The sequence below is a fragment of the Falco biarmicus genome, chromosome 3 (genome assembly GCF_023638135.1).
Source record: "Falco biarmicus isolate bFalBia1 chromosome 3, bFalBia1.pri, whole genome shotgun sequence".
In the NCBI taxonomy this organism is placed as follows: Eukaryota; Metazoa; Chordata; class Aves; order Falconiformes; family Falconidae; genus Falco; species Falco biarmicus.
In genome coordinates this window covers 120,285,119-120,426,557 of record NC_079290.1, presented here as the reverse complement: position 1 = coordinate 120,426,557, position 141,439 = coordinate 120,285,119, and the positions used below count along the sequence as shown (strand labels likewise).

At 49.9% G+C, this 141,439-nt stretch overlaps 2 protein-coding genes across 12 annotated transcripts; one reads left to right on the top strand and one right to left on the bottom strand.

Annotated features, from left to right (window-relative positions):
• Positions 1-41,898: 41,898 nt before the first annotated feature.
• On the top strand, positions 41,899-113,477 carry SCMH1 (Scm polycomb group protein homolog 1). Of its 11 annotated transcripts, XR_008820738.1 has the most exons (17): positions 41,900-42,030; positions 58,207-58,268; positions 61,572-61,656; positions 64,348-64,416; positions 70,303-70,373; positions 71,119-71,353; positions 74,357-74,445; positions 75,418-75,661; positions 93,331-93,563; positions 94,123-94,249; positions 95,303-95,503; positions 96,177-96,362; positions 102,448-102,579; positions 108,126-108,329; positions 109,475-109,617; positions 111,454-111,651; positions 112,980-113,477. XR_008820738.1 is itself a non-coding variant. In XM_056331582.1 (16 exons), exons 3-16 carry the CDS (start codon positions 61,632-61,634, stop codon positions 111,577-111,579), a joined length of 2,085 nt encoding a protein of 694 aa, XP_056187557.1. In that variant the 5' UTR covers positions 41,900-42,030; positions 58,207-58,268; positions 61,572-61,631; the 3' UTR covers positions 111,580-113,477. The 11 variants fall into 11 exon arrangements, 9 of the variants coding, with proteins under 9 accessions (XP_056187564.1, XP_056187557.1, XP_056187560.1 ...); XM_056331582.1 differs by having other exon boundaries at positions 111,454-113,477; XM_056331583.1 differs by having other exon boundaries at positions 41,918-42,030; positions 58,163-58,268; positions 111,454-113,477.
• Positions 113,478-114,699: 1,222 nt separating this feature from the next.
• CTPS1 (CTP synthase 1) lies at positions 114,700-135,288 on the bottom strand. Its single transcript, XM_056332043.1, has 19 exons — positions 135,141-135,288; positions 134,725-134,898; positions 134,226-134,396; positions 133,303-133,403; positions 131,979-132,095; positions 130,264-130,347; positions 129,937-130,017; positions 128,067-128,218; positions 126,227-126,359; positions 124,698-124,786; positions 123,704-123,798; positions 123,085-123,147; positions 122,178-122,221; positions 121,247-121,343; positions 120,914-120,969; positions 120,733-120,829; positions 120,290-120,434; positions 117,891-117,981; positions 114,700-116,404 (listed from the first exon to the last, which is right to left on the bottom strand). The coding sequence occupies exons 1-18, from the start codon at positions 135,235-135,237 to the stop codon at positions 117,897-117,899; spliced, it is 1,881 nt and encodes a 626-aa protein (XP_056188018.1). The 5' UTR covers positions 135,238-135,288; the 3' UTR covers positions 114,700-116,404; positions 117,891-117,896.
• Between the last annotated feature and the right edge of the window lie 6,151 nt (positions 135,289-141,439).

Below are 141,439 nucleotides of genomic sequence, written 5' to 3'. Positions count from 1 at the left end.
CAGGTTTAAAAAGCCTCCAGGCAACTTAACAGGCACAATTACAAATGTGCCGTTGAGAGCAGCAGCGCGTCACGAACAAACTATAGGGCAGGGCCACAAAAACCCGGTCGCAGTGACCCTGCTGCCTGGCAGTGCATCTCCCTGCCCAGGACACGTGGGCTGGCTGGTGGTGGCAGGGATCCCCCCGCGTGGGTGTGCACGTGTTGGGGGGGTGCAGGGGGACACACCAGGGGTGCGTGTGTCTGTGCCCTAGCACACATGCACGTGTTAGACCGTGTGGCCCCTCTCCAGTGCCAAGGTGAGGGACATCTAAGGATATTGCTGTACTTCAGCACAGAGCTCTGGGCTAACCAAAAACAGATGTATAAAAATAAACAGAAATACTAGAGATGTGATTACCAAGGAAACGTATTTACATACAGGAAAACGTCCAAAATGACTGTCATTTACTTCCTTTATTTATTTGCATTTGTAGAAATGCTCCCACCCAGGGATCTGGGCTCGGTCATGCTCAAATCGCAAGAAAAGGAGCCCAAAGGACCTTGCCCCATAACCCACCACCCACCATCAGCTTACCCCGCTCCCCTGAAAAAGCCACCCCTCTCTGATGGGGCTCAGTGTAATGAGCCCCATCAATGCTGGAAACTGTTTTCCCATCTCTGGGCACAGAGATTCCCCATCAGCTTTCCTGGGATCCCCCCAGGGAAGGATTTTCTGGGCTCGCAGTAGGACAGACCCCACCTGCACCCAGCTCTGGGTGGCTGCAGGGGGGATCAGGCACAGAGAGCTGTCGGGGTGAAGGAACAAGGACATCGTTGTGGCAGCGTGGGGGGGAATTTCTGGGTCCAGTTTCCAACAAAGAACATGAAGAGGGGAGATACAGGCTGAGGCAAATTGAAAGAGCAGCATTTTAACTTGCAAGAAATGGAAATCAGAAGAGTGAATTTGGGTCATGCCAAAGCATTCGTTCTACAGGAAATGAAATGTTTTACAAGCCTTTCCTTTTCTGCCTCTCTTCTTCCTTTTATTCATTCTTTTGGGGGGCTTTTACCAAAAAAAAGTTCATTTATAAAACGCACAAAGAAAATGTTTTAGCTGTCTTTTTTCCCTGCAGTTGTGCACTGAATGCAGCCCTCACACCCAGCTTCAGTCCAATCAAAGCGGCATTTGGGGCTCATTTACCAGCCATAAGCAACAAAAAACCTGCACTGTTTTGGCTGGGATTCTCTCAGACTATGATCCTCACTCCAAACCTCTCCCGATAGCCACAAGAGCCCAAGTACTGAACAGTGACCTGAGGGTCTGGCATTCAGACGAGACCCACTGTGGTGGCCGAGCCAGCTCCATGCCAGCCCCTAGAAAGCCTACAGAGATGCTGGGGCACAGCAAGCCGAGGAGACTGCAAGTTCTTGACATTCTGGGAATGACTGCAGAGGAGGGTGGTTTGAAGAGAATATTTGTGCAGTTTTGGGGAGGGCATATTTGTTTGTGGTGCAGCTTTGCCTTATGCAGGGACAATGTCATCAGATTGCTGGCCTCAACTCTGGTGATGCTCTGCTCTGGGGCAGGCAGGGAGAGGCACAGCTCCTGGTCCAGCTCTGGCCAGGGAGCCGGTGACCTGCACAGCATCCACATTCACCATGTGCAGAAGAGACACAGAGGCCCTGGGGCCACCCTGATGTTGCTAAAGGGAACATTTGGTGCCACAGACCTTTTGTTACTGAGGAACTCCTGGTCCAAGTTGGGTCCCTCAAATCTTGTGTTGTCTGTGTGGTGATCCTGCAGGACTGTGGGATGGTGCTGTGGTCCCCAGCCACAGATGCAAGCCAGGTGACGGGTGCTGAGTCAGAGATGCCCACTGCATCACCCACACCAGCCGCCCCAGCAAAGGGCAGCTGCAAGATGACACAGTTTGCTCCTCTGTTCTTGCACTGCCTCTGCCAGGTAATTAGAGCTGACAGGGCGTGTGCAGAGTTACTGGTAATTGTCTACACACCTAAGGTGTGGTGGAAGTCAGGAGGTGAAGCCAAATCTTCTCCCTGACCTAGATGCAGAGGTGCTGCCCAGCAGCAGTGGGATGAGGAGGTGGAGAGGAAGAAGCAAATGATGAAACGCTTCTGCGGGCACAGCACAAACCCAGCCTTCCCCCAGGCACTCTGGAGAAGGGACTGAAGTAACCCCAAATTGTACTGGAAGGGGAAGGCAGGGTGGCTCCCGGAGCAAGGCATGGAGCGGGGCGAAAGCATCTCTGCACAGATGGGGAGCCGGGGGCTGGCACGGTGACACACTCCATCTGAGTCAGCCCTGTGACGCTGCCACAGGAGAGGGCTGTATTAGCAGGAGGCTCACGTGTAGGACAAGGAAGGTAATGCTCTGCTGGCTGCCCGTGTTTGTGCCCACATGTTCAGTTGATCAGGCTAACTGGCTCATTTGCTTAGAAGTAGGGTGCCAAGCACTAATGGCTTTGGACAACCAGCCTGTGCAATGCTTTGCTCTCCAGCCCTTCCAGGGGCTGCCGCAGGTGCTGCCGAGTTGGCCCAGCTCAGGGCAGAGGGGCTGGGGCACTGCTTCCAGGAAACATGCCAGTAAACATGCCAGCAAGCAAGGGCCCCTGCAGTCATTGACTCGACAGAGCAGTGCGGTCCCCGTGGTGCAGGGAGACTAGCCTTGTTTCACTGCCTGAAGGAACAGGGATGGGCCACCGAGTCCAGTTCACAGCCTTGGCAAACAACTGGAGAATAGACATTAGGGCCAGGATGCTCCTTTCCTCCCATCCAACATCTCCTCGAGCTTACCTGCAACACCTGCAGAAAGTCTGGAGGCTACAGCATGCTCCAGAGCAGAGGTACCACAGCATCAGCGTGGGTGCAACTCCCACAGACAAGAGGAAAGCAAAGCCCACGTGACTGTCCCACCTTAACCTCAAACCTGCAAGTAACTCACCAGCCAAGTGCCATCAGTGCACCAGCATCAAGCAGGCCAGCAGCGACTTCCAGTCTTGGCAATCTTATTATGCAGCAGGAGAAAACATTCCTGGTGCCACGCAGGCAGCTGCCTGCCTGAGTTTCCCTCTTCCCACAGAAACCATCGATGTCCCACCTCTAGGTTTTCCCTTCAAAGGCCTTTCATCAACCCCTCCTACTTGTGTCCCACCTTTCCTGGCCTCAGCCTCCATCCCTGGCTGTGCCTGCCCCAGGGCACATCCCTGGTGGGGACCTGGAGCCCTTAGCTCCAGCCCTTCCCTCCTGCAGGGATGGCAGCTCTGGGCAAGACTGGCCATTTCTCTGTGCTCACCCTCTGAGCTCCCCTGGCCAGGCAGCCTCATTGTCTGATTTGCTTTGTTTCTCAAAGTCTGCTTGCCAACATGCAGACCTTGGGTAGGGATCAGTTCATGCCCACCCCAGCGTGTCTAAGAGCAACCAAACCAAAGCACGGCAGTTCAATCGGAGGTTATTGTCAGGACCAAACTCTCTTTTTTCGCTTGTTATCAAAACAAATTCTAAGCTTGTCTCCCCTGTTTCTGGCGGGTAGAGCCATCTGACTGTGATCACGGATATCTGTGGCACTTGTTCTCCCATCTATGCCCTGGAAGATAAGTCCTCCCATATCCACAGTTCCCGGGATTACTCATTCCTCCTGGATGAGGCCTTCTAATTCTTCCATTTTATTGCTCATGTTCCTGGCATCAGTACAGAAATACTTGAACTGTTTCTGCCTGGTCTTATCTGAGCTCTCAGCCGAGGAGGTGCCGTCCCTTTGCTGGCTGGAAGGCTTGCCTGACGTCGGTTTTTGGCAAGGTAAGTGCTCTCCCGTTCCTTCCTGCTCTCTGCTCTTCCTTTCTTGGTTGCCCTGCTCCTACTGCCATGGTCATCCTCCTGCTTTATGTGTATTCCAGGCAGGGTGCAATTAAGGCCGAGAAAGGAAACACTCACTGAGACAGTCCCAAGACCTGTCCACAGGGATCATCGCTACGTATCTTTCTTCCTCCTGGTAACCTCCTTTTAATATTATCCACTGCAAACTTACTCTTTGCAAGTTCTTTATCCACTTTAATTCTGTGATCCCATCTTCTCTAGGTTAGCTAATAATTTCCCATGGGTACTTTACCTGATAGCTCTTTAAATCTAGACAGATGTGATGCAATGCAATGCCTTCGTGCAGGAAAGCCACGGCTGGCTCAGTGTCTGACAAGCTACCTTCGGAGAACCCATATTGCCTTTTATTCCATTTTTCCATACATCCCAGTGACTTTATCTGTTGTCCCATTTAACGTAAGCTCAAAAACCTTATATATGACAGAGGCCAGATTATCTACCCTGTATTTACAGGTTAAGATACATGCTTTACAGTCTTCAGTACGGTGGCAGTGCCTTGGACTGACTACTTGCTGCCAGTTCTGCTCCTTCATGAATCAATTCTTCCAGAACTGAGGCAGAGGTGAGCTGGCTCCTCACAATTTCAATGCATTCAACGGTTAGAGCTTTCTTCCCACCAAGGCAGTGGTTGCTTCCATTTCCATACTGCCATTCCCCTGCTCAGAAATGGCATCCTCACCAATGCCCATGCAGTGTTCAGGCAGTGTGAAGGCATGGCAGCAGCCATCTTCCCCCCCGTTCTCCCATCATACTCATCCCAGACTTCTGTTGTAAAACCCACTTGCTGGTTGTGCCACTGTCAGCCCCAGAAGACTAGTGCCCAAAGTTCCCGGGGAAAAGCTCACATTTAAGAACAAGTCCTTTCCCACTAATGCCTTTCTGTGGCAAAACTTTCTTTGCAAGCCCAGATAGCCTGCTCACCTCCACTGTGCTCAGTCCTTGCTCTGCAAAAGGCAACCACAGAACTGCTCTGAATTTCACCCAAGTCTTGCTTCTCTTTGCTCATCTTCCCCACCTTGGCCTGGACACCCTTGATGTGTGAAAGCAGAAACCTGGTCACCACTCGTTCCTGCCAGGAGGGTCCACACCTCTTCACCTGCTCTGTCCTCTCTCGGTCTTGTCTGTGTGCCCCGGTTCACCTCAGCCTGTTTCTCGGTTAATGCTCTAATTTCCTGCTCCCTTCTTTTAGGACCAGCTGCTGTTTCCTCTTGATGGCCTACCTTTTGTTTCTGCTCCCTGAGCTCTGGTGCTCAGGTAGGTCTCCGCTCCATTTTCTGTGCTTCTACCTGCCTCCTTTTGCCTTGGGCTTCTAACCCTGTTTCTGAGGGTGTCAGTCCTTGTTCAGACTGCCCTTAGGGTCTTTTCACACAGCAGGTACCTGCAGTTCTTTGGTTTTCTTTGCTTCTTGCTCCTTTTCTATATTGTTTTAAATTTCCCATTTCACTCCACCACAGTCTCCAGCTGTTTCTATACTTTTGGGTCTCCCTCCCATGAGGCTCCCCTGACACAGCCCTGCTTCCCTTGCAAGCACCAGGAGGACGAGGTGGTGGGCAGCTCTGGGATCAGAATAAGGCTATTCTTTTCTAGCTGTTATCAGCCTCATCCCATATATATCGCCTCTGTTCTTCCTTTTCTGCATGGCTGCAAGTGAGAGGGGAGTCAGGCCACGCAATACATGCAGCAAAGGCTACACCACTTTGACCCTTCACCACAAGCAGCCCACTTAGAAAAGAAAGAAACTGCAGGACACGTTCAGCCACACAACAGCTGGGATACTGAAGTATAAGATAGCCATCCCATTCAAAAGCTCAAAGATAAAAATCCTCCTCCAGTGGCACTGTTGTTTTCAGGAGCACCTTAAAGACGCTTTGATTTTTCATTTCTTATGTCCTTGTTATACAAAAGTAATGGAACAGCTCTCCACACAAGCACCATTAGCTGCTTAACACATCGGGGTCAGAAGGAATAAAACCTGGGTTTATGGCTATTCTTTGGGCCCAGCTCATCCAGCTCTGCAGAAATGTACCAAAATCCAAGGGACACACCACCCCTGTAGCCATTTCCATGGAAAAGACCATTGTGAGCTGATTTTATCATGATGACTTGTGGGTTTCATCTGATTTCAGCCTTCTTTTGAGCAAAACAGAATACATGAAGTGCAGGCTCCAAGCTCATTATAAACAGGGTTCAGCAAAGCTGCCCTCCTGAGCCACCCAGGCATACAACAGTGTAATTTGTTTTGGGAGATAACCACAAGGAATCCCATGCACAAGCCAAATTCCATGAGATGAAGGATTTGCTTGCCTATAGACAAGTCTATCAAACGCAGGGTAAGTCAGACCCAGATGTCAGACCCAAAACCACAGTGCAAACCATTCAGTGTTTCCCAGCAGTCATGCACGTTGCCTTTTTTCTGCTCCTTGCCTCCTGGCCCCTGGGATGCCTTGTAAAAAAGTTCCACGGTGAAACCAGCCAAAGGCAAGAATTTCCAAGAGATATGAAAATAGCAGAATGCAAATTTTGTGGAGGCTTGAAATTTCAAGTGATTTACCAGTGTCAAACCCGTAAAATCAATTTGGCAGGTGTTCACTGGTTAAAATTAGTTTTAACTGAAAGCTGGAGGCATTATTGTGGGTGTCTTTGAGCATTGTTTTGGATGCACAAGGCATAAGCATGACTGTGTGCATACAGCGCCTGCATGCATGTTGTAGAGTGTAATCCTTCTTGTGTGCCTTGTAATGGTTTTTGTGCATGCTCAGAGATCTCTGCGGACTGAAGCCATGTGGCTGGTTACTGCAAAACAGTATTTGCAGAGGTTTTCTGGCATTTAAAAATCCCTGTTTTGTTATGGTCCTGGGGTGGTCAGTGTGTGGTCAGCAGGGTGATGGCAGCAGGTCCCTGCCTGGCCCCTGCCTGCAGGTCTGCTCCCAGGCTAAGCCCAGCCCAGGCAGCTGGGTTTGAGGGCAGCGAGGGTGAGAGAGACCTGATGAACTTGTGGCATATAAAGGCAAACGGGTTTTGCTTGCCCTGACCGAGGCAGCACGGTCTGTGCTGCTTCCCCGTGGTGGAGCTGCCCTTCCCTCAGACCTGACTGCCTGTGGGCTGTGGGGTGGAATCACTCTGTACCCCTCCTGCCCCAGACACTGTTAGCTGCCCCCCCAGCTCCTGGCTTTCCCTGGCACTTCGCTTTCTAGGTTTGTCTCCACTAAGCATCTGGGCTTCTCGGGAGGGGTGCACAGGATTTCTGTGGGAGGGTGGGGCATGGTACTCTCCAGACAGAGCTACATGACACAACCCCATCTCTTCAGAGAGGCACTAGGCACTGCCTGCATGGACCACCAGAGCATCCTACCTGCCTCAGCATTGGCTGTGCACGCCTCCAGCAGCAATGGGAGCAGAGCACATCACGACCAGTTCCTCCAGCTTCTCCCCTGCCCACATAGGAGTAGGAACATGTCTTCTCCTGACTACTTATTCCTTTTCCCAAGGAGCATGAGAGATGCAGGAGGGGGATTCGGGGCTGCCACAGGAGGAAGGTGGCTGTGTTTTGCAGTGGTAGACGTCAGCGGCTGCACAGAGAAGGGGGTCAGTGGGTCTGGGGTGGACATGAGTGCAGACCTGTGCAGGCCCCACACCCCACCTTGTGAAAGAGAGGAATAGGTAGAACTCCTTCTTCATCCTGACTGTGCAAGTCTCACTGATAGTGTCTGCCATTGCAGTTCAGCCCCCTGGTACTCCACAGCCCCCCCTCAGACCCCCTTGGCCTTGGATTCCCCTTGCAGGACCTGCTTCTCTATTGCCTTGGGCACTTGGCTGGGAAGCCCAAAGCCAGTGCTGGAGGACTTGTCTGGAGGAACAAGCATCCTGCAAAATCAAGCAAGAGGGCCTGACTCTGCCCTTGCACAGCAGGCCAGCGGGGCACCATCTCCCTCATCAACCTTCATGAACTGAGAAGGGTCAGACTCCAGCTGCCTGTCTTGCCCTTTCCTCAAGTGGAGATGCCATTTCATGACAGTCCTGCTGTCACCAGAGAGCTGCTGCACAGCACTGCCTGCACACCCTGCTGTCTCTTGAAAAACCACCACATCCAGTGACCCTGGTACATCTCATCTACCTGCACAGCTCAACTGTGCCACTGCCCGGCGAAGTCCACCCCAAGGAGGAACTCCCACACTATGTCTCATCCTCCCAGAAGACCCCAGTGAAACCCAGTGGAATCCATTATACAACCCGCTATGCATTCCAGCATCCCATCACCTGGGCAGGAGCACCGTATGCAGCAGTGCCAGCAGACTCTTCCTCCCTCTGCTATTCCCTCCTCTCCCCATTCCTCACACCCAGCTGGTGTCCTGCAGGTGACTTCTTCCCACCAGCAGATCATCTGGCAGGGACTCTGCCTGATGCTGCCCTTGGCCAGTGCCTGCTGCAGCAGCGAAGTCAGGTACTTTTGGGAGCTGATGCTAAACATGCCAGCAGCTGGGTGGCCCCCCCTCCATCATGGTGCTGTATGGTGGCAAGGGCCCTGGGCTGTGCAGAAGCAGCCTTCAGAGCTCAGGTGATGAGTCCTTCAGCACATTTTGCATGAGAAACTTCATGAACTCCATTGCCCCTGTGAAATCCTCCTGCCATGTTCATGTCTGACCTCCTCCCTGCCCTCTTGGCTTATGGCTGGAAAACAAACCCTTCCCACCTCTCCTGCTGCTGCTGTGCAGTGGGGCTGGAGCCATGGGAGGCTCTGATGGTGCCTCTGCCTCTAGGCTAGGTACCACGTCCCCAGGCAGGCTGGCACCTGGGACTCCTTTTGGGGGTTTCCAGGCTCTTTTGCTCAGGCAGGCCCCTCTCAGACTGGCTAAGGCTCTCCAGACCCCTGAGCAACCCCTGCTCTCCTTTGCTCCACACCTCCAGCATGGACATCCACTCTCCATCCACTCCTCTCCAAACACAACATCTCTGCCCAGCTTCCCATCGTGCTGGGCTCCTCTTCTGCCTGGGGCATCACCCCCTTCCCCAGACCAAACCCATTCTCAAAGGCTTCCCAGGGAGCAGAAGCTGCTTCAGGACCCCAGGCCCGTGGGAGATGGGTTCAGCAGAGCAAGACATGCCCAGGTCCAGGGGCTCTGGGCTGGCTCTTCAACAAGCAGCAGCAGGGCTGGACCCACAGCACTCCTGTCCTCACTCCAGGGTCAGCAATGAGCCCGGAGGGCAGGGCAGGGACCCCTTTATCTCCCCTTTGGAAACTGAAAAAGAAGCAGAAATGGTTTTGTTTTCATTAATATTTTTCTTCAAAAGTTTTCTGGCTTCCCTTCCCTGTCTTCTGCCAATATTTCTTTGAGGGGGCGGGCGAGTGAGGAGCAGGGAACGTCTGGCAGGTTTTTGTTTTCAATTCACACAAACCAAATTTTTGTGTGTGTTTTTTCTCTTTCTGGAAATTCACTGCAGACAGGCACTTCCTGCAGAAATCATCATTTTCAAGGGAAGAATACCTTGCAAAGACGTTTTGTCCCTTTCGGTTTGCCCCAGGTCTGCAAAACCCTGGCCCAGGCTGCTTTGTGTTCCTGGTCCTGAACCAGCCCGTGCACTGGCCACCAGCACCAACCAGCACCGTGCTCCCACACCAGCCCTGCCCATCCCATCCCTGCCGTTCCCATCCCTGCCCATCCCATCCCTGCCCATCCCATCCCTGCTGCCTGCCCCCTTGCTTCCAGCATGCTGCCTCCCCACGCTGCCCATCGCTCCTGGGGGGCTCAGGCTGCCTTTGTCTGGCTCCCATGAAGTCAAAGACACAGAGGGAAGCTCCAAGCCTGGGTGATGGATGTGACTTTTGGGTTTGGCCAAGAGAGGGCTCATGCCAATAGGTCCCCACCATGGTGTCCTGCCCCGGTGGGGCGGAGATGCCCTGCCTTGGCAGAAGGCCACTCCAGATGTTTTACAGCTATTCACCTCTGGTTTTCTCCCTGCTGTCAGTGCTACCACCTGCCTCCACAGTGCTCTTGAGGTCAGGCAGGGTGATGGCTGCAGCAGGCTGGGGCATCTGGGGAGAGCAGGGGCATCTGCAACTCGCAGACCCAGCATTGACTCTGGCCTCTCCCCACCTGGGTCCCCTGTCAGCCCCATGCCACGGGCCAAGCAGCATCGGCCACACGTTGGCCCATCTGGACCTGGGCTTCCTCAAAGTTCCCTGGTCCCAGAGTCTGCACTGGCAGGCAGGTGCGGAGGTAGCCAGGAGTGTGAGGTTAAATAATTCATTCCTCATAAATCTTTCCTAGAAACATTTTTTTTCTTCCCAGGGAGACACATTACCACCTTGCACATACAAACCTGACCAGGAATTATAAGAGTGGGTTTCTGCAGCAGCGAACGGGGCAGAGAGAAGGGAGAGAAGGGAAGGAATAAAATATAGATTCTTGAACTCAGACCTGGGAAGCAGCAAAGCATCAATCTTGTTAAAGGACTAGTGTGGACTCTCCAGCCAGCCCACTTCATCCTGACTCCTGACAGGCCCCGATGATTTGTGCCTGCTCAGCAGAGGAGAAGTCCCATAACTCACCCGCCAAGACGGCGTGGGATGGAAGCGCGACCCAGCAAGCAGGGAATGACTCACCACGCGCCGCATCCTGCTGCGGCACTGGGGCTCCCCGCACGCCAACCGCCCACACCAGCCAGTGGGCTCCTGGGACAGGCGAGGGGTCCATCCCCCTCCCGCACCTCCAGGGTGGCACAAAATCCTTGCAGAGCCTGGCAGGATTTGCTCAAAGATTTATGGGGCTTGTAGTAGTTTTAGCCATTGCACGGTCTGGGTTTATAACTGGGGGTGAAATTCCTGGGTTGTCCCAAACTACTGTGCTGCTTGCCCCAGGAACAGGTGCAGCAGCTGTCCCCCATCTTGCAGGCTGGAAGGATTCGCTCTTTACACCCAGCCGTTGATAAACTGGAGGAATCCTGCCACTGCTTCTGACGGTGGCGGGTCGAGCCCGTAGGGCTCTGCGGAGATGTGCTGAGCATGGTTATCATCTCCGAGATGGACGGTACCTCTGCTCTGAGCCCTGCCCGCAGGCACCGGGACTGCATCGTTGATTAGCACAGAAGCCTGAGCAAGGAGAGGAAATTCTCCCTGGAGCCCTGCCAGGGCAAGTCCGCATCCAAAAATACATCCTGCCGTCCTGCTCGGAGCCCAAAGGTTTTTGGAAGGAAGGCTGCAGCTGCTTCGCATGCAAAAAATAATAGCAGCCCTGAGATCCCCACATCCTCATGAACAGCACTGGAGTCACTTTCAAATCACAGCATTTATTCCAAAAGAGAGATGGGGAGAAGAAAAAGAAAAAGACACACATGCACCACCACAGATCTGGCAGGCAAACACAGCTCCAGGGCTTCTGTTTGCCCATCACAGGAAGATTTACTAGGGGAAAAATATAGGCTGATTAATTATGCAGCCGGTTTGGTCCATTATATCATAAAACCCAGCTGTGTAGGACAACCTTGGAGATGCTACCTCTCCAGCATTATCTCAGCCCGGAACCAGGCGCCTGGAGCCAGAAGAAGCCGTCTCGGCACTAAATACTCGCCACCACGCGGAGCGATAGCATCTTCCGAAACCCACCTTTTCCATTTGAGATTAGGAGTGCAGTGAACTTTGATATTGTACCACTGCTAATTTCAATCGGCAGGCCCCTCGCTGGTGTCACCGGAGGCCTCGGGTTCATTCAGAGAGCTGCGGCAGCTCGAGAGGGGAGGAGGGAAAACAGCCAAAGACTCTCCTTGAATATTAATGAAGCATCAAAGCTTTTAGCTGCATGGCCGTGTCTGAGCGCGACTGCTCTCCAGGGCTCTGCTATGCTTGGCACAATAAAGCCTTGGTAATTATTTCCAATAACTAATTTAGATTATCATTAGCCCCACATTGGAGGCACAGAGAATGCTGCCCTTTCAAACACTTGAACCACTGAGCCTCAAAAATAAAACATTCGCTCTCTGCAAAGAGATCTTTGCCAGCTCTAATAAATTAGAATATATTTGTGTGCGTTAGCGCCTGTGGTGGCTCAGGATAATGAGAGCAGGTTGTGTCTGGGAACAGAGGAGAAGGCGGCACCTCCTCTGCCCCCCGCCTCCCCCTGCTCTGCACAGTGCACATTCCTTCGGGCCCCAATTTGTCCCCATTATCCTCCTGCACCCACCAACCACGGCTCACCCAGGCCTGGCAGCCGACCCTGTCACAGCCACTAATAACCCATAAATCATTCCACGCCTTGGAAGAAAATTTCTACACGGTGTTAACAGCCCCTGTGCCCCAGCGCACACCGCAGCCCCATGTCGAGCTGGGCTCTGCACCCCATGGCTGATGCTCTGCCCTGACCCTGCTGCCCTCTGCAGCCAGGGGGGACCGGCAGCCCTGCTCACCCCCCCTGCAGTGCCCAGCAAGGCTCCCCAGCCCCTCAGCTGGCTGTGCAGCCATCGCGTCCAGCCCTGGGCACAGCCAGGAAGGTCCCAGCGCTGTGGTCCCCAACACCGTGGGGCTCCTCCAGCCACTGACAGGCAGCTCTCTGCCTGCCTGCCCACAGAGCCAGCCCCCTCAGCAGGGATGTCCCACGGAGGAGGTGGGAATGAAGCACAGCTCTGGCCCCACACCAGCCAGCTGACCTCCGACTTCCCCAAGGTGAAGGAGAAGCTCTGGGTGCCCCCCCAGAGCCTGCCCTGCACCCCTGCCTGCACTGGGCAGACCTGCCTGTAACTCCTGCCTCTGCCACCGCAGGGGCCTTGGGACCTTGGGTGAATCACTCCAGCTTTCACAGCCTCCGTTTCATCAACCGTGTCATTAGGCTAATGATAATTAATGCCTACAAAGGGCTTTATGCTCTTCAGCTGGAAGGTGATAGTGAAGGGTAAATTATTGTTATTACCATAAACACAGGGTACCTACCACTTACCACGGGTGGGACCTGCTTTCTGACTTGCCTCAGCTCCTCTTGGATTAGGACCAGGGTCAGGTGTGAGCTTTGGTTCCTCCATCATTTCCAAGCGAACCTGCGTTTGAGACAGACACGGCTGGGGTCTGATCCTTTCTCATGCAAAGACTCAAAAATAAGGGTTGAGCTCATTTCAGGGAAGCGTGCGTGGTGCAGTGCTGCTGGGGTAGGATGCGAGAGCCTCCTCCACCATCTCCGTGCCCGTTCTCCAAGGGGACAATCGCCGCCTTCTCATGGCTTTGGCATCTACCCCTTTAGTGGTGAAACCAGCTGAGCCGCATTCCCTTTCTTTGGTACATAAACGCGTGTATGTGCGTGTGTGTGCGTGTACATCGAAAACACACGTGTGCTAGGAAACGTGTGCATTCCTGGCAGGGATGCAGTGGGCAGCGTCCGGCAGGTGTGCAGGCAACCCGCCCTGCTGACCTGCCACAAAGCAGCCGTGACCCAGCACAGCCACTGTCCTGGCAGCTGCAGCCATCCAGTGTCCCCATGTGCCACCCACAGCCGCTAGCAGTAGGATGTGAGCAAACCCTCCAGCCCCGGGGGGGCACCCCACATCGCACAGTGCAATTCCACCTGTTCCAGATCTTCCTGACTTCCACTTGTCCATCCCTTTCTCCATCATGGCCACACATGTCAACATCTTTCCATCATTGCCACACCACTTCCCACTTTTTTATTAAACTTGTTTGTGGCTCAAATTTGGTTGGATGGTTGATAGATGCCTTTTTTTTAGGCTTGTGCTCCCTAAGGACAGTTTCAGTTTTCATTAAAAATCTTTCATCAGAATGAGCCAAAATTGTCAAAATCTGTTTCTGGTTTTTTATTAAAAACTGAAATCTGCAGTGGGGAAAAAAAAATAATATATATATATATATATATATATTTCCCTCCCTCTCTTCCCACCCCTCCTCACCGTTTCTATCGAAATTCTCCCTACAGAAGATTCCTGTTGCTGATCTGTGGGATCGCCTGCCGTGTAGGATGGAGTGGGAGCTCATTTCTGCCAGGCGGAGAGAGCAGGAGCATCCTCTAGACATGCCACCTCCTCGCCAACCCCACAAGCACTGCTGAAGGCTGAGAGCAAGTTCAGATCAGGTACGTGGTGACTGCTGCCATCCTTGGCCATTGTGACCAAGTTGGGACATCGGCAGGAGCAGGATGGCACAAGCAGGCGCACTGGTAGCATCTGTGCCCACTGGTGGGCTCTCCCCAGGGCTGTGTCTGGCTGCATGGCTCATCTGCTCTGTCTGCCCACCCGCTCCCAGTCTTTGCAGAGTCAGAGCAATGCTGTGTGTGTGTGTGTGTGTGTGCGGATTCTGGAGGTCCCAATCCATCCTCCCTCTCGGAGCAGGACTGTCCCCAGCTCTAGGTCAGGGTAGGCGTGGCTCTGCCTAGCCATGTCTCACCAAGGATGGAGAAGCCTGTGCCTCTGTGACCCTCCTCAGAGCTGCACCACGCTCCCGGGGAAAGAGGTTACCCTTGTCTCCAACCTGGGCCTCCCAAGCTGCACTCCGTGGACACTGTCCCTTGTCACTGTGTCTGCCACAGCCAGGAGTTTGGCTCCATCATCTCCGTATCTACCCTTCAAGCAGCTGCAGGCTGTCACCATCCCACATTTCCCTGGCTAACCCAGCCCAGCTCACTCTTGCTCTCCTCGCAGGTCCTGTGCCCCAGGCCCCAAACCACCCCTTCGCTTCAGTTTCCCCACATCCCTTTTGAACTGGGGGCCCAGCACTGGACACGGTACTGCAGATGCAGCCTCACCCATGCTGGGGGGGGGGGGGGGGGGAGGGGGGGATAACTGCCCTCCATCTGCCGGCCGTGCCTGTCCCAGCACAGCACAGTGCCTTTGCCTTCCCTGCAGTGAGCGTGGGCTGCTGGCTAGCACTCAGCCCAGGCTCCACCAACCTCCAGGTTCTCCATAACCCGCTGCTCAGCCAGTCGTGTCCTAGTCCGGATCAGTGCACAGGGCTAATCTGCCCCTGGTGCACTGCTCTGTACTCCTCATTGCCCTCAAGAGAAATCAAGCAACTCCGGTTGAACCACTTTTCACCAGCAGCTGGACCAGCCAGCTGGTGTGCACCCAAGCTCGCAGCTCCTGATTTCTTTCCATGCTTGACCTGAAGCTGCCCCTCAAATTAACCTCTAGTCAAATGCACCGTTCCTGCCTTGTGTCACAAACCAGGCATCTTCAAAGACCTTTGTAATCCACCGTTCACAGGTGGACCAGGAGCACCTGCCACTGCTCAGAGGGATGCTCTCCAGCCCCACCGCTGTCAGTGCACCCCTCCTGCCTCCTTACCACAGGGCCACGTTCTTGGTTCATGCCATATAAATTGTTATCTATGAAATGTAATTACCTCTTCTCCTTCCCTCTCCTGCCCTGGTTCCTCTCTCTCGGTCCCAAAGTGATTTCTTCCAGCCCATGTTAATGTTCTTAGAGGAAATGGGTTATCTTTCCTATCTTTCCATATGTGCAAAATCTCAGCTCCTACCCCCCTGGCTCAGCACTGCATACTAATAGGGAGGAGGCTGAGATTGAAATGTATCAAAATGCAAGAACTCAGCTTTGCTTTTGCATCCTCAGAAGCCTTATTTTGCTTTTTGGGCCAAACATATTGTGCATTTTCTGTAACAATGAACTTATCACACTTATTATGATAAACTGAGAAGGCACTTTCCAGAGTAGAATAAAATCCTGCAGACTGACTTCAACTCCAAAAATATTTTTGGATACACGTACATTTTTCCGTGGCTTTTCTGACAAGGGGAGTATGCTGTCTGCAGCTAGTCTTTGTGTGAGCACAGCAGCTAAGCCCCAAGCTATGGGACCTCTCGCTGCTCCTCCATGCGCTGGGTGTGGGCAGGTGATGTTCTGCCCTTGCTCCCTGGGCACTGCCACAGCATTAGTTGCCCTGCATAGGACTCATCTAGAAGTCCTGGAAAATGTTTATTTTGCCACTAGGGTAAGTCCAGTCCCAACCCTGTGACCATCCAAGGCACAGGGGCATTTCAGCCCTCCACCTGCCAGGACATCCCAGCCAGCCTGTGCAACAACCCACTGAACCACACTGCAGAAATCATCCCCCTCTTGAACGCTGTCCCTTGGGTTCCTGATTAGTAGGAGGCACGGGAGAGCCTCTGGAAAACTAAGCCAGGCAGATACCCCTGTAGCTTTGTTCTCTTGCTAAGCAAGATGAGACAAGAAGTCTTGTTCTCCTAATGCCCCACCACAGCTAAGCCGCCACCTCAAAATCCCAGGCTAAGCAAACATCTGGCAATTACAGCTGGAGCATTCCCTGCATGGCAATCAAAGAGGATGGTGAACGCATCCCTCATATCCCACACTGGCCAGCTACATCCCAAAGCATCTGTATCTCCTTGACTGCACTCACCCAGTGCCACCTTGACCTGCCCGAGTCACCTTTTGCAGACACTGGGTTGCCCATTTCTCTGGACACCAGAGATCCCCCATCACCTGCACCCATCACATCCCCACCAAGCAGTGTCCAACCACCTGTTTCCAGGGACCATGAGCAGAAATGTGCTTAAAACCACACCAGATACATTAGTGTTTTCCTTCTTCTCACAGACTGGCCAAACCTGGGAGGATGCTGTGGAGACAGATCTTCAGGATGCAGCAGCCCACAGCCAGCTTGTCAGCCAGTCCCCTTTAAGCACATTTGGTGGCACGGGGAAATAACCACCGAGCAAAACTCTTTGGAGTTAATTCCTGGGAAACAAGAGTGCCACGCCGTGGTGAGCGCCCAGCAAGCCCGGAGAGCTCACCCCACAGATCCCGCGGGCAGCCACTCCAGCCCACAGCTTCTACCGAGGGCAAGAGCTGGGGCAGCAGGAAGCTGTACTTTGGCACATCACCTTCATCCTTCACCTTCAGAAATGAAGCGTGCAGAAAATGAGAGCAGAAATGCCTTTGCTGACAGGTTTGAATTAAGAGATTCCAGCTTTTTATAAACAGTCTTCGGATTTCCTGAAAGTTACAGTGCCAGGCATCATTTGTATGCAGGATGTATTCTAGCTCAAAGGTACCAGAACTAATGCTGTCCTGTTAATGAACTGAGTGAGTAATAGCCATGGGTATAGAAAGCTTATGTCTGAAACTAATCCTAGTTAATGAATCTATTGTTACAGGTATTAAATGGTGACAGGGGGTTTCATCCATCAGCCCTCCATTAATCACAGCGTCCCCGCCTATGCTTATTATTTAGAAGCCAGCAAAGGGATCTTAATGATATTAGTAATAGACCGGTTGTGGTACGTGACCTAGGACAAGCCGGGGATTTAAGGTGATAAGTGTCTGATCACATAAGGCCTTTTAGAGGTGATCCAAGCAGCTTTGCTCCCCATGGCATGTTATCTTGTCTCCGCCAGCTTGCTCTGTGCAGACAGTGCACTGCTCCGAGAGCATCGGTGTACAGAGCCACAGTGGCCATGCTGGGAGCCTCACCTCATCTGCAGCTGCCTGCGAGGAAATCCAGCGACTGCACAGGGGTCTGCCCATGTTCTTCAGTGACCCCCTCCCTGCAGACATGCACCAGGTGCCCAAGCGTGCAGGGGCACAACATAGGGCCTGACTATGCCTACAGGGTGCACGCATGGGCACAGGATGAATTTGTCTGCACAAGTAGCCAGGTGCAAGCCCACGTGCATGAGCACAAATACCCACACAGCCTCGGAGCAAATGACTCAAAGGTTTCTCTGGAAAGATGTGAGGAGCATCTGATATTCTACGCTAATTCTCCATCTGGACACTCTCGGCATGTATGTTGGGACAGGATTCATCTCATCATGGTCCCATAAAGTCAGAGATATTTCAGCCCAGCGAAGGGACACCACTATCTCCAGGGCAAGGCAGGCTTTCTGAGCAGGCCAGAACTATGTCTAGGGTAAAACAAGCCACCACCTTCAGGGATGGTCCTCTGCTGCCTGCCTGTAAGGCAGCTTGCATGGTTGGCTTCAACTGCATGCACCGCTTTCGGTTGCTGATGGTGGGAATGAGTCCCAGCTCTACGATTCTTGGCTCCAAGCAGGTGAGGCTGCATCTTATGAGGGTTTTCAATGGGGCAATGGATGGGTAGGTCTGGGAGAAGGTCTTGCACTGGTGGGTTAAATAGTTCCTCTCCAGTCTTCTCCTGAGACTACTGTGCCATGAAGATTACTTCTCCTGAAGATTGCTGCAGTGGCCCTGGGTGAGGGACATACCTGGAGCCACTGCAGCAAGGCTCAGTGGCCACCACAGTAGCAGCAGGGTCAGCAGGTCATCCTGGTGGGGTGGGCAGGGATGCCACCTAAGTCAGGAGCCTTCCCTCAGGATGTGAGTGCAAAATCCCAAATAGAAAAGCCTACAGTAAATGAACAACCCAGAGGTCCCCATGTCACTGCACAGCTTTCACCTTCAGCCACCGCTGCAGTTCATGATCTGCTTACAATTTCCTGGTGACAGAGAAAGCTCCCCGGTTAGGTGGGTGCCGTAACTGCAGCAGCCCTGGTCAGCTGCTGGAGCTGATGGAAATCAAGGGATGCCCAGACACACACGGGCAGCCACAGCGCTGGAAAAGCAGTGGTCCCAGTGCTCAGTGCTTGGGTATCCACTGCCCCCACAGAGCTCCCAGCACGTAGGGAGCATCTACTCACCAGGCCAAAGCTGTTGGGGACAGGATATGCTGATTTGATGGCCAAGTGCAATGACTTCAAAAGGTGGCCACTGATTCACCTGCTCAGGGAAGACCACACACTGTTGAAGAATGCTCCAGCAGAGCTGGAGCAGAGCTGGGGGCTGGGGGTGAATCCATTCCTCTCTCCCATCAGATTGAAAGGAAGAGGTGGATACCCAGCACCTGCCACCATGAGAAGCTCTTGGGGAGCTCTGCTGTCAGGACATCTTGGGGTCACCCAGGTGATGGGAGGTGAAACTACATGGTCCAGCAGCCCTGGAAATCTGTGACCCTCCCCTCTTTTGTGGGAAGCCAGGAACTCAAATGGGCTCTAAGGTCATTTGCAGAAGAGGGGTTGCTAAGGTCTGGACTCCCCCCAGGGCTCCTTCTGTCTGCAGCAGAGGAACCTGCTCTGGCAGCTGGTGTGGGAGACCTGTATGATACGCACTGTCCTGCTCCGGGGAAAGAGCTGGGCTGTAACAAATGCTGTGTGTCCAAATGCGGGCTGGGCATCCTCAGTGTTTCTTTCCACCACTCCCATTTCGCAGGGTCATCGTGCGGTGCATTAACACTGACAAGGCAAGCACAGACCCTCTCTGGAGACCTGCAGAGTTGATCTGTCCCTTTCTATTCTCTGCAAAGACTCAGAGCCTCGAATTTCCATGAAAAACCAGGAGAGGTAATCTGTCGCTCGGTTATATTTTTAGGTTAATAACAGATGTGTAAATGTATATATGTCTCATCTTCACAGGTATTCAGAGCCAGGAGCTCACCACTTGCCAGTGTTTAAAACAAGCTCAGAGCTAACCTGATAAGCTGAGTGTAAACCCGGGCTAGCCTGACACCTTGCTTTGCCAACCATACAAACATCACCCTGGTGCTCTGCTGTTTGCACGATGCAGCCCCGCATGGCTGGAGCCCAGCGGCGAGACTCAAGGCTTTAGAGCTTGCTGCTCTGTGGGGCACCAGCCCAGCCCTGCTTGCTCCCCACAGCCTGCTCTTGCTCTGCTGCCCAGGCTGAGGTTGCGGGGCTTCCCAGGACAGCTGACCCCAAAATCTGCCCACAAGCAGGAAGGGGAGCCCTCCAGCTGAGTGCTCACCCCAAGCCCTCCTGCCACAAGAATGATGCCTTTTGGGGGATATGTTTTCTCATGGTGTCAAGAAACCATCCTCCCTTTGCTGCCTGCTCCAGAGGGAGATGAATCATGGCTCCAAGGGATGCATTGCCATGCTCAGGCCCCCCAAAACCAGGACACTGCCTAGAAATCTCTTTATAAAAGGGTAAGAAACCGTGGTGCCTTTGCTTTGTCAGTCTGTACTCACAGCTTTCTTCCTCACCAAAGAAGAAGGAGACTGCCTTTATCCAGCAAGGAGAGCTGAGGTCCTCCCATTGCCTGCTTCCAAGGGCTGAGGTTTTCAACAAAAACCCCAGGGCTGCAGGGTCTGACGAGCAAGGCTAAGCCCTGGCCAGGCCTGGCCAGAAAAAAAGAGGCAAGGTTTCACCTCCTCATGCTGCACATGCCCTGGCATGGAGCAGGTGGATACCTGGTCTCCAGCAGTATCATGCTGCACTAGGACAGCAGCCAGCAGAGGAGGAAAAAGGAAGAGGAGAGATAATTATTAGTGATTGAAACTGATTGCATGAAAGAAGGACAGATGTTTCTTGTTGTGCTTGTGTGCCTGAGGCTACAGAACCATGCAAGGGACCAGGGAAAACTCCTTCTCAGCCTGGGAATGCTGTGGCATTGAGCTGCATTCAAACGAGGACTGAAATCCACACACATGTTCCCTCTGACTCTTGCAGATTCATACAGGATCTAGTTAAAATGCCAGTCTCCTCGTTTCCCCTGTGCAGGCAGGTGATGTCCATATAGGCACCTGTGGGCCACAGGGTTCTGCAGAGATTGCCCAGCTTCCCCCCACACCCCCAGACATGCAGCCACTCCAGTAAGGCCAAGGTGCTGGGAATTGATGGGCCTGGAGACAGTGCAGCCAGGTCTGGCAAAGCAAGCAGGGGGTAGAAATTCTGAGCACAGCACCGTATAAAGGCACAGGGCTGAAGGCAGGGAAAGGTCCTGGCCATCCTGCTCCTAGAGCAAAACAGGCCTTGCTATGAGAGCAGGAGGATTTACTAGCCATTGTCCTTCGTTGTAGCACCCAGGATGGGGGAACCTGCTGTGTTTTCTTTCAGAAACTATGGGTCACCAAGGGGGAAAGCCAGCTGGTGTCCCCACCAAGCAGAGGAGTTGCTGTCGGGAGGACACAAAGCCCCTGTGGTGTGGTGTGTGGGCTGCAGTGCATGTTTAATGCTATGAAATATGTAAATAGAAGGCTTGTCTTAGCAATGTTACTGATGATGGTGATGCGCTTTTGGCACCAGTTCAGATAGCTTCAGTGCCAAGGCAGGATGGAGCTGGAGTTGTGTTAAGGGGGCTGAGAAGGGGTCTTGCCCCACCATGATAAGGATCAGCTCCCTCTAGCATGGCAGGGCTCCCTTGGGATGATCCAAGCTCCTCCCCTAGAGCCGTTGGGGGGACCATCCATAGTCAGATCTGCATCAGTTTCACTTTAAATAGCTGTTCCAGCACCTTAGTTTAAAAGGAGACTTTAGGGAAGGTCCGTGGGAGACAGTGGGGCCCAGAGCCATGTGGGTCTCGAGGAGGAATAAAAGGGACATTAAATGAGCAAGGGGTGCAGTGGGCTGGGGGAAGGTGGCAGCTCAGCCCTGGAGGTGCCAGCATCGGCACATAACCAGAGGACCCGCAAGAAGGAAAGGACAGTCACCACCCCAGCAGGTCCCTGTCCCCGGGCTGACCGCAGGGCTCCCCAGGTCACAGCAGGATGGCACTGGGTGCCCCGAGGATGAGCAGGGCGTGCTCCCCATCACCCGTGGGGTGCCGGTATCCCACCCCTGGAGCTCCTTCCCCACCACGGGCTGCAGCGGCCTCCGGCGCGGAGGGGCGAGGGCTGGGACCCCATCCTGCACCCCGGCACGGCAGCGGGGCCGGCTGCCCCCCCGCCGCCCGGCCCCTCCCGGGACCGCGGCGCATCCACGAGTGGCCAGTGCCCTCTGGTGGGGACCGCGCCGCTGCCGGGAGACTCCCGGTTGCCACGGAAACGGGATGTTCGCTTCGCCGCGCCGCTCCAGCGATGCCTTCGGTACCCGCGCCCGGGCGGCGGCACCAGGGCGGGCAGGGCAGGGGGGGCAGGGAGGGCAGCTCCCACCCGCAAACGGGCAGGTGCTGGGGGCAGACGTGCGGGGAAGGCACGCACCTGGCTGAGGGCGCCATTGCCTGTCACTTACCCCACCACGAACCCCCATCACAGTCCCTCCAAGAGCACAGTGTTGGCCTTTTCCCACACAAATCCCTGGTCCTGGGTGTCCCAGTTCCTCTCCAGCAGTTCCCTGGTCTGGCACCACACAGAGGGAGATCAAACACTCAACTCTCCAGTCGGGGGGAAAGCAGAGGAACTGGCCCCCAAAGTTTTTGCCACCTGGGGAAAGGGCCTACAGGCTCCCTGGTGCCTGGGCACTTGCGTGTCTCCTGCCTACTTTCCCTGGATGTTTTTTGGCAGAGCTACAGCAGGGCTCAGTGCAAGGACCCCCTTCTCAGCCCAGCGCTGACAGTAAGTGGGTCCCTGCCTCTGTGCAGCCCCAGGAAGCTGCCTGCTGCCCCTGTCTGACACTCAGTCCAAGACTGGCACGTTGCACTCACCCAGTCCTAGCCTGGCCCCTCAGGCTGCAGGACTTCATCCCTTCATTGGCTCTGCTCCAGCCCAAGGATGCTCCCCCAACTTACATCTCTTTTACCCCACGCTGTCTCCAGTCAGGTGCATCCTGCACCCAGGTATGGCAGCCCTCAGCTACTGCCCCACGGGCCAAAAATGGATCGAGAACAATGGGGTGGAGAGACCAGCCCACCCAACATCTACCATACATGGGATACATGGGATGTGCTGCCAAGGCAGGCCAACCTCTTGGTAAGGAACCCTTTGGCATCAGCTGTCTCCTGCCGGCACTGCAGCTCCATTGGTACAGGCATCGCGTCAGGGCAGGTGATGCGAAATGAGAGCCAAGCACAGCCCCTGGGCCCCTCTGGGTCTTGCTGCTGGCATGGTGCTGCTGGCAGGGAGCAGCCTGTGGGACGGAGAAGAGCTGCCAGGGCTTGGAGCTGCCCCAGGGCATCACCCAGGGCATTCACGTCCTCCACACTTTGCGTGGGAGCACAGATGCAGCTCTGCCATGGCGGCTGGGCCAGGACAGCCCAGCACCCATCTCTGCACCTAGCAGAGAAGCAGCATGGAGCACACAGTGTACACAGGCATCTCACTACAGATGTCCCATGTGCTGGGCGGGAAGGTGAAGCACTGCAGTCCACATGCCTACCTCTCTCCCACCTCACCCCAGGCTCACAGCCCTGCTCCATACAGCTGCTGCCATGGCTGGACTGGTTTTGCCTGTACAGCTCCACACCAGGACCACAGGCCCTGCAGGACAGCCAGAGGGACATCCTGCTCAGAGGCTCAGCGCATCCACCATCCCTCCCTGCACACTGCACCGGGAGCCCAAGCCGGGCTGTGTGCGCCGCTGACAGCTTTGCTGTATCTCCATGCATTTCCTGCAAAGAATGAAACCGTTCACAGAGTGACAGAGCAGCTGAGGCTGGAAGGAGCCTCTGGAGGAGATGGTCTCCTCAGCGCATCCGTACATGTGCGTGTCACCAAGTGCATACCTGTGCACACGTGTCTAGACATGGTGTGCATGTGTGTCCATGTGAGTGTCTCTCCCCCTGCAGCTCTCTGCCTGGGATTACAGTTCTCAGCACAAAGCAGGCAGGCAGCGAAGTTCTGTAATTTGAAAGAGCTGCTTCTCCAGACATCAGTGCTGCCTTTCAAAGCACATAAAAGGCAGGCAGCTCATGAGCAACCAAAGCCCACCTCAGGGAGGCAAACGTCCTTCTACACATCCCCAGCCTTTTCCTGTGACGTGTGTGATCTTTCCCACTCTCCTTGGCGTGGGGGTTTGAAAGGCTGCTATTGTATCGAGCGCATTTGGGAGCATTCGAGAGGATTAGTGTGCCTGGGAAGGGGCTTGGCTCCTGTCAGGGCGCTGCTGGAGATGTGTGCCACACACCCCACACTGCAGGGAGAGCAGCCACGTCCCAGCACTGGCCCCATGGGCCTCGCGTGTGGGGGTGTGGGGAGGAAGAGCAGCAGGGTCTCAGCCCCCCAGCACTGCCCCGACACCTCCCCGTTCTGGCCTTTTGCAGAGACCAGTTTGCAGCCCCAGTTCCACTTGCAGCAGGCCAGGTGAAGGCTGCGCACCCTGCCTGGGGCGGGATGGCTTGACCTGTCCCTGCACCGTGCCAGGCTGGCACTGAAGCAGACACGGACCAGTCTTGGCAGGGCAACTGAGCCCTGAGACCTACGGGGGGCTGTGCCAAGTCTCATCCCCGAGGATCTGATGCACCCACTGGACCCTACCTCTCTGCTTTGCAAACCTGCTTTGGCTGCACTGACCACGCTCCAGGAGACCTGTGGTGTGGTGCAACATTCTGCTCCCCAGCACAGTGCCCAAGCACTGGGCTCCTTCCTGAGCCTCCAGCAGGTGAGGCCGCCTCACAGGGACTGCAGGAGGCCATGCACAGCCCCAGCTTCAACCACCCATGGCATCCCCCAGCCCCTGCAAGCTCCCAGCTACCCGCCAGCTCCTGTTCCAACCTTGGCTAGCCTCCTCTGCAGTCTCCCAGGACCAGAAATCACAACCTGGACCAGTGGGAAGCTCCTGACAATGGTTTAACCACAACCAAAGCCCTTCTGCAGCAAGTTTGGGGTTTAGGAAATCGCTGCTCAACTTGTGTGCTGCTCAACTTGTGTCCTGGTGTAACTTGGTGTTCCTGACTTGTCTCAAAAAGCCTTTTGTTCTCTCAACTCTTCTCCTCTCACATTGGAGAATAATATTTTCACTCAGGTACTGAAAATAGATCCTGATGTTTTGGCCAGCAAGTCTTTTCAATTACTTGCTTATGTTCCTGGATGTAATTGCCTGGCAGAGTTTTGGCCCCTGTGCATAGGGGGGCAAGGGTGTGTGTGAAAAAAGACCCATTAATCTCCTGCAGCAGACCTAAGCACATTTTGGCTGCACTGTCGGAGTCCAGACAAGATCCAGAAGAGATCAGAGGGTGAGCACAGAGATGGGACGACCCCTCAGTCCGGTGCCACGAGGATGGGCGAGCTCTGGAGTCGGCATCCCCAGGCTCAGCAGCGTGCAGCTCCCTAACACACAGCAGCAGGTTGGTGCAGAGCCCAGACCCCTCCCCAGCAGCTCGTGGCAGGACCTGAGCTGTGTCCCAGCCTGGAGGTCTCTGACAGTCGATGAGGGGTGCCAGCAAGTGGGGTCAGCAGCATCAGTGGCACCCTGCTAGATACAGTAGCAGAGGAAGACCCCCAAAGTGCTGCAGTGCCAGAGATGGGATTTAGTTTCTGGGGCTCCCTGAACTCCCAGCTTCCCCACTCTGCAGCAGCTGGCCAGGCAGGCACCTGGAAGTCCTGATGGTCCCAGCTGCTGAGCATTCTTCCAGGTTGCTGCAGCATTGGGCCAAGACACCCCGGGGAGCGGGCCAGCCTGGGGATGCCGACAGCCTGCCAAACGGGCAGCAAGGAGCAGACGATTCCTGCCAGCCTGGTGGTCCATCTGGCAAGCTGCGGAACGGTTTGGCAATCCCCGCTCTGCAGCAACCTGTGTGGCAAGCTGCTGAGGACTCAGCGAGCCTGGAAGCCATGGGTGCCCATCTGCCGGCCTGGCAAGCGCTGGGCAGCAGAGGAGCCCCGGCTCACAGCTCTAGTGGGGTGGAGCTGAGAGGCAGGCAGAGCATCCCGCAGGTTGCTGCCAGGAGTTTCAGCAAGCTTGGCAGGGGCTGGAGAGCCCCAAACACTGTCTGAGCCACTCTTATATTTCAGGAAATCAACCTAGGGAGGAAGCTCCCTTGCCCATCGGGAAATGACAATTCTCGAGGCTGCAATTGCAAAGTTAGCCTTGTTATCCACACCTCCAGCCAGGCCGTTACAGCTCTGTACCGATGGCTGGTGCATCTTGGGGACCTGTGGCCATACACTATCTCCTGATGCTCTGGAGATCTGCTGCACCTGTGGCACTGCCTGCACCTCCGCGCACCCTCCGGGGACCAGTCACCCATGCCACCTGCCTGGCTCTGATGCTCAAAACCACTAATGCCCGCAATTTCCCATTCCAAAGCTTGGCAACCCATCCAAATCGTGATATCAAGTGTCAGGGCTCAGTGATGGAGCTGCTGGGTGCACCGAGCCGCCCATCATCGCAGCCTCGGTGGAAGTCATGTCGCTGCTGAACTCCAGCATCTCCCCATGGGCTCTTCCAGCTGCGGACCTGAACTTTTTGGAGGCACAAGAAGTTGATTATAAACAATGGGGAAATAATACCTGTCTCCTCATAGCCTCAGAAGTATCATGGTAATTTTCCTTTGGTTTTTCCAAAACAGCTCACCCTCTGGCGCAGACAGCGTGTGTGAATCTCAGCTGGACGTTTCAAACTATTATGAACATCTAGAAAAATGGATGTAAGCAGTCTCTGCACTGGCTATAGCAGTTTCTTAAACTATTGATGGCTTACTAATAAGCATCAGGATGGAAACAGTTATAGCCCAAGTCCTGCAAATGTTCCACACACAATAAACCTGAAGCTGGACTGTGCCCCCCTGGGAGCAGAGGTGCTGGCTGGCTCAGGGCTAGCAGGGTGCAGCGTGGTTACCCCTGAGCGAGATGATAGTGGAGCCTGAGGCAGTGGGTCTGACGCTGCTGGCACCACTGCTGACCTCCTCCCAGCACAGGGTTTTCACAGGCACCCAACGCCTGCCCAACAGATCACTTCCTAACCTGGGTTCAAACCAGCTCCGGTTCCCTGCTCTTGTTCGGAGGATGCTCTCAGTGCCTTCGAAGGAGGTTTGCAGGAGCAGGGCTGCTAACTTCTGGCTCAAGCCCTCCCAGTTACCACACAACCCAGCTGTCCTGGACAGTCTGTGCCTCCACCCTTGTCATAAACCCACCATCCAAGGAGCAGAGCATCCCAGGGCATGTGGCAGGAGACCTGTGTACACCAGGGAGAGTTGGGCCACACACATCTGAATTCCCCCATAGCATCTGTCAGGGATGGCAGTTGTTTTCCAGCCCTGTCTCCTCTGCTCCAGAGACGATGCTGCTCAGCCTGGGCACTGCAGCAGGACCAGGAGGTGAACCCTTCGCAGGCCTTGGGGCCAGATGAGCAAATGTAATCTGCCCCAGAGGCACGCAGGGAGGCTGCGCCACGCAGTGCATGGTAAAGGACAAGGCTGGCATGGCAGATCATACTTCCTTCGGTTTTGAAAGAGCACACGTTGCAAGCTTTTCTTTTTTTTAATCAGCTCTTGGAAACTCTGTCTCTTTCTACCTCCAACAGCCTGAATCCCTGCCCGCATTTCTTGTGGTTTCAGCTGGCTGTATAAACGCCTGTACTGGGGAGAAGAAAGACTGTTTGCTTCTCTCACATGAACCACACTCTCCAACAACAGTTGCTAATAATTCATGCCATGATCAAGTGTGTGTAATTCGGAGATATTTCACCTTGTGAGTGTGCTGCCACGGGGAGCAGGGGCTCCCAGGCGGGCTGGATGGCAGGAGCTCACCTCTCCCCTTATTGCAAGCAGGAGCCGCCTGTGAGAGGTCTGGCAGGATTTATTGCCTCCTATAAAGGGGCAGTAGGTGGCTGCTCGCTATTATTACAGGCTGTATTTCTCTTCTGCAACAACCTGCAGCTTTTACCCCTCCAGCAGGCTGCTGCAGCCGTCCCTTGCTGGAGCCTAATGGTGCAGACAGAGCTCAGCCCAGGCTCACACAGCTCCAGCCTCGGCTGCTCGGCTCGGGCATGGGGACCTGCTGTGGCGGGAGCGCGGGGCACCACGGAGCTGCAGCCCGGTGGGTGCCAGGGCACCAGGTGGCCACAGGACCGAAGCCTCCCCAGGGCACCTCTGTCCTCCTCCTCCTCCTCCTGTTGCTGCCAGTCTGCCCATCCCCTTGGAGGGCAAAAGCACAGCAAACAGGACCACGTCATGGTCCAGGTGCTCAGATATGGGGAGAGCTGTGATAGCACAGCCCTGTCAAGGACAGCTTCCGTGACTTCCAGGTGGGAGATTATAACAAATGAACCATCCATATTAAACGTGACACCATCCATGCCACAACTTTGGCTGTTGTATGGCTAAAACAGTCAACCTGCAGTCTTTCTTGAGTCAAGGGGTAGAAACCGAAAGCTTTGCATCAGGAGTGTCTGTTCTGGATGTTCCCAACTGGTCTTTCTGCAATAAAATGTGTAGATCAAGTAGAAAATGGCAGGATTGTGCAGAGTCTGGAGTAGATCCGGCAAGTCACTTGGTGTAACTGGTGACTGTAGCAGGGAGGTCCCCAAATTCTCATGCTCCCTCAGTTTCCCCCTCTTGAGCACTAAAAATTGTCCAGCACCAAAGACTCAAACTACTTTATTTCCTAAAAAAGCATCCCTCTCCTCATCTCAGAACAAGCTCTCCAACCCATCTCCTTTTCCTTTTCCCTCGATGGTCTTTAAATACAGCCATGTCCAGCCTCCACAAAAATCAACCTCAGCATAACCCACCGCCCATGGCCAGACCAGATCTTCTTCCAGGCTCTTGCACCTGACGATGGGTACAATTGAGAGTCTTTTTGGAAGGAAGGAGACAAGATAGCTGGGAGCTGTTTGAGTCAGGAACCAGGTCCCTGGGACGTGCAGCCTGCTGAAGGCAGCACTGCCCCTTCCCACCTCCACAGCACTGCAGCCCCAGGCCCATGGAGAGCCCCTCCCTCACCGGCAGCAGCATGAGGGGTTGTTGCTGCACAGGTCGGTATATTGAGCAAGGAAGGAGCACTGGCAGCAAAGAGCTGAAGTGGCTAAAATGAAGCTAAAGGAAAATGCAGGTTTAAGGAAAGTCAACTAGCACATGAAAAGGCTGGAGTGCACCTTGAAAAATATAGGAAAGCAGAAGTTTTCTTTTTCTTTTCCCAAAGACTGGAAGAAATTGTCTTCTGAAATACTTGCATAAGCACCAGCCTCCCCTTCTAGTGAAGGAGCCCATGCACCTCATCACCTGTGCTGAGCCCAGGGCAGCTTCGACCAGGCGTGGGGCAGGTGACACAGCGTGGGGCAGGTGACACAGTGCGGGGCTTTTCCTGGGCACAGGGGTGTGCAAGAAGGTTTCACAAAGGTGAAACCTTCCAGGTTTCAGAGGGACTTGAGAAATCTGTGGCTAACATCGGTACTCTAATAAGCTCACTGCAAATCCGGCTGTCTCTAATTAATGGAGCCTCACGCTAATGTGCTCCAGCAGCGATTCGGAGCAGCCAGGGAGCCTTTCCATTACTGAACAAATATGGCTGGCCCCGAAAGCAAAGGAGCAGCCTGAGCCCAGGCAAGGTACCAAAAAACACAGCAGCTAGGGTCCCCCGTAGCATCACTCACACCTCTGTGCTGCTGCCTCCTGGTGAAGCACCCATGCCACCAGCTCTGCGGCATGGCAAGAACTCGGGCAGTGAAACTTTTAGAGGCAGGAAAGAAATTAACCTGCTGTGGTTACATTTTAAATTTTCTAGCTGTGCTGAGTCAGTATCGGACTGGGTCTTAGCATATTGGCCCGAGTTAGTCCCAGCTGGGTATGTTAGAGCATCCTCTCAGATGAGCTAGAGGTGGGAATGGCAGTCACAAGAGTTTTGCTGCTTTTACCAAAGCTTCAAAATTGTCCTCTCTGCTTAGGCTGAAAAAATGCCCCCGACTCCAACAGTGCTTTGTCTCAGTCCAGCTCCAAGAAGCAAAGACCTCTCTGGTTTTGCAGAAGGATCATCTCTCCACTGCTCTGGGCATCAGATAAGCCCAAGAAGGAGATCCCTCAGCCTGTACTTCATAATCTGGCACAGAAGAGCCAAGGAACGTAAACCTCCCCCAACCCCAATGCAAGCAGAGCTATCTGGTTTCCCAAGGGAGGCTCGTGGATGACCACGGCACCCTGAAGCCTCTTCTGGCTTCTGGGTGTCCACACGCAGCCCCAGCTGGTCCCACCACTGCCCAGGCACCATGGGAGCCCATCCGTGTGGGGCTCAGCTGGGCAGCGTCACCCATCACAGAGCCACATCCCTGCGTGCCACCACAAGGAGACCCACCAGGAGCCCCCGCGCCTGTGCCCTCTCCAGCATGCAGCCCCACACGGGTCACCCGCATGCTGGGGCAGAGCACGTGGAGAGGTCTGTGTGCAAGGGCTATGTGCTGTCTCAAACAGGGGAGAATGTGGATGGGGGTGAATTAATCTGGATGTGGATTTGGTTTAAAACCTTTTCTTCTGAGGATGGCTTCCCCCCAGGGACTTGGTCGGGCAGCCATAGCCCTTGCAGAAAGCAAGACCCCACTCCTCCCACGGCCACTTTCACTCTACACTTGTAGACCTGGACTTGCTAAAAGCTTTTCAAACTGCCAGGCTTTGGGGCAAGTTCACCAAGATTTTACCATTTTCAGATCCAAGCCAGTCTCCTGCAGGACCCTCTCCTTTCCCAGACTGCCTCGTTTCGTGCAGAAGGCAGTACAGTTCCAGCGCCAGCACTGCAAAGGCGATTGCATCAGGTCTGACAGCTTTGAGCATCAAGCGCTGCCTTGGACCACCTCATAAGCCCCTGGAGAGCTGGGCACAAGCTGGGTCACAGCCAGCCGTAAGGGCACGCAGGAGCAGCGCTTGCTTTCCTCCTGTACCCCATCTCTCTCATCCCCTTCAGCACTTACAGTCTGTTTTTCACAGCTTCACCTACTTATTTCCTTCTCTGGGACTACGACGAGAGTCAAGTCCAGACCTTTGAAGATTGCTTTAGCTGGAAGGGAAAATAGCAACTAGTTTTAAAACCTTGATATCACTAATTCCATCAGTTTCAAGAAATAAGTTTTTTCCTACCCTTTGTTTCATGTTGTTTTCCTTTTCTCTTCTAAGCATTTTCTCCCGCCTCTTTTCTCCTTCCTGTGCCTTGCCACTGAAACAGTGTACACTGGAAGGGCAAAAGCAAGACTCCAAAACTGCCTTTTCTTCATTTCCAGTTTTGTCAAAATGGAAATGTAAAAAATAAGCTTCTCCAGGATTGGTTGGGGGTTTTTTTCTTATTTAACAAAAGGCACTCTTGCAAGGGAAACATAACTCTGAGCAGCTGTGCTTCCAGGCTGCTCAGCACCACCAGCGTGTCTCCTACCTATGAAAGCAGACGGAGAACCATGGTACCTGTGAGGCTTTCATCTCCTATCTGTTTTTCTCTCTCTTTCTCATGAGTATCATGTGTTTCTTTCATCTTTCAGACTCGTAAGTCCCACTGGAGTTGTCCCATGCATTGCTGTACTTCAGCTCTTCCTCTTCAGACATTTTTCCCATATACCATCAGTATCCTGAGATGAACTTACACATCTGCAGATCACTTTTTCTATGAAATTTTTATGGGCTTGTTATTCGTCCCTTACTGAAATTCCCCCAGGTTTTTTCATCCTCAGTGCTCAGGCACACTCCTCTATCTCTTCCCATGCTTAAATTGCTGTGGCCGCTTGCAGACATAGCCTCTCGGAAAACGTTTGATCTCCTCTGAGCCCCTCCTGAAGCCCGTCTCGCGCTGCCCTTGCTCCGCAGACACGTCATGCTCTTCAGGATCATCAGTGGGAAATCACTGCTGGCCATGTTCAGTGATGCCATGAGCAGCCACAAGCTGAGCTCAGCACTGTTTTGCCTCAGAAGTAAGAGATGCTCCCTCAGAGGGAGGCACAGCTCTTAAAAAAGAGCAAGTTTGTAATTTTCAGCCCCTGCGTGACCACTACTACAGCATCCTCTTTATCACAAGATTTGGGTCAAGAGGGGACCTACCCTTCCCTGATCTGCCAAGGTTTTTGCTTCCTTCACATCAGGAGCACTCCTCACCTCCTACTCCTCTGGCTTATTTTTACCTAATTATTAGAAAGCAGGATCAGGAACTCAAGGCACTGGCACCACTCATCCTCTTGTCTCCTGTATGTCACTGCAGGCTCTGAGGCTCCATGTTTAGCATCCTGCAGATCTCACACCTGTGGCATGGTTAGGGACACTGTAATGATCAGTGAAACTAATGGCAGGTATTTGTGAGCCATGTTTTGTTCTCCACAAAAAGTTAAAAAAGAAAAATATGGAGCACTGTGCCAGGAAATATTTTTATATCTTATTTCCAGAATACTCTAATATCAGTTTGTATCTGCAATTCAATTAATGTTTTGAGAGAGGCAAATTAGCATCCCCAGGTCCCTGCATTCTCAGCAAAGCAAGTTCCCACAGAGGGGAAACGTCTTGCATGGCCTTTCTCAGTGTCTCAGAGCAGATCAGGGCAAGATCCCAAACACACAGCAAGGCTGCGCACCCCTCTGCAGGGTAGTGCACAAAGCACTGCAGGGCGTCGCAGGCAGCGTGCGTGGTGCTGCAGGCAGTGCACCCGTCGATGCACAGCACTGGAGGCACTGCACGGTGGTGCATGGCGCAGGCAGCGCAGGGTGCAGGCACAGCACGGAGCAGCAGGCAGCGTGAGGCGCTGCAGGTGGTGCAGCACTGCACTGCAGGCAGTGCACGGGGCTGGCAGCGCGAGGTGCTGCAGGCAGGGAATAGCACTGCAGGCAGCGCGGGGTGCTGCAGGCAGAGCACAGTGCTGCAGGCAGAGCATCGCACAGGCGCTGCAGGGGGCTCTGGGCAGCACAGGGCACAGGAGGTGCAGGCAGTGCGGGTGCAGAGCAGTGCAGGGTGCTGCCGGTGGTGCACAAGGCAGGCAGTGCATGGCGGAGGTGGCACAGGGCACTGCAAGTGCAGCGGGCTGCTGGTGCTGCAGGCAGGACAGTGCTGCAGGCAGGGCAGGTGCAGGCAGTGCCCGGTGCTGCAGGCAGCGTCCCAGATGCCATTGCAATGCAGTACTTTGCCCCAGGACCCCTGTGATCCTCGAGCTGAGGACTAGAAGAGGAGGCTAAACACCTAAGCCAGAGGGTGGGCTATAGGAGACAACCACCTGTCCAACGTCCACACCAAGCACAGCCCGTCGTGGGCAGGTACGGGTTGTGGGCTCCGTAGTTTGGGCAGATGCAAATTCTGTGCAAGCCCTGGAAAATAAAAAAAAATTCTCCTGCAGCTCTCCTAAGCATGCTGGCAGGGGCTGAAAGCAACGTCCTGAGGAGAGCTAAGACATTACATAGGAAAAGTATTTTTGAAAGCAAAGGCAGCTCCATTTCCGTATCGAACAGCCTGATTTCCGAGTTCGTGTCGCGAAATAGCCCTGTAAGTCATTTCCCAGCAGGACTGCACAGGAACCTCCCTCTTTCTTTAACACACTCTCTGTATTCTTGTCTTTATAGACGGGCAATAAATAAGCAAGTGACATATCTGTAGGAAAACAAAGTGATGCCCTGGAAAATTCTCTTACAAGGCCAACCCCAGGGGCTCCCCGCGGCCCCTGGCACCTGCCTGCGCTGTGAGCTGTGTCCCCGCAGAGCCCAGCCACCTGTCAATAATCAGAATGAACAACTTGCACAAATTAATGCACCAAAATGATTTTTCCAATGGGCTTTGGGCAGAGCACACATTCAAGGACCTGCTGCAAGTGGTAATGAGAAAAAGGTAAATGCAGGCTAGAAATGGTTGTCAACTATTGATCCAGCGAGCGAGCAAGCTCAGCGGGGAACATCACCTGTGGCAGCACAGTGGGCATCTGTGCGGCACCACGGCTGGTGCTGCAGGAGCAAGGAGCTTGCAGCAAGGGCTTCCCTGAAGCAGGGGAATTCAGAGCGATGCCAGCCCTGGGAAGGACCAAGAGCTGACCCCTGCTTTCCCACTGTCACTAGTCACGGGATGTATCCCCACCGGGCCATGGCACAGCAGCAGCCAGGCAGGGGGCGAGTGAAAGCGGCTGAGATCTGTCAACTCGGGAGGGGCTTCTCAATGCAAACAGCAAATAATTTTATTTAATGAGGAAGAGATGAATGGGCGGAGCAGCTATTTCTACCCACTGAGGGGCTGCAAAAATTAAAGCCGAAAGCAACCGTTACAGACCACTTACTGCAATTTTTATCTGTCGTAGGTCATAGCCTCACCCAAATACTCTCTACTGAGCCCAGACAGTGTAGTGAGGCTAAGTACTTCAGTTCTGTAGGACCCAGCTGCCAGCAGAAAAGGACCAGCAGGGCCACTGGATCAGGTGGGATCCACCACAATCCCCCCCTGGGCCAATGTGGCAAAGCATGTGCTTCGAGAGAGGTGGAAACCTCTCAGGTCTCTGCCAGCCTGAGGAGCAGATTCCTCCCGGGGTTCATGCTTGGTCAAAAGACATCGGTCAGTGCCAGTGGAGACTCTGTTGTAGGTGACAGCAGGGTCCACCATGCTCCATCTCCAAGTGGGATGGGCCCGCAATAATGTGGAGAAAGGAAAGCCCAGACAAGTCTTTCTTCAGTAACAACAGCAGCTCAGTGTGTGATAGTTAAATATAATCACTGCTTCAGTGCAGGAATTCCCCTGTTCCACCAGGGGATGGCGTGGAACAATGAAGGGATAAAGCCCAAGAAACGTGACTCAGAGCACTGCCCGCAGGGAGATGCTCGGTTTCCCTCGTCCTGGTCAGGCCACGCTGGGCACAGGCAGCTCCTCCTGCTCTGCATCCCCCCCGTCTTCCATCCCCAGCTCCTCCATCTCACTGCACCGGCCAGTTGCTTCCCCACGAGAGGGGCACACCAAGGCCAAGATCTTCCAGCTTTCTGCACCAAGCATGAAGAGCTCCTTGACCTCAAGTCAAGGATGGTTTCCAGCCCCCAGAAGACTTTTGTAGCTTTTCTTCCAACCCTCTTTTGTGCTCCTGCAGGCCTCGTCAGAGGCTGACAGAAGAGCTGCCGCAGTGTTCCTGTAATAGCTTTCCCAATGCCATGTGAAGGATCTAGGTCACTCCTGACTTCTTGCTATTCCCCTTTTATAAACCCGATGTCAGGCGGATGCACAGAATGACTCTGAAGCTGCCCTGAATGACGCTTTGTGAGACAGTCTCTCAACCTGGAGAACATGTTTTCCTGCCTCTCAGATGTGGTTTTGTCAATGGCTTTTTAAACACAGTAGCTGGACTGGGACTATTTAATGATCCTGATGGTTTTGCATCAGCAACCTGTCCTGCTCAGGTTTTTTGTCATCTGCAAATGTTATTGTGGAATTCATTATTGGCATCTACATCTTTAAAAAAATTACTGCACAAACTCTGTGGTACCTTGGCGGTACTGTTTCCATGTTAATTTGCATTTGGTCTCCTGATCTCATGGTGCTGCCAAGGTGTCTGCTTAAAAGTGCTCAGACATGGCCTGCACCAGCATGGATGTTCTCACCAGCCCAAATCTCCCACAGCAAAGACCATGAGATTGTCCAGCAAGACTTACTTGCCATGCCAAAAACCATTAATTACTTGTTTAGCCAATGCTTAGCTGTAGAAATTCAGTTATGCTTCCCACCATTTGATCTGGTTTCGTGGCTTCCTTTCCCAAACCATCATGACAATTTTGTAATCCCCCAGTCCCTGGGGACTTTCCAAGTTTTCAAGGCTTGCTGAATCTCACCATTCACAACTCAGACAGCTTCCCAGCTAACCCCCTTGTGAGTCCCAGGGTTAGGCTTTCCAGAGTGTCAACTTGAAAATACTCAGTGTCATTGAGCTTGCACCCTCCTCGGTGCAAAATGACAGGTTTTCCAAGGACAACCAGCTGAGCTGGAGCAGTACTTAGATGAACTCATACCACACGCACAAAGAAAAGCTTCCTAAAAAGATGCATACAATCTTCAGTCGCTTGTGGACTATATGTTTTGGTTTGTTGATTTTGTATTTTTTAAATTAGCATAAATTATTTTTATTTTTTTGTATTCTAAAGGGATATTCTATTCTGAAGGAACTAGAAAGGTGCCGTGCTCACTGGGAGGGTGACCCCAGCCTGCAGTCTATGGGTCTGTTCCTTTGAAGGAGCTGCAAGCTATCAGCCAGGTCTCTGGGGAGGAAAAATTTGTTCAGAGAAATGGAACGGAGATGGAGGCTTCCTGGAAAAACTTTTTTTTAGATGCTCAGGATGGTTACAACTTCAGAGGGAGAGCAATGGCTGCAATCCCATCCTGTTTCACTGTAAAAGAAGGGAAAAAAGTAGTAAATTGATGATCTCAATTGATACGTATGTGTCAAAGAGCAGTAAGGGCAAACAAATAGTAAAACATATAAATAATAACATTTTATATCGATTCAAGTTCAATGAGTCCAAGATGACCCTGAATATAGGCAATGCCAGAAATGTAACAGACAGTTTAAGCAAAGATGAATCAAATTGAATCAATAACCTCAGCTGTTCCCTCCTTCCAATAGTTTATTATGATTCTGAAAAAAAAAATATCTATTGCTTGAAATTTTCTACAGGAACTTGAAAAGCAAAGCAGGTGTTGTGCTGGGGAAAATGGCAAAAAGGAAAGAAGAGAGAAAGTGCAAAAGAAGGACTGAACATGAGAACATTCCCTGCTAAATTAAATACTTCAAACAATCGAAGTTTGGACAGGGCGGGGAAAGTTCTTTTATTCTTTCTTTGTGCAAGAGAAAACCAATGAAAATTGGACCTGCCTGGTGCTGCCCCTGCGTGTGGGGCGTCAGAGGACAGGACTTAGAGACGTGATTGAAGTTCTCCCCCATCCAGCTGCATCTGCAAGCCTCGGGAAGCATCCCTCTTCTCTCTTGGCAGGAGTGACAACATGGGCACAGGCCACCAAGCAGCAAGCGACCATGCCCCGGCTCTTTCACATCCCTGCTGCCCCCTCCCACACGGCGTGAGGCTGCTGGCCCCCTGCCCCTTCCCTGCAGACCGCGTGCCGGTCGCCCCACGCCGCCTGGCCACCAGCCACCAGCCGCAGTGCCAGCGCTAATGACCCATCGGCAGCGGCTCACTATGTCCTGGGAATGGCGCTTCCTTCCGACAGGTGGATCAAAGAGGGCTCCTGAGTTGTGAATCCTGAGTTGTGAATCCCTACGGGAGGAAGAGAGGGCAGCTTGTATTAAGACGTGCAGTAATTTGTGAAGGGTACGAAGAGAAGAAACAAGCTATTAGGAGAAGTATTCATGGCTGGCGGGACTAAAGAGCAACAGTAGGAAATGTTTGGAATAAGCTAGGAACAAAGGAAATTCAAATCCATTTGATTCTATTAATAGACGTAGGGAAATTTATTTGAACAACGGTAACAAATCAGGTATTCAATAACTTCTGATGTTCTGCTTTTTGCAGAGAAACAGGATCATTTTTCTGTAATACTTCAGGCTGCAAGACTGCTATTAGCCAAGAAATTTAAATAAATATTAAAAATATACTTCTTTTTTAAACCTAGGCCTGGATAACTGAAACAGAAGCACCCTTAAAGAGTTGATGGAGGTATATAGCAGGCTTCTGAAATACCAGTCAACTGCTGAGACAGGCAGGGTGCTGGTATCGAGCTATCGTGAGAGCCTGAAATCAGACAGTTACGGACTGGCTAGTTTGGTATTAGAATAACAGAAAGTGACACCTTGGCACTTTGTACCCAGGCTTGGTGTCCACGGTGGATGTGGAAAAGACAGAAAACATTGAAAAGAGCCATCAGAAAAAGGAGAAAGAGAAATGTGTTACAATGGGAAAATTCGTTGCCTCAGAAGGAGATTGAAAGGGGAGGGGGTCTGCAGGGCTTTACAGCGTGCAGCCTTCTTTTGAAGGACCACTGCAATCTGGCAGGGAAATGCAGAGCTGCCTCAAGCATTTGGGACATGAAGCTGGACAATTTCCCACTATCAAAGGAGCTTGCTTGTACAAACAAGGGTGATTTTCCAGCCTGTGAAGCCTTCAGAACAAAAATGGACCCTTTTGGGAAGGCACACCCCAGGTAAATTCAACAGCTGGTCTCAATAAGAGACTCCTTTGGGAAGGGGAACATATGGGAGGTCCTTGAGGTGATCTGCTGCTTGTCAGGACTCTAAACCCTGCAAATAACCTTTCTCCTGCCTTTTCAAGTCATGGGGAGGGATTCCCACCTCCCCTCTCCAAGGGAGAGGTCAGGTCAAAAAGCCTGTCAATGAGAGACCCAGAATTACTGTGTGCACATGTTCCTTTAGATCATCCTCCTCTGATTCCATCCCTGTGCCCTGTTATTCACCTTTTTATTAAATATCAGATTCAGAATAAGAAGGTCACAGACCATGAGACATTAGGGTTTTTTTCTAGCAGATCATGGTCTATATTTATATCATCCATGCCAGATTCGGGATCAGTTTCTGGCAAAAAACAGTCAATGGTATAATGGGAACATTGTAAATAGTGGGAACCAGCCTAGAAGGAAGTTTGGCCCCAGATTGCTGAGAGGCAGTAACGAGGGAGGAAGAGGGAGGGGGGAAGTGCAGACAGCAGGAGGTTTTCTTCCCAGTCACATTGGCTTATATTCACCTCCACCCTCTCCTTCTGAAGGTCCTGCTCCGGTGTGTCTGACACCACATGCATCAGGGGATCAGTACCCTTTTGTAGCTGTTAGCTCTCAGTCATTTATCGTGCTGGCACTCTCCAAGATCTGGCCCAAACCAGACTGCAAATGTGCTTAAGCTTTTTTGGCAACACTTCATAATAAATGGCAAACCATTTCTGCGGCTTGTTTCCATTGTAATATTAATCAAACTGAATTCCTGTGGTGCTCATATGGATGTCATATGTAAACCCTTCTGAACTCAGCTAGCTACTAACTCCAAATTAAAGTCAATGAGGAAATTTCTCTCCTGTCCCCATCTTGCAGCTCTTAGCTCTTGCACATTTATTCCATTCATGAAATCCTTGTTTACTGTGGAAATGAGGAAATACCAGAGTTGATGAAACCCATGAGAAGCATTGATAATACTTCTGAATTTATAGGGAAGGTGCTCAGATGCCATGCTGACAGGCAGCATCATGAAGCCCTGCTATGGAGGGAAACCTACCTCTGCATCCCACCGTAACTAATCCACATATTGAAACAAAAGCCCTCACCAGTGTTTCCAGCTGGCCATCCCCTCCATGTGGATATTTTAGGAACAAGAGTTTTTTCAGGCCAGTGCTTGTCTTCAGCAGTGGTCAGTACCACCATTCAAAAAAAAGACATGAGAAATCTCTGCACAGCAGTTCTGGAACAGCTCTGTCTCAAAGAGTTTTCTCCCCAGACCTTAGAAATCCCACCCTGTTTGATGAAGTACATGTCTCCCTTTTTCACGGGGAGAAGCAGGCAAATAGAGGTTGGATTTTGCTCTGAGAGTACTGATCCCTTTTTTTTTTTTTTCCTGCAAAAGGAGTCAGAGAGCTGCAGACTAGTTGCTGGATCCCAGAAGTGAGCTACCAGCCAGGCAGAAGCTCATCTGGCTTTGGGCAGGATCTTAGGCCTTGCATAGTCTTGCAGCGTCTGAACTAGGACAGTGTTAGCACCTACACTGTGTCATCTATCACCTTCAGTAGATTTCTGTTCCTTGGGAATCCTCCTGTTATCCCTCAAAGCAGAGTGGGATCGCTCACCCAGTGTGCGAGAGCCCCCTGACACGCCGAGTTAAGGTATTTCTTTGTTACAGATTTGCACAAACCTGAGGACTACCTGGTATTCTACGAAGCAAGCCCACCTACACACAAAAATCACACCGTATCTATCCTGTTACATGACTAATAAAAAACCCACCTAAATTTACACTTCTGGTCGGTAATTACCATCTTCTTTGCCATTGGTTAGTCACACTTAAATTAGCCCTGCCTGCTGTATGCATTAATTAGTGCACGTGCTTCATGTCTACCCCCTTTTGGGGAGGTAGGTTTCTGGAGCGGGTGGTTGTGATCTCCCCCTGCCAGATTTACCTTTCTCCTAGTTTGTCTCATTCTGCTGACTTCTTGTCTTTGCTGCAATTAACTGGCTGTTGGCACCTCCTGGGGTGGGATGTTTCCCCTTATCAGGCTTGCAGCTCTCCTTCAAGGGCACAGTCATTAACAGAGAGTTACAGATGTATGACTAACCTGACTTCACTAGAAAAAGAGAGTAATTTCGTATTGACTACCGTAAGGTAACGGGGACTGAGTGCATAGCCAGATACTGCTCCTGCAGCCTCTAGCCCAGCGCCGGAGATGGCATTAGCTTCCCTGAAGGAGAAGGGAAGAGCACAGGAATGGCTGAGGGGGTTTCAGACCTTCCTGAGGGGTTGCCCCATGGGCAGTGGGGGGAAGGTCCCTTCTCCCATTGCACCACCAGAGCCCTTGTTTCACCCTGTGCCTCTGCCCAGCGCCAGCACGGGTTCCTGCCCGGGAGGTGCTGTGGGTTTGGCAGCGGGCAGTAGACACCACTCACAGCTTTACCTTCCCTCCATCGCATACATCAAAGCCCCTTGCGGTAGGAAGTCCCACACTTGGCAGAGCCTTCTCAGGCACGACCTTTTCCAAACTCAGCCAAGCCCTGTCTGCACCAGGGGTGGCTCCTTCTGGTCTTTCGCTTCAACTTCGCCCTAAAGTGCACAAGTTTCCGTGTAATCCCCCAGAACAAGAAATCATTCAGGGAGAGACTCAGATGCTGGCTGTGTCACTGCACACACTTTGGAAAGTGTTCAGGTGCTTTCTCCCTGAGAAGACTTGTCACATACGTCTGTGAGTCACACCAAAGGGATGTCTCCATTGTCCCAGCGAGATATCTTGGTCGTGAAAAGTCACCGTTACCTAGCAGGGGCCCTTCAGGTCCATTTGCACGAGCAGCTTAGAAGATGACAACTGATCTCCAGGACCCAATAATTTTTGTTTTTTCTCCAGGCAATCCAGCAAGCAGGGAGAGGATGTGATCTCATGCTCTGTGTCCAGCTGCAGCGTGATGTGGTTGCTGTTTGAGAGGAACGGCTTGCTGAGCTGTGGTACCTTACAGTGGAAGTGGAGCCTTTGGCATGACCAGCCCCGCAGCCAGAGTGTGTGTGTGGAACACATGGGAAACAGCATCCCCAGTTGGGAGCTGGCACTGGGAATGCCGTGGCCTGACTGGCAAGGGTGGGAGATGACTGCCTTGGGTGGGGGCTTGGGGTGAGCAGGCGGTGGGTTCTGCTAATGCAGAGTGCTGGCGAGGCAGCTGCGTGTGTGCTGGTGCATGGGGCTCAGAGGGATGGGGGGGAAAGCAGCACTGATGGGGGTCATGGGGGCAACGGTGGCCCTTGCAGTAGCCATGTGTCAAATAGTTGGTTACACTGGAAAAGATCGTCGAGGCCAACTGTTACCCCAGCACTGCTGAGCCCACCACCGGCCCATGTCCCCAAGCACCATATCTATGCGGCTTTTCAGCACCCCCGGGGACGGTGACTTTCCCCCCAGCTCCCTGGGCAGCCTGTGCCAGTGCCTGGCCGCCCCCTCGGTGAAGAAATGTTTCCCAACACCCGATCTGACCGCCCCGGCGCAGCCTGAGCCCGTTTCCCCTTGTCCTGTCACTTGTTACTGGGGAGTTCCCTTGCTGAGGGGTGCTGGGGGCTGTTTTGGGGTACCGTGGGTGGGCTCTGGTTGCTCTACAGGGCGGAGGAGGTCCCCAGGGAGGTCTGTCTCTGGTCGGGAGAGGTCACTGAGGCCATGGGTGCTCCTGGGGTCCCTTGCACAGGGGTCCCTGGGCGCAAGCTGCGGATCGGGCCATGAGGGTGGTGAGACACCAGTGGTATCCTGTTAGCTGGGAGGGACAGGGGGGCACTGACGTGTGTCTGGGAGAGGGCTGCAGGGTGGGCGGCGGGCAACGTGCTGCCGAGGGTGGGAAGAAAGAGGGTACTAGGGGTTGCCTGTCCCCCTGGCTGGCTGCGCTTTGGGGTCCAGCCTGGCCCTGCGGTCCCCGGCAGGGCTTGGGGCAGACCCACACATGGATGGACATGGCTGCCCGGTACCCAGAGGGTCCGGGTGGGCACTGGGGGTCCACCCCCAGGCTGGGCTCACAGTGGGGGGCTGCCCCGTGCCCAGGGTGTCCCGAGTGGGCACAGCGGAGCCTGTCCGCAGGCTGTGGGACCATGGCGTGGGTCTGCCCATACGCCGTGCGTGGGCTCACAGTGGGGGGCTGCCCCGTACCCGGGGTGCGGGCTGAGGGCAGCGGCCTGGCCCTGCGGGAGGCCCGGCCCGAGCGGACACGGCGCGGCGCCGCCCGCAGCGCTCAACGCGCGGGGCAGTTCGTGAAGGCCGAAGCGGGCCGGGCCGGGCCGGGCCGGGCCCTCCCGAGCTGCCCCCGAGCGCGGCGCGGCGGCGCCGTCCCGGCGGCAGGGGGCGGCGCGGGGCCGGGCCGGGCCGGGCCGGGTCTGTCCGCTCCCTCCCCCGCTCCCCGCCTTCCCTGCGCATCGGAAACATGGCGGCGGCGAGGGACTGAGCAGCCCCAGCGCTCGGCGGCCGCGCAGGTGAGGGGGGCGGCGGGGGCGGCACGGGGCGCCGCGGCCCGGCGAGGCGCTGCCGGGGGCCGGGCGGGGGTCGGGCCCGCAGGCCCCGCGGCGGCAGCGCGGCAGGCCCGGCCCGGCGTGGATCCCGCCTGTCAGCGCGGCCCGGCCGCCGCCTCACCCGCGGGGCCGGGCCGCGGCGGGTGCGGGCCGGGGCGGCCTGTCACCGCCGGCACCTGTTGGCGCCCGTCAGGGCCCGCCCGGCCCGGGGGCCTCCCGCCGGCCCCCCGCCGGTCACGGGGCAGAGGCCCCGGGGGTCTGCGCCGGCCTCCCGCGCCTGCTCTGGGCCGCCTGCCTCGTCCCAGCCGGGGCGCAGCTCCCGGCGGAGCCGCCCCGAGGGGCTTTGTTGTTCTTCCAGGTGTCCCCGGCAGGGCCCGGCCGGGACGGCCCCGCGGCGCGGGGCGGGGGACACGGGGCGCAGCAGCTCTGCCGCCTGCCGCGGGCCGCCGTCACCGGCTTCACCCGGAGGCCTCGGGGCGAGCTCGGCGGAGCGGCCGAGCCTGCGGGGCCCCAGCGCGCTGTGCGGGCCTGGGGACGGCGGTCGGGGGGTGCCCGGGGGTGGCCGCGGGCAGAGCCCGGGGAGGCTGTGCCCTGGCTGCCCCTCGTGGGCTCGCGGTCCCCTCCGGTGGGCACGGCGCGTCGCGGAGCCGGACCGCGGCGCGCTGAGCAGGACCTGCCGCCGGCCCCTGCCCCCCGGGGGTCGGGGTGGTCCCGGGCACCGGGCGGAGAAACCCCGTAACCGCCGTCCCTGGGGAAAGATCCGCGCCCCCTCCACAGCCCCCGCACCCCACCCCCCGAGCCCCGCGCTTGACAGAGCGGGGGTAAGACGAGGGCTGCGCTTTCCGTGCACTCTAAAGTGTTTAAAAATAAACACAGTGTCAGGCAGGCTCCTGCTGCGCGTCGTTCAGGTTTAATCCGGAGGCTCTTTGAAGCTCCTGTGTAAAACCGTGGCAGCAGTTTGGAATCTTGACGACTAAAGACAGAGACACCAAATTAAACAGGCAGCCTGAGTTCTGGATGCACTGAGCAACTTGGCTCCCTTTGGCCTGGGATGCTTTAGGATCAGCAGCGAAATAGTAAACTAATTACTTCCGTGCGTAAAGTCAGGACGCGGAGACCCAGCTCCAGGGTACCCAGCTTTGATTTTTGGCTCTGTTTGGGTTTACTGTTGTTTATAGTAAACACTGTGCAGTGAGTGGCTGAGAACAGCCATGTGGTAGCTCCTCTCCGGCAGCCAGTAATATCGGGCAAAAATATTCTCCCAGCTCGGTTCGATTGCCTGCGCAATGGCGTGCAGCAGGCTGTCCCGAGGCTGCGGGCAGGGGGACAGCCACCTCTCCTCCTCCTCTTCCTCCCTGCCTTCCTCTTTCCTTACCCTCACCCTTCTGCTGGCTGGGCTGTGGTGTCCCCATGCCCTTGCTGCAAACGTTTGGAGTGCGGGATGGTGGTTTCATACCTCCCTTGTGCTTTGTATCAAGCACCGGCTTGTGGCTTGGCCCTGGGGATAAAACTTGTCTCATGGGGGGCTCAGCTTTGGACAAAGTGCTGTGGGCTGAGCCCCGCAGGGCCTGCGCTGTGCGATTGGGTAGTTCAGGATCTGCCCGGTAGATGGTATGAAAATGCAGACAGAAGTAGGGGAGCCCTTTACAGTGGGCAAGAAGGAAGTACAGGTATTTCTGTGATACTTAAAGTATTTATTAAAGGTAAAAGTGTGTTTTATTTGAGAGAGATACACTGACCCTCAGTCTTCCTGTATCAGTGTTTACATCTTAGGAAACAATAAATCTACATCTTGATGATCTGCTTTTTGGTCAAATAGTTGGTATTAAATAAATCAGATATTCAGCTAATTAAAGCAAATGCAGAGCTTAGAACAGGAGCACAAGTGGCATATCCTGCAAGTTGTGACCCTGTGCCCTCTGGTTTTCCTGTGTCTAAAATGTTAGTAATATTTTAATTCTTGAAGTCACATCTCTAGAAAGTTGGTGAATTTTGCTGCAGAGTTTGGTGTCTTTAAATGAAAGATGCTGCTAGGGTATAAATCGTGATATATTATTCGTTAAGTAGTTGTGTTTCAGAGTAGAGTGGATTGTGTCTATGCCATAAATGTAATTTAAAGGAATCTCTGAAACTGTTTGATAGCCTCAGACACAGTGTGCCTAGAGAGGAGTTGCAGAGATGCTGTCCTTGTTTCCCAACCGTGGGGTAAGGTCAGGTGTACATTGAAACCCTTCCTGGGTAATGTTTCTTCTTTTGAAGCTCTTCCTGCTGGCAACTTCACATCCTATGCAGATGATGTATGCTGACACTTGGGCCTCTTCACCATTAAAGAGGTTTTTGTGGTGTTTAATCTAAAATCTTTGTCTTGCACTTTAAGCCTGTTCCTGCTTCTCTGATCTCCAGGGCACGTGAAGAACACTCTACTCCCTACATCTCTGTAGCAAAATTTGAAGTATTTGAAGACTATTTTTTTTTCCCTCTTCCTGAGCTGATTAGACTCTGTTTCTTTGCTATTTTGCATGGGCTTGTTGTCTGCACAGCTGATCTCTGCCCCTCTCTGGACTCTGTTGTTGATCCACACTTTCCTTAAAGCTCTGTGGTCAGGCTGGGCGTGGTAGGACTCTGTTAGTTGAGCTTCTGTGGAGCAGTTGTAATAAGTTGGTCCAAGTGACCCCGTTTTGGGTATGTCTAAGTTACTGTTATGTGAAAAAGGATGCAGATCAGATGTTTGCATATTTGCATGTTGAACCATGCATTTGTGGCAAAGGACTTGGCGTGCTCAGTGAACTCCTATTTGCAAAACCGGGAGTAGCGTGCTAGCAGTGTGGGCTCCAAGCTGGTATAAGTTAAAGCTTGGCATGTTTGGGTCTCTTAAAGCCATAATGTTTGCATCTAGCCCCCTGGTTTTTTTCCTTTTCGTTTTCTTCGCTGCAACTGAAATTCAGTTTGTGATGAGACAAGCAGATTTTGAGTCACTTACTTGTTCATTTATGTTTGAAAAGTTTCCTAACAAGATGGCCAGGAGGGGTCCATGAGACATGAAGCAAGATACATTCAGGACAGAGCAGCAGCTCTGGCTGCCAGCTTCTTTTGCAAGGTGGTTAATCTCCTGCATATGTGTATATTTTATATAATTCAGGAATAGGCCAAGGTAAAAATAATCCCCAGAACTAAACTTCAGTGTAATGGAACTATAACTCTTGACTCCCTCCTTCACCCCAGCAGTATGCCCTGGTGTAGCGTGTGCTCTCCAGGCTGAGTGATATGAACAATGTTTCATCCCGCTTTATTTGCAGGATGACAGGGTCTAGTCCTAAAGGAAAATGCCTTTTATTTGTTGTGGGTTTTTTTCAGATGCATTTGTGAAAAATTCCTTTCTTACCAAGCTTAAGTGTCTTAATAGTGGAAACTTTTATAGAATGCTTGCTTAGTGTTTAAAGTGATAGTGCATGTCTGAGAGGAAGCACGTGAAATCTTCCATCTGTATCACCAGGTCTCACTGGGCTTAGAGCAAAAGACTCATCCATATCTAGTGGCCTGAGACGGTGGTGTCAGACCAGTATCTGGTGAGAGCACCTGAGCACTGGAGATCACCACCACCTCTAGTTTGCAAAGCTGTGCTCTTTGCTGATTGTCCTGCATAGCAGTTTCCATTAATAGGAAATTGCAGAAGTAGCTTCAATTGTGAGCTCTCACCAAGCAGGACAGTTTGGTATAGGGACATCGCTGCAGCCTGGCTGGTACTGAAAACTTTAATGCCCAGAGATCTCCATCTGCATTAAATTTTCTTTAAAAAAACAGAATAGTACTTGACTCTTTTATGAAGTTTTCTGACAGACATCCTCTAGCAGATTTAGACACCGTGATGTACAGTATTGCAATTCTGCAGGGTTCGCTCAGACACCTACCAAATGTTTCTGCCACTGTAGCAGGGATTTAAGCAGAATTTGCCTCTGTGCCTCCTCTCCTGCTGCGCATAGTCTCATGGTTTTATGCAGACTCATCCTGAGCAAAAGTTCAAGAAATTGTCTGTGAACTGAAGGGAAAGATGAATGTCCATTTTGCTGCCTCTGCTGATTGCATGGCAGCCTCGTCCAACAGGCCAGATGGACAGAGTGATGTCTTAAGCTGCTGTAGAGGAGTCTACCAGCACTTGTCTTCTTGAGATCTGACTTTGTCAGCAGCAGTAAGTCACCCTTGCAGCTCCACTCTCTGGTTGGTAACTGGTCATTTGAGATAAGGGAACGAGAGCAGACATGAGTCGATATGGTGATTACCGACATGAAGGAGTTGATGTGAGAGTTCAGTGCAGGATCTTTTTTTTTCCCCTGGGACAAGCTTGTGCTGCTGACATATGTACACCTCTCTCCATTTCTTGCTCACAAGTTATTTTGTATGTGTTGTAAATAGAATGGTGTTGGCACCAGACAGAAGCCTACCTCCTTTTGGAGCTACCTCCTCCCAGCCAAGTGCTCCAAGTTAACCAACTTCAATTAGCTCTTATGTCTTCCAGACAGACACAGTGTGAACAGTCCAGAAACCTCTCAGTGTCTCAGTTGTGTTTTTAGCAATGGAAACCGTAGGAGTAGATGCCAGTGGAAATTTGTGAAGCTCCATCTTTGCCCATTGAGAAACACAGTTCCTCCTCCCTCCTGGCCCTTCCTGTGTTGCAGCGGACACTATGTCAGGTCCCTTCTCCTGGATGTTGTGGTGAGGGAACAAGTTTGATTCACATGTTGCTGGAGCTACATCTGCTGTGGTTTGCTTGGGCTTGTAGGGGATAGGTGCACCCTTCTGAGCTCCCTGGGGTACTGCTGATATTTGGCTCCAGGGCAAGGTCCTGCGGGGGGAAGGGGAGGGGGGTGGTGGTGGAAAAGCTGTTGCGTTCCAGCAAGGAATTTGTGTTGGGGAGGGGGGTGGTGGCGGAGCTGGAGGATGCTTGTGCTGTTTCTTTCAGTTTAGCATTGGCAGAGCTCTGTGCAGGGTGAAAAGCCCAGCGTTGCTTCTACACCGAGCAAGCCACAGTCCCTCGGGATGCGGTTCAGCATCGCCCTCCTGCCGCCCGCCCGCCTGGAAGAGGCGGTGCTGCAATGCCTCCAGCCCGCTGCCGGCCTTTGTCCGCCTGACCTCCCTGCGTGCCACGGCTGCACCTTATGCCCTGCTCCTGGGCCTCTCTTTCCCTTCCCTGTTTCGGGTAAGCCCCTGCCTCCTCCCACCACGGCGAGCCCTCTCCGCCTGCCTGCGTTTGAAGCATCCGTGGGATGCGTGTCCAGCTGGGCCGCTTGCCAGAGGCTGCCTGCCCTCCCTGTGTCCCCTGCTGCCAGCAGCCAGCAAGCAGAGCCCTCAGGAAGCCGGGATGGGCTGCACACACGTCGTGGGGGGAGACAGGGACGAGCAGCACTTCTCTGAGCCAAGAACCTGGACTTGGCTCTGGCTCCTAGCAGCACAAAAGACCGTCCACACCGTGCTGCTTTATGCCCTGAAACCGGCTGGTCTGCAGAGGTGACTGCGTTAGGGTGAGGTTGGCTCCCCAAGCTCGGATTGAACGTGCTCACTGCTGTTACTGCTGCAAAGAGGCCCCCACCTCTTTGCAGCTCTGTGTGGCTCCCCTCTTGTGCCGGAGCGTGGCCTTTCCTGCCCGTGTGGTGCACGTAAAGTATGAGAAATTTCTGCTGTATGTACACGGAGCGTTATTTAAATGAAGGCGCAGCGATCAGGCAGAAGAGCTGATGAAGTCTGATGTGGACTGAGGAGGAAGTCGCACCAATTCCACTTTCTAAAAATAAGTTGAGCGAACGTTCCTGCAGCCTGGAGGCTGCTGCTCTCTATACACTGAGTGTGTTTGCCTTTTTTTATTTTTTTTATTTTTTTGGGGGGGGGGGGGGGGGCGTGTCTTGTTCTGGCAAATTTTAAAAAAAGATGCTACAGTCCAGCAAATTACTGCAACGGTTGTGTGATCAGATATATGCTTATGAAGAAAGTCTTGGTTGTTTCAGTGTTTCTAGGAGTGACCTTGAAGGATTAACTCGAGGTAGTGTTTCCTAGAAGTCTGTCTAAGCTGTTCTTAAAGATTTCCAATGATGGTGATTCAGACTTTCCTCGGCAATCTACTCCAGTGCCTGACTATCCAGATGATTAAGGAGCTTTGCTTGATTTCAGGCCGGTATTGCTGTACTTCAACCCCACCGTTTTGACATTTCACCTTCTCTCTGGCAGGCTACCAAACAGAAGAAAAATTCTGTATATGTAAAGGCAATCATTTGTGTAGAGTTTGATCTTCCTTTCTACCTTTCCCTTCTGTGTTCAGAGAATGTCTGCTGGCTCTTGTGCACTGCCGTGCGTTTAATTACACATGTGTGGCAGCTGGGAAGCCCTGGTCCCGACTCCTTGTGTTGTATCGGCCATAACTAACAGTCCTTGATCTGTGCTGATGTCAGTGAAAATGTGGTGCTTGAGGTGACATGTGTTTTATTAAAATTGTATATCATGAATTCCCCAGTTGTCTCATACTTCTATAGAAAAATGCACGTCTCAAACATCTTACAGAGTTTTTTGCTAGTAATACAAAAATCAAGATGACATTAAAAGTTAAATTACTTCAAAACATCATATAGAGACGCTGCTGATAAAACTGTTGCTGAGCAGAGAGGAGCAGAATATTGTTCTCTGTCATGGGGGTTTGTCTCCTTTTCCAGTGGTTGAACATTTTATGAAATGTGCATCTGCAGCTAGTTTCCCATCCCTTAACTTGCTGCAGTGGGTCTTCCTAATAATTTAAAGGCATTATCATAACATTTCTTCATTTCAGTCTGATAAAATTGTTACGATGCATTTCAGAGAGAGATCTACAGTTGAAATGGCTGTGATTGATTTTTTTTTTTTTTTTTTTTCAGGAAGGGGAAAGAAAAGGGGTGAGGCACTGAAATTCTTTCATGGGATGAGAGTTACTGCCTTGCAAAGCCCAGATGGTCTGGGGTGGACTGCTGGCCACTTACCATATTGAAGCTTACTGCGTTGCATGAAGATTTCTGTAACACAGTTATCCTGCTTTCTTACCGTATTTTCTAGCCACTAGTATCTGCTAATTGCTATCTCAGGGGCTCATATATTTCCTGGATTGTGTTTTTGTGCTGGCAGTGTGTGACTCTTCAGCAGCCCTGCAAGGCAGGACTTTAACAGCATATGTGCATGATGCATTTGCAGTGCCCCTGCCCTCTTATCTGCCCAGCTCCTGGAAATTGTTGCCGCTGTAGTTTTTAGTCTCATTATGTATTAAACTTCAAAATTTTACTTCCGTTTTGCTTCTGCAGAAGTCCTTGGTGAAACTTTTCACTGTCGCGTGTACCTAGAGCACAATTGTGTTGTCAAGCAGTTGTTTGAACGCTTCTGTTGGCTGGATGCCTCTATAGTCTGATAAGAAACACCCTTCTGCATGTGCGTACGCTGGCTCTCCAGACCTGTAAGACAGGTGGAAGGTACCTAGCAGGTGGAAAGTGATACTCCCTGCTTTTTGCTGGTAGCAAGCCCCATGCGAGGCAGCCCTGAACTGGGAGCCTTGTAGCTGCATAATGCTGCGTTTGGGCTGGGCAGCGGTGTACTGATTGCGATTGTACAGTTCCAGCCCAAGAGTTTCTGGTGTCTGGCAAGCTTGCACCTGCCAGCAAAAAGATGGTGGAATCATCCTCAGCATCAGCTTGCATCCTGAGTTCTTAGTCAGACTCTTGAAGGAAATAACTCTTGAGGTAGGACAGAATCATTAAAAAATGTTTTCAGGTGGGGGTCTCCATTAGAGTATCAGCTGCAGATGGAAGGTTGAAAACTTAGCACATCACTACATTAGCAATCAGCCACCAAATGCTAGGGCTGTTAATTTCCATCCATGTTAGTAGTTCTTACTGGTTCAGTAACAGTGTCATGCACGGTTCCCATGTTGTTCTCTAGGAGGTGGAAGTAACACCATTCAGGTTTTGGTGCTCTTAGTATTTCTGTCTTTAGGTGCAGATTACTCAGTAAAATGCTTTTTTTTCTGTAGCAGAATATCGGCTGTACCTCATGTTATGTGCAGTTGATGTGACATCATCCAGGAGATATGGGTGACTAATTGGCAAGAGGTATCAGCTCTAACCAGCGAGGCTACCACCTCGCTGCTTGCCTGGAGCACCTTGCCTTGACTCTTAGCACAAGGGAAATAAACTGTGGTGGACAGCCAGACCTCCTGGCTTGTCACATGTCTCCAGGGGTGAAATCCATGTTGTCATTTCTGCAGTCCCAAAATGGAGGGGTTTGGGTGGCTTTACAATGCCACATGTCTCCCAGCGTGGCAGGAGACAGTGGCTCACTTGATGGTGAATTGCCTGTGCCCCAGACAGGGCAGGAGGAACTGATTCCACTTGGGCATTATCCAAGTCCCTGCGCTGTAAATCTGGGCAGTCCTGCTGTTGATCCAGCTTTACAGGGAGGGTGAGGGATGGCTTTGTTATCTTGGCTCATTTTCCATCACCATGAGCTTTGCTCATCTTGTGCATTGCTGGCACGATTTCTGCTTGTGTATGTGGCAGTATATATTCAGTGTTATCCACTCTGCCGGACCAGAGGACTCTGTCTGTTCTGGGTCTGTTCAGTTATTTCATATTGTTGTCAGCTGGAAAAATCTGTAAATGCCCTGTGATATTTTATGGCTTTATAAGCTGTACAAAATGTCCAGCAGGTAGTTTAATGTCTAGCAGATAGAGTCTGTAAGAGTGCATTTTTTTCATTAGCTCTTTGGCAGCCATTGAACATACTTTCATAGCTGCAGGATGGACTTTTGGTCGCTTGTGGTCATGTTGTGTTGTGTTTTTTTATACTGGCGTCTACCGTATGTACATGTTGTTGCCAAAATAAGAGATTTCATAGTGGCTTGTACAGACAACAGTGGAGGGCCCCACAACGTATCTTAGTTTTTCAAACTCTTGGCCCTTCAGGATAGTAAAGTAGCCTAACAACTTTTTCTTTACATCATTAAAAGCAATCTGCTCAGGGTTTCTTGCAGGATCTGGCTAGTGATTTTTCCTCTCTGGGAGTAATTCTCTTGAGATAATATTCCTGTGTACTGCTAGACTGTTTTTTCTTTTGTTATTAAAATTTACAGAAGTTTTTGATGGGTGCTTGTTAGAATTTTTTCTCCAGACTTTGCAGCCTGTAGAGGATATTTCACCTTTTTCAGTAGATTTACAGTTTTGACTCCTGGGATTTTAGCTCCTTAAGTCACAGACGAGACCAGAGTTATACACAGGATAAAAATAGAAAGCAGTAATTAATACCCATCCTTGGTGAGCCTGGCTCTTCTAGTCTGTCTTGACATGTTGCACTGTTGCAATTTCCTTTCTTTTTCCTAAGAAATGGATGAATTAATATCTCTCTACATGAGCCAGAAAATAAAACAAAGATGTTTGCTTCCTGCCCTGGCACGCTATTCCCCTTGGGGTACAGTGGGTTTCTGTGAGCTGTCTTCTCCCGTGCAGCCCTGGTGCCTTGGCAGGCTGCTGCTGGGCTGGAAGGGGCAGGCAACAGCAGTGGTGCAGCCTCTCCCTTCACCCTTCTGGACATCATTCTTTCCCTCTGTTGGGGACTGGATTATCTGTCTCCACACTCCAAGCAGCGGAGACTGACTCCTTTTCAGCTATAGCAGGGGCAAATCCAGGTTTGTGTGGCTCTGCTCTGTACTATGAGGGTTTGGGCATTTCTTTTGCAGATGGGGCAAATCAGTGGGAACTTTTGTGGTCTGTCCTTCATTTGCACAAGAAGAATCAGCTGCTGGGAGTGTTGGAAGGAAGAGCTTGACTCTGAATCTGGCTGTACTGCTTGACAGGAGAGATCCTGAGATTTGGCACTCTAAGGATATATAGATATAGATATATACTAAAGGGATCATCTTACCTGGTCTTCTTTGCCCTCCTGAACCTGTTTTCTCAGAGGCAGTTGTGTCTGGCAGGTGGGGAAGGTTGGCTGTATGGCTGGTGTGTCAGCGACAGAGTTTTGTATAGGGATCTATGTAAGAATTCACCCTTGAGTGTGTGACTTGAGTCGTTGCCCCCCACAGTGCTGCCTGCCAGTAAGGATGTGACTGGGTTGGTGGGGGACCCCAGGAAGTTAAGAAATAAGTAACTCTGGAGAAGGTCGTTACTTTGTGCTGGATGAGGGAAGAGAGCACCTTACACACTCTAAGTAACATGCTTAACGATTGCTTTGATGCCATGTGAGGCTTAAAGATGAAAGTTTTCATCCTGTATATCTTCCCAAGGGTTATTGCTAAGCATTCAATTTAATTGTTACAGAATTGTTACAGAAGAAAAGCACAAGACAGGAAAATGCAATGCTAGGTGTACATAACCATCATCATCCCCCACATCTCTAGTATTTTAGCTCATTAGAGAGTGGTGGTTTTGTTCCTTTTCTTCAGGGCTGGTTTGCTCTTGTCTGCTCCCTGAGCTCTCATCTCCCTTTCTGCTGTTTCAGTGGAAACACCTCACCCTGTGTGTCTGTCCCTGGGGAGCATCCTCCTCCCTTGTGCTGGAGTGCTTGCAAGATACAGGGGTAATATAAGGGATTGGGTCATCTCCTTCCCCTCTCTTTCCAAGGCTTTCCTCATTTACATTTCTGTTGTGTCCCTTAATTACCATCCCTTTGTTTTTTTTATTCCCCCTCAAGCTGCCTTTTCCTGCTTATGGTCTCCTGAGGATGTTACGCTGAAACTTTTATCGAACTTACATTACTAGAAATAGTTAATGCAAAACCTTTTTTCAGGAATTCTCACATCCAGCTTGCAGCATTGTTGCACGGTCTGTTGTGACATTTCCAATAGAGACACAACTGGAGGTCAGACCTTTCTTTCTGGATTAACTCCTGTTTCCCCTTGCTAGGGACGTGGGTATGTATTGTTTTCCTGGATTTAAGGTACATTCATTTCATCAATTAGTATTACAAACGATGCATATATTTATCCACCTGATACTGTCTTCCCATACCTCCCATCCCCTAAAGAGCTTAGGTTTTAGTAGTTTTTAGTAAGACGCAGTCCAGCAGAGAGTAAGTATAAGGTTGATTAAACAGGTTTTTGTACAATATATGTTCTGGCTGTTGAACAGAGACCTGTGAAGAGTGTACACATTGGGGCACATTTTTGAGGCCACGTACATCGTGTGTGTAACTGCTCTCTGGAAAAGCAGTCATGATTTACTGTGGGAGGGTGCTGTATTAGCTTGTCATATAGCTGGGAGAGAAGGTTGTGCCTCTGTTAGAGCCTGATGGTATGGAAACCATGCACTGTTTTGTTTCTTTTTTTTATGCACTCCTGTTTAAATTCTTATTTAAAGACTTCGAAGCGTCCTATTGTGTGCTTTTGTATGGGGTGACTTTGTAACTGTCATGGACAGAATCCCATTTCAAGGTCTTCTGTAAGCCATCTGCTTTCATTAATAGCTTTTGGATGTGGCTCAGTGCAGATTAAAATAGCCACATTGCTGCAAAACTTTACTGCCTGCATCAGTCTGGCCTGCCTGTTGAGCCTCGGCAGGCTGGGTGCACCCTCATGGGAGAGGGTGCTCTGCGTTGCACCCTGCTCTGTCTGTACCTTCCAGTTTGTGCCCGGGTGATGGGGAGGCGTGCTGGGGTGCACCACATCTCTGCACCCCTCTGTGCTCCTGGGATTGCTTTGAAAGGAAACCCAGGTATGTGCAGAGCTGGCATGTGGCCTGGCTGCTGGCTATCGGGGTGTCAGGGTATGGTCGGAAAATACCAGGGTCAGGACTGTAGTGTGCATGCGTGATAGATTTTCTCCTCTGCTTCAAAGTGACCTCTGTGGGCTGGGTGTTGGATACGCTGTCATCCCACTCCATATAGCTTCCACTGCTATAGCCCAAGCCATTCCCCTTCTAAAGGCAGAAAACTTTTAACATCTGACTGTGTGAGTCCTGCTGACACCTAATAGTTATAACACAGATGGTTCAGTGGCAGAAACATCAGGCTAGGGCACACAGATTCAATTCCTTGCTTTGGCATGTTCTTCCTATACAGCACTTGCTAAGTCCATCAGTCCCTCGGTTTGCTACATGTAAATGGTGCTTCACCTGCCCCAAAAGTCAGTCCTCTCTGTTGGTTTATGTTATGGTGCATCTGGGAGAGCTCCACTGGAGGTACAGTGGTGGTACAGGTCAGAAACGTCTGTGCTTAACACCCAGAAACAGAGACCTGCTGCTTTTCCCGGAGCTCCTTCAAAACATTTGTGGTGAGCCATGGTCTTGTTGGCCATGGTCTTGTTGGCCCCGTTCACACTGGGAGGTGGGGCATGCGCATTGCTCACCCAAAGGGAAACAACGGCAACACAAAGCCTGAAAGTCAGTACAGCAACAGGACCAGCGATGAAGGATCCCTTTATGCTGAAATAATTCCGGAGCATAATGAAGCTTCCCTAACCCCAACTGCAATGAGGCCATTTTTTAAAAAGAAGGGCTCTTTTTCAAAGCCCTTCCCTCTCTCTGTTTCTCTCGGCCTGAGTATCCTGTTCCGGGAGCGTGCCAAACATGTAGTTCTTATTGCAGCCTCTTGAATCTTCATGGAGAGCAGGGTTTGCTCACTGCGATACACAGCAAGATATTTCTATTTTGAGCCAAGGCCCATGCTGGGTTTTTCTTGAGAGAGAAGGAAACCTTTATTGGAATCCTGCGAGGTTTTATTTCATTTCCTCCACAGTCATGAAAGCTGGTAACTGCTGCAGCCTCCCTTGCGGTGGGGAGTGATTGCTTCCAGTGATCCCAGCTTTTCACCGTCATCCTGAGCCATCGGCTTTCCCTTAGGCTCGACTCAGCAGTGTCTGATGATCCAGCTGTCATTTCCTAGAAGGCTGACCCATCTCCTCTCCCTTCCAACCTGAAGGTGTTCAAAAGGAAGTCATAAAGTTGATATTTTCATTGTAGAGACATGGTCTATCCAAGTTTTGCACATGTTTTTGTCTCGCTTAAAATAAGTTCTCCCCTGAGACTTGGCTTAGAAGCTAAGGAAGTGCGTTGCTCGTGATCACGTCTTTGAGACACCTCCGTGTCTTAACATCTTTCACAAGAATGTGTTTCTGAGGAGCCAGTCATGATGTCTGGAGTTTATCAGTCCACTTCTTACATGGTAGAAAGAAAATTAGTTCCAGAGAGAGATATGTTGGAAATGACACAAAATCCTTCTGGTAGAAAAAGGAGTAATGGTTTGCAGCCATCAGATATTTCAGATCACACAAGGGGATCAGTACTCCAGATGGAAATACCAACCTTCATTGTTTCTTTGAAAAATTTCCTAGTATGAACGTAAGGACCCTGGAGTCCTAAGGAGGGGGGATGCTTGCAGAGGTGCTGCAGCTTCATCAGCCTTTGTTCAGAGCTGCCAAACATGCAGCTTTGCACAGACAAGGAGAAATAAAACTCCGGTCTTGTCCAGGAGGATGGTAACAGGGAGGTGGAAGGAAATAAACCTGTTGGTCAAGAAAAATTTGGACTCGCCTCTTCAAACTTAGTGGCTGCTCATTCTTGAGAGTTTCCTTCAGGTCTGGTGTAAGCATTTGTTGCTAATTTTGTTTCAGTACTCCTTGTGGTGCTGAGGAGGCTGGTGTGCAGGGTGGTGCTGGGAGCTGTCTGCTGGTCATTGGCTTCTACCCAGAAGAGGGGTCAGTTGGCTGGCTCACTGGAGTGTGCTCTGGGGGGGGAAACCCATGATTTTAGAACAGAAAAAGTTATCCTGTCCACAGGTCAGGCAGAAATCTTAAGGAGCTAAGTCCAGTGTCAAAACCAGAAGAGGTAAGAAGCGTTTGGAATCACGTGCTGGCAGTCTTCTAATTTCTCAAGGAGGCTGAAAGTACCTTTCTTTCTCTAGCATAGAAATGAAAATTGGCAAAATGAGCAAGCCGAGGTGGTCATATGCAACTGGTCATCACTTCTCTTCCTGGTTTTCTAAGTGGGTCGGGATGCAACTGGGAGTGTAACTCATGGTGCATGTACGGGCTTCCAGAACGGTGCTGAAACAGGACCCGGCACAGCCTGAGCTTCCAGCTGGGAAGCTGCAATGGCAGCGCTGTCATCACCCTTGACGGGCAGGAACTTAAAACACTGCCATCACATCTCCTAAGGAAATTTGTAAGGGATAGCTCTTCATTATTGGAAACATTGATAGTGTCTGATGGGAAGATACCCATGAAGACAAACTCAATTGAAGCAGAGGTCATGTAGAAGGGATTTTTACTAGCTGGACTGGTCTTGGTGCTCAAGACCCATGCTTTTGTGGAAGGAAAAAACCCAATGACTGCAGGCATTTTGCATTATGTGGAGCCGGGATTCTCTTGTTGCTGTCCCATGGGATTTCTAAGAAGCGTCATTCTCACAGTCCTCTGGCAATATGCAGAGTTTTCTTTTTTTTTTCTTTTTTCCGCGATCCTAATCTGTGGGGTATGTATCTAACCTAATAAAACCATTTTTCAGCTTCACTGTTGGTAGTTCTCTTCCTCTTCTTTCTGAAAACATCTTGCCTGCTGGCAACTGCATTGTCCAAAGAGGTTTGAAGCTTGGCATGCTGTAAACAAAACTTCAGTTACCCTTTCAATCAAACATGGTAGCGCTGTGAACTGACTTGGCCTCCATCCCAAGGTTCACCATAATCTTCCTCATATAATAGGAAGTCCAGACAACCCCAGGAAATAATTCAGATGCAAGTGGTGCCTTTAGTGGAGTAAAGAAGTGCCTAGAAGAGACATTAAGAACCTCAGCTTTAACTCTTTTCATAATTATGCACTCTGAAGGAGCGGAGGCTTTGTAGATAAAGAGATTACATGCATCTTATGAGGTCTGTATAGATGTGACAGTGCCTTCCACCCACATTTTCTCACTTTTTGTTTTACTGACATCGCAATTGCAACATTTAGTGGAAGAATATTGCAGAGCAGGCTACCCTATAACACTGAAAGTCCCTTCCAGTCTGGCGCAGGTAAATTGAATCATTCTCCCCTTAGGGATGATAAGGATGAGCTTTGGGAAGAGTCTGTTGGTAAAAGCAGTGGGGGGGAGAACTTAATTAGATTAAGACGCATTTTGGCTGTGTTTGCGCTGAGGATTGTGCAGTGTGGCTGCTGGAGAGGCAGTCTGAGCTGGGAATGATCTGGGATGGTCTTCCCAGTCCTGGCTGCCTCTGTGCTGCCTTTATTTTTTTGAACAAGAAAAAGGAAAATACATCTGAGGTGTAAATCTTGGTGTAAATCAATGGAAGAGATTACTGGGGTGCTAACTAACCCGTGTCTTGAGCTGTGTCCTGCCCCTGGCTGCAGGCTGGTAGGAAGGCAAGCGCTCGGCTTTTCCTTGCCAAAACACAGCAGCTAACACAGAAGTGTGGTGGGCAGGTTTTGACCGACCACCCCACCTTTTCAGTCAGCTTTTGCTTGAGGTGTGAGTACCAACGGCCTGTGTGTTTCATGTTTTGATGCAGTTACAAATGCTGGTTTTGCTTTTGAATGTCTTTGTCCTTTTTTACTGTTACTTGTTTACTTGTCTTTCAACTTCTTCGTGGAGGATGTTATCATGGCTGTTAGTTTCCAGTAAACAAATTTTCCTTCTCCTGGTATATACTTGGGGGTTTTCTTTTGTGTTATAGGTTTGCCCTGCTGTACTGTGGAAGGGATAATTTAGAGTCCCCAGTTCACTCCCTTCATGCTGTTCATTATGTTATATGCCTCTCCTGTGGTCTCTTTCCTTTTTATTACTAATCAGGTCTAGTCTTTTAAATCCTTCTTTGTGTGATAGTTTCATTTTACAAAAGCTGAACTATTTTATATCAACTCAGTTGATGTGATCTTACTCATATCAAAGGTGTTTAACAGCTGTGGTTCCATGTACTTATTGCAAGCTGAACTTAAATTGTGTCAAGTTCTGCGCTGCTTTGCTATGGCAAGTGGGAATGTTTGTTGCAGCTGTCTTTAAATTTAAATTTGGATGTTTTAAATGAATTAAATATGAACATGAATAATGCAGCTGGTAACCTAGCCTTTCTGCAATTAAGTGCAAACTTCTTCATTTTGTCTCTGTGCTTTCAGGTTTGATATGCTGCAGTATTTGTACTGACTTTACTGTCTTGTAGGAATGATGGGGAACTAGAGCCCATGACAGTTCAGTGGAGCCGCTGCCGCTTTTGATATCTCGGTGAGTGGAAGTTGTTTGAAACTGTGAGAAAGGTACTTTATTTGCTACAAAAGGCAGCAAATCAGTTGGCCTTCTTAGATTTTTAAGGTACCATCCTGCTGAAGTGAATTTATACGTTGATCTGTCCTTTCAGGATATAAATTCTAGAAACCAACACCATGTAAAGCTGTGGTCTATGCTTGCAAGATTATCTTGATATACACAAGCATGAGAAATACAGCTTTTGAAAAAGAGGGGAGTTTTAACTCTGCTATGCAGCTTTGTACAAATGTTAGGTTCTGGAGATATGGAGTATTGGAGCATGTGGTGGGCTATGTAAATCTTGAGTACTTGATTTGATGCAAAAGTAAGATTGTCTCCTTCCTGTCATTGACACAGCTGGCAAATTCTCATCAGGGGCATGTTTTTGTCTAGGGTCATTCAGGAAGATCTCTCTGTGTGGAAATAGTCCTTTTTTCCCCCTTGGATACCAAACTGTAGCTTCTGCTATTTATTACTTTAAGATTTTTCTTTTAATCTTCAGTCCCTGAACGGTGTAAAGACCACATACATTCGTACTGCGTTACTTCCTGTCCTGCAGTGCCTGTGACCTTACATGTTCTGCTGTTCACTTTCTTCTCCCTAGACGGAAGACTGTCCTCTTCACTGGGGTGTTTCAGGCTTGCTAAAGCCTGTAGCGTGATTCCACCTAGGATATGTCAAGTTGGAAGGAGCTTTTGGATGTTGTCTGGTCCAGCCCCGCACACAGAGCTTGGCTGGCTTTGAATTCAGGCTCAGCTCCAAGGTTAGATCAGGCTGCTTAGGATGGTGGCTGGTGACACTTGGAGTGTCTCCAAAGGTGGAGATTTTACAGCTTCTTGAGGCAACTGTAGAATTAAATTACAGCCAGCGGGAGTTACCAGTTCTCAAGCCCTGTGTTAGTAAAGCCCACCTTATACCAGCGTCAGGAGGGCTGGGGTACACGGGCTACGTCTCCATAGCTAAAAAGAGCGGGCAGGGACTGGTCCCTATCGCTGGGACGCTGTGAGGCTGGTGGCTCACACCTGCACTGTGCAGAGCTAGCTGCAGTCAGGGCAGGCAGGCTGCACATTGTGGAGTGTGGCTCTGGCTCTTCCCTGGGTGTTATGTGGCCCTGAAGCACACAAATTATTTTGCACCTTTTATTTTTCTTTTTTTTTCTTTTTTAAGTTGTGATTTTGCAGGATGAAACCACATGTTGCTGTCCTGTGGTGTGAGAATGTATGGGGAGCTGGGTGGTGCAGAGCTGCAGTGGAGGACTGTGAAGGGTGCCAGGAGCCACACTGCAGCCATCTCATTTGGATGAGATGAGTTTTGTTTTGGAGCATGCAGTGCCCAGGCAGGCACCCATGTGGCTCTCGACAGGGTGGGAGTCCCCATACAGCCAAAGTCTTCTCCTTTGGGGAAGAGCCACTTATTTTTTTATTATTTTTCTTTTAACAGGAGCAACATTTACAATGTCCTGTTCTCTTCCACAGCATGAGATCTTGCTGGAAGCCCACTACAGTGTTGGCTGAGGGACACCAGCAGTCATCTGTGTGCTTTACAAGTAGTTAGAGTTACTCCTATTGTCATCTGTGTGAGGACAGAGGGTGCAGGAGTTTCACCCCTCCTCCCAAGCCACAGCCTTCCACAAGTTGTATCTGAGCATCTCATACATGGCCACAAATTTTTCCTCCAAATAATTCTGCAGGGAAGGGTTATGCATCCCTGCCGGGTAGAGCTCTGAAGGGCTCAGGCTGAAGCAGCTTTTCAAAAGCCGTCTGAGTGGCATGGGAGCACAGGTCCTGTGCCAAATGCGTGAGATTTATTATTAGTGTTTAGGTACTTCAGAAAGTCCCACGTCTGGAGGAGACAAGCAGACAGCAGAGGTGCAGAGCTAGAGATGGTGAATGCTTGTCTGATGCCTTTATATAATACCTTTCACCCTGGGTTTTATGGCTGGGGGACTTCTCCTACCATGACTGCTAGCTTTTAATAAAAATGACTGAAGAAAATTATGAAAAGAAGCATTAAAAGTTGTAAATAAGCTTTCACATGTAGATTACCTTCCACTATTGAAAGGAAAAGAAACTTTACTCCTTTCACAAGTATGCACAAACAAACATGCTATTTATGAGAGAGGCAATAAGAGACTACTGTGTACCTTTTGATTTGGATTAAAAAAAACTAGGGAGATTTTTCCTTTAGTATTTAATATTCCTTTAGTATTTTCCTTCTCAGAGTATTGCTCAATGCTGCAAGCACTGCACGTAAAAGGCTGTAGTTTGTAGTGCTTGTACAGAAAATTAAAGTCTTTATTTCTCTTAAGTTTGGAAAAAGCCTGGTTTTCAAAGTCAAAACTTCTTGCCAAGTTGGATCTGTAAATAACCCTTTAAGCAGAAACTCAGTGTTGCGTCCTGAGACAGCTTCCTCTTACGTCCTCCAGCCTGACTGCCCCACTGTGAACAAAATGGAGTTATATTGACACAATTAATCTTTCATTAGTTAGTGTAGTGTCTAAACATGCTTTTACTAGCTTTCCTAAGGGCTTGTTTGTGGCTCAGCCATTCATTTAGATATTTTCTGTCAGGACTTGGCAAGGCTTGGTGCATGCAGTAGGTGCTGCCCTGCGAGTTCGGCTGTGCAGGAGCACTGGTCTCCGTGTACGTGTCCACATATCTCCCAAGAGCTTGGATTTTCAGTAACGTTTGCATATTACAAGAATGGAAATGTTTTCTCTTGTTGGGGACAGTCCAGCCATTTTTCCTCCAACTCAGAAAAAAAACCCCCGCAGCACAGCTTGGACACTCGTTGCCGTACTAAAAGCAAAAATATTTCCTGGGTCATTGTCCAATTTCTCATCCTTATTACCCAGAACTGCTGTGAGCGATTTGAATTGCAAGTGGCGAGCTGGGGATTGTGATGCTGTTTTGCCAGAGTTAATGTTTCCATGTATTTTCTTTCATAAATTTCAGCTCTGCCTCCCTTTGTTAGTAAGAGCAGCCCCCTCTTCCATGCACATGCTCGGGACCCGCTGTAGAGTTAGCATGAAGAGTGGCGTATGCTCCTCTTGCTTATTTATGCCACTCCTGCTGCCGTAAATTTGAAGTTGTCCACATATTGGAGAAAGACTTGTAGTTTCAGGGGGGTTGAAATGAATTGTTTGTGTTCAGTAGGAGATGTTCTGTGCAACCCATGGTGAAAGAGCATCTATTTTCTCCCCGCTGTGTGATTAGTTAATGTTGCAGATGACTGCGTGCTCCAGAATGGGGAATTTTCTCATGTTTATTTCTTTTGTCCTAGACATCTTCAGTTATCTAAAAGCAAGCCAGTCCCAGGATAAGGACAGCAGCAGGTGATATAATGCGGAAACCAGGCCCTCAAAAAGGTGAGCAGTGATGCTTTTGGCACAGCCAAAGGCCCAGTAGCAAGCTGGTGCGGACTGAGGGCTGAGTGCTTCGGGATGCTGGCGATGGGGTGCAAGCATGGGGGATAGGGGGTTGCAAGCTCGAAACAGAGCCGCTTGTTTCTCCAGCAGCATGCAGAGAACACTTCATCAATCGACCCCTGAGACAGGCAGAGGAAGAGCCCCTTGCTGGGTGCACCCCTGCGGCTTGTGGGGCACAGTGTCAGGCAGCAAGGGTGCTGTGCGGAGCCCGCAGCATGCACCATCTGCTAGTGATCCCAGCATGAGGCAAACTGCTTCTCCCCTGGCACAAGCCTCCCCCTTCTAATGAGGCGTGAAACCAAGACCAGCCTACCTTGTGGAGATGAAATCTGTTACGGACGCTTACCTCTCACCGCCTGATTCTCTTGTCCTGTTACACGCAGCACCAGCCGTGATGCTCAGGGTGACTGCATGCATGGTACCTGTGTCGTGCTTGCCCCAACAAAAAGGGTGAAGTCAAGCAGGCTGCCTGCAGCTGAGCTGCTTCAACTTCTTGTGCTTAACAAAAATATTGATTTCCTTTAGTGTTGTGCCATGCATGTGCGTTCAACTGGAGTGATCTCATCACATGCGCTTCAGAGGATGGGGGAAGGGAGAAGTGTAGAGGATGGAGCATCCTCCGCAGTTCTTTGTTCACATCTGCTACACGCTCACAGGGTTTATTGCAGGAGATTTCTATGCTCAGTTTCTCTCCTCCCTTTATTTTTTCTAAACGTCTCCTTTGCTTCTCTGGTGGTTCATCTTACAGAAGCATTATCCTCTTCCTAACACTGCTTGTCCTTTAATGAAGTGAAAATAAATGAAGGAAAGCAGGGAATGGGGAGAGCCTGCTGCGAGGCAGCTGGAGGGCTTGGTAATAAAAGAGGCAGGTTGATTAGTCAGCAGTGTGGCCGCGGACTGGGCTGGCTGAATTTAGCCTCGCACACAGCTTGTCCTCTCTGCCTCGTGGAGCAGGGCACCTGCAGCCACTGTGGCTGTGTGACCTGTGCTGTGAATGCCGTGCCATAGGTTGCAGAAGCAACACCTGCATTGTGCACATGTGGGTTTCTGTCCTACTTACCTGCTTTTTTAATAATGCATTGAACTTTTTCTTTATTTGCCTGCAGAAATTCTTGTGTTTCTTTCCCTCTGTGGTGCTTTTGCAGCCTGCTTAATGAGGATTTTTGCATGTTAAAGGTTAAGAATAAAATGTAAATTCACCTGCAGAGTATGGTGAGAGGCTACTTTGAGTGCACAGAGGCTATTAAGACAGCTATTCTGCAACACTGAGAGGAGCGTTACTCATCCTGGGGGGCTTTTTTGCTTCTCACTTAAATACTTTGTGTGCTTTATTTTTGCTTTGTTAAGGAGATGGCAGAATACTGTCCTTCATAGGAGTACATTTACAGGAAGGGTGTCCTGCCATCCTTTCCATTCATTTGTGTCTCTCCAAGGAGGGTCTTTGTCTGCTCCATGTCTAGTGATGCTGTGACCATGCTCCATATGCCCCTCGTGTTCATTTAATGGATAAAACCATTGCTGTCCTGTCCATCAAAAAGAACACGTCAAGAAGAGAAGATTGCAAAAATAATGGTCCAAAAGCAGTTTCGGACATCTTAAGACTTACCAAGCCACTTTAGCAGCAGATTGTGGCCTGCCTCCTTCAGCTGCTTATCAGATTTCAAAACTTTTCCTGTTTTCTTTTTTCTTCCTTTCACATGGAATTGCTTTTTGTGGGGTCAAGGCATGTTTCATAGAGCACTACCGAACTGTTGTTTGCAGTAGCCCTAAAAATGCTTTGTAAAATCAATGAACTGGACTGCAGCAGCGGTCCCAGGGTGCGTGAGGCAGCAGCACGTGGAGGACCTTACTAAGGGCACGCTGGTCTGGCATCCCTCCATGGCTGGAGGCCACTAGAGGCAGGGATGGGCATTCGCTGCTTCTTGCTCGTATCACTTTCCAGAGCTGTTTTGGGAGCTTTTATTATTGCTTTTGCAACTCTGAGGCCCAAATCTGCCGTGAGCAAAGACAACTCAGATGAGATGCTCATCAGAGCTGGTGCTACTTCACTGTGCTCTCCTATGAGCTGTGCAGGACGCATGTTGGTAACCTGGTGTTGTGCATGGAAAGGGCAGTTGTGCAGACTTTTGGAGAAGTCCTGTCCCTATTGCCGGAGAGGGTCGAGGCTGATTGTGTGGGTAAAGCTGGCTGCAGTAACCTGGAGTTAATAAAAAAGGAGTGAATCAGGCTCCACTTCTCTGCATACAAGATCCACAGGAGCTGTTTTTAATGGCTTTCGTGTTTGTTCCTCTCAAGCCTTGCCACCTCTTCACGTAGTCAAAATGCTGAAGCTCTAGTAGTTTGCTGCTTTTTACATTATTGCTTGCCATTGTGGGACAGCACTAGTTGGTGATGACTAGGCAGAGACTCAGATGCAAATGCAGATACCTCATGTCAGGTCTCCTGAGCTGTGTGGAGGAAGGGAGCACACCCCATAGATTTAGACAAATCGTCTGTGTTACCTGGGGTCACGATGGGGATGTTATTCCTCTAACAGAGTGCCTGTAAAGCAGGTGACATGAGCAGATAATGTTGGAAGAGTGCATTAGCTGGCTTGTTTCACTGACACAAATGTTTTATTTCTTGTCTCAGCCATAGACTGGAAAGATGGTAAAAAGCACAAGTACAGCCGCCCATCAGAGTCTCCCTCCCAGTACCAAGGTAAGAGCTCCCTTCTTCCTCCCTTTGTTGGTTTTTTACCCTAAAAAGCTTAAGTTGCTTGGATGTGGGAAACTGCAGCATGCCAAATTAGTTTACAGACAGAAACTGCTTTTGGACAGTCCTCATGTTTTTAATTCAGACCACAGTCAAAAATGGCTGAGAAGACGCCAGGGTAAGCACACAGCTGAGCTGGCTCATTTTTAAATCAGACAGGATTGAGCAGATCTGTTTCTTACTGCCCAGCCATGAGTGCTGCAGAGTAACTGCCCACATTCTCACATGCGTCCTGGGCATAAGGAGCCTCTTACTCCTCCACAAGCTCGTTTTCCACGTTCCCAGCAGCAGCTGGCCCACTCCTTGTGGCCATAGGAGAGACATGGTGTGACCTGTGCTCCCTCCTCCCCAGCGGCAGGAATTTGGCCCTTAGCCCTGCAGAGGTGATGCTGGCTGGCTCAGCGGAGCACAGCGCAAGGGCTGGCTGTAGTGGCACAGGAGCTGGTCACTTCTTGCGCCCTTTGGGGATCGGGTGTCCCGTGCATGCTTAGGGCCGGCCGTGGCCCTGTGCACAGCGCCAGCAGGTTGAGTTCATAAAACTGGCAGCTCCGGCTGTCTCTCGAGGGGATATGCAGGAGACTTCCAACTTTAGGAAGTTTATGTAAGGCTTGTATAATTTAGTAAAGTATTTTAGGGTCTGTATTTCACTTACGGAGTATAAGAAGGTGATGTCCTTGTGTCCTTACATTCTGCATGTCCTTATATTAAGAGGATGATGTCCATACTTCCTACCAAGTATGGAGCAACAAGAAACTAAACGATTGCCTGAGTTAAGCTGTTTCTAAGAGGAAACGTGTTTGCCTTGATGAAAGGCTCTCCTAGGTTTCTTAGAGCCCTGGGAGGGCTGAAGTGGCTGCAGTGCTTCAGAGGCTCAGTTATCCTGGGCCCCGAGGTGAGACTCAGGGTGGTGACTCTCAGGTACATTGGCCTGTGGGCCACCATCAGCCATTGTCATTCTCTCTTGGGGCATCTTGTCTGTCCTTACACTGAAGTACTATGGATCACAGTTTGGGAAGGACCTTCTCCAAGAGGACGAGGTTTGTTAGCACCTCCAGTAAAGTCCTGGGTCCTCCTATCACCCCATGCTGAGCTCCATGTGACATGACGGGGCACCAGCACAGCTCACGTGGCCTGTTTACAGCTAGCTGTCGGGGTGTTGGGGGCTCCATTGCAGTTCCCCATCTGCATGAGCTGCACCATTTGCAGATGTCGGAGGGCTGGTTGTTTTCATTGGCAACATGGACCTGAAATGGAGCTTTCTGTGAAATGCAGTGAAATCAATTAAGATTTCTGTGAAATTCAATGAAATTGATCAAGAATTCTGTGAAATTGAGAGTTGTGCTGTCCCATCAGTGGAAACTCTGAGCAGCTCATCACTGCCCAAAGCTTGTGTACATAGCGAGGGGGCTGAAACTGCAGCAGCTTTCTGGCACGGAGTGCCCTGTAATCCAGGCTGAAAGGATTTCTGCTCAAAGGTAATACTGAGCTGGGACACCTCTGAGAAGGAGCAAAGCAGACAGCATCCTGGTGTTTGAAACCTGTTAGTTTTGGCTTGCACGTTCTCACGTTTCTTCTGAGCAAGACAGTGAGTAAGTGGGATGATGTTATCGGTTGTAGCTGTTACCAATGGAGAATGTGCAGCCAGATTGACAGCTGAGCAAAGCGCCTGGAAATTATAATGGGTAGGACATGCAGGAGCTCTGCCATCGTGGTGGGAGAGCTGACCCCTTGGGAGGCTGCGCCCAGACATCGGGGAAGGCCACCATCGCATTTGGATCTGTAAGCAGAGACGATACTCTGCTGATTTTCATACAGGGTTTGCTCAGACTGTGCTGCTTTCATGTGCTGCCTTGATGCTCGTTAGCAGACACACATATGGGCTGCAGACTTTAATGGGATGCCTTGATCTGGGTAGGGCACGTTCTCCTTCACAGATGTGACCTGAAATGCACATGTATTGTTTCAGTTGGATTGATGACCCCTCGGGAGCTGAAATGCTAATGGAGCCCAAACCAGACTTCAGTTAAAGATATAAACAGAAACTCCATCTTCATTTAAATTCTGGGCAAAAGATCAACATTAAATGCAACATGATGAGAATCCAAACACAAGGGTGCAGACTTGCATTGTTCACAACTGCTGTAGTTTGACCCCTTGGGGGTGTGGAGTGTTTTGTTTTTAGTAAATATTTTTGAAGGTTAAGACATCAGAGCCCAAATCTGACTCTCTGCCTGCAAGTAATACCTCCCTTTGGCACAAGCGCACAGTAAGGAGCTTTCCAAAGGCAAGCAGAAGTGATAGACAGTCACCCTTAAGTAGGCATTTTCACAGCCAAGTTACAGGGAGTCACATAGGTTTACAATCCTTGGCTTTTGTTGGGCTCACAGATGTAATTACATAAAACGTGGTGTTTCTCATTAAGTGTCCTTCTCTCATTCCTTCCTGTAAAGATGATCTGATGTATGTTACACAGAGGAGCACAGTCCATTCAAATGATGATCTTTAGAGCCTGTGGGAGCATGGCGTGCTCTGCAAGGCAAGGGAGGGAACACAAAAGAGAAGGCAGAGACCAGGTAAAATAGAGGGCGATTTCAGGGCTGGTGGGAGAGTTTGCATATTGCACTGGATGTCAGCAGCAGCAGTGGAGCAAGCGCTGCCCTTTGCTTTTTGGGGCGAGAGAGGATTTCAGTCCCTACGGTCAGTTCTGTCCTTGGACACCCCTGTGCCATCACCAATGAAAGGGACACTTTAGGACTCTCTGAAGTACTGTTTGTTCGTGAAGCAAAGTGATTCACTGGCAGCTGGAAAAAAGCCCAGGGATTTTTGACCAACACTCAGAAAACATTCTCCTATGTTGCTTGCCCAGGCCAGATAAGAAACAAGCATCTTGTAGACTAAAATGTCCAGCACCTCTGCAGTAAGGCATCCAGTTTGTTAATATGAATGAGAACACAGAGTATGGAACACAAGATAGTCAGTCTGGGCTAACGAGAAAGACAAGCAAGATACTCTCAGTGTTTCCCTCTGGCCTTATAACCTCCGTGCACAGCGAGCCTGTAAACGGCATCAGCCGGTACCCCGGCAGCTTTGGCGTCCTGGCCGACAGCATGCCTGGTGTGGAGGCTCCAGTGCAGATCCATCCGTTTGGAGCCAAGTGTTGGAAGTGGATCAGTATGGCGAGCAGGATCTGGGTATGGTCCAGACAAGCTAAGGTTGAGAGGGCCAAGCGTGATTTATCCATCTTCAACCATGCGCACTCTTTCTTTGGTACAGAGCTCAGGGCTTGTTCTTTGCTCCCCAATTAAAAATGCCTTAAGTGGGTCCTACTTTTTTCTTTTTTACTGGCGGCTCTCCTTTTATTGTAAAAAAAAACCCCAACTTTTGTTACGCCATTTTCTTCTGATTCTTCCTGCAGTTTTTAGGTTAAAGCTGATTGTTATTTGGTTGTTTAAGTGTACTTTGAAATTCCTGCTTGAAAAAACATTGTATCACAAGCTAAATAATGTTACTGAATTAATGAGAAACCATTTCCTACATTCTGTTCAGGGCTTTCTTTTGCTCTAAGGCAATGGTGGCAGCCTCCAATTCCAGTATGCAGTTTCTGTCCTGGTTTGAGAGTAATTCTGAAAAAAAGGTGCAGTCTTTAATTGCACTTGTCATGCCATTTTTATGTGAAGAAATGGCTGATAGTGAGCAGAGAAGGAAGGAAGGCTTAACTGTGCTGGTTTGGCTCTGTCTTTTCTTAGACTTCAGAGAAGTCTTTCTGCTGCTTTTGCTTTTCTTTGCAAAATAAGTCACCGGAACTGTGAGTTGTAAGTAGCTGCAGTTTTAGTATTGTGTGTGTCTTCGTATGGAGGTTGGGTCCCAACAGCGTCTAGAATTAAATCTCAAATAAGTTCCATGTCCAGACACTATTTTTAGTGGCATGCAGCTGTCTCAGAAATTTACTGCTCCTGCTGGGATTGTGCAGCATTGATCCCAACTGTAGTGTGAGCTGCTGCGGGGAGCAGAATGGCCTCGATTGGTGCGGAGTGAGTGAAAAGTGGAAGGATTAAAACCATGACTACTTTTAATAGCAAGGGATTGAAACCAGCTGAGGGGAGGGTATGTTTCTTTTTTGAAATAAAATTACCAAGCGCAGCTGATCCTTTTCAAGATGCTTGCTCAGGCCCTGGGGCTGAGGCTTGTGCCCCTCACCCCAGTGCTGTTGCCGTGGGCATCCTCTGTGCTGCATGGACAAGGGCCTCTGAAGGGCCACCCCAGGCTGAGATGGACCCGGATCAGCAGCCAGAGCTCAGGGGTGGGACACAGAAGGCGCCTGAGTTTGCTTTGCCTGGATATTTATTACACATTATTCATACAAAGAGTTTCATTTGCATAACTGAGTGTAAAATCATATCTTCAGTTGAAGGAAAAGAATTCTGGTTTTGTGAGAGTATCATTGGAGTAAGTCACTGAATTTCTTCATTCACCCCAGTGTGAGACCTTGGCTGAAAAGAAAATACATGCCAACGGATGGAAATGCATACTCTGAGGATTGCAGAGATGCTGTCAGAGTATGTAAGCAGAAATATATTCAGGCAGTGTAGCAACAAAACTGTATCTTTTTCTGTTCATTTCCACGGTATTTAACAGTGTGCTAGTCATCTGCATAGGAGGTGGCAAGAAAGCAGCGTTTCTTTTCTTTATTTGAAGCTAGTAAGATTATCAAGCCCTTAAGGCTTCTCTATGCACATGAGGCAGAACTGAAGTAATGTGTGCTGACCTTAATGCCTGAATTTTTAGAGGTGTGGTGTGCACTGCAGTAGCTCAAATGGCTCTTAATGTAGCTTTTGTTTTGAAAATAGACTGATTAAAAACTTGACGTGAATAGGAGAAGCGGTAGCTGACTCTTTAATTGTGCTGCCACCAATGCTCTTGAAATGACTTGAAAACAGCGGTCTCCCGGGAGCCATTCAGATGAATACAAGCTAATGTCATGCTGGAAGGATCCTTTCCCAGCTGCTCAGTTTAAATGGCAAAAGTCATGATTTGCTCGGATCACAGAAGCTTTTAATTCCTCATTTAATAACAGGTTTCCCTGGATGGCATATTGCTTTTACCCTTCCTACTGTACACGGGAAAGGTGCAGGGAAGGATAAAATGCACTTCCCCCAGCAGCAGCACTCAGTGGTGGAACAGGCTTTGGTGCTGGATGTGAGCTACTGTGTCCAGTAAATCCCTGTTTGGAGGATCCATGCTTCCATCCTGCCCAAGCTATGGACTCCGTGTCCGCTTCAGGGAAGTAATTGCTGACCTGTCCTCTGATTGCTGGGGATGGGCTGATACCTCCTGAGTTGCTGGCTCGTGGGGCAGGCTGTGTGCATGCTGGACCAGGGGAACTGTAACATCGGCACGGTGCAGTTTTCCTGGTGATTTGGGCTGCTTGTAGCCCACAGTGACAGTTTAGCTCGCAATCCCCAGACTGAAAAATGTATTTCTGACAAATGAATTTTAAGGGACAGTTGTCTAGAAGAGCCCACAGATTCCCATCTGTACTGGGTATTTCATATTAAGTTGTAGTTGTTATCCGCACTTTTCGCAGACCCTTCTCGGCAGTGTGGAGGCGGTAAGATGCCGTAGGCAGCGCTGTGCTTTGTTCTGCCTGTCAGCTGCAGTTGTAAATCTTCTGTGGTCACAAACATCAGAGGATCTTGATGAAAACATGTTGCCTGTGAGCACCTCCTCTGTGAGAATTGGAGAACTGCCGGTGTTAGAGGAGTCCAGCCATCAATTTTTCTGAGATTTTTGCTTGTCAGTTCCTATTTGAATCCTTTTGTTTTCTCTTCTCAGGTCACTTCACCTGGGAGAAATACCTGAAAGAGACATGTGCCATCCCCGCTCCTGCCCATTGCTTCAAGCAGGTAAGAGGGTGAAGACAAGAAAGGTCAAGGGTGATGATGGTTCATGGGTGACCCAGGAGTTCTGTGCCTGAGATAGGCCCCTTTTTGACAAGGAAGACGCTTAAGGATATTGGAGGCTTAATAGGAATCCAAATGTGCTGAAGCAAAGATAAAAAAGAAGATTTTACTCTCAGATGTGCATGAAGAGGAACATGAGAAGGTTTTTACTCTGCCAAGCACAGGCCTTTGGAGAAAATGTTTTGAGTGGGCTGTGATCCAGCTACTGGTAGATCCTGCCCAGCCAGGAGATTTTCTGCGGAATTGACCCGATCTTTGTGCATGGTATAGCAGCCCCCTGAGCATCAGGTACTTGAGCACAGAAGTAGTTGTGTTGAGTACAGGGGATTCAGGAGGGAATCGGCATGGAACACCTGGGTCCGGCTGGAGGGTCAGCAGCGTGGAGGAGTATCTGTTTGGGTCTTGGGTCAGCTCGGTGATTCTCTTGAGAAGAGGGCTGAGAGAAAAGGCTGGGTCTAGTTGTCTAGATGATGCAGTACCAAAAGATGGTGGTCTGGGTTACAGGCCTGCCAGGGCTTGCCACTCTCTTTCCTGCTCTGTGGTGTCTGCTCCCATATTGTCCTTGGAGGATGCTGTCAGTCTTCTGTAGAATCAGTTTTGATGCTCTTAGGGCTTAAGCTTTATGACTGAGGTGGTGCATATATTGGAAATCCTGGCTCTGACCAAGTCCCTGTTTTTCTCTTTGCAGTCATACACTCCACCTGCAAATGAATTCAAGATCAGTATGAAACTAGAAGCCCAGGACCCCAGGAACACCACCTCCACTTGCATTGCCACAGTGGTGGGTCTGACAGGCGCACGCCTCCGCCTGCGCCTCGATGGCAGCGACAACAAGAATGACTTCTGGCGGCTGGTGGACTCTGCTGAAATCCAGCCCATAGGAAACTGTGAGAAGAATGGAGGGATGCTGCAGCCTCCACTGGGTGAGCTGAAGTTCAGCTGTCCAGCAAGTACCTACATTACCTGTGGGGAAAAATCCTAGAGGTTTTTTACGTTTCTGTGCTTGGGACAGGGACCCATGGGCTGCCCCTGCCTACCACTGTGATGTAGACCAGCCCCGTTAGCTTGAGCTGTTAAACAGGTGTATGTTACACCAGTTCTGTATTTCCACATGGACATCGTGGCATGGGTAGGGGGATGTATTAGAGTGTAGGTGGAAGAGCTCTTCACACCTGGGTGAGCTGCTAGCATTCTTTGCAGCTCAATGTCAGGATTAGCACATGCTGACCATGCTCCTGTGCCTTTTGAAATTCTCCCTGTGTACCTCAGAGGGAAAACACATTTTCCACACATTTGGTGAAAGAATGCCAGAGCTGCTTCATTTCCCAGAGGATACACAAGCAATCAAGGGGCACCCCGAAGCCCTGGTGACCCAGGGGTGTGGGTGGTAGCGATGGAGGCAGGGCAACTGTGATGGCCTTTCCTGGGTGGTGCCTGCGTAAGGACAGAACAAATCCAGGTTGGTTTTTTCTGGGAGGCAGTGCATAGTCACACAGGCAGTGCTGGCACATAGCTCTAGCAATGGCTTGATCTCTGGCCATTGCCCATCGCCTTAGGCCTCTGATCCTGCTTGCAGGCACTGTCATCTCAAAGGTGTGCTTCACGTGAGACGGCTGCTGTTTGTCAGTGCTTTCCCCTGCGCTCCCACTTCGAGCCGAGCGCAGTACTGGTGTCTGTGGAGGTGCTTTCCTGGGGATGTGTAAAACTTGATGTAGAGAATAACCAAGAAAGCAATTAAGGCTGAGGCATCTGCTAATCCTGACACTGTGATTTCAAAAGCATTTAGATTTTCATTCATGCTGTCTGAGTATATTTGTGTCCAGGTGTCTTCGGGGCAATAGCAGGTTAGCTGGAGACCATCTGATGGGGTAACATAATGTCTGAAAAGGTTCCCAGTGATTTAAGTCCTGTCTCATGTGAAGGGACGCTTGCAATATTTCATCTGTTTATTTATTTAATTTTGCTTGACTACAGCTTTGTAGATAACCTGGACAGTCAGACACTTCTTCCAGTCTTTTCTTCAGTTAAACACACATCTTTTTCTTTTTTTTTTTTTTCTTTTTTTTTTTTTTTGACACTAGCCAAATGATAAGCTGATTCACTGGTTCTTTCCTGATTAAGCAGCAAGATTAACCTGCTTTTTCATTCTGCTGCCCATTATTTTTGAAGTGTCTTCATAAATCTCTCTCTCAGCATCCCCAAATAACGTCAAGCCGTTTTATAGTGATACAAGAAACCTTCAATAGGGTACCTCGAGTTAGAAATATTTTTATTCCTGTTTTTTCGTGGAGCATCATTTGTTAGCTTTTCTGGAAGTGAAGTCTAAATTGCAGCGGAACACTTGGGACTGACCTTTCTGAAGAAGGAAGAAACATCAGCAGATGCATGTTTTTTGCACATCATACCACATGAAGCTGTGTGTATGGAAGTCTAATTATACCCTTTCCCTTCATAATTGTTGCAGACAAAACCTGCTGCAGCTATTAACATGAAAGTTGCCATTTTTTATGTTACTTTCATGCATGCTGCTGTCCGTTTGCAGACATCTCTTTGAAACCTTGGTCCCAGGGCGCAGCTCCCAGCTCTGGTGTGGCCCTCCCAGGCAGTGGGGGTACCTGTCCCAGCTGGCACTGGTGGGCTCCTCCTGTGCCTTGTTTGGGGTTTGCCAGCAGATGGCAATAGGTGTAACCGAGTTGCACAGCAAAATTAATTTCTGACTGTGCCAGAGGAGAGGGTTCATGCTCTGAAAGAAATCTGTGTGCCCAGCTCCGATCTGTGTCTCCTGCTTAACCTTGGGCCAGGCAGGAGTGGTTCTCTTGCACCCAGCGTAAAGGCAGGTAACAAATAGCTACTTCTGCAGTTGTCCTTTCTGCCTGCAGTGTGCAAGGGCCCAGAAAACCCAACAAGGATTTTCTGTGTTCCTTGTGGTATTTTCCATGTGTACACATCTGCTTCTGCTCCCCTTCTTTTCGTAAGTAATTCATGTAAAAGGTTATCTTTTCCTGTCTGGGAGCTTAGCTTTCCCACCCCCTGAGGTCTGTGGCTAGCTTGTTTGGTTTCCAAGCTGCTCTGAGCTGCAGGGCTGGCAGGGTGGGCTGTACTGAGCTGGTTGTGTCCTGGCATTTCAACCCCGGCAAAACTTTGCCATGTTAATCATCATGGGATGCTCTCCATCTAGGTCCAGTCCCAAGGTTACCATCAAAACACCGCAAATAGAGAAAATGCAATGCCATGTTCAGCTGAGCAGCAGGAACTGCCAGGAAAGGAAGGTGCACGTTTAGCAGAGATTGTGTTTTGTGGTATCTGGAGGCTTCTGTCAGTTGTGCAGTCATGCTCTGTGCCATAAACTCGAGAATGTGAATCTGCTTTTTTCTTCCCATAAACCCCTTCCTGTTATTTCTCTACTTTTATTCACAGAAGGCGTTGAGCCAAAAACTTCCATCCTTTCCTGTAATGATTAAATCTGTTTCCCAGCCAAGTCACAGCCTCTTTATTTCTTCAGGTTGGCTTGCCTGAAGCTCACTCTAAATGGCGGAGGAGGCCACCCAGAAGCTGAGATTCCCTATTGAGAAAGAAATTTCATAGTCTTGAGTGTGCACTTGCTGATTCATGTCTCCCCTGTAGCAGAACCACTGAAGCTGCCAGCAGTAGCACTACACAAAGTGCATGGTCAATGTACAGACTTTTGTTATGATAGGTGAATACTGCAGTCAAACATCCATTTCCAGATGTTTCTTTTCAACAACATAAAGTTTTGTGTTCAGAGTATCTGGAAAAGGTCAAACCTGACTCTGCAGCATGAGGAGGAGGGTGGTGTGGGATCACAGTGTGTGCCCATTGCAAAATTCCCCAAGGAGCAGGAATGTGCTCCTGGATCCAGTGGCCCCGCAGTCTTAAAGTCTCCATCTCTGCTTCCTTCTCTGCAGGCTTTCGGCTGAATGCCTCCTCTTGGCCCATGTTCCTTCTGAAGACTCTGAACGGAGCAGAGATGGCTCCTGTCCGGATTTTTCACAAGGTATTTTACTGTTTGTGAAGACATCCTTCTGGCATGTTCCCTTTACTGCAGAGCACCAAAATCACAGCTGGCACTTCATGTGAGGTCCGGTCCCACAGGAGATGAACGTTGCCCAGCTTTGCCACAGTGCCGCTTCTCTGGAACAGACCCTTTGTGGCAGTGTCGTAGCAGTGTCAGGACACGGACAGAGCTGTACTAAGAAAGTGTCTTGGGCTTCAGCACTAGGGCTTGAGGGATGTGCTTGGTTTTCACTTGGTCTGCAGGTGCTACTAGAAGTCAGGAATGCAATATGTGAAAGTCAACACCTCTCCAAAACTTTGTACGATACCAGAGCTTGTAAGGAATAGAAATATTGCAGTGAGGCAACACTGCAAGTAGGATTTAGTAGTTTGTACTCTCACAGCCTTAGTGAAGTCAGAGAGAGACAGAAGCCAGTCTGGAGGCGTGAGCTGTGGTGTGGGATGGCTGTTGTGGCTTTAGTGTATCTCAAGTATAAAAGACTAGGAAGAACAAGCCCCACATAAGGCTGGGTGGTGGATCTCTCGCATGTCTAGCAAAGCTGAATGTGGGGGAAGAATGATGGAGAAAGACTGTCATATCTCAGGTTTTCCTGCTCTGAGATAAAAAGGTGAGAGTATCCTACAGAGGCTCTTTTCTTTGGAGCTTTATTTTCTGCCTGTGTGGTGTGACAGTTATGGCAGGGTGCAGCGTTAATGTAGCACTGTCTGGATTGGGTCCAGCAGCCAGGTGGTGGCAGACCATTCAGTAGTGGACTTCGTTGCCTCTTGACTTAAGGGCACATGATTGCGTAGCTAGGCCAGCACGTGCACACCTAACTGGGGTTCAGATCCAGGCCACGGGCTGTCTTCCTTATCTGCTCGTGGAGGTGGGTTTGCTGATGGAGGAGACAGCCCTGGTCTGGGGAGGTGCTAGCATATCCTCTTTCAGCACATTTTCAATTTGTCCTTGTAGGAACCACCATCTCCATCCCAAAACTTCTTCAAGACAGGTATGAAGCTGGAGGCAGTGGACAGGAAGAACCCTCACTTCATCTGCCCGGCCACCATTGGGGAGGTGAGAGGTTCTGAGGTCCTCATAACATTTGATGGCTGGAGAGGTGCCTTCGATTACTGGTGCCGATATGATTCCCGGGACATCTTTCCCGTAGGCTGGTGCTCGCTGACTGGAGATAATCTGCAGCCCCCTGGAACAAAAGGTAAGGCCCATGTTATTGCTTAGCTGTCTTCCTTCTCCGCTCAGCTCTCAAAGAGCAGCAAAACAGGCAGAGGCTAGCAGCAAGGACACCTAGGTGCCCTGTCTGGCTTTCTTACGCTGCTTCATGCATGGTAAAGGTACGGATGGTCATACCTATAAGCAGCGTAACAGCCTGACGTCAAGGTGCTAAGGAACAGTCATCTGTAAAGATGGGCAGGATGATGGCTCTCTGGAGGGATGGTGGTGCTGTACAACACTGATGAGGTCTGCTCCTCTTCAGGTACTTCCTTGGAGTCTTTCCTGTGCCTTTGGAACACACATTCCTGGGGACTTTTTCACAGGGGGACTGGGCTATTTGTGGATAAAATAAGGGAATAATAAAACTATTTAAGTTGCAGAACTGTGCCTGTTTGTACTGACAGTTATCTTGCTCTGTGATCTCTACTGTGAATGTGGAAAAAGCAGGTCTGAATCAGATTGTACTTGCCTTGTTCCTAGAACCGTGATTGCGGGTTGGGAATGGTATTGTGGAACTTCCTGCCTTGCAAAGGTCAGAGCATCGGCTGTTGAGACTTTCAGATGTGTCTCTGGCTTGCTAGCTTTGCAGTTGTGTTTAGGACCAGAGGAGCTGTCTTTGTCCCTGTGCACATCCCTCTGGCATTTGCTGGCTGGTGGTTCCGGCACATGCCTGTCAATGAAATAAGAGGCAGGAGAGCAATCTCTCTACCAGAGCTCAAGCATTACTTTGGAAAGGCATTTCTCTGATGAGAGTGTTCCTCTTGAAAATCCAGGTTCAGTTTGTGCTAACCTGTCAGGCTGGTGCTTTCCTGCTGTCCCTTGATGTGAGCTAGTTCTGTGCTCTGTGCTGCAAGGCTGGTGTCAGGGCAGGTTGCCTTAGATCATCTCACATGGCCTGTATGCAAGCCAGGCTGTGGGCTCCCCTCGAGTGGAGATGATTTCTGTTATGATTGGGAACCAAAAGTCACTCTCACTGTTTATCTTGGATTTCTGCATTTTGCCTTGATGTTCCCAGCACCCTGCAGGCTCTGTAGAGCTGCTGGGGACCTCCCAGCCGGTGGGTGACCTCTTCAGCAGTGCCCTGGAGTCAGGGGCTCTTGCCCAGCATCGCCAAGGTGCTTCTCAGGTACTGCATGAGTGGCTAAAGACATGTTTGTCTTGGGTGGGAGCTTTTCTGGCCTTAAACTGGGGTTGGAAGGTTTCAGGAGCAAGGTGGAAGCTGCCTTTCCAGGAGGAGTGGCAACCTCCATCTGACCCACGGCACCCAATGCAGGCAGTTCTGTTCCTCTCCAGCCTCCCTGTGCCAGGGGCTGAAGTTGTGAGTGAGCAGAGCATACAGAAATAGCACTCCATCATGGGGCTGGAACTGTGGTAACTTGGAGCCATCATGAGAAGCATTTACTTCCCCCCTTGGCAGGCAGCAGCGACAGGCTCTCCCTCTCACATCGGCTCCATCGGCAGTGACTCTGCAGTTCCTGCTCATGTACAAAAACAGTGAACCCCAAAAGTCACATCTCCCCACTCCCCGGCAGGGGCAGCCCTTGCTCTCACGCAGATTTCTGCTCTCTTTGCTGTGTTTTTCAAGTACTGGGGCAAGAGGAGCCATGCAAAAATGCCGTGGAGTCAGGATCAGCCTTGTCTTTGTGGTATTTTACTTTCCTCTCTGTGGCTACCGCCTCCCTTTTCCTGACCCAGACTTTCCAAATTCCATTTTGTGGGATTAAACCAAAAGAAGGGAGCACTGGGAGCTCTCCTCTTCTGTAATTAAATTCTTCCTTTCTTTACTCCTCAGCCCTGCTTTGGAGGAGGGTTGATTTCAGTCCTCCCAGGTCCTGAGAATGCTGCTCTTGGCAGGGTTGGAGGATGCTTCTCGCAGAGGGATGCCCCTTTCCTGCAGCTCCCATAAAGCTTCCCTGTGTGCTAGCCTGGAGCCTGCAAGACCATGCAGTGTTGTTGGGCAGGTTCCCTTTCCTGGTGGGAATTCCCCTTAAATCAGGGAGACCCGGGGAGGGAGACAGGAGGTCGATGCTAACTGGTTATACCTGGCTCTGCTCACACACTGGACTGACCATCTTGCCCTGAGCTGATGGGTACCGGGAGGGTGAGGTGCTCGAGGGAGCGGTGAAGTCCTGTGAAGAGTTAATTCCATCGAAACTGATGAAAAGAGGCCTCATGAAATGAGCTCATGTTCAAGGGAAGCAGAACTTCAAAGAGGCTAGGCATGTTTATTTAATGCTGGTAACTTAATTCAGCTCTAATCTGTCCCTTCTGCTGGTTGCCAGCAGAGGTGGAGGAGTGTGGGGCTTCTCCTGGGCACATCCCCCCTCTGGCTCCGGGGCCTCTGCTCCCACCAGTGTTTGCTTAGCTGGGGCGACTGGGTAGGGTGCTGGTGGAGCTGGGGCCCAGCCAGCCACGCTGAGGGGAGCTTTCATCAGGGCATGTGTGTGCGAAGGGAGGAAAGGGAGGTCAAACGGTGGGAGGAACAGCTCTCTGCGTGCCAGGCTGATAATTACATCACTGTCAGGACGAGCTGTCTGTGCGGTGGCCTGCTGGGAGAGCTGTGCCACGGCCGGCAGCCAGATGGCTGTGGGCTCCCAGGCATCTCCTGGAGCTCCTCTCTTGATGCAGTCTACCTTGGAGCTGGGAGGTTCAAATAAACACGCACTGCAGGGAAAAACTTAGCTCCAGGGGTACCTACACGTGCAGCCGGTCCTCATCCCCTTTCTGCTCTGTGTCTGTCTGTGGGCTGGGGTTGGAAGGTGGCTTTGCTGGGCTTACAAAGCAACAAAACGTGGCAGAGCTCGTCCTGTGCATCCTCAGCTCCTCCACACCAGCGTGGCAGCAGTCAGGGAAGGCAGGTCCCTGTGACCATCCCAAAAGGGAGGGGGTTTTCTGTGGGTGTGCAGCAAGGTTCCTCTGGCTTCCCACCCATGCCAGTGGGATGCTCCTAGAGTTGTCTCTTGCCCAGGAACCCCACTCCATGCCTCACATGTAGTGTACAGCATCTCATATGTCTTGTCATGCCTCTTACGCACGTGGTCTTTTACCCTTAAACACATCTCCAGGGCTTTTAGGATATAAGGTGAGGTGGACTTTCCGTTAAACTAAGCGCTGTATGGCAGCTTTGGGCTCTGCTGGAAGGGCAGGCTGTGTTAATAGTAGTTTCTGCAGTTACTTTGTACAGAGGACCTCGTGATTGTGGGTTCACTTCAGAGTTTTAGAAATTAGCTTCTTTTTTTATTATTTCCAGAAGAGCTGTTTGCACATCCATTTTTACCAAGTCAAGCAGTCATCCTAGAGAAAAATGGTTTGAAAAATATTTATCTGTCACAGCACATACGCATAAACCAGCTGAGTTAAGGTTGCATGGGGCATCAAACCCAAACTTACTGCAAAAGTTTTGGACTTTCCTGTTGCATGGTGGAGTCAGAATTACGGCAAAACAGAGGAGAATGATGTTTCCCCGTCTTTAGATACTGCAGCAGACAAAAGTGAGACCAAAATATCCTGCATGCGCATCACTAACGACATGGATTTTTTTCAGCAGTAGACCCTAAAGGTGTGTTGGGTAGGGGTTAGCCTCATCTGCCAGGTCTCTGTGCTTTTCCATGTGAGTTATGTAGTGGTGAGCCGATGCTGTAGTAGATACAGTGCACATCCTCCGCTCCCACCAGTGTTTGCTTAGCTGGGGCGACTGGGTAGGGTGCTGGTGGAGCTGGGGCCCAGCCAGCCACGCTGAGGGGAGCTTTCATCAGGGCATGTGTGTGCGAAGGGAGGAAAGGGAGGTCAAACGGTGAGGAGGAACAGCTCTCTGCGTGCCAGGCTGATAATTACATCACTGTCAGGACGAGCTAGCTTGTCAGGAGGAGGTAGCTGATACTTCTCAAGCAGAAAGCTTCAAGGTTTGTTCAGTATTAAGTTGTGATGCACATAAGGAGTGTACGAATCTGTGCACTGTAGCAATGTTAGGTAGAAATGTAAACTGGGAGGAAAGCGGAGATTGAAGGAGTAAAATATGTAGGTTAGCTGTTATAGGTTAAGCTTCTGTAGGTAGCTGAGCTCCCCACAGCTGCCCACTCACCCCAGCAGTGGGATGGGGGAGACAATCAGAAGGGTGAAGGTGCAAAAACTCATGGGTTTCGATGCAGACAGCTTAACAGGTAAAGCAAAAGCTGCACACGCAAGGCAAAGCCGGGCGTTCATTCACCGCTCCCCATCGGCAGGTAGGCGCTCAGCCACCCCCGGGAAAGCATGGCTCCATCATGTGTAACGGTGACTTGGGAAGACAAACACCATCACTCTGCTCGTTCCCCCTTCCTCCTTCTTCCCCCAGCTTTTCTTGCTGAGCACGGCATCATATGGTCTGGCATATCCCTTGGGGCACTCTGCTCCAGCTGTCCCAGCTGTGCCCCCTCCCAGCTCCTTGTGTCCCCCAGCCTACATGCTGGCAAGGTGGCATGAGAAACAGAGAAGACCTTGACACTGCAAGGCTAGCTCAGCAATAGCTAAAACATGGGTGTGTTACCAGTGCTGTTTTGTTCACAAATCCAAAACACAGCACCATGCAAGCTATTATTAAAGAAAGTAAACTCTAACCCAGCCAAAACCAGTACAGTACCTTCGAAAAACTTTTTGCATGCATTTTACTCCTTGGGGAGTGTGTAAGCAACTCAAGCTTTCATGGATCTTAAGCAGGGTAGTAACAATCCTGCTCTCAGGTTGCTGACTTAAGTGGAGCGTTGATTTGGAAAGCTGCTTTGGAGAGTCTCTCTCCATTATAAGAGTACAGAAAATCAATATTTAGGATCGACCTAAAAAATGAGGATTGTTGCTTAGTTACTTTAAATCATGTCTGGGGAGAGAGAGAGATACACACACAAATGGAGGTGCTGCTGCAAAGGTTCAGGGCAAAACAGATTGAAGAGGGAAATAAGAGACTGTGATAAAAATCACTGAGAAGAAAGAAGGAAGAGATAAGAGGCTGGTTAATGATTATCATTTCTGGGGCCACCTGCCCTCAGCAGGGAGGTGGGATGAGGGAAATCTCCCATCAGCCAGGAGATGGTTTTATAGCAACAGATGTGTCTGCTTCTGTTCTCCATGGGAAATTTGGGGTTTGCAACCAAGCAAAGACAAGAGGAAAGTTCAGTTCTTTGCAGTTAAGGAAACACACATTGGAAGAGGATCCATGAGAAGTTATTTTCCTTCCTGAAGTGGTCTGTGTGATGGAGAGCTGTGAGCCCCCAGAGAAAGAGAAACCAAACTGAGGTCTTCTCAGGTACCTCTGTGAAGTGGCTTCCAGCTCTGAGCTCTTCACCTGAGGAGGTGAGGCCATGAAGCATCTCCCTACACCAGGACACAGGCTGGGACAAAGGGACTGAGCAGATGGAATCAGGGCCTTCTGCCTATACATGCTGATTGTGGGTGCAGGAATCTGAGATTTTCTGCAAGATCTGGGTCTTTGCACAAGAAAGCTTGTAGAACTCTTTGATTTAAACATGAACTTTAAATTTCAGAGAAATGCATGCATTTTTCTGGGGTTTATGCTACAGTGTCAGGAGCTTTAGCTGTGGTTTGCCTCAGGAAGTGTGTGACATTTACAGGACTTCCCAGGAGCCCTTAGAGCTGGGCGCCGTGGCTGTGTGCATGGTCCCAACTGTACTGCTGCTGGAAGGTGCTGTGGCAGGGACAGTCTTCCCTGGCCTCTTGAAAAGCAGCTCGTTCTCCAGGTCCGGAGAAATCCACTTTTAATCTGTACCTGCACAAGGACCTTCCCCACACATGCATGCATAAACACACCTTTTCCATTGTAACAGCGTCCCCGACATCTGCTCCACCATGTTTCATACATCACTGCTGGAGGGCAGGAAAATACTGTAACCTTAAAAACAAGGGTGCAGGAACGCATGCAGCCTGCAGCAGCCTGCCCACAGTCGCAAGTATAGCCGTCAAAGTCTGTAACTTGTAAGGTCCTTGCACCATGCCTCCATTTGGGCTATGCCTCCCGCTGCTGCCAAGTTCCTCTGGAGTTCCATGCTGGGTTCGTTACACCCTTTTCCACCTTTCTGGATGCTCTGTAACAGAGAGAGGAGTGATGCCATGCTGGGTGTGAGAGAGGGGCAGCAGTGAAAGCGTTAAGGCTGGGCGGGCAGAGCTGGAAGCAGCTCCAGCGCTGGAATTTGGAGGAGTGGAGTTGCTGCCTTGGCACCAGCCCAGCTGGCGGGAAGCTTGGCTGGGCAGGGAGAGCTAACACCAAGCACACATGTCCTCCCGGCCGCTGTGGCCACGCTGGTGGCAGCTGCAGTGAGGGCACTGGAGACCCTGGTGCTCGGCACACTTTAACAGCAGGCACTTGCCTTGACTGCCTTCGCTGGGGTCTGCTGGGAGCTGTCAGCACGCTGCTCCCTCTCCCTGGGCTTGGCTGCCTTGAGAGCATTTCGCTCTGCTTGCAAAGCAAGCCTAAGTTGATAGTTTTAGATAGTTACCATGGGGATACGTTGAAGTGGAGCTCACAGCCACTGCTGGACTCGCCATCTGTTGCATGTGTTACACAGCCCACCCATGTTGCCGAAGGGACCGGAGCGTGCCGGCAGGGCCTGGCCCACCTGCGTGGGTGCTGAGCCGGGAGGTAACACAGAGGCACAAAATGCCGACCCTGGATAGAAAGTTCGTGAAGTTCTTCATTCCTCACCACCATTGCTGCCATGTGATTTATTGGTTGACAGCTTGGTGTCTTCAAATTAAGATGATGATCGGATGCTAGATTTTCTGCCCATGGGCAAAGGTAATGTGTATTTTATGACTTTATTTTTGATGTTGCTTGGTTTCTCTTCCTCCTTCGGGGTAAGAGCACAGCAGTGGGTGGAGGAGCCCCACCAGGAGTAGTTGGCAGGGTGCTGCTCAGGTGAGCTCCTCTGCTTTACTGCTTGGGGGAGATGGAAAAGTACTAATTACTGTCAGTTCAGGACTGAGCTGGTATCTGAAGCTCATACATCAAGCTGGGTGATGATCGTTTGTGTGTGGTGGCTGCATTTGGGACCACACAGGTAGAGCTTACGTACTGACAGCGGGAGAAGGTTATACAAAAAAGTTCCACATCTTTCTTATGCACGAGTCTAAGGCACGTGCAGCCGCGGTGCCTGGGTGCCACTGCCTTTGAGACCGCTGTCAGAAGATACAAAAAAATGTCTTGAGCCAGTGGAGCACAGCACCAAGGCACTTAGCAGTAATTCTGGCTCAGCTTGGATGTGTGTCCTGGAATATGCATTGGCTTTGGAGGTCTGGAGGCTTGGAGAAACGCAGCCCAGCACTGCAGGAGGGTGAGGGTGGGCTGTTGTTCCCCCCCACACACACACGGCTTTGGGTGCTGGCAGTGCCTGCAGCTCAGCAAACGGCAAATCTGTGGCTCAGCGGGAATGGTGAATCTGGCGCGCCAGAGACCCGATGTCACTGTGTGATGTCGTGGGGCTGGCAAGAGCCTCTGAGGAGAGGAGCTGGCCTGGGAAAGGCAGTTTCCACTGTCCCCGTGTCTGTCCTTATTATCAGTGTCTAGGCCTTCCTCCCAGTTTGACTCTTCCTCATGTGTTTTATTCTGAAATATTTCATAACTCACAGAGGCTGGGTTGTATTCAGGATGTTTCCTTCCCTTTTCCATGCTACTCCCTGGCGCAAAACAAGGTTTCAGAATCTGAGGATGTTAACGGAGTCTTGGCAGGACGTTCCTACAGGAGCCTCGCTGTTGAAGCCTTCCTCTCTTTGGGTCAGTAGCACTGGGGTTGCTGTGCCATCTCTGCAAGATCTCCCATCAGTAACAACACTTCTGCTGATGGGACGTGGAGCAGGGCTCTGCTTGTGTAGGCTGAAGGTCTGAGCGCTTTTTTTGGAGAGGGGAGGTGAATGCTCTTGAGCCCAACTCTCACAGTGGCTTTGGCAAACAGGTATAGGTTGCCATGATATTCATTTTTATTGAGTCTAGGAACTTTGTACTGAACATACAGCCCTACTTATTACAAAGGTCAGACCTTTTGCGGCTTGTCACAATTCTCCTCTTCATCTTCAGTATTTTTATAAATTCTGAACAGCTTTAAAAAAGAAAAGGTGGAATAAACCGCCTAGAAGTCTCCTTGTTCTTTGCGCACTAATATGTTGAAGGTGTTCTGCTGATATTTAACCAGGAAGCCAAAGCTAAAAAAAGAGCTTCAGAGAAGATCAGAACAAGCAGAAACCCCAGGAACAGTCCTGAATAGCCTGAGTTACAGCAGGAGTACAGAACCATTCTCGACATGGGGTTTTGGAAACCCACTGGTACATGATCAGTCAGTAGATGGACCGTGGTGGTCTCCCATGCCACATATTTTCGCTGAATGTATGTCCCCTGAACACACTGGATATAAACAGCAGTACGGCCATGCCATTGCAAGCTTCTCACAGGCTGTAAATCTTTGAAGAAACTAGTGACCTCTGTCGTGCTGCAGGTGGAGTTCAGGTTGGCTTGGGCACGCTTGCACAAGTTGAAGTCTTACCCCATCTGCAAGTTGATTGCTTCCTAAGCCCTGGCTCTGGGATTTGCCTGAGGGCTGCTATGCGGACCAGATGTGTTGGTCATCCCTGGTGTTTTGGTAGCCCCCTGTGGGTATGTGCTCTGCTGGTGGCCTCTCTTGAAGCAGTAAGCCTGGAAGAGCTGCAATACAATGGTTTTCCTGAGGTGTGGAAATGAATTTGTTTTTTATTATGTTATTGTAAGTTGTCTAAGCACTGGAGAAATAAAAAATGATGCTGGTGCAAAGAGTGCAGCCAAGGCTGCCAGCTTTGTAAAAACAGCTACAAAGATTGCTGGACACTGGCTTATACAGGTGAGAATTTCTTTAAGGGTGATGAGGATACTCTGCATAGAATGAGTAACAGCGCTGTGGCAGTATGGGCTGTAGTTCTGTTGAGGGCTTCCTGTGCAATCCAGATCTGCACGCTAAACCCTTCAAACCAGCCCCACTGCCCAAAGCTGCCATTTTTCTCGATGGTGTAAATGCCGATGCCAAGTCCATTCCCTGGTCTTTCTGCTCCCTTGCTTTGCCTTCTGGGAGCTGGAGTAGGGGACGGCAGGGGAAAGAGGGGCTGAAGAAGCAGGAATGTGCTGCGTCTCCAAGCTCCAGACATAAAGTTGGCAGCGTGAGCCGTTTATGGCTAGTTGTGCAGATGTTCCACAGCAAACGTGCTGAGAGATGAGGGGCTTATGAGCTGTTATCTGGGGAGAAGCTTGCTTGGCTGCTCCAGTGGTGGCAGGCATGATGGCATTTTCCCTTATCCAAACACTAGCCTTTGTAGTATTTTATAAAAAAGATGCAAAACTCAGTTTACACATTCATTTTATAATGCTACCCAGAGGTTACAAAGCAGTTGATTTCTTTCCTGTATGGGGGAGAAATTAAGACCAGGGTTTTGGGACTAAGTAAATCTGTGTGCTCAGCACTAATCTGAGAATGACTTTTGCTGAGGACAACAATTTGGGCATCTTTGCTCTTCACAGTGCTGTCGCTGTCTTTGTCTCTGATCATGAGCCAGTCACTTATCTCTTGTTTATTTTGCCATCAGCAAAACGGGGACTGTGCTGACCCCCAGGGCACTTTGATGAATAAGTCTATTGTGTTATACATCCTTAACACTTGTTGTGCTGGGTCTCAAAACACCTTCCTCCTGCATTGAGGAATGTCTGTGCAAGTATGTTTACACTCTAAAAGGCGTCAATAACTGCTAAGTAATAATAACAGGTACTGTCTCTGAAATGATGCTGCAAACCGGGTAAAAACATTGAAGGGTATTTTACATTGTATGCTAAGCAGAAGAGCCAAAACAGTGGGAAGGAACTCTTAAAAATGCTCTATCTGGTCAAAGAGTTTCCTTAATAGGATCAGTGAAGGGCAGACTCGGGGTGGCTCAGCATGCAGGAGGCTGGCTGAAGATCTCCCTGGAAAGGCTGGAACTCTAGAAATGAGAATCCATGGATCAACTGCAAGTTTTGGGGCTCTGTGCTTGATTTTTAGCCAGTGTAAATGAGGATTTCTCTTCAGCTGGTTTCTACCATGATGTCCGGTGTCCTGATTTCTCATTTTTCCAAAGTGGAATCTTTTTCCCTGGCTTTTTCTGGCCACTGCTGCACTTTGAGCTGTTGTTCTTGTGCAGTGAATGTTACAGCTCAAGTTCTCCCTCCTGGAGGAGCACCTGGCAGCTCAGAGCCCATCATTTTGCATCTGAAGGTAGGACTGGTTTTTCTCCACACTTACTGCTTTGTATTGATCAACATGGTGGTCACCTGCTGTTTTCTGGTCCAGAAACTGAGTCTCCTAGCTTCTCTCTGGAGCTGCTCACAGGCTACCACTGTCCTGTGTGCTCTGGGAAGTGTGAATGAATCCGAAAAAATTTTTACCGCGCTTACCCCCTCACCAGGTAACTCATGAGTATGTTGAGCAGTGCAGATGCCTGTGCAGATCCCAGTGTCCTCCACATAGGTCTCTCTCTTCTGTGAGAATGACTGTTTGCCCCTACCTCTTCTAACCCTTGATTTATCCATATAGAAACCTTTCCTCTTATCCAGTGGCCGTTTAGGTTTTATAAAAGCCTTTGGTGAGGATCTCAGAGACTCTGTGGAAAGGCAGGCAGGCTTTGTTGCATCTGTCCACGTGGTTGCTAACCAGTGCAGACCCTTCCAGGTTCACAAGGCCACATTTCTGTTACAGAAGCTGTATTGACACTGCCCAAGTAGGAAAGGTTCCTCTTGGGAGCCGTGTTTTGTTTCAGAAAATATTTCAGCCAGAGGCAGTTTGTGCTTGGGTAAAATTAACTGCTTGTGTTTAGCAAATGACTGGGTGAATGGGACGGATGGTGATGCACAGAAGGGCAACCTTGGTCTCTTCAGGTTGTGCGTTCTGTTGTTTGATTCATGTAAGCAGATCCTGCATGTCCAGAATAGGGTTTTTCTGGTCTTCAGCTCCATCAGCACCGACTGCAGTCTTCACTTGTTCTTTTTCATGTATCCGTATGTGGTTATAAGTAGAGGCAGGACACTTGGGATGTTTTGCAATATTGTTACTGGTCTGACACTTCAGGCAAGTTACTAAACCTCTGGCTGTCAGCCTGCTGCCCAGCATCTCCGAGGTGTGACACAAGGTGCAGTGAACGCCTGGGGAGGTTTTTAAGATCCCTGGCTGCACTGTCTTTGGAAAATGCTGAGTGTAATTACCAGTGTGGTTTAGGGCACACAGGAGTGCTGCCTTGAGAGCTGTAAATGTAAGACTTGTGCATAAAGCAAGTAACAGTTGCTGCTATCACTGTGACTCCTGAGACTTTTTTTTTCAGTTGTTTTATTTACAAAAAACAAAACAACCATAAAAATGCCACAGCTTATGCCAGTGGGATATACAGTGGCATCTGCAGCGCGCAGAGCTCATCCAGGCGCATGCAAACAATTAAAGTAAGAAAATTGCTGCTCCAGACTGTGCAGATTTTGAAGCATTTAAGAAATGGAACACTCATGATGAATGTTCACAGCCTCCTCAGGTTCAACAAATGTGTAAGGCATTGCTTTAGTTTTAAGTAACCACTTTTCTTCATGTGCTTATCGATGTCCTGCTCAAAAATGGACATTAAAATGCAACCCAATCATCAGGATAAGCAAGATGGAGACAGTTTTAGGGACCGTGGTTTTGCATTTTTCTGTGTGCTGCCGTGTAACCACTGGCCAGTGAGGTCTGGGAAGGGATCAGTGAATAAAGCACCTCATGGCTTTCAGCAAAGGCAGCAGTGAGTTTCAGTAGTTGAAAGCTGAAACTAGACAAATCTTGTGTAAAAAGAAACTGCATCTTTGGGAGTTAACGTAACTAATCATGAAGACATCTGGAACATGCCGAATCATGCAGTGTTTGGATCCTCTTGCTGTATTATTGCATTAGATATATCCACTGATCTCTCAGCCTTAGCTCAAGCAGACATTTTAGGCTGGAGAGCAAGAATTCCTGCAGGAAAAAATTATCAGAATAATTACATTCTGTCTTTTAAATTCCAGGGTTTGGAGGGTTGTTCTTCATTCCTGTCCTTGCAAGGAGCTCGTGTCTCCCGCCCACTGAACTTTTCTGAACTTTACTCCTGTGTTACGATTGTATAGCCTGCTGGGAGCTCAGCACATACGAAGTCTTGAGCCTTCCCAGTGCCTGTATTTATGTCCCAGTTGTGCTCGTGGTGGCCAGTGGTGTCTGCTTTGGGGAGAAGCACAGAGGTTTGAAGCTTTCACATCTTATTCTTGGACAGGCACTGAGCTCTGGCTCCTGTCCAGCTCCAGCCTTCAGGATGTCTAGGTTTGAACTGCTGCATCCAGGGAAGGATGCAGCCAGATTCCAACAAGATTTCTGTTCTCTGGTAAATTTGCTTATCTTAAATGTGTGTCTCTAACTCATTTGAGTCCTGCTTCTGACTGTGCAGTGCTGAAGGTGGGACAGGGGACAGCTGGAGCACCAAAGAACTGCTGGACGGGTGGCCTGCAGGGCATTCCTCATAGGTGCTCGGAAATGGATGTGAATGGCATGTTCAGTCTTCTCAGAAACCACCTCCTGTGTTCTGGGACACTGTAGTGGTCATTACTGATACCTCTAGAGAAAATGGTTGTGAACTGTGGCTACATCTGGGAGTTTGGTAGCCCTTAGCACATGAAATGGAGATTTTGGGTTTTGTGATCCAGCAGCTGTTAGTAAATGCAGAGTGTTAAATAACTGGTGTATCGGAGAGAAAGGTAGGAAACTGTTCTCCATCTTCAACTCTTCTGCTCCATGTTTTCATACATGTTTTGGCTTTGTTATTCTTATCCCAAGACCATAATTTTGTCGTCTTCAAGCTGTGACATGTCCTGAGATAAGCTGATGAGTGACAAACGCTGCTTTCTAGTGTTGGCTAACACTCAAAAGTGTGGACAGCAACTCTACAGTCTTCTGTAAATAATAGTTGGAGTCACTGTGCGGTGGGCAGCTGCAGGTGCTGCCGTGCTGTGTGTCAATTGGCAAGGGATATTTCGGCATTAGGATATAGGGCCTGAAAGTCTTCAGTTCTTGTCAAGTCTCTGTGTTTCTGCAGGAAGCTTGGAACTCTTGTTTGAACTAATCCTTCAGTGATTAATGGCCCAGTCAGTGGTGCCTGTCTTTTCTTTGGCTCTAAGCTCAGCAGTGTTTGATTCTGCATCTTTAGGGTGATGTTTCTCATTGCAGCCAAACCGACCTGGTGCCAGCCAGCCCAGCAAGGAGCCACCCCATTCTTCCATGTCCACCCTTGTGCCGGATGCCTGTATGACCCAAAACAAGACAGTTCAGCCAGCAGAAACCTTGTTGATTAGTTTCCTGTTCCATTAATGAGCTGAAATGATTAACCATGAGTTCAGATCACAGAATAATTCAGGTCAGACGGGATCTCTGGAGGCTGCATGGCCCAGCACCTTGCCTAAAGCAAGGCCAGCTTTGGGGTCACATCAGATTGCTCAGAGCTCATGTGAGCACCAAAGCTGTGGGGCAGAGGGACGCTCCTTTTCTCAGCAACAGCAAACTGTTGATTTTTTAAGAGGGCCCCTCTTGATTTTCTGAAAATTTGGCTCCTCTCAGTGGCTCACCATGAGGTGAAGACAGTGGTACAAGGAAGAAGAAGGTAGGGATGTCTCTGGCAGATGCTCACTGTTGGGCTGGCACCATCACCAGCGGAATGAAATGCTGTTAATTGTAACTTCTGGCAGTTAAAGGATATGTGGGCGATGGTTTGCAGCTGTGGGGTGAGCCTGCTTGCTGCCACAGCTGTTACCACTGCTGGGGCTCATCGGATGTCAGGCTGGGCACGAGCAGGGCTGAGCAGTCTGCACGGCTGCTTGCTGCAGCAATCCTGTGCATCTTGACCATGTCCTTGTAATGTCAGGGGCTGAAATCCTGAAGGAAAATTAACAGGCACCTGGCAAAAACTTTAGGCTTCTGTAGGAAGCATCGAGTCACTGGAAGTGGTTGTAAATGCCTCAGTGATGAGACAGCAGTGTGGCCAACAGTAACTGTGTTTTTGGGGCCGTGCCATTGCTGCATGGATGCAGCTGGTGGGACAACTCTGCTCTGAAGTGGCTGGTGTCTCCTCATTATGCTGATGGTGTGCAGCTCAGTACATCTGGTCGGGGCAAGAGACATGAATTAACACAGGCTGGTGTTTTCTCAGGTTCTGGTTAAAATCAAACAACAAGCCAGACAAGCCTGCAGGATGGTGTTGGATCGTGGGATTATAAGACCTTGTTTCATTAAATTGCTCCAGGTCAGAAAAATGTCTGTGCGTTGTATTAGTCTCATGGAAGCAGCCACAGGAAAAAATATTAGTGCATATTCAGCAACGTATTCAGCAATACTGTTAGGCACAAAGCAACAATCTAGGTAATTTTCTGTGTATTTATGCCTTGAGCCGGCTGCACTTGTAACTTACCCTGTTTCATTGAACAGTCTTCTGAGCTGTAGCGGCTCCTCCATCCCTGCAGGAGCCACGGCTGTGGCAGGGACGTGCTGCCAGGGGTGGCAGGCACCGTGGAAACTCCTCTGGCTGGGTGAATGAAGTGAGGTTTCCTATCATGTGGTCTGTTCACACCGAGTTATGGGCTTTTATTGCCCTAAAACCAAAACTGATTCCTTAAGCCTGGTAAACTAACATTACCCATAATATCTTCAGGGCTGAGATGGACAACAGATCTTTCTAGCATTTATTGCACCAAAAGATGAAATAATTTGTTATTATAAAATTATACAGTGAAAGCTTGCACAGCAGGAGTTCACCTGACATCAGTCTCCTTTTCCCTGCCACTGGATTTTCTCTGAGACGTCATTCCAGCCTGGGAGCCAAGGGTGCAGTTCAGCTGCCCACTGCATCCCAGCTTCCCAAATGCACCATTTCTGTGGGTTTTCAACTAGTAAAACTGAGATCTTGTGTTTGCTTCACAGCATGTCTGTAGAACCCTCAGTTTCTCTTCCAGGTTCAAGAAACCTCGTTGCGGCACAGCTTTGTTTAGGCACTTAGCATTGGTGCAGATTGCGAATGAAATGCCCCCTCACTGGTTTACACATCTCTCTGATGTTTAAGAGTTTCTTTGAAGTACAGAGCATTTTACCTCTGTTTATCCTTGTTCTATCAACTTGCAGGATGCTAGTAAATCCTTTAATACAAATATTTCTCCGCTGAGATGAGCCATGCACACGAAAAGCTGGAGGCACAGTGATTCAGCGATCAGTGCCTGTCCTGTCTGTGCCATTCCTCTCTGCTAGTGCAGCTTGGTGCCAGATGTCACCTGTAGCAGGTGATACTGTCCTGGAAAACCATCAACTGTAAGAAGCACATGAGCTACTTTATTCCTTTTCTTGCCAGCAAAGTAGTCTTGCTGCTAATATATTAATATCTGAAGGAATAGTAAAACATTGTTTCTACCACAATTCTCTGTATCTGCTTGACGCAATAAAAGACATTACTTGGAAAGTTAGGTGAATGACTGTGTACTTCTCCCCAGTATCCAATAAGAACACTGATGCACAAAAGCAAGGAAATAACGTTAAAACTAAACAAAAAAATTGAGGGCACCAGAAATCTTACCCTGCCCACGTGACAGGCAGAATGGGGCTGGTTCCTTGATGCACCATGCACCATTATTTGCGTCTGTGCAAAATGAGGTTAGGGTGGGTGTAAACTGCTTGAAGATGACTGTGGGACATTCCGCACCTCACTTTTTGTGCAGGCTGCTTGTAGCAACACCCAGGAGCTCAGTGCAGTAGGGCAGGGACAGCAGAGTTCATCATCTCACAGCAGCCAGGGGAAGCAAAGTGTATGCAAGGTTTACTTTGCCTGTGGCAGCAGTCATCACTGGCAGCAGCAGGAGTGCTGCCCGGTGTTCCTGGCCTTCCTCTGCAGTTCCTGCTGACCTCTGTGTCCTAAAGGAGCCCCAGGCAAGCGGCCTCCACTGCAACACTGAGCTGGCAGCTGGGGGTCAGCTCTGTCTGCCCTCCTGCCCCTGCATGGCTGGCTGTGGTGTGCCAACGAGACAGAAATACCCGTGTGGCTGGAGGTTGGGTGTCCCAACAGCTGCTTGGACCTGGAGGAGTGCCTGGCTGCTGTGTCCGCCTGTGTGAAGCCATCTGGTCCTGCTGTGAGATAACGCCAGCCCTGGTTCTGAACTGCCTGAATGAACTATTTGCTCAGGTTTTCTGGGGCCTGGCAGCCAGGTTCATGCCCAGTCTCCCCATGAAGAGCACAGGGTATCCCAGAGTCAAAGCTGGTGAGTGGAGTCAGACCAAAAGAGCAGAGCAGGATCCTCCACCTTCAGTGGCTCATTCACGTAAGGCCAAAATAAGCTGCCACTGATCCCCGTACCAGGCAGTATGCAGTAGCAGTGAAGAAGTGAGCAGAGCCGTCAGCTCGCTGCCCCATCCCTGGAGTATCTGCTGTCTCAGGGCTTGCTGCTGTCACCTCGCAGTCCACTGAACTTCTCCACACCGCTGGGAAGTTTGACCCAGCTCAGTTGCTATTTCTGAGCTGTTGGTAGGAAATGGTGTCTTTGTGCCAAGAGAATGAGTCCTTCCTCACAGTAACTGCTCATAAAACCCTCGTTAGAAAAAACTTAAGAATCTCTTCATATACCCACAGTTGTGCCACTGTTAGGGCTGCATGCCCTCTCTTTCCTTGGCCAAGATTCTCTCCTTAACTATAAAGTCTCTCACTTTAAAAGTGAGAGGGGTTTCAAATTCAGAGTCCCCATGTTGAATACACTGTGAGGTTTCCAGGTCTGAGAAACAAGACATCCTAAAGGTCACTGTGCATTTTTAAAAATCTGGGAGGGTTTTGTTTTGTTTCTTTTCAGCAGAAGTTTAAATCTAAAGGAAAGATTGGTCTGCTGAACTGGGCCAGCTTATCTCTAGCCTTTAGCGGACTTAGGAACGATCAATGGCCAAATTCAGGGTATTTGTGGGCAAATACACCAGAAACCTGGTTTTGTCATAGAAAGTGTGAGAAGATAAGAAGGAACAGATTATGTGCTGGCATTTCATGTACATCTGGCATTGTGTGTGAGGAGCAGGTCAGCTGATCCAACTAAGATAAGCTATTACTCATGGCCAGGAGCAATGGTCTTTGCAGGCATCCAGGATGGAGCTGGTACCTTCCCCTGCAGTTCACTGGTAATTCAGGGACAGGGCAAATCTGACTTCGGCCTTGAGAGAGGGGATTTCCAGCACAGCACTGGCTCTGTGACTGTCAGGCAGGTCTTGACTGATCCTTCTGTAGGAATGCTTTCAGTGAATTTTACGTGATCACTGGCAGGTCACCACTCGCAGAAGAAAGAAGTGTAGGTGCCATTTATTTTCAGGAAGGAAGGTATGGCTGAAAGCGTGATCCTTCTGGAGTTCAGCCCATCCAGGCTAAGCCACAGTGTCCCACAGCTCGAGTGCTGAAGCAAGGATCAGTGCATTTGGTTTTTATTCTGGCCTGGAGAGCAGTAGCCTCCATTCAGGGGGCTGTGAATACTCCAGGTTTTTCCATGTGACACTGTATAAAGATGGAGGCTGCTCTTGTTTTGATTCTCGCCTGATTTAATTATATTTGCTTTTTCTCTTTTTATTTCAGTTGTGATTCCAAAGAGCCCTTTACCTGCCTCCGAAGTAAACTCGGAGAAACCTAGCATGCACAGTAGCACAAAGACTGTTTTGGGTCATCAACAAGGGCAAAGGCGTCGCAAAACAGGGAAGAAGCGTGGTCGAACGACCAAAGCGCTAATCCATCACCCCATGCCTACACCCTCCAAGTCAGTGGAGCCTTTGAAATTCCCCAGAAAGAGAGGCCCCAAGCCTGGCAGTAAGGTAAAAGCTGATGCTGATGCAGGCGGGTGAAAAGCAGGTGCTGCAAGGTCTGCCATGGGATGGTGCATGCGTGTGTTTGTGCACGTTTGTCTCAGCCTCTGGCTGTATGACTGCAGCAAGTAGGAGACCAAAGGGGTTTGTGGGCTGGGAATGTCCCTCAGAGTCCAGCCCCAGAGCTGTAGAGAATGTCTGTGTCCTAAAGATCATTTCCATCAAGAAACTGTGTCTTTGGAGCTGCATTAGCTGTGAAGTAGCATGGCAGATGCTGTGATTATGACAGGATGGCCAAATGGTGGAATAAGCTCTTCCATCCATCGTGTGTAGCTAGTCTAAGTCAAGCAGAGGTGGCAGATCTCAGGCTTGTTATTTTTTCAGGATTGTGGTTTATAAAATACACACTTATCGATTACTAGGTTCTTGAGACTCCCCATCATCACCATCAGAAGTGTGTCATGTTCCACAGTGCCTTGTCTGTTGGATGCAGAGGAGAGAGTGTAGTGATCGTGGGTGGTAAAGGAGAGCAGGGGTAAAAGGAGAAATATCTCCTCTTTTTCTGCAGAGGAAACCTAGGACATTGCTGAACCCAGCACCCACCTCTCCAACAACCAGTACCCCAGAACCAGACACAAGCACTGTGCCCCAGGACGCTGCTACAATCCCCAGCTCTGCCATGCAGGCTCCCACAGGTAAGGGTCTCGAACCGCATTCTTGACAAGATTGCACAGTTAGGAGCAGCATCAGTCAGAAAACGGCATGCTGAGATACTTCCATTTCTTCCTAAAACTGTAAACCAGCAAATGTTACAATTCCAGAAAGGCTGGCCTAAGAGAGAGTGTGTCAGGAGGAAAAGAGAGGCACATGAGTTCAGATCAGCTGTTTGTTTATCTCTCTCTGTTTCGGAAATAATGAAGTCATAGGAAGATTGCAGGTCCATCTGTTCAGTGCAAGGACCCCTTTCCCTGAGTTACCACATGCATGCTAGTGACTTCACAGCTCTCAAAAGGCACTTCTCGTGGCCCATTGTGCCCAGGCAGTACAGTGTGCAGCACTGTTCGTGAGTCCAGAGCATGAGCTCTCCCAGACCGTGCCCAGCACAGCTGCTGAAGCTACAGCGAGATGCAGAACAATTGCTGAATGACAGTGACAGGGATCTGTTCAGCTTCAGCCAGGATATTGAGGCAAACAGGGACAAAAGGGAGCACAGGAGGGGTGGCAGTGCGGAGTGTATGCTCTGCTACAGCTGTAAGATGTAGCTGAAGATGATTCTGGACAGGAAAGTCTAATGTAAAGCTGCTTTTTATATGTTCAGTCAAACGCTGCATAAGGGCTGAGCCCTGTTTCCCCAGAACATAGCTGGCCAGTTTTCAGAGGAACCTAAAGAACCAAGTTTCCCTAAAAAGTGGGGGCTGCATTCCTTCATCTCCTTTGACCATGGCAGCCACCTTACCTGGCTGGCATGGGAGCCACTTTGCAGCCTGCCTTTGGGAGCCCGACTACAGGGGAAAGTGTAGGAGAAACAGCGGCATCTTGGAAGGTGGATGTGAGGCAGGAAGATTCAGAGGTGATTCCCCTTTATAAGCGGCTTTGCTGTTAGGGTACAGACAGGCAGTTGTGGTGGATTCCCCTTTGTGAGTGATTTGAGAGTCTTAAAATCTCAGCATCTCTCAAATTGGTTTTTTGGCATCTGTTTCTTGCTTTCTTGAGTGGGTTAATGGCAAACACATTTCTCATCTTGGCAGTTTGCATTTACTTGAACAAGAATGGCAGCACTGGGCCCCACCTAGACAAGAAGAAAGTTCAGCAGCTGCCGGACCATTTTGGACCAGCTCGAGCTTCTGTTGTCCTGCAGCAAGCAGTACAGGCCTGCATTGATTGCGCTTATCATCAGAAAACAGTCTTCTCCTTCTTAAAACAAGGCCACGGGGGAGAGGTCATCTCAGGTGAGAACTGGCCCACAGCACTTAGCCTCCAGAGATGCCATTGCAAGAACTCGCTCATTGGAAGATGTCTCTCCTGAAGCTTGGTGCAGTCATGGGCTAGGGACAGACAGATTTCTGTCTTCTCTTTCTCACCAAACATCTGTGTCAGTGAAGCAGTAGCTAGTGGCTGACTGGGAGCAGAGCAGTTAGCGTGGCCGCCAGGCACAGCTGCTGGAGAAGGCAGTCCATGGCCCTGCTGCCGGCCTGGGCAGCGCTGTGCTTCGCCCATCACCCCGCAGCACTGCCCGAGCCCCCAGAAGGAGGCGGAACGGGTGGGATTTTCAGAACTCCTGACGGAAATACAAGAAATACCCTGGCTTTTAATTTTGCTTTTAAGCCCGTGTTTACCTGGCCGCTGAGAGTGCGGGCCCCTCCTCAACTGCCTTTCCATTCCCTCGAAGGCAGCTCCGCGGGCCCTGCAGCCCCGGCCGGGTGCTGGGTGCAGCAGGCTGGTTTTAGCCTGTCCCAGGGAAGCGAGCTCGCCAGCGCGCAGCCAGCGGAAGGCAGTGGCTTTTGTTTGCTCTAGTCTAGACCAGCGATGCTGAGATACAGAAGCTGGCTGTGCAGCCCTGGGCGTAGTCTCCTGCCTTTGCTGGGGGTTTACGTGTTGGGCTCTGTTTGTTTCTGTCTCCAGCTGTGTTTGATCGGGAACAGCACACTCTGAACCTGCCAGCAGTAAACAGTATCACCTACGTCCTCCGCTTCCTGGAGAAGCTCTGCCACAATCTTCGCAGTGACAACCTCTTTGGGAACCAGCCTTTCACTCAGAGCAGCCACATGCAGCGGTCACACGAGTACGACCACGACAGGTATCTACCAGGTAGGAGCTGGGGCGGGGGTGGCGTTGTAGGGACCCCAGGTGCTCTTAACCCAGATTTTATCTTTATCTCAGGAGGCAGGCGTGTGTTTCAGAGCCCTCTCTGCAGGGTTCATTGCATCACACCTAGTGTCGTGCACGTGTCCGCAGGGCTCTTTTGGCACAGGATTCAAGTTGCAGTATTTTCTGCCTGTCAGTCTGATTTCCATCTCTGCCTGTAGGTTTCCACTCATCCGTGCTTGTCTCCTTGTCTTCCCTCCTCTCCTTGTCCCTCCCTGCTCCCCGCCCCCCCCCCCCCCCCCCCCCCCCCTCCCCGCCCCGGTCCTTCCTGCTTCCTGTAATCTGATTATGGTGACTTCATCCAGTTAGGAATTAAGGTGAAAGACTGCATGAGAAATAGAAGAGTGATAACATGCAGCAAGTAAACTGTAATTAGAAATGGAATGAAAGGCTAGCAGGGCAGTTTCCACACTGGCCATGGATCTGCTGCCAGCAGACGGCACATCCAGCCCTCAGTGAAAGCGTAGCCTGTTCAGGGATGATGCACGCTGCAGTGATCTGAGGCATAGGTGGCTTTGTTTTTCTTGGCACGGCTGACACTCCACTGCATTGAAGCAACACACCCCTGGCAAGATAGTTCATGCCACAATGCAAATCGTCAGGCTGCAAAATTGCTCTTAAGTGAAAGTGGTGGAAAATAAGAAGACCTGTAGCTTTCCCTGCAGTGCTGTGTAGTGGCAGCAACCCCTGGGGTGATAGCTGCCTGCCTGGGCTGGTTGTGGGGCTCTGGAAGCACTACTGCCAGTCATGGAGAGCATGAAACGTACCTGCATCTCTTTAGGTAGTTAGCAGGTGTCTTGTGCTGATCTCTCCTGTCTTGCTTCCTCCACTGCCTTCCTGCCCCCAAGACAGCAGATAGCTGTCATGCTGTTTGAGGTCTTTCCAGACTTAGTCCTTTGGATAATTGTGGCTCTGATGAGAAAAGCAAGAATTTCTGATGTAAAAGGATAAGCACTTAGGAAGAATTGTCTAAGGAAAAGGTGCTAAGCGTGAAGCTTAGGGGCAACGGCCTAATGCCACGGTGCTTCGTTGCATCTTGGATAGCACTCGTACTCAGGGGAGGGGATTAGCAAGAGTCTAAAGCGCATGAGGATCTCGGAGTGACTGTCCTCTGCTTCCTCCCTGGCTGCTCAGCTGCCTGCAGGCTGGGGCTGTGCAGAGCCATGCTGGAGCCAGCAATGCCAGGGAGCCGTGCTGTGCTGTAAGAAGAGGAGCTGTAGGAAGTGGGTTGGCTGCTGTGGCAAGTCCAGGAGCAGCATGTCTAGTTACTGGGACTAGAGGCTACCGCTCTAGGGAACCTTGCGTTAGAAGAAATACCCATTTTTCAGTGTGGAAGTACCCTCTTGTCATGAGATAGAGCAAAGCCAGGATGGAAGAAAGAGGACTCGGGGTCTGGGCATGGCAGCAGGCTTGGATGGAGAGGGTCCTGTAACTCTCACACGTGGTTTCTAACCACCATAAGATGTCAGCAATGTGGGTCTAGGAGCTGAGCTGTCTGGCAGGGTGGAAAAGTGTAAAAACCGAAGTCAGAATTCAGGGAAACTCAAGCAGAGCACCAGATAAATGACACAATGCTGAGACCTACCCATCCTGAAGTCTTCTTTTGTTTTTAGTGTTTGCAGGGATTAAGGAAAGATTCAGCACAATCCAGAGAAGTGGTAACACCTAGTCCTGTAGCTCGTAACTGATGTCTCAGGGATTGTTGGGCATCTGGTCATCTAACACCTTTCTCAAGCACCTGAAAGAAGATTGTAAACATTGTTATCTACACATTCCAGTGGCTTCTGGTGAGAGCAAAAAAAACAGTACTGGCATTTTGAGAGGTTAGGGATGGTCATGGAAGAATTAGGATAGAGTTGTACATCAGTTTAAATCACACCAAGTGTCAAGGCTGCCATGGTCTCACCTTCAGCTCTGTGTGTCCTGCCTTGTTTCCTCTGCAGTACAGGTGCTCGTGTGCCTGAGTGGGGCTGGTTCTTCTAGAAAACGATCACTGGTTAGAACTGGGAGCTGGTCTCAGTTCCAGCTTGTGAGAACAAACTCACTTTACAGGAGGACCACTGTTCTCTGTGGAGAATTCATATGTGTGCTTGGGGCAGAAGAAGGAAGGTCTGCAGCAGCCCTTAGGTCAGCCGCACCCTGGCATTCTGTCTCGCTAAGTAAGGCATAATCATGAAAACAAGGGGAAACAGATCAAGTTGTATGTACATCAGGAGACAGCAGTTTTGCAAGAAAACTGGAAGTTTTCTTTCTGTTAATAGGGACAGGGATGGGCTGTGAGGTGTTGTGAACAGGTAGATCTGATCTGGAGCTGTCTGAAAAACAGGACTGGAGGGACCTTCTAGACCACTGAACCTTGGGTCCTGTCACTGCAGGCACCGCAGCATACGGTGTTGCTTTAATTGACTATGGAGCTGGGGATTTTGCTTTTCCGCTGGAGGCTACTGCAAGGTTTTCTGCTGAATTTTTTGAAACCACGTTGTAGTCTCTAGCCCAGATTTATTCTTGGGCAACTTTGTATCTGTGTCTTCTTGTCTTAACATTGTCTTTAGCTTAGTTCTCCTTCTGGAATTAGTTAAGAGGGCAGCTGTATCCTTCAGGGGAGCTCGCCTTTTAGCTGCTCTGGTAAGGAAGGCTCTCAGCAATCCTTACCTAGTGTTGGTTTGAATTAAACTTAATGAGGTGACCGGAGTGTCACCCAGCACTCTGGGGAAGAGCTCGTGGGGGCCTGGTGCAACAACACCGGCACCACCATGTTCACAAGAAATGTCTCTGGAAGCCTCTTTTTGTTACTGCATGCTTGTAGCAGGTAATGATCAGCCTGTACTGGTCACACACCCTGTTCTTCTCATCCATTATTATCAACTGCAAGTTCCCAGCTGATGGGATAACGCTTTAAGTGCATACCTGCGTTTTGCTGCTGGATTTATCTCCTTTCTGGTACTCCATTCTATTTTTTTTTTCCTGCGTAATTTCAAGTGCTACTTTATCTGGCCTGACGTATGGGGAAGACATCAGCAGATTTCATTGGTGAATGTCTAAAATCGGTGCCAAAGTTATTAATAAAAATATTAAATGACACTGGGGTTAAGAATGGTCCTCAAGAAAATTCATTAGCAATTGCTCTTCAGCGTCATGCTCTTGCTTAGTGCTCTGCCAACTGCTTTTCCCCTCAGGTCAGGTGTTCGTGCATATAACAAGGCTTCTGGTAGTCCTCATGTTCTCTGTCTTAGCTGGTGGTTCTCCATATCAAATGCCTTGCTGAATTCCAGGTAAATGAGATTGGCCATTCTTCCTTTGTGCGATAGATCAGTTATTTTCCCATGATAAGGAAATTGTTGGGTTAGCCTCCTCTTGACGAACACCTGTCGCAATATGTGCCGTGTGTAATTGCAGTATTTTCTCTACCCTTTCTTTCAGAACCTCTTACATGCCTTGTGGTACTGTTGAGGTCAGACGTGAGCAATTTGTTGCCAAAATCATTTTTTCACCTTCTTTTTTAAATGTTAACACAGTGTTTCCAGTCATTCTGAGCCGTGTGTCCCTGAATTTTATTAGAACATTTGGTGCAGCAGACCCAGGGTTTAATGTACGCCTTCTTTCTTAAGTTATGGTTTGGCTTCCTCCACACCCTCACATCCTCAGTTTGATACATTCAGTTATTTGACTTCCACTTAGTCAGTGGTGTATATTTTCATTCCTGTCCCATTCCTTTTATCCCTTGAGCCTTGTCCTGGTGTTCAGCGTGGCTGCAGCTGGAAGTGAAGGGTAGGATTTGTTCTGTGGAATGCCTGTGGATGTCACAGAGGCATCGACGATGGCTGAGCTAGTTGTGTAGGCATGCTCTGCAGTCGGGGCAGTCAGCACTTCTCCTGGAGCAGGAGCCTTGACTGGCTTTGAGTTGATGAGATGAGGTGAGCAGCCTGTCGCTGACTGACAGGCGTCCATCCTGACTGCCTCGTGATGGCCAGCAGCACAGACCCAGGCACGGGCAGGTGTGCTTCTCTTCTTCCCCACCAACCTCTCCGGTCAGGTGAGCTGAAATGTCCCTCAAAGCTGTCCCATCATTTGCAGACAAGGACGACCTTTCTTTTTCTTTTTTCTCAGTCTTTACCTTTCTGCACAGTCTCTTCTCGCTCTGTTCCCATGCACTTGTTACTTCTGTAGCTGAAAACACAGTCCTGTCTTTTCCTTTGCACTGCATGAAAAGGCAGAATGAGTTAAACAGTTCATCCCTGTACTTGCCATCCTCTGAGGTATAGGACCCCATGCTGAGCAGGTCCTTTTCATCTCCAGTAAATTATCTGCCTGTTCTCAGCACCCTTCTCAAATGAACATTTATCTACTTAGATTTGGGATCCTTTCCTCCCAGATTATTTCCTCATCAATGATACACACTCTTGATGTTTATGGCCTCTTTTGAACTGAAGGTATTTTCTTTTTTCCTGGTGATCCACACTGTGACTGCTGAGTGCAGCTTTATGTATCACTCCATTTCTTTATTTTCTTAGCATTTGTCCTTTAAAATCAGAGACCCTAGCTACAGAGCTTCTTTGGGTTTATCCTTCCATTAATTTACACTGATGTCACTTCTGATCCGCTGCATTATCTTCTATAACCTGACCTTCTGTGTTCGCATTACTTTTAAAGTCAAGCAGTTTTAAAATAACCCAAAACAAAACTTGGTAAAACCTTTAAAAAGCATCACCTTTTGTTGTGGTTCCGTGACTGTTTGGTGAAGAAGATCGTGCAGTTTTACATTTAGAGATATCCAGAGGCGTTACTAAGAGCATGTTTTTCCCATCTCTCTCTGGGCAGTGAATGTTTCTTACAGGGACTTGTCCTGAGGACAATGTTTGTCCTTCTAATAACGTTACGGTGATTTTTGGTCATACGTGTGTGGGAGTCCCAGGGGCTCGGTATAAGCAGCTTACCTTCCGTTTCCCCAAAGGATTTTGATAAACAGATATTTACCTTTGTATTTCTCTGTAGCCAACTAAATTGTGACTGTCTGATGCTTCCCACCCATCTGTACCTTCGTTTCTTTGTTTGGCGTGTTGCATCTCTCCTGGTGTCCCGTCCCAGTCCCTCCCTGCTGTATTTCTGTCACCCCTCTGGCACCCGTTCCTGCCCCGCACCCGCAGCTGGGGCAGCTTCGTGCTGTTGTCCCGCTCCCAGCGTCTGTCTACGAGCATTTCACCCCTCTCTCCCCGCCCACCTTGAATGCTGCAGGCTCACACGTGTCACCCGTGCTCGGGGCAGCTTCAGGGACCAGCCAGGAGCGCTGGTGGCCCATGTGGGCAGGTGGTGGCTGGTGGGTGACCTCTTCATTGCTTCTCAGTTCACTGGGGCATGGTCTGCCACCCCCTGTATCGCTTGCCTGGCTGCTGTTCCCATCAGTGTTAGCGCTTCCATTCTCTGTGTTCATCCACCCACTGACACTTGTGTGCAGCCTTGAGCCACCTGCAAAGAGGCGTCTCGCAGCCCAGCCTGACATCTCGTCTGCTGCATACAATATGGAGATCCCCATCGTTGGGAAGCATTTGGAGAAGAGCAACAGCGACAGCTGGGATGCTGGAGGGATCCATTTGGGGAAAGATTGAAAATTTGAGTATGGTTTAAATTGGTCTGTGGCACCAGGTGTTTGCACATCGTCCAAGGGTTGTTTGCAAATTGTCCAAGGATCACGTGCGTCTGAAAGGTGAAGAGTGGGGAGGAGCAGGAATTGTGGGGGATGAGCCAAGGGGTAAAATGAGGAGAAATAGAATTAAGTCAATCAGAGGTGATATTTGTGATGAAATATGGCAAAACGTGGCTAAGATTCTTCTTTAGGTTTCTCAACACCCTTTTTCTCTGATAAAACTTGCAAAGCAAAGTATAAAGTGTTAAGCACTGACAGATGTGCTGGATTGCAGTTTCAATGGGCTGTTACCAAGCTGGAGATGCATGCAAGTCTCAGGTGACTCTGGCAAGACTGAATTTCCCAGAGAGTCTCCACTCCTAAATAGGGCTTGTTCTCTTTTCCTAGACAGAAGCAGTTCGTTAGACGGCACTCTGCAGGGACCAGGCCGGGGTACAAAGCGATATTCCCAAGATTCCCCTCCATACAGTGCTCCTCTCTCCCCCAAGTTACCAAAGAATGATCGTCACCCTTTGGAAGGTGAGCACAGCGTCTCTGCCCAAAGCTGGTTGTTTATAGTGACTTGTAACGGATACAGCAGGATTAGATTTGTTGTGCCAAATCAAGCCGTGGGTTTAGGAAGTCTGTTTTGCTTTGTCTCTGGCATGGTTTGGTGCTTGGTGTTTCACAGAGAAGAAACCACTCTGTACCAGGGCAGGTTCCCCAAGCAGTTGTGTAAGGCATGTGGAATGCAGGGAGAATTCCTTCTAACTCTGATAGTCATCATCTAATACCATGTAATCTGGGATTTAATTACCCATATTTTAGCTTCCATTGCTATGCATGGTATGAACGGTCATAAAACTGCCCAGTTGCTTCAGTCAGTCTTCCCCTGAATTTTTTCGTGATGGTTTGCTGCAGTGTATTGTACAGATGCTGATGTGCAGCTGTACGGCCAGGAATCTGCTGCCCTTTCCCAGGATCCCATCTTGTTCTTCACAGTCCTCCCTAAATAGCAGGGAGGGTCTCACTAGCATGTGCTCCACCAGTGAAACCAGATCAAATTGGGGCTGCAGTGCTGCTGGGTAACTGGGGCAGGTGTGCTGTGCCACGTTCTCAAAAGCAATTGCAGGGACATCTTTGGTCTGTGGCCCGCAGGTGTCCCTTGCACGTGCAGGTGGGAGATTTCTGGGGGTCCAGGTAGTTGGGGGGCTACCTGAACCCTGAGCAGGGGTCTTCAGTAAATACACTTCCACCTTCCGTTTTCTTTTGAACTGCCCACACTCCATAACACAGACCCGAAGTTTAACCTTGCTGCAGCCCTTTAATTAATTGGTGGTGGAATCTGCCAAGGTGTTAGTCTCTGTTCTTTGTAATGTGTCCCTAAAAAATTGCTGGAAACCCTTGGCTGGGCTCACAGTTCAGTGGCTTTGTGCTCTGTTGCTGTCCCTTGAATCACCATTTCTTGCTGAGTTTGCTGGGCTTGGCTTGTTGAGCCTAGATTTGAGAGTGCGCAGCCTCCCATGCGCTGTGGCATAATTTAGACTCCATCCATCACTGTGCCCTGTGCTCTTCAGGATTATTGGCCCCGTATCTAAGCACAGCTGATCTGAATTTGCATCTTGTGACAGTTTCTAGTGGCCGTAGTATCTACATTGATTAAAATTGGAAGTTTGTCATGTAGCTGAAGCGAAGAACAAGGTGATTTGTGGGACTGTCTCATCTATTCCAGCATACTGAGAAGTCAAAAATTATTTCCTGAGTCCCAGGCTGTTTCTCACCTCTAGATACACATCCTTGCTGGTTTTGACATTCTCCTCTAATGTGTCAGCTGCTGCACACAGGTAACCATCAGCAAAGCCAGTCAGTGCTCTACCAGCAGGTGGAACGCGGAGTGTTCACCTGTTCCTGCAGTGTGGCGGTGTACTCCAAGGTGCCTTGGGTGAATATTGTACACTCGGTGTTGTCAGCGAAGAGACAAAGCTTCCTTAATGGGTAATTCCAAGAGAAGTTAGGTTGTCTGCAAGACTGATTCTTAGCCTACTTCAAAATCTACTCAGTTATCTCTTGGCCTTTGAATGGGTCGTGCCATCTGGATGCCCAGAATACTCCAGCCTCTTCTGTAGAAGTAGGTACAAGTGAGCAGAAAGTGTGCCTTCATATGAGGGTGATTCTGCCGGTGTGTGAACTTCCTACAGCAACTTGGTCTTGTTCTGTTCCTGGCCCAGGCAGGGGGTGTACAGGGCAGGGGGAGATGAGGTGCGGTTCCAAATTCCATCTAGAAATTCATTTTTGTCCCACAGCTAAAAGCCTATTCATGGAGGAGGCTCCACCATGAAATGTAAGTACAAGCAGGAATATTTGCATTTCAAGAGGGTATATTTTAAGAATATGAGGCTGAAATACCCAGATACGGAATATTTCTTGAGCAAGGAGGTACATCTCACGGTGATGAACTCCCTCAGCAGAGCACAGCCTGGCCTCAGCAGTGTGACAGACAGCAGTGCCTGAACAGTTTCCAGTTTGCCAAATTGAAGGCAGTGAGTAGCAGTGGGATGTCTTCGTTCATCATGCCTTTGGCAAGAAGTCAGAAAGATAAGGAGGGGATCTCACTTCTTACATTGTTCTTCCTCTTGCATCCAGTGGCATTTATGTAGCTTTTTGCTAAAAAGCTGCAGTTCCAGCACAGTGGGGACCTGCTTTTCAAAGACTACCATTTGTGGGAAACAGTGGGTGTTTAGTAGTTGTGCAAATCAGATTTATGCTTGTGGCCAAACTCTATGTTTTAGCAGTAAAACGGCACTCTTGAATCTATAGCACTATTTGTTTAATTAAACTTTAATTATCTGCTCCCTGCCTCTCTGCCACTAATCGTGGCATGTTTTCCTACAATGCTCTAAATGCAAGCCTTTATTTAAAACTAGCAGTTTCTATAAGAAAATCTGCCTAAGAATTAACCACCGCCTCCTCGCTCCGAAGCTGCTTATCAAGGGTGAAAGGATTCTTGATAACGTATGTGCCTGAATGCAGTCTGTGCCCTGCCGCTTGCAGAAGCGTGTTGCCTTCTGCTACAGATGATTCACAGGGCTAGTAATTGTTCCCCTCTTGCCTTGTTTCCCTGTCCCCTTTCTGGAGGTATCGTTCATCTGAGCAGTTCTCTGTGTGGTTGTGTTTTTAAGAAAATCCTAAATCTCTCTTGCATTGACCCTACCAAGAAACCTCCAGCTCTGCTGCGATGTTTGCAGCACAGCCAGGACCCCACCAGTCCAGAGGTGGGTAACCTGGGAATGGACATGCAGCTTCAGTTCTGCCTCTGGGGCAAAACAAAGGAGTGCTCCCCAGTGGCATGGCCTCATCCTCCTCTTCAGAGGGTCATAAGCACGTGCGAGAACACGATCACCTATTTGAAGAATGTGTCACAGTGCATTCACATCAGAATAACGACTGGGTTAATTGTTGATTTGAATATTTCCTGAGGGTGAGTTTTGGATCCATTGCACTGACATGAACCTGCTCACGTGGTCTCCCAGCCTCCCAAGCTGTAGACTTCCCTAGCTGAGCCCAGAAATTCCTTCTGCTGACACAAATCCCCTCTTGTGTGAACTTTGGGGTCTTCACAAGCGGTTAGATGAGCGTGTTTGCCTGACCCAGCACATCTGGGACGAGTGTCCTGGAGCTTCCTGGCAAGTTGAAGCTTTGTGCCACCTCACAGAGGGTGCTGGTTTCCTTGGAGGATGGAGATGTGCAGCACAGGCCTGTGCCCGCTGGTCCCTCTCAGGCCTCGGCACTTCCCTGTGAGTCAGACATCACTTTAATGGGAAGTGGTTTGGGTTTTAAGCAAAACCGTCCTGTTGGAGAGGGGCCCAAATGTCATTGCTGTGAAGAAGCTCATGTGGAGTGTGTGTGGGTTGGGCTGGGCTGGGCCAGGGAACCTCTGTCCACCCCGGAGCCAGAGCAGCCGGCTCAGGGCTGGGTTTGCATCCAGCCTTGTGCTGAGATTGGATGGTGGCAAAGCGGTGCAGGAGTGGAGGGAGGGGTCCAAAGTTGTTCAGGAATAGTCACAAGTCAGAAAGCCTTCTTTTATGCTTGAGGAGCAGGTGAAAACACATCTACCTGTGTGGGAAGCAGGCCAGCACACAGGTCACCAGGGGAGTAACAGTCTTCACACCCGACCTGTTTCTAGGTGAGATTTAAGGATGTGGTGCTGGTTTCTGAGAGCATCCCAGAGACCTAAAAGCAAAGAAGGGCAGAAATGCCTCAAGTGGAGGATGACAGCTCAGGAGATGGAGGGTTGCAGATGCGAAGGTGATAACCACATACCAGCTTTGCTGAACTGCAGAACAGCTGGGCGAGGGGGATGTTTCTGTCCTGTGGCTTTACGAGATGAAGCCAGGGAGGTGTGGGCTGGCTCCCTGCAGCTGATCTCACTCCTGGGATCTCTGCTCAAACACAAACAGCAGAAGCACTGAAACCAGAGCTTCCCAGTTCCCAGAATAGTCCTGTAGTTCATAGAAACCAGGGAAAATAATGTGCCTCAGGAGAGGTTGCCCCCCAGTTGGTGGGGCCCAGTGTCTGCAACACTCATGTACCACTTCAGGCTCTGGCAGGCTGCGTCTCCCTTCAGTGGAGCGTGGCAGCACCAGCTTAGCAGGCAAGTTTGGGAAGATCTTAACAGCCTTTGGGTCTCATGGGCTGCAGTATCACCTCTGCACCCTCGCCACCATCCCGGTTCAGTACAGCTGTGCTGGCTTCTCATCTGCAGCTCCTGTGGTCTGTGAAGTCCCAGGGAAGAAATGCAGAGCCTGGCTGGGGCAGTTGCTCAGGTTTCTTCATCCTTGTCACCTGCCACGGTGTTTGAGTGGCAGCAGCTCAGGGCCGTGAGCTGCCCTCATGGTCTCTGGGGATGCTGGCAGAGGAGCTCCAGCTGCCAGCCAGATGCAGTGGCCCAGCCTAGAGTGCACAGGCAATACTCCTCATTGTAGGAGCTGCTTTCCTCTTTGGCTGTATGAACTTGCCAGGCATTTAATAATTAAGAACACAGGTATTTGAGGATGACTCATGAGGCATCAGGTCCACCTTTGCTGAGACTAGGTTGTGCGTGCCATAGTAAAATCTACAAACACGTGGTCCTAGGATGAAGCTGTCACAGTCTTAACAGCAAAGGGAGATCCTGCTGGCTCAGCCGATACAGTATATCACCCCAGATAGTTTCCTGAGCGCCTCCATCCTGATGCTGCCATTGACAGCTGGAAATTAAATGTGTTGCTGGAAGAGAAGGTGAGGAAGCCAGTCTCAGTGGGACCCCTGCCCAGGGAGAGCCTTCTGCCCTGTCCCTTCAGCACTGTGTCCCAGCAAAGGGTGTTGTCACTGACTTGGTTAGGCAATGGAAAAGGGCCCAGCAGGAGGTCAGGAGGGGTGAGCAGCTGGTCACCAGCACCTTGCCTTTGGGGCAGGAGGATCAGCAGGCTGTGCTCTCTGGCTGTGACAGTGCAGCAGAGCTGCTCAGAGGAGCCTGCTGCTCCCCCCTGCTCTGCACGTGTGCTGCTCTACAGGCCACAGCGTGGGTCTTGCTGAATATCCCCCACGATTCCAACCACTTGGTCCGTTACCTCACACACTAATGCCGGTGATGTGCGGTGCTTGACCCCTTGGGGAGCCTTCTTTCCCCACTCAGGGCTGTTGTGTGACTCCTGTGTCCATTGGCATCCAGAACGGGCAGCCCTGCACCACCTGACCCTGCGGTGCTCACAGCCGCAGAAGGGCCTCGGGAAGCAGCAAGGGCGCGGGACTGCGGGCGGGAGCTGGTGGTGGCGTTAGCAGAGTGGCTGAGCTGTTACTCCAGTCTCAGTACCGACCATAATCACTGCCAGCTGGTCGGACTGGCATTTGCTGGGCAAATAGCAGGCTGGGGCGCTTTAGCAGTGCCTGGTTTAATTTATGTGCTTTCGAGGAGACCACCCACGTGGTGGTTTGACCTGCAGCCGTGCACCAGCGCTGCCTTTGCTGCGGTTCTGCTCTCTGCCACCGAGCGTAACTTCGGGCTGCGTGGCGTTCGGGTGCACTGACTGCAGCTTGGTGCGTTCCAGGTGAAACCTTTGTTCTGGGAGATGGCCTCCCAGGGCCCTTGGAGCCTCGCCTGGACCCCATGGACTCTGCCTTGAACTCTGTCAATTCATCCAGCCACAGCAGGAGCTCCAGAGACTATCGCCTGCAAGGATACAGGCACCTGCACCAACCCTCTAGCCTCACCCAGGGCAGTACCTCTGCCTTGCGTAGGCTTAGCTCTGGGGGTAAGAGAGTTAAGAAGCCAGCCCTCTGATTGTAAATTTGGCAATAAAGGGCTTGTCTAACTCCAGTTACACCTTTCTAACTCCAGCAAGTACCAGAGACTGGCCTCTACACTGTTAAACAGGTAGTCTGTTAGGTTTAACAGTAGCTCTAGAGACATGGCAGATGGGTGGGTGGAAATACGGAGAGGTGATGCTTGCAGGGTCGCTCGTTGGGTGTGGTGACTAGGTGGACCTGGAGTCAGTGGAGAGGAAGGAGAAGGCAGGAGCTGAACTTGCAAGCGTGGGCAGGGGGTTGTCAAGTGGTAAATGGGTGTTTGAGTCTGTGAGGACGGATCAGGAATGGGCAGGGAGTCGAGAACTGATGAGGCTGGGAGCGGGCGGCCAGGAGGGTGGGTGTATGTGTGGATGGCATGTGTCTGTATGGAGGAATAGGGGCAGGAGAGCTGTTCATCGGAGTAAAGCAGCATGTCGAATCCAGGTGTTTGCAAAAAAAGTTGTGATTTTAGGTGCACGGCATCAATCAAACTTTCTAAAAAGCTCAGGTTGCTGATGCCTTGATCCGTGTGCCTCCTCCCACATCTGTGTACGCAGGCAGAGCCAGTGCTGGCACGTTAGGAGCAGGACTTCTGTTAGTTCAGGCAGTGCTTCAAGACAAGAGGATTCCACATACGGGCTCAGTCCATCAGAAAATGCAGCTGGTGAAAACGTAAACCAGCTTTGCCGTGTTAGATTTGCTAAAAGTGGTGTTCGGAGTGGGGGGAGCATGGGGAGAAGCAGTGCACAGGGAGGGAAGTGGGAATGGAAGATTGTTTTCTGCAAAGGTGGGAGCCGTCAGCAGAGTGGGAACTGGGGGGGGGGGGCAAACTCGGCTGAAGGGGGGCAAGGGGAAATGGGGGTTTAGACTGAGGAAAAGGGCTCAGTGTAGGAGGCTGCCCTGAGAAGTAAGGCCGAAGGAGAGGGAATAAGGCTTCGGTGCTGAGCCTGCGCTGCAGGAATCTCTGGGGCACAGCTGGGACGTGCCCTTCTCATTGTCTCTGCCACTGCTTTGGGAGAGGAGACAGAGCGGTAGCTTAAGGGTGAATAACTGATGGAGTGGTGCCGTGGGGATGCTCGGAGTAACGGCTGCTGTCTCACCATCCCCCCAGGTTCAGATAGATACCTTGGGTCTCGAGACGTCTCGCGGCTGAGCAGCCGTGACCCCTCGTCCTGGACGGTGGAGGAGGTGATGCAGTTCATACGAGAATCAGATCCACAGCTGGGACCCCACGCTGACCTCTTTCGAAAACATGTAAGTATGTCTGTATATATGTATATAAATATATATATGCATGTGTATACATATATATGTGTGTATTGTATATGGGAGGAGGCAGATCATCACACAAGGAAAATCTAGGAGAGTCAGCAGCACTTTGTACCAGCTGAAGTTTTGTGCTAAGAAAAACATCTTCATAAATCCTGCTCATATCGTGTTCAGGCTTGGGATCTTCTTACTCAGAAATCATCAAGGGGAAGACATCGCAGCCCAGCTGGAGCTAAAGCACTGCTGCCTCTCTGCGGGTGGAGCTCAGCTCTTCGCTGCATTTGAACCCTCTCACTGAAAACACAAAACCTTGTTCATTCTGGAGTCTTAATATTCACCTCATAGCAAATTTATCCTGGCAAGGAACATGTTCTAAGTGGAATTCATTGAGTGTGTAGCTGCTAAACTCCCCGATTTCCTCTAAAAAGGAGTCTCCCAGGGCTCTGGTTCTGGTGCATATCTTTAAATGTGTAAAATAGCTGCAGACGTATAGCATGGAGTTTGTACAACTAAAGCTACAAAAATTTTGACAGCTCCATGTCCTGATTCCTGTCAAACAGTTTGTCTTCCTTCTGCCTTTTGATTAAGTCCATGTCATAGCTGGTGGTTCTCATGAAGTCAGAAGAGCATATGAGAAAATAACTGTCTTCCCCAGGCAGGAGAGGTGGACGCGATGCTTCTTGGTCTGTGCTGGGACAACACTCGTTTTGTTTTGTTTTAATTAGTTCTATTTTAGAACCACCAGTAAATTGAAAGTGTTTTGTTTTAATTACACAAGAGAGTGCTCAGCTCTGTAAGGGATAAAAGTCCCCTGTATTGGCAATCCTGAGGAAGAACTTCTCTGTCATCTGAAGAGGGGAAAAGCAGAACAAACCTGGTACTGGAGCTCACTGGACATCTTGCCAAGTGTGAGACCTAACTGAGCATCAACATAGGACAGGATTTTCTGTTGTTTGAAGTTGTGATTTTTATTTTTCCTTTATAAGTCCAATAACGTTTTCTTCTTGGAAACCTGTCCCATGCAAAGCTTTGGACCAAGCCTGGATTAAGTCAAGGAAGGGAGTGCTGCAAGGGACTGGAAAAGTTAGACTTGCAGATGCTAAGTGCAAAGCTGTTCTCTGGTTATTCCGAGCTTCATGATCCTTCCCCTCCTGAGCCTCAGTGAGGGACACATCTGGCTCAGCTGTAAAGCATCAGATACTTTGAAAGCTGTTATGTTGAAATGAGCCTGGCTGGAGTCAAGATGCTCCACCATTGCTCTGCCAGCTGCTGGGACTTTGCTTAGAAAGTCCAGAAACCCTCTTTGCATGCAGTGGCAGCCTCTGTGGGGTTATGGGGTTTGGTCCCTTGTCTCCTTCTTCAGCCTTGGCTGCAGGGCTGTTGTGTCCCAGCAGGGCTGCTGGCAGGGCTGGTGCATCCTCTGCCAGGAGATGTCTCCTGCAGTGGGATGACAATGCCCTTGAGTGAGAGGCTGCTCCCTTTGCACTGCCACTGCCTCGATGGTTCCCCTGTCAAGGAAACCCCCCACGTTTCCTTCCTCCCCACCTCCCTTCAGGATTTGCTGACCAGCTGGACATGGCTCCTTCGTGCCTTATCACCTAGCAGATTTCCCACCACCTGGGGGGGTTGGGGCTGAACCCCTGTGCCGCAGGCAGGGTGGGATACAGGGATGCCTGTGCTGGGATGTTGCAGTTCGGTGCAACCTGCCCTGGCTGCCACAGCTGTGCTCCCCCAGCTGTCCTGACGCTGGGCACGGCCTGGCTCAGCCTGGGTCGGCCGTACCGGTGTAGTCACAAGTGCTGCCGTTTCGCCTCCTTGCAGGAGATCGATGGCAAAGCCCTGCTCTTGCTGCGGAGTGACATGATGATGAAGTACATGGGGCTGAAGCTGGGGCCAGCCCTGAAGCTCACTTACCACATCGACAAGCTAAAGCAAGGCAAGTTCTGAGAGGACGCTTGGCAGGACAGACCCTGGAAGCTCCGCTCCTGGCCACCCATGCCTGCGCTTGCCTGCCGACAGGTACGCATGCACACACACCCATTTATGCCGCAGATGGACACCTCGCCGACAGCCTGGCCCCGCCACAGGGGTCCAGCCACCCACCCGCCCCCGCACCAGCGGCCAGGCCCCGGCAGGTGCTCGGGAGGAGGCTGGTGCACAGTTGTCCTGGGGCTTCGCACTGGACTCAAGTCGTGGGCATCCTGTTGGAAGCGGAGGGTCTCTCCCTGCTGCGCAGCCAGCGCTTCTCCGTGGGCTCCCGCTCCTGCTTCCCTGGGATGGAGCCTGTGGGGACTGGGTGCTCACACTGCCTCCTCTCCCTCTCGCTGTGGCTTGTGCGCTCCTGGCCTCGCCTGTCCGGGCTGACCCTTGGCTCCCATCCCCTCGGAGGGGTGGGGGGCTGCCGGCTGCGAGGGGGAATGGTGCCCCCGACCTGCACTCAGCCTTGTAGCACCGCAGCGAGCTCAGAGCAACGACCACCCCCATCCCCGTCTTCCATGCCTTGGGGGAGCCCAGCTGCCCAGCCCGGGCACCACGCACCTCCTGAGCTCTGCCTGGCCCTCAGCTCCCAGCATGCCTCCAGCTGGGGACGCCGGGCTGGGGATGGAGCCGTATTTATTTCTGACTGGGGAGGCCGTGCGGCAGCACACAGCGCTGCCCGGGAGCGCAGGGTGAGCTGTGAGAGAGCTGGGGAGCGTGGCTGGGTCTGGGGGGCCCACGGCAAGGACAGGCTGGGGTTGGCGCCAGAGGCTGGCTGGATGCTGCAGGACTCGACCGATCCTTCTCTCTTTTTTTTTTTTTTTGAGTAGGGTTTTTTTTTTTGGTTGGTTTTTTTTTTTCTCCAATAAGGAGTTGCCTGTTTAAAACGATGAAATGATTTTTCTACCTGTTGTTGAACTCACAGCTCTTGGAGATTTTTAGCCAGAGATGCAAAGGTTCGTCTTCCCAGGGGCCCTCCCCATCCTCTGGTGTTTTGGTCCGTCCTAGCTCAGTGTGTGTGAGAGGGTGTTGGGTCTGGCAGGTCAGAGGAGCCCAGTGCAGTGACCTGCCCTTGCGCTGCTCTTCCTGCGAGGGCTTTGCCCTACCCCGGGGCACCTATTTGTTTCAGACAGTCTAATGTATTTATTTTTGATGGCACTTGAGCAGTGACCCGCTGCTCCAGACACGTTACTGCAGCTGCAGGAGTATCAGGGCTGCCTGTGGGACCGGGGCTGCGCGGGCCCCTGGAGCATCGCCTGCCCCGGCCCAGGCCAAGCTGGGGAAGGGCTGGCGGGGGCAGTGGGGGCTGCCCAGGTGTGTGCCCCCACATGCACCCACAGTGCGCTGCCGCACATGCTTCCTTTCTGCAGTGACCCAAGGGCCGGGACAGGATGCTCCACTGCAAGCACTTCCTTCGTCTGTCCTTAGCTCACCCTCTGCATCCAGAGCAGCGTCTCGCCCTCCTCCGTGCCAGCCGCGAGGGCCCTGGCCAGCACCAGAACTGGCCCCGTGGCAAACAACTCTCCAGTCTCTTGCACTGGGTCAGGTTTACCCCTAAGGGGAAAAGTTGAAAAAAAAAAAAAAAACAAAAAAACCTAACCCCAAAGTAATAAAAAGGCTTTTTGTTGTACAGCACAGTCCGTGCTGCAGTCCCTGCCCTTGCACCACCGTGCTCGGAGCGAGGGGGGCTGTGGCCGCTCACAGAGCCCCATCGCTCACAGCATCGGTCCTGGGACGCCCCCATTTTTACCTGACGCTGATCCCGCTGGCCCGCTGCAGACAGGCCCCCATGCGGGGTCAGCCAGTGCTTTTCTCTGCACTTATTTTACGTTGATTTGTTTATAAATAAAAGGATAACTAAGTTCCTCCCCACTGTTTGTGTGTGCACCGATGGGAGCCTGTGGCTGCCGGAGGGGGGGATCCCGGGACGGGGTGGGGGGTTGCTTCAGGACAGACCCCTGGCTGCTGCCCAGCGCATGCAGGAGAGCAGGGCCAGGCCAGAGAAAAACAAAGCGGCACAAGCAAAGTGGTGGTGCAAGGAACAAGGGCTGGTCAGTGAGTGACCTCAGCCCTGCGCCTCTGCCCCACGAGGGTGCCCCGAGGTGGGAAACGGGGGTGGGCAACCGCCACCCGCGGCCAGAGGGTGGGCACGAGGTGGGGGGAACAGCCGAGCCCCCTGCATCGCTCGCTGACACAGACCGTGACCATGGTCTCCACATCGGAGCAGCTGCACGTTGGCCAGGAGCCCCGATGTGCTGCTGGGGGCTGCCCTGTCCCACAGGGAGGGGGCTGGTGGCACGGGCCGGGCAGCACAGGGGGGGGCAGAGACCGCGGGGCCCCGCCAGGCCCCACACCGGGGCACCCTGACCCTGGGCCTCCAGCGGCAGCACGAGTTGGGGAGGAAGCCGGGGTCAGTCCCACCTTCATGCGCCACCAGCCTGGGATGCGCCTGGAGCACCTTGTGGGGTCTCCTCGGGGCTGGTGGTTGGAGGGGCAGGGGGGAGCCCAGCCCCAGGGCGGGCAGGGCGGTGGGTGCTGCTGGCCAGAAGGGGTCCCAGCTGGTCCTGCCCCGCTGGGAGCAGCACCCGTCTCTCCTGCAGCCGTGGCGTTGCTGCCCCGGGGCTCTGTACGCCCCAGGGCCTCCGTACGCCCCAGGGCCTCCGTCCAGCCGCCTCTGCCCAAACCTGCCCCTTGCAGCTCTTGCCGGCCGCACGGTGCCCCCAGCCCGGGCCGACGGGGCCCTGCACCAGCCCCCAGCGCTGCGCCCAGCCGGCCCGTCCCCCAGCACGGCTCCGGGCGAGCAGCGCGCCCAGCCGCGGGGGCAGAGGCAGAACGTCCCACAGCAGGTCACCACCCAATTCGGGTAAAAACTGACATGTTTCTGCCCTCCAGAGGCTGTAGGCTCAGACCGGCTTCCCCAGGTTTCCCCGCTGCTGGGGGAAGCCCCGTTATTTCAGCCAGACTTTGGACAACCCACTGCGAACACTGCTAACAAACGTAGCTTACACTGGATGAATTTCGAACGGGACAGTACTACAGTTCAGCCCTTTTCCTCCCTCTGAGCTACGGAAGGAAGAGAGCAAGCTCCTGCCTAGTTACTCATTTTATTACAAATATGCATTTAATGACCAAGTCAGATGCACAGTTTTGGCCAAAACAAAAACAATTCAGAAGAAAGAAAACCAAGCTGTGCTACAGATGAGGAATGATCTCGCACGGCTAGAGGGCCAGCCGTTCCGTGGCCGGTGTTCAGCATCTCGACTCGGTTGATCATTCTTGCAGAACTGTTGTAATTGGCACACACAGAGAACGCGCAAAGCTTTCCGGGCTAAATGCAGCTTTACAGCAGATACTGAAAATAATTGAGCAATAAAGCAAGAGGGGCTGTGGAAAAGATCACTTAGGATGAGACAGGACAGCATTTAGATTTGGCATCAGACAACACAGGAGTTAGCACCGAGCCAGGCTCGAGGCATACAGCTTTCTCCAAACTTTAATGAACTGAAGAGTTCTGAACATACAACACTCCAGACAACTGAGACACTTTCCTCCTTTCTTCTAAACAACCAAAGACCAAAATCTGTGTTGCCTGTACTGCAGCAAGAGGCAGGGGATAATAAAAACACAAAGCAAGTGTGTTTCCCACCCCAGAACTGCCAGCGCTGAGCTTACCGTAGGACAGCACACATCTACCAACTACACCAGAACACTGTAGGCGAATTACGAAGCCCCTCCCTCAGGAAACAGCACTTCGGTATTGCATTGAGTGCGGGACACGCGGCTCTGCTGTATAAAAAAAGGCAACGGAAGGCTCCACTTCCAATCAATGAAAAAAAAGCACCATGAACTGTTTAGTCCAAGGCAAATCACCACGGGAGCTGTTAAAGGCAGCATCTGAAAGTAGTTCACTTTCTTTTCTGTACCTCCCCCTTGATGCAAGGAGTTGAAATTTCCCAGCCCAAGCAGCAGCACCAGCAAACACTGGTGCAGAAAGGGCTAGCAGTTACGCCTCATTTCAGGCAACGATGGGCTTTTCCTGACAGTTTTGCTTGGGGTTTTCCCCCACATGTTCCAAGATAATTGCATCCCTGCGGAGTGACATATCACAGTTAGAGCTGATCATGTTCCAGATTAACTCTATTCCAGGAAGATGTTCCTGGTTAAAAGTTCATTGCCGGCAATGAAAGTACCAAGACCACCAATGCCAAACATTTTTAAATACTACTGAAAAAAAAACCCAAACAAAAAAGAACAAAACATTCCACCACCATCACACCCCCCTCAAAAAAAAAAAAAAACACCTGCATAAAGCTGCACAGACCCATCCTCTGCAGCACAGCACAGCTCAAGAACCGAGCAAGCCCCCAAAATAAGTTCACCAGTAAGTAATAAAGACTGCTAAGGGAGCAGAAAGGCTGGAGAAAGCAACTCAACTGTCATTGTCCAAGATACAAACCCATGCCAGTGTTACCATGCACTAGGAAGGAAGTGTGCAACTGGATTCTCCCCAACACAGCGAATCCCATACCCAAATTTGCTTTTTATCTCCAACATGGTGCTAACTGAAGTCTAGAGGTGCATGTGCTGTGATGAGCTCTCCTCCAGAAATAAATAAAGAGTCTACACAGAAAATAAACTTAAGTACAGAAGAGTTGGGGAAATAAAGGGACAGGATTTCATAACGAAAATTATAAAACTGTAACTTAAAAAAGCCCAAAGCTGACAGCGTTCAAGCTATTGCTGTAAGAATGCCTGGAAAATCTAATGAAGGCTCTTCTCTTCAGCGAAGACACATCTGAAAAAAGAGAGAAAGAAAAAGAGCAGGAATTACTGACAGTGAAGAGCAACAGGCTGGAATTGCACAGCACACTGGGTCTTACATGCACCACCCCAGGCAAACACAGCACGTGGGACCTGACTACACTCCTCTTCCCGGGATAAAAGGTGTTTATTAGTTTTACAGGGGCACTATGGCAACGTTAAGACCAGTGTATTACACCCCTGAGAAAGCAAGGTCCTTCGAGAAGTTGACGTTTAAATAAACCGTAGGAAGTGAGCACTGTTCAGCTGAGAGATGACTTCCTGCCCTTCCCAGCGCTGCCCACAGCAGGGACCAAAGGAAAATCTTCACGACGATGCAGCTATTGATTCGAGCTGGATGTGTACCAACAGGCCAGTCAGCCAGACACGCCACGCATGCCAGTGTCACTTTCCCTACAATTTCTTCACGCGAGGACAGCCTCCAAGCCATCGGGTATCAACACAGCACCCAGATTGTCACACTATGGAGCACACCACATACTGTCAGCAAGTCAGAGGTTCAGAATAGCTTTAGGAGGATAAAAACAGAGAGAGGATTCTTCAGCTTTTAGTTTGCTGCTGTACCCGACACCTAGCGATCCCAGCCACCTTCAGCACCGCAGAGGCCCAGTCTCATGGCCAGGGATGGGAGAGTTACTTCTGTGCTAGACTCAGGCTAACCCTCACTTTCACTCTGCAGTTAGCTTTGGAAGCAAGGAGAGAGGGAGGAGAGGAAAGCTGGACATCCCTGGTCCCCTCACATTCAGCAATAAACCCCTGCTCTCACTTGACATGTGTGTGCACAAATGCTGACTAACTTCCCCAAAACCACCATACAAAACCAGCCAGAGCAGTGGGAAAATGTGTTATGTCCAGGATCACATACTGCACAGAGAGAGAACTGATTTAAAAATTAAGTCTACCTTTTTCTGCTGAAGTCCAAAAGCCAGGTTTTCGTGCCCCCACTCCACAACTGGATGACATGCATGCAATTTTCACATCCACACAACAACTGCAGCAGCTATTGCATTTCAGAGCTCACAGGTTTGACAAAGAAACCTGCTGTATCAGGAGATGGGGGAGAATGGCTGTTTCAAAAATGTTCTTTGGCAAAGGCGAGAAATTGCTCCTCCAATATTCAACTTTCTAAATCCAGTAACCCCTTGCTCAGCTTTGCCTCCATTTTCAGGAATGTGTGCTATATTTGTGCTTTGTTTCTTTACTGGAGTTTAATCTCAAACTCCCACATGTATTTTTATACTTTATTATGTGTCAATTTGCTAAGGAAATACCCACTGACATCTGTTACACAGACATGAGGTATTATGCATCCCTTGGCACAGCTGAAGCACGTGTGTGAGCACCAGTTTTTACCGTGTGCCAGTTTTCTGCCAACTGATGTGAAATGTTCAGATGCCAGGAGGAAAGACTGGGCAAGGAATTTTTTCAATAATGAAGAGGTTCAGGTCATTAAAAGTTACCAGGAATCAGTCATGATTTACTGATGGGAACTTCAGCTCTGTTATCTCCAAGTCAGGCGAGCTGCTGCCACTTCTATCGCTGTAGGTGTCCCTGCAGAATTCAGAAAGATTTTATTTTATGGTGCACAAGTGCTTTATAGACCTAGATTTATCAGCAATTAGCGGGGTGTGGTAGCAAGTACTGCTAGCCGAGGCTGAAAAGCAGAGCACACAAAATTCCTAGTGTAGCTAGCTGTCCCTTTGGAAATTGGGCTGAGTCATCATCACTTTTAAGGTTTGTAAATTAAAATGATTATACATATAATAAGCATTTTGTAAGGCAAAGTTATTCTAAATTAAATTCATTAAATAGGAAATAGGAGACTGGTTAACCACCCATAAGCCATTCTATTTCAGCTTCCTGGTAAAAGCTGATTGCCTTTAATCCATTAAACAGCTTTTTCAGAATCACAAAATAATTGCAATCGGCAGGACCACAGGACAGTTACACCACAGGGACAACTCTCACATCAGACACGGCTGCTCAGGGCTTTATCCAGTCACGTTGTGAAATTCTGCAAGGACAGAGAGACTGTGCAGCCTTTCTGGGCAACTTGCACCAATAACATGTGGCTGTTCTAATGGTGAGTAAGATTTTCCTTATATCCTGTCAGAACCTTCTTATTTCAATTCATGTCCGTCCGTTGTGTCTCATCCTCCTACCATGCACTTCTGTAAAGGTCCCGTTTTCATCTTCTTGATAACATTTTTGTAGGTGTTGGCAGGCTGCTCTCAGGTCCCCCATAAAGGCTTCCCTTCTCCGGGCTGAGCAAGCCCAGTTCCTTTGGCTTCTTACTCACCGGGCACATACTCCAAACGCCTGACCTTAGCAGCCCTCCACTGAACTCTGACCAATTTATCCGTGTTCCACTTGTACTGGGCGACCCCAAACTACATAGGATATTCCAGATGTGGTCTAACAAATGCCAAGTAAAGAGACATAATAACTTCTCTCCATCCTGCTGGCTGTGCTCTTACTCATACAGCCCAGGATGCTGGTTGGTGTTCACCAGGACCTCACCAGCAGAGCTGCTCCCCAGCTGCTCAGTCCCCAGCCTGTGTTCCTCCAAGGGGTTCCTAGATGCAGGACTCTGCATTTGTCCTTGTTAAGCCCCGTCAGGTTCCTGCTGGCCCACTCCTCCAGCCCAGGTCCCCGCAAACAGCAGTCCCATCCTCAAGTGTACAGTCCCTTCCCCCTAGTTTGGTGTCACGTGCAAACCTCACAAGAGTGCAATGAGCCTCCCCTGAAAACGTGATGACACAGGAATGAAGGGGAGTACAGGATGGGCTGTAACACCCACCAATACTTTTTTAGATTACATGATAACCATGGAACAATTCGTGACCACCATCACAAAAAGACTCCAAGAGCAGATATACTAACTTAGGATGCTGCCGTCACCTCCCCCGCTCTGAGAAGCCATTTCAAACTCAGATGTCCAAAAGCAGGAAATTAAAATACCCCTCAGCATTTACAGGTGTTGAAATGAGGCATCTTGACACAAAAACTCTCTTCAGAGCAGGTCAGTCAGAGCACAACTGACAGCCGTTCTCCAGGCATCGACACAGGAATTCCTGTGGTGCAGCTGTATTGCAGCTCGACCCAGAAAAGGCCAATACTTTCCTTTTTGCATTCTTTAGCTTAATACATTCAGTGTTATTTCTCTTTTGCATTTAGTTTGGACTTTGCTGCTTAGTGCACTGTAGCAGCATTCCAGCTACACTACAAATCCTCTGTTCTCCTCTATAAGGAAGAAAACGGGTCACTACCAAAGTGATGTTTAGGTGTTGCATATTGCCATGACTGCTGAGCAGAACTGCGGGGCATGGGGGAGCAGCAGCAGAAGTAAATGCACCATTAGGTCTACCCAAAACATTAGCTGCTTTGCAAGCGGAGACAAAAGAAAGCTTAAGTCAGCAGAAAAAGAAAAAAGAAAGAAAAAAACCCCAAAGCTGCAACCACCAGGGCCCATTCTTTAAACCAGCAACAGGAACAAGTTTCTTAAGGACCAGCCTGGACCCAGGACTCATAGAGGGAATGGGGGGAAAACCCCAGGAGGCCTCCAAACACCCAAAAGAGCAGGTCCAGCTGCAGTTTCCCCAAACATCTCTGACTAACATGAGACTGCAGTTACTCTCACTGAAGTCGGGACCTCGCTGCAGGACAGCTCTACGGCACTACTGTCAATCTTAAAATGCAAGAGAAGAGAAGAGGTTTCACAGAAAAAGTGGAAAAAAGAGATGCTGTAAATACCCCCTAGTTACCCTGCAGTAACTATGCCAAGAGGATTCTCTGGTTTATCCTGTAGGAAGAAGCACTGCCCTGTGAAAGGTCTGAGTGGTGTCTTCCTTCAACCTACCTGGGTGAGAGCCTGCAGCCCTTTTGCAGATAATGTGTAAGTCTTCCTGCAGATGCCAAGAGGAGGCCGAAGTATGGGGGAGATGGCTTAATTGGTCTAGAGAGGAATTCAGGGTGATACTGAACACCAACGAAGAAAGGATGCTCTAAAAGAAAGAAACAGAAAATATTAATGCCAAGTCTCTTAAGCCTGTGGCTGAACTGCAGTCCAAAGCACTGATCACGGTGAAGGCCTGATGATGGGGAAGAACTGTCATTTCTATCCTGCCTTTTGCCCCCAAACGGACAGGCACATGGGATTTTTTTTTTTTTTAGCATAACTTTATGGATGGAATCATTCTGAGAGAGTCTGGGCTGGTCCCACACAAAAACCTGCTCAATTACCCTATGAACACTCTCCCTTGTAAATACCTGCACCCACAAACTTACTGCACAAGTACTCACCTTCCAGCTCAACCACTTCCATTCGCTCTCCCTCCTCATCCTGGCCTACAAACTTCAAACCTTGCTCTTCAAAACACTTTTTCAATTCTGGATTGACCTAGAAGACCAGAAGCAAGAAAACCCATGATCCCCTATGTTTGGATTACACAAAAAAGCTCAATACCTACAGTAGCATTTTTACCTCAAATCTGTGTCTATGTCTCTCTTCCAAGAAATCATGATCTCCATACAGCTTCCCTACACCAAAAGGAAGACTTTTCTTAGAGCAAATGCCAAACAGTTTCCACAATGCCAATTTTTAACAAGTTCATATGAATAGCATCCATCCATCAGAATCTGCCACTTCTAGAGGGGACCAATTTCATTGATCTCCATACCGCTATCAGAAAAAAAATCTGCAAACACCTACAGTGCAATGATACTTTTAACATCCCCAGGTCTGATTTCCCCACACCCACCATACATGCATGTCATCCCCAGGAAACACTTCCAAAAGAGGTAAGAAATGCCTTACTCATGATTGAATTCTTGGTTTGGAAGAGTGTCCTTCTCTTGCCAAGCCTCATGGTCCCACCCATTTGCCCAGGATTATGTTCCGGCATGTCTATGACCTGTGAAGAGCATTCAGGGAGGTGAGAATGAAGGAGCAGTAACAGTCCCAGGCAGACTCTGAAACCTTAAAGGGGGAAAAAACCTCAACATCTATACAGAAAACAAGCAAAGCACGTTTGTGGGTGTTCAGGAAGCTTTAGCATAGGAAATGGTCTCAGTCAAAGCCTACGCAGATCACACACACTAATACTGTGCTATTTACTGAACTAAATGTTAAAACAAACAAACAAGCAAAGTTACAGAAAAAAAAATATCCCCAAATCAGAATCACTTATACTTTGATAAATAACTTCACAAGCCGTTTTTTTGAGAACTTCTTCCTTTTGAGTAGCATTTTAAATTGCAGCAGAAGCCAGTCGTTATGGTGGACCCTGGAGGAGGCACACAGTCTCAGAAATGCAGGTTCAGAAATCTGTCCACAAATGTTCCAAGGATTTCATGTCTGTCTATGTTAATTTCTGAGTTCATAATTAAACAGTTATGCAGTGGAATCTGGGTATCATTAAAGCTTTACTCTGTGAAATCAGTTAGCTTTCAAGCTGCCCCTTAAGAAGCTTTTATCTCTTAGAAAACACCTTGCTTTATGAAAAAGTGTAACTAAAAATAGAAGTATTACGAGTTTCACGTATAATAAGCACTGCAGTCTTCTATGAAGCAGCAACTGCCATGCAGTTAACGAGGCAAAGGCATTTTCTTTTCAGGTTAGTAAATGATGGCAGACAGGCTTAAAACAAGACACAGTAATCCAAGCTCTTAACTGTACCAACAGGTATGTGCAGAGAAGTCTAGCACAGCACAGTAAGGACATTACAAGCAAGTCACCGTGAACTCACCACCGGATGACCAGTCTTGGGGTCAAATTCTGTCGAGTTAGCATCTGCAATGTAATATTCATTAATGAGAAACATGACGGTCCCTCACACCATGACATGCATTTCCAGCTGCATCTCATCCCTGTGCTTCTGGCAAGCGGCAGCCTGAACTGTGCGGAGCCACCCAGCTGCACAGAGCTGCCAGCTCAGCCCCAGGCAGCAGAAACAGGACTCTTATCTGTTCCTGTGTCAGTGCTGACGATAGGATGAATTCCCGAGACTGCCTGGATGTTGCAATCTGGGGGCAACCAGTCTAGTGCAATCAGTGATGAAAGCGAGGGTCGTTCAGGAAAATCACACGTTCAACAGCTTAGAATATCTTAAATAAAGCCAGGGAGGGGAAAGGGAGCAGAAGTACTCCAAGAAGCACACCTCCCCCTACGTTCACTACTAGTGAAACTCAGAATCAGGCTGAGCAATTAAATTTAGCACTCTGTAAAGGGAGTTTTGACAACAGGGACCTAGTCAATTCAAACAGTGGAGCTCAAAGCAATTCAGCTCACTGAACTAGGTGCAACTGCCTGGTCGGCTGAATTGCTTTTTGGTCTTCATTCCCACTGGCTATTATAATGGGAATTTAGGATGTCCAGCACACAGGCACAACTCCGTTGAGGCATTTTATTCAGGAGATGAACCTCACTCTAAATAATGGAAAGTTTTGTCACTGTAAGTATGCCTTACTCCACTGATATTTATTTAAATAGGATAAGGAATTTTTTCCTTTTCCTTTGAAATAGCAAACCAAATGGGGAATTTCACAGGCTTAGGAAAAAAAAAATCTACCCACCAATGAAAAATTTAAAATTACACGTATTACTCAAGCAATCAAAAAAATTACCAAAAAACAGGAATGGTTTTGTGCAATTACCTTGCCAACCAAGAACACTGCGCGCAAACTCCACAACTGCTAACTGCATTCCCAAACAAACTCCTGCAGAAGGAAAGACAGAACCAAGTCAGGACAAGGACCACTGACCCGTATCACGAAGCACGCACACTTTCACAGAGCAGTCCTGAGTTAGAGGAAAACCTGGATGAGACAGACCTTTGACTCAGATTTAGGGGTCTGTTCACTCTGCACCAAGTAGCTCCGACAACTTTTGCTCCACACCTCCCTTCCCCACGCACTCTGCTCACACATTTCCAGTCTCTCACCATGTTAATTTTGTTTAAATGCAGCCATATATTCCTTCATGCCAAGACCACCAACAGCCTCCTCCGAAACCTCCTCTCAGACTCCCACCCCCTCATTACAGAGACTCCCTGTAATCACATCCCGCCCCGCTCTGACCACTTCAGAGCTAACTACAGACGACAGCTGTATCACCCCGTTATGCTGAGCATAGATCGCTGCCTTCCTCAGCCAATCCTCTTCCAAAGCGTACATTCTACACACCAATGAAAATCAGTAAACCTCTTGCCGCAGATCAGTTAGGCTGTTATTCAACCTCTTTATTTCTTCTTATGGATGAAACATATTTTCTCACCTAAGAAGGGTTTTTTCTGTTTTCTTGCCCAGGAAATAGCTTGAATTTTGCCTTCTGTCCCTCGAACACCAAATCCACCAGGAACCAGAACTCCGCTACATGAGGATGAGAAGATTCCATTCACATGGGGCTCACCAGTGTGATTCCCCCCATTCCCACCTCTCTCCCATAAAATCTTGGACTTGCAAGACCTCACTCCTGAAAAGGGCTTTAAAGTAGCTGATGTGACAAGGCCTGCCTGCAGCACATCTTCCACACGACTTCACATGAGCCGTCACATAAAATGTCACCGAATTTTCAGGGAAACATTTTGTAAATGCACATTTTACCTTCCCGAGAAATCTCAAATACGATGCAGGTTACAACACTAGAGCGGTTCACGTCACACGACTCCCATGCTCTGCACCAAACGTGTTCACGAACATGTCACCCTGCCCGCCCTGCTGAGGAAGCCGCTGGCTGCAGTGTCCAGTGCTCTCCCCGCAGGCACAAGGCCACCGAATTCTGCAGGAAGTTCTTTGTTCTCCTGGTACCACCCAACATCTGCTTCCCTGAGGGATAACAAGCCCCACTTATTCTTGTTTTCTGGGCTAACTCTTGGCACTCCTCTGCATCCTAATGCTTCTTCCCTTCACACACTGTCTTCCTAAAGAACTTTCTTACGCCCTCTTCATCTGGCTTTAATAGCCTTTACCAGCACCTACCCTTTCCCCTTATTTCCTCTCACCCTGTTTCCCCACTAAGTCTGTGCACATCCTTATGGGCACCATCATTTCCCCCACCGATGCCTTTCACGAACTCGCTCATTTATTTAACAATCCTCCATTTTACATCTTATCCTAAAGTTCGCTGAGGTGGATTTGGGGCAATGTCAGCGTGCTGGTAGAGTGCCTAAGAAAATAGTCTCTGGTGAGGCTCTTAATTCCAAAACTGTCAATAGCAGCAAGTTTATCAGACATGCTCCAAAGAAACAGCCAGAGTGTAAGAGTCTTACTCAGCACCACACAGCTTCTGCCACGCTTCATGGTATCGGACAGGTTCTTCCTGCAGAGTCTCTGGCTCCAAGTCAGCAGAGTCAATATACTGGGAAGAAATCCAAAAAAGGATGAGATACTGCCACAGGAGTGTACAGGGTCTCCTTGATTCTCATTAAGTTATCACCATTCCTCCTGGATAGCTCTGGATTTGTTTCCCACTGGATACGTGCTTATGTTTTTTCTGGGCTGATTTCCTGACAGCTAGTCAACAAAACTGCTTTCCCCCACCATCCTACTACTGATGCACCAGCAGAAGCCACGGGTTTTTGTCTTCCTCCCTTGGCCGCTCCTCTGTGACATACATGAAGGCCATGAAACACAGACTCATAAAACGTGAAGTCTTAATGGAGCACAGCAAGATGGGAACACACAGAAATGCAGACAGAAACAACCACACAGCAAGAAAAAACTGAATCATTATTCATCAAATAAATAATTTAATCTCTTCAAGAGGGACTGAAGAACAGACAGGACATGGTGAAACAGACTGTTGTAATTAAAGGATGTTATGACCAATGCCACATATAGAAAAAACCTGCAAATGTTCCAGTTTCTCATCTCCGTATTGCAGTATCTCTGAACTGCTGAATGTTCTGGCTAACCCTTTTGAACAACATTTTTGTCTTTTTTTTTTTCCTCCTTAAAGGTTGGAATACTGCCAAACAGTTCTTTAACCCAATATAGGATCTCCATGTACAGGGCTTGCAGAATCCATTCCCTTCTGAATCATACAAATGCAGCTGTGTCAGAAACTACCCACAGATGCATGTGCAGAATTTACCCTTCACTCGTCTTACTTGTTTTTCTTTTCTCCTCTACTGATTTTGTAAGGTGAAAGGTAACCCAAACATAGAACAGTGCTGTTATAAAGCAAGCACCTATCTCCATGACTCACCGGAATCACGAAATCACCAAAGATTTTAAAAGTATATTTAAATGAAAGTAAAATTTCTGACAACAGGTATGTATTTCACTTCTTCAGAGCACCTAGCTACAGCCAAGACCCTTGGAAGCACCTGTGCAGCCAAACCAGCATTAAAACCTTAATAAAGCCTAAGGCACAAGCATCATAAAACCTATGAATACCAGAAGGTTAACAGCAACAACCCTAAAAAAAGGATCACTTTCAACAACTGTCATAGGAATTAAAGCAAACAGGCCCTCCTCAAATATATCTACCACTCTATCACAGTTCAGCACGCAACACTGAGCGCTGAGGAGTTCCCATCAATTATACAGACACCTTGTATATCTTACAGGATAAAAGGCTGGTTTGCTTTAAGCTGTTTCATGCCTGACAACAGATTTTGATGCTGTAATCCAAGGACAATTTTAAAGTTCACTGGCAGAATCAACTCTCCCTTACCGTCTATGGGTTTGCAAAAAACTTAAATAAGACGAGCAGCACAGTAGGTGGAAGGAGAAACCCGGGGGGGGGGAGGTTTATTTTATTTTTACTTTTAAACACACACATGCCCACCCCTACCTTAATTTCAAGTTTGTGGTTGATAGCCAGTGCAGAATGCTCCAGTGCTTTAATGACAGATGCATAAGAATCTGAAAACTTGGTGTATTTGCCAACAAGCGCAATGGAACATGTTTCAAGGAGACGGTCATACCTAACACAAAATCAAAACACAAGTGTTATTTCATCATTAACAGAAAATGGGGGCAAGAATCACATTCTGTTCAAGTAACATAAACAGTTGGGCTCTTGAAAGTCTGTCCAACTAGAGAGATGACGACTTTGGAAGAGATGACCTTTTATAATAATTATGACTTTAAAACATCAAAGCAACATTAAAAGAAAGAAAAAAACGCCAACGACAGAGAAAAACAGTTGCAGAAAGTCACATACAAATTAACTCATCTGTGCTTATGCTGAAAAGCCATTCTGAGTAGATCCAAACTGTCTTTTCAGGAAGCTGTATTAGGTTCAAAGTCTGCAGTGAACTATTAGGAGAGAGGATCAAAGCCCAACTCTGCATATGTTTATACTGTACAGCATCTTCCCACGCTGCTTCTGACTGAGTTCACTTCAGCAGCCAGAAATACAGAAAGGATTCCTAGAGTTCTAAGGCTGAAGTGCCAACACCTTCAATCCCCAGCACCTGGCAGCTTGTGATTTGCACAGCGCTCTTGGCTACAGCCAGGAGATTGTTTAAAGTTTATTTCAGAATGCTGAGTACCTTCAACCAAGCTGGTTACTGAGGGCTTTCCCCATCAAAAGGACATGTTATTGACGGTAGTGGCTTGTGTCGGGCATATGAATAAAGGGAAACATCTAGATCTTGAAAATTAACTTCTTATATCGGCAAATATACTTAAGGCTTCAGAAAGGCCCTGAATGGTGACTGAAAAGACTCAATTCACTATTTCCCCACAATCACGCAGTCTACTCCCCACAAGAAAACGCAACACTGTGTCCTAGGAGCCTCAGACAGATCAGTTACAAAACAGTCATTTCACTCGCTTGACAGCATACTCAAAAGGTACATTTTTATAGACACTCCTGATGGCTCCTACATACACCTACAAAAAGGATTTCAACACTTTGTAATGTCACAGGGTTTTTTTGTATAAGAAGTGAGGGCAGAGCTGTCTACCTTTTAACTACTTCGAACTGGCTTTGACATACACAGTACACTACCAACACAAGATAAGGAACTCATTAACATTATCTTACAGGATTTTATGAAGGCAGGCTGAGAGAGGTGGGTTGTTAAGCCTGGAGAAGAGAAGGCTCCCGGGACACCTTACTGCAGCCTTTCAATACTTCAAGGGAGCTTATAAGAAAGATGGGGACAAATTTTCAGTAGGAGCTGTAGCAACAGGACAAGGGGTAATGGTTTTAAACTGAAATAGAGTAGATTCAGACTAGGTATAAGGAAGAAACATTTTATGATGAGGGTGGTGAGACAGTGGCACAAGTTGCCCACAGAGGCGGTAGATGCCCCATCCCTGGAAACGTTCAAGGTCAGGTTGGATGGGGCTCTGAGCAACCCGATCTAGTTGAAGATGTCCCTGCTCACTGCAGGGGGGTTGGGGATTGGACTAAATGACCTTTAAAGGTCCCTTCCAACAGAAAACCATTCTGTGATCCTATGATTCTCACGTTGAAGAATATTTTTTTCCAAACTGTTAAACATCTAGGAATAAAATGCGTTTTTGCAGTTAAAAAAAAAAAAAAAAGAGAGAGAAAAAAAATTGAGCACGTAAGAATACTCGAGGACCATGAAGAACACTCATCACTTAATAACCAGCAACCAACAAGGGAAATCTAATCTACAGCCTTAAATCAAACTATGCCCAGCGGTGCAACTCACCTGTCAGCCATTTCCTTCCACTTCATGAGCATCCTCCTCGGCTGCCTCTCAATGGGAAGGTCAAGCCTGTGTCTGAAGTAGTCAACAACTCCCTGCTCCTCTAACAACAGAGGAACCCGGTAGATAGAAGAGACATCATGAACACAGATGACCTGTTCATAAAATATGAATGTCATTAAAAATTCCTATGAAATTATTTTTGGACAGATATTCAGAGTGCCTCTGTCTCCACCAGACAACCACATGACCACCTAAACTTCCAGGAAATAACATCTGTTGAATAACCTAAAAACATACAAATAGTTTAATACTAGTTTCCATACACCTGAAAAGGTCATCCTTCAACACTTCCCAGGTATTACTGCTCACTGGAGCTCCTTGGAAAGGGCTATAACATGATAACCTACCCGTAAGGAAGTCAGCTGCTACGCAGGTTATGTGACTGCACAGTAAAACTCAAAGAACACTTCAGCGAGACTTTGCCCGTGACACAGCCTTCTTGGTCATCCTAATTGAAACTACACTTAACCTGCCCACAAGCCCAGCTTCCCCGTTTCCCACCACTGTTGTTCTTAACAGGGGTCCCAGTTTGATTAAGGCCCAGGGAAATCTGTGATCTCAATACAGCAATAAATTTTACAGAGTGTCCTTCATCAAATTTAGGATTAAACAACTGTGAGCAAAGAATTCTTAGACCAATGAGGAGTATCTATGTCAACTGCTCTAGTTCACTGAAATGGGCTTCTTCAGAAAAGGAAAGACGCTCTGGACAACTGTCAACTGTCCATCAAGAATGAGACTCATACTTTAAGGATTAAAAATACACCAGCACAACTATTTTTAAATTCATATTTCTCTTGACTCAAATGAAAGCAGAGTTCAACTTTGCAGCAGTAAAACCCCCTAGGCCGCAAATTTTCCTCCTTTACAGTCAATAAAGTTTACTTCTCAGTAAGTGTAACTTCAGTCAGAGAAACAATCACGTAAAACTGCATTAAACTTCCTGGAAAGTGACTGACAAGAGCCAATTTTCAATTCCTGGCCAACAAGAGGTAGATATTGTACTGCTAACAGATTGGTATTATTGCCAGCTAATTCTGAATTTAATACTTGAAACTGCAAGACTCAGTTTGATCTCACTGTATAGAAAATTAATAAAAATTACTTGACAAAGCCTGGAATTCCAAAGTGATACTCAGTCCTTCACAAAAAGGCAAAATTTTTCAAGCTCCAGCTGGACTGGAAAGTGCTAGTATTAAGCCTACAGACTGTTTGATAATTTTCCAAGGTCTATCTCAAACTATGCTATGCAGAGTAGCCTCAGTACAAAAAGAATGATGCTAGCATGGAATTTTTACGTATTGCATAACATTGCAGTGAAGCAATGCTTCTCTCAAATACCATTTCAACTTTTCTGTGCAATCTCTCCTCATGAAATCTTGGGAAGAAGAACAGTATTGTAAAAGAGTAGTGTACGAAATATATTCATGCACGATTTAAACCTAATTTTGGGCAACTACTCTTTGGCTTCTAAATATTGAAAAATCTCATTCTTCTGTATTCACAGAAGGAATGTGGAAGGATAACTAAGGTCAAGAACAGCTATTCAGAAAATACCTTGGATTCCATAGAATTCTCTGAGCCTATGCTAACTACCTTATAAGAAAACCCAGGTACTGGCACGAAAAGGACTATTTTTGCAACAGTTACACATGTAAAGAATGCAAGTAAGACAAAGCAGCAAATGAATTATGCAGCTAACAAAAACCACAGCTACAACACAAAAATGCTACGTACAGATAGAACTCCACTCAGCATGTGACAAACAGCTAGAATATTTACTGCAAGAAGTGCAGACAGCAATCTTTACCTGTTCTGGTTCAACATGACAGAACATGGAAATCTTTTCTTTTACTGAGGTATCCAATGGAGTGGAGCACCTGCAAACAATCTGACAGAACAGCAACATCAAGGCTGTGAAACAAAACAGAAGTACTCAGACATTCCTGTAACAAACCTGTAAAAAACCTGTCTTTCTGCAGTCTCCGTGGCTTGGGAAAAAAAACCAACTCAGTTACTTCTACTTGTTTATAACCAATGCGCAACAGCTCTCAACCTAAGCATTGCTCAGACTAGCATGGTCTTGCAACATCCCAGTACTGCATTTTTAAATTCAAAACCATGCAGCAAACCTTACCAGATCTGGTGAGAGACCAAGACCTCTGAGTTCACGAACACTGTTTTGGGTGGGTTTAGTCTTCTGTTCTCCTGTAGAGCTTGGCTGGTCAGAGAAGAGCAGAAGTTAGTCTATCAAATTATGATGATAAGTAGCAATGATTCATCAAGCTAATAAGGACTTTCCATCCTGTTAATCTTATAACTTTGATCCAGCTCTCAGACCATTCACATGAACTTTAAATATCCCAGTACACTATCATTTACATCTCAAAGACTGAAAGCAACCAGCAGAAACCACAGTTCATGTCTCTACGGTCAGTAGGTATTCACCAAAAGGGTGGTCAAGCACCGGAGCAGGCTGCCCAGGGAAGTGGTGGGGTCACCATCCCTGGAGGTATTTAAAAGCCGTGTAGACGCGGTGCTTAGGGACATGGGTCAGTGGTGGGCTCGGCAGTGCTGGGTTAGCGGTTGGACTCAATGACCTTAAAGGTCTTTTCCAACATAAACAGTTCTACGATTCTATGCATTAGTGAGGGAAGGGGAGAGCAGAGACCTTAAGGTTTTTATCCACTGCTTTCTCCAAACACCCAGTATTTTACATTTCTCATTTTTTAATCCGTAAATCACCTGGCCTGGACAGGAGAAAGACAGAGAGCAAAGACTGATCTGCACTCCACTCCAGTGACTATCAAGTTGCTCTGCCAAATCCAGTTCCGAGACAAGGAACACCCATGCTTTCCAGTACTGTTAACATAACCACGGAAGAATTTTTTCAGCAGTGACTCCTGCAGTAGAGATATTTTTGTCTGGTTAAGACTGTAAATCGTCTCCAAAACCAGAGCAGATAATACAGATGAGGATATAAGAGGCATTATATGGCATAAAACACCTTCATATGCTTTTGATATTAACTGGAGTTCAACCCATCTACTTGGCACATACGCGTGTTTTGTTTTTCTTTGTAATTCCTAATTAACTGATTCTTATCGTGCACTGCTTCATAATACTTTTTCTTAGTTGGATCTCTGAACCAAGGGCAACAGCTACTCAAACTGAAAAGGCTTACATAGCAGTGAGATGTGTGAGTCTATGAAATGACGGTTAAAAGATCAAAACACACATTAATAATATTGTCTAGGGATTAAAAAAACAGATCATGTTTCAACACAGCATTATGTTTTGAAATTACAAAGGTAACCCAACCTATTTCATGAACTACAGCTAATGAAAATCTGGGGAGTGGCGGGGGGCATCAGGGGGAAGCACACAGCAACAGAAATATTAAAGAACTCGAGGAAGAGCTTGGAATATGATCTTATTTAAAAAAGTCCAAAGGGTTGTGAAGGCTGGCTATACCACTGAATTTTATATTAGCTTTGCAGAAATGAAAGGATATGCAAACGAAGAGGAAATAAAAGTTTTCAGCCCTAGAAAGCAAGTTTACCTGTAAAAGCTAGGAGACAATTCCATAGAGGAAAAACAGCAGTTAAAGATGCAAAACTGCATTTGCTGCAACTCCCAACTATTTATTACACATTTATGCACTTTGAAAAGTTTCTGTTCACTCCTTGCAAACCTTTTTAACTACATATTCTCTGCATTTCTTCCAGAAGTTTCTACATATAGAAATACAAATATAGCTGTGTCTATAGACACAGCATTTCAGAAACATATTCAGAAAGCAAATTCTGGACTGAGGAAGCCTCTGACCAGCAAAACAATTTGGGTCCTTACCTGGGGAACTAGACTGACATGAATGTTACAGAAATTCTCTCTTTTGGCTTTGAACTGGAACTGGCGGAAAGCTTCAATGAAAGGCATGCTTTCAATATCGCCTACCGTCCCACCAAGCTAAAAAAGACGAAGGCATTTAGAATTAAAGTTAGTACCAAAACATCACCTACTGGATTCGTACACTAAAGCATACTAAAACATACTTAAAAGGACACTAAAACATCTCCCCAGCACCTCCCTCTGATTCCCTAAAGCAGCACCAATACCAATATGAAAAGTACCAGGATTTGCCAGTCATTTGTACTGCTCCCACAGCCCCCAATCTACCCCAACTATTATTTTACCTTCATGATTTCCCCAAAAATCAAAGTCACAATAAAACCAGCTTCTCATATGGGCAGCATCTCTCCACAGAGATTAGGTTTACTTTTATTCTCTCTTTGGGGAAAAGATTAAGGTGTTTAAATTATCATTTAGGAACATTAGGTGGCACTGAGAAGCAAAACTTCTGTTAAGTTTTAATAACTGTATTATAGAGAGTGGTTTTGGACACATGCAGGAACAGAGACAAGGCGTTCTTTGGAGCACTGCCAGCCTCCCATGCGTTGACAGATAGTGCCTCCTAGGTACTTCAGGATCTAGGCTTGTGAATCCCAGAACAGAAATTGGCACTCAAGCTGCAGAGAGTCCTATGTCACCATGACCCGGGCACTCTGACAAGCTCCGTCTCCCCTGTATTAGCATATTCCGCCAGCCAGCTCAGCAGACTCAGAGCCTTCGCCCTCCTCTGTCTCCTCTGGCACCAGGACATCCCATACAACACACGGGAAACTGCACAGGGCTTGTCACCACTGACCTGTGCCATTCCCTTTTCTAGGTCTACGCTTGAACTAGTCGCTCCAAGGCTCCCTTCACTGCTAAGGAGGAAAGATGACTGTTTTCAGAGGGCGATTTACCTGCCCTCCCTCTATCCACCAAGGAAGAGGGCACCGCACAGTTAACTCAGACTCTGGCACATGAAAGTTACAAGAGCTAAAATTCATTCTGTAGACTAATTCACGTTACACTAGAGAGCAAAGCACCTCAAAAATACAACTGTCCAAGATTTAAGTCCTTCTGCGTGCAGATTCAGACACAGAACATTCAGAAGATTAGACCACGTCAGTGAAGCCAACGAGGGAGATTTTTAAGAATTCAACAAATTTGAATTCATGCAAAGTTGAACATTACTGGGGAAAAAATGTATTATGCAAAATATGCACATAGTTCAGTTTACTCCATACAAGAAGCAAAACTATTTTTTTGTTTTTTAAGAGCTACAAACCTCAATCACACAAACTTGGGGTTCAATGCCATCTTCATCTACAGGAATTCGTGCCTGCCTCATTACCCATTCCTGTATAGCATCTGTGATGTGGGGAACAACTGAAAAAGAAACCCAGGCGAGGGTTAAAGCCACAACCCACACACATTTCTCCCTTTAACTCATTACAGAGCAAATTACTGAAAGTAACTAGCCAGCACTTCCCACATGACTTGAGCAGGTATTTGCGTCTTTAAAGAAGTATGCATTTTTGAAGTGATTATTCTTGGCTGTGATTTTGCAAGAGAAGTGCCTCGGCAGGAAATGTAATCCTGCCTCAATTTAAACACATGTAAGCAATGTTTCCTTTAAGCTGGAAGATTCAAGTACAAACAGTTCTTAGCTCTAAGCAGAGAGAGTTACTCTGCTTTAAATTGGCTGTAAATGTCCTTATCCAAACCAGCTGTGGAGAATGCTTAAAAAGGGAAGGGACTGATCTGGTCCTCAAAGATCCTTTGGGTTTTCTACTGATGTGACAGTTGTCAATAACCATTTTAACCAGCTAACAAGTAATCCACAGGTGTATTAGTCTGAAGTTGGTTCACATTTAATATCAGCTACGTTAGACAGTTGGACCCAAGTCCAGCACTCGGTCCAAACAATAGGCAGTACGCTGCTGAGGACTGGGAAGTTTTGAGGGAGGGGCGAACAGGTAACCTGATTCAGCACGGCACACACCAATATACCTGCACCAGTGCGCCTTCTGCCTCTCCTTTTGAAAAAACTAAACAAAATTAATCACAATTGTAGATGATTATTACATACATGTGAAATCACAATCATGTATGACAAAGATCTCAAGTTAAGATGAAATGCAAAAGTCCCCAACCAGAAGAGAAATACAGAATACATTTCTAAGCATCAGAAAGGAAGCTTCACATCACCTTGGACAGTTTTACCAAGATAGTCTCCCTTCCTCTCCTTGTTGATGACATACTGGTAGATCTTCCCAGTAGTCAGATTGTTGTCTTTGGTGAGTCGGATATCGAGGAAGCGCTCGTAGTTACCCAGGTCCAGGTCCACTTCTCCTCCATCGTCCAGCACGAACACCTCCCCTGTGCACACAGGAAAAGGCACAAGCGCACCCGTCAACGGGAAACGGCCCACAGCAGCAAGGTGCTGGGTTTGCCTGTGACAGCTGGAAGAACTCAACGTGAGGAAACACCTTCCCTGACTGCTACGGCCAGTTTCGGAGCAGCCAGTAACACGAAAAGCCTTATGTAACGCGGAGGCCGGCTGCACCGGGGACCGGATCCCCCAGCCGGGCAGCAACGGCAAGAGGCCGGGGAGCTCGGCCGGGCCCGGCGCCGTGAGGGGCTCAGCCCGCGGGCCCGGCCCCCCGCCCCGGCCCACACCGCGACCCCGGCCCCGCGGGGCACTCACCGTGCTCGTACGGGGAGAAGGTGCCGGCGTCGATGTTGATGTAGGGGTCGATCTTGATGGAGGTGACACGCAGCCCGCAGGACTTGAGAATGGTGCCGATGCTGCTGGCGATGATCCCCTTGCCGATGCCCGAGATCACGCCGCCCGTGACCAGGATGTACTTCATCTGCCTCGCTGCGGGCGGCGGCACCGCCTCAGCCGCGGCTCTGCGCCGGGCAGGCGGGCACAGGGCCAGGTGGCGCCCGCCCCGCCACCCCCCCACCCCCCGCCGTTCCCGCCTCTCAGCGCGGGCCGCGCGCCGCCCCCCCGCCAGCAGCCCCCGCCGCGGCCCCGCTGAGCCCCCGCGCGTGTGCGTGGGGTGCGCGTGTCCCGCCCCGCCCCGCGGGGTGCGCGCGGTGCCGCCCGCCGCCCCTCACCTGTGCCCGCCGGGGCGGCGCGCGGAGGGCGCGTGGCGAGCGGGCGGGGGCTCCGGGCGCGCGCGGCGCTGCGGCCGGCGGGGCGGGCAAAGCGCATGAGGCCGGCGCGCGGCGGGGCGCAGGCGCCCGGGGGGGCGCGCGGGGGAGCTGCGCGTGCGCGGTGGCGGGGCGCGCGCGGGTGGGCGGGCTGGCAGGGGGGCGCGGCCGAGAGCCGGGGCGTGGCCGAGAGCCGGGCCCCGCCCCAGCCCCCCTGCCGCTCCCGGGGCGGCGGGCCGCGTCCCGTGTCCAGCGCGTTGCTCAGCTGCTGCGGAGGCAGCGCTCCGGGACGCCGGGAGATGTTCTGTAGCCTCAGCCGTGTCCCGGGACTCGGTGCGGCGGCTCCCCAGGGCGGGAGGGAGCCCGGGGACGTTCGGCCCTGTCAGGAGGGGGAGGAGGAGGAGGCAGCCTGCCTTCGGCTGGGCGCGAACCTGCTCTGTGTGCTGGGGAACCGGGCCCCAAAGCAACTCGAGGGCCCAAAGGCCTCCGTGCAGTGCCGGCCGTGCCCCCTTTCAGCCAGCCCCACCAGCCCCAGCAGAAGCCTGGCCCGGGGGTCCGGGGGCGGCAGCTCCTCGGCGGGGCTCCCTGTGGCTGCCGGTCGGGCCCGGCTGTTCACGCTAGGGACACTGGTGATGCTCCACAGACGCTTCCCACTTCCCACTCGCGCAGCTCCGCTAGCCATGTGTTGCCCAAACTGGTCTCAAAGGCTTCGTGCAGTGAGTTGTGTGCACGCCTTCATCACCCCACTCGCCTACAGCAAACACCATTTGTACGTGGAAATGCAGTAATAAATCACTCGGTCTCTTGGCATCGTGATACATTGCCTCGAGCAGCCGTTCTGTCTTCTACTTTCCGTTCTCTGCTATCCTTGCAGCTGGTCCCCCTGCTCTGACAAGCATCACTTCTGCCTTGCTGGCTGGCACAGTGCATATCAGTGCATATTCCAATGACTTAAGAAATTAAAAACACTGCTCCATGACCCATATACTCGTAGGGGTTTGCATCTGAAGAGCTTTGATATTTTGGTGTGCAGCCTGTGTGTATTCACAGCAAATGGGTTACAGGTGAAATGCATTGCTGTTGATTACAGGTAATTACATTCCAAGTTATGTTCCCCACCCCACCACAATTCCTAATTACACCAGCTGCTGTGCTGGGGGGTGGGGGGATGCTGTTCCAGGCTCTCCTTGTTCTGTTGCTGTTTTGCTTCTCCACTGTCATGATTTAACTCTGGCCAGGAGCTAAGCACCACACAGCCACTCGCTTGCTCCCCCCCGCACTGAGAGATGGAGAGGAGAACTCGGAAAAAGGTAAAACTTGAGGGCTGAGACAAGAACAATTTAATAGTTGAAATAAAATAAAATTACAATGAATAATAATTGTAATGAAAAGGAGGGAGTAGTGGAGAGGAATAAAATCCAAAGGGGGAGGGACCCTAACTGATGCCAATAGAGTTTCTCACCCCCTGCTGAGTGATGCCCAGCCATGCCCAAGCAGCAATCAGCTGGCCCCAGCCAACCCCCCCAGTTTGTACACTGGGCATGGCGTTCTGTGGTCTGGCATATCCCTCTGGGCAGTTGGGGCTGGCTGTCCCAGCTGTGCCCCCTCCCAGCTCCTTGTGCCCCCCCAGCCCTCCCGCTGGCAGGGCCTCAGAAACCCAGAAGTCCATGGCTTAGTATAAACATCACTTAGCAACAACCAAAACCTTCAGTGTGTTATCAAGGTGATTCTCACACCAAATCCAGCGCACACACTGAACCAGCTGCTGAGAAGAAAATTAGCTCTCTCCCAGCCGGAAGGAGGACATCTGTGGAGGGCTCGTCCTGCTTTCTTGTGTTACACAGGTAGCTCACAAGTGAGAAGAACATCAGTTTCCAACATCTTTTTTAAGGACGGAGTGGAGATGGGTCTGACAAAGGGGTGACGGGGGGGCTGGTGGTTCATCCTGGTGAGGCTGGGGGAGGCTGAGCTCTTCCAGGCTGCTCCCAGCTTCTCCCCTTTGTGAGTGGTGCATAACATACCTGCCTCTGGCAGGGGCTCTGTGACCCAAGGCAAGTCCTCCTTCCAGAGGTGTGTGTAACCTGAACGTGAGCATCCCCTCTTAGACACACAAATCATTTTCTCAGTGCCTAATTAAGGCCTCAGGGGTCGGATATCCAGTGGTGCTTAAGAGATAACTGCACTCAGTGGGACCTATTGTGAATGTTAAATGGTGTGGAACAACACTGACCCAGAAAAGTCAAATCACAAATATCTCAAGGTACAAAAAATTGCATCAACTTTTTGGAGGAGAGGTGGGGGAAGGGGGATGGGAGTGTGTTTCATCCTTAGTTTTGCCCTTAGTAAGTTTTGCCCTTACAATGTCTTGTTCTCAGCCCTCTGTAAAATACAGATTGTGAATATTTTCCTTTCAGAAATGTGATGTGAGATGTGGTTCACTCTATTTATTTAACAGGGTTTGATTCATAGCAGAACTAATTAACTGGAAAGCATTGCTCAGAGGACTGGCATCTTTCTGGTGAATATTAATGTGTTACCGGGATTATGTGAGGAAAGAATATACTGGAATCCTCTCATACTCACTTGAACTTTGTTATTGTTTAGGTGCCTATTGATGCCAGAAAATGCTTATTATGGTATTATATTTATATAATATTAATGATGTTAATAAATTATATACTATGTAATATTTATATTGTATTATAATCCTGATTATAGGTATTGGGGTTTGTATTTTCTCTGAAAGGTACATTTAACTTTTTTTTTTTTCAAGTGAGGGCTTTTCTTAACAAGTTCACTTTGTTCATCATTGGTTTTGCATCTTTTTCTTTGATTGCCTTAAAATTCCACAGAAAAGTTGATTTTGCCTAATGACAATAACCTGCAAGATGCAAGCCCTTATCTTTTGCTTATAAGCAAAAGGAGTCCTGTCAAACCTGCTTCTGCTGGCCCCCATACATCTACCCCAACAGCACGTGGGAGAACTAGCCCGTGAAGATGACAAATGTGCACAAACATTTTTAAGCAGGTGATGGAGTTTTATTCACCACATTAGCGCACCATGTCACACACTGGTGATGCGCACACTGCCTCGGTGCACGGAGATGGCTCAGCATGGTGTTAGCCAGGGTGTCCCACCTGGAGGTGCCTGGGCGGGCGTCTTGGGGGATGGATGTGGAGGGGGGTGTCCATAAGGTCACTGCTTCACGTGTACCTCACGACGCCCTCCCTGCCGTTTCGGAGGGCTGTCTCGGCGGTGCCAGAGTGTTGTGGGCTCTCACCATGCTGTGCCTCTGCAGCAGCCACCTCTGCCATTGCTAACAGCGATCTCCACCGTGCAGAACCAGCTGCCTTCAGGTGTCAGCCATCCATCCAGTAACCTGGGTCATGCTATTGCCCTGTATTCTTGCTGCTGAAATGGAGCGTTTCGAATGTGGGTTTGCCGTTGTTCTGGGCTCTGGTTCCCCCGCGATGCCGCTCTGCCCAGGCGGTGCCGCAGTCCCAGCCAGCGTGTGGAGAGCCGGGCTGCTGGCGAGTGCCAGAACATGCCGGACCTGCAGACGCAGGTGGAATGGCACGTGCTTGGCGTGGTATTCAGTGCCGACTGAGCTGGCTGTTGGTGCCCCTCTCCCGGGCGGAGGAGCCGGGTGCCCCTTGGAGGCAGGGGGCTGCCAGCCCAGGGTGGCTGCCCCTCCATGGGGGGATGCACACAGGAACGGCGGCCAGGGCTCCTGCAGCCTCCTCATAGTACAGTCACTCCTGAAGATGAAAACATGACCTATTGCAGCAAGATTTTGAGAAGGGGCTATCAGTTCAGGCCAGTGACTCTTCTCCGTGACAGGTGAGAGAAGTGACGGGCAGTGACGGGATCTCCAGAAGCTTGACTCAGACCCTGTGGAGAAGGGTCTTCAGCCATGTGGGCTCACCACCACCCCACCGCTGGGCAGCACTGCAGAGAAAATGTTTTGGTTTTACTGTTACCGGTATTGCACATCACCACACACACCCAGTATTTATGTTTAGCACCTGTCTCGGTCGTATCGTGTTGGGTGGGCTTCAGCTCTTACCCTTCTGACTGCTGCCTACTCCAGATGCCCCCCTCATGCCCCAAATGGCACTGCGGTGGGTGAGGACACCCCTGACACCATCCTCATCCCCCCTGGCCTGTCCCTTGGTGGCAGCAGAAAGCTTTGCCAAAGGCTGGAACCAGCAAGGACAGGCTGGACACTTGTTCCCCGTCCTCTCTGGCTTAAGCCAGGGTCAGCTGGCTGTCACCTCAGCACCCTGCCAGCTGCTCGGCCCGAGGCCAGAGCTGGCTCTGATGGGTCCCTGGGAGCCTGAGAAAGTACCTGGGGAGAGCCAAACCCTCCAAGTCTTGCAAAATAAAATGCCCTTTTCTTTTACTTAAAACCCTATCACTTACTCTTATTGCCATTTATAAAAGGGTTTAGTCTTTTTTTCCCCCCCTTTTTTTTTTTGACTGTGCTGTGCAGTTTAGCAGCTTCACAGAACACTTGGACAGCAGCGCACCCATGCATGTGGACAGCACCAGCAGCACCAGTAGCACCCGCCCGGTGCTGGTGGGCGTACAGGAGGTGCAGCTGCTCCAGCTGCTCTGTACCCTCTGCACTGTGCAGGCATGCCAAGCAACATCTGCAGAGAGCAAATCCAGCTGATTTATGTGGCACTAACACCACGAGGAGCAACCTGAAATGGGAGGCAGAGAACGTACCCAAATGCTGCACTTCCCCTGGAGGAGCGCACAAAGGCAAGGCGGACCACCTTGCATGCTGCCAAAGTGCCCTGGACCTCTCTGCCTCTGCGGGCCTCTGCAAATCATTGTTGGCTGTTTTTTTCACACAGAACATTGCAGGCAGCTAAAAATCAAAATATGAGAGCAGTTGCCATTCTTTCCTTCTCCAGATTCACCCTCAGTTCTTACTCTGTGGCTGCTGAAATGGTGACGGAATAGTTCCTGCTGTGATCCAAATGTCTCCTAAAAGGCTTCTTTTGTGGTGGCAGTGGCAGCTCTCCCTTAGCAGTGGCAGTATGTACCACCTGAGGTACGACGCTGCACTTTCTTCTGTAGCAATGACACTAAAAATCCCAGGTTTTAAGTTTCTTCTGACCAGTTCCCATCAGCACATGGCTCAAAGCCACTGCGGGGTCAGCCAGCCTTGGAACACACCGGAGAAGCTCTTCTACACCTGGTTTCCGCTGTGTGCTGACCGCTGGATTTCATCTGCTGTTTCATTGTCCTAAACTTAGCAGGGGCAATGTGGAGTCATGGGCAATGTCGATCATTGGCAAGGGGCAAGCAGACTCCACAGAATTTGATTTGGGAAGAAAATTTCCTCTTACAAGTGGGGTCCAGCCCCACGTCCACGTAACAGGATGTTCACTTTGAGTCTTCTGTACAGCTCCTGTAGGTTTCCACGTGCAGGATTAACACAGGGTTTGTGTAAGTTGTTCAGGTGCTTTACTGAGTCTGCACACTTCTGCTCTGAACTTGATCAGGTTTTCAGCGAGATGCCAAACAAACACAACCGTTACCCTGAGCAAACAGAGGAGTTTGGGCAGCTCCTACAAAAGGCGCAGGCTGCTGCGGGCATGGGAGCCAGGTGGGTGCCAGGGGCTGCGGACTCTGTGGGGGCTTCTCGCCCTCCCCTCTGGCCCAGCGCATGGCTGCACTGTGTCTTCTCCAGAAACGTCCACGAGATGGTGGAATTGGACAGGGAAAGAAGAGTTTCTGCAGTAACCAAGGGAAGGTCAGGAGCGGTGGCAGGCTGGGACCTCAGAGCTGCTCTGGGCCAGGTGGCGTGTGGCCACTAGCTGCAGCATGTCCTGCTGCCACCGGGGGACTGCGACCCTCCCTCGTAGGGCCGGTCTCTTTCAGGCAGGGTTTCCCCACCTTCAGGCCTCCTCTTATCTACTTTCCTCCGGGAAGCAGGTCTCTTTCCTAGGAAGCAAGGAGCGAGCACTGCGGTGCTGAGGTGCTCACCCTGCGGGGAGGGAACGCCGGGGTCAGGGGACGGTGACCTGACCGAAGGTGGCAGCGAGCAGACCTGGCTGAGCATGTCACCAGAAAGCGGCGTGGGTGGGAAGAAAAAGTTTTGCACATGCAGAATGTTGTGATTTAACCCCAGACAGCAACTCAGCCCCCGCAGCGGCTCACTCACTCACACCCCCGGTGGGATGGGGGGCAGAGTCGGAAAAGTGAAAGTGAGAACACTGGTGGATGAAACAGGCAGTTTAATGGGTAA

Bases quoted from the DNA above. Each gene is read 5' to 3' on its own strand.
- SCMH1 (XM_056331582.1), top strand. From the start codon at position 61,632: ATGCGGAAACCAGGCCCTCAAAAAG. The intron at 74,446-75,417 runs GTATTTTACTGT...TTGTCCTTGTAG, and splicing joins CTGTCCGGATTTTTCACAAG to GAACCACCATCTCCATCCCA. The intron at 109,618-111,453 runs GTAAGTATGTCT...GCCTCCTTGCAG, and splicing joins CTGACCTCTTTCGAAAACAT to GAGATCGATGGCAAAGCCCT.
- CTPS1 (XM_056332043.1), bottom strand. From the start codon at position 135,237: ATGCGCTTTGCCCGCCCCGCCGGCCGCAGCGCCGCGCGCGCCCGGAGC. The intron at 128,219-129,936 runs GTAAAGATTGCT...TTTTATGAACAG, and splicing joins GTCATGTTGAACCAGAACAG to GTCATCTGTGTTCATGATGT. The intron at 122,222-123,084 runs GTAATTGCACAA...ATTACATTGCAG, and splicing joins CAGTGTTCTTGGTTGGCAAG to ATGCTAACTCGACAGAATTT.